We start from the raw sequence: 144,179 nt of genomic DNA on the forward strand, positions 1-144,179 counted from the left end.
TATATTTTTACAAATTTTTGGCGTTGTTTATTCTTTTATGGTCTAAACTTTATAGTATCCCAAAATGTTCAACATGGTCAAAAAGTAACAAAATCCAATTCCAAAAATAAAAAAACTCACAACAGCAGTCAGTCATGGTGTGCTTTCACACTGGAACACGCCAAAATTGGAAGATACACACATTCAGTGCAAACTCGCCAAATGTCATTGGTTCAACAGACAAATGGCCACATGTGCTATCTGACATCATGGGTGATCAATGTCTGTGTTTTGTGGGAGCAAACCCTTCCTCTCAACTACTTGAGGATGGAGGAGGGGGTTGGACCCACAAAGCACAGACATTAGATATTCTGTGATGGCAGATAGCACATGTTGGCACACTGTGTGTGTATCTTCAAATTTTGGCGTATTAATTATTCAAACTGTAAAAATGTTTGTGGGGGCGGGGGATGGGCGGGGGGTGTTTCAGTCTTTGACACGGCCCATCATGTCAATAATGTTCTTAAAATTAGATTCGATGACCATCATTCTTTGCCGCATATTGTCCATTTCCGTGCTGCATTCCAAAAGGACATTTGTTACATTCTGTTCCATGAGAAACATCCTTTCACGCATATTGTGCATTTCAGTGCTGCACTCCATTACCTGCTGAATAATTATAGCAGCACTTGCACGTGAAAATATTGGCACACCATCCTCCTCCCCTAAAACAAAATAAAAAATGGCATTTACAAAATTATTTTTCGATGAGGCCTATCTACATATGTTTTTTTGAATCAAGCTAGGGTGACACTGACCTGATGGGCTTCTCCTTTCCACCTCTTCGACATCTTCTATCACTCCTCCTTCTTCCACCACCTCCCCATCATCTTCTATCACTCCTCCTTCTTCCACCACTTCCCCATCATCTTGGACTCCTCCTTCATCCATCAATCCACCTTCTTTCAATTCGCCAAATTGTTCTTCCGCCACTTGCCCTTCATCTGCTATGACTTCTAAGTCCAAAATTACTTCTTCCTCCTCTCTTCCTTCCTCCTTTCTTCCTTCCTCCTCTCCTTCCACATCCTCTTCTACTTCCACATCCTCCTCTCCTTCCACATCCTCCTCTCCTTCCACATCCTCTTCTCCTTCCACATCCTCTTCTCCTTCCACATCCTCTTCTCCTTCCACATCCTCCTCCTCCTCCACATGTTGAGATGGCAGATTTTGGCCTTGTCTGGCCCTCTCTGCCTCCTCCAAATGCTGGCGACTTCTTTCCCCTGAAATAAACCAAAACAAATGTAGACTCATCAGCACACAGATATTGGAGAGCATAAATCGCACACATTGCTTAGAAGATGCTTTCATTTAGTTACTTTTATCTTTCACCAAACCGACATTTTGCAATTACTTCTATGGGAAGCTCTGATCCTGCCCCTTTTTAGCAAAGTGACACACATGGATGTCCCCCCTAAACAGTATTTCTGGGAGACCCTACCAAAACCCATTTTTGGTTTGGGGAGACACAGGTGCTCTGCATTGCAGATGTGAAAACATCTGCTTTATTACCACTGTTTTTAGAATGAATCCTGTTTGCCTTTCCCATTCTCATACTTTTTTTTTCGAGAACTAGCTTTTACACAATGTTTACAAACAAAGTTTTTGGCCAGTGAGCCATGTCCAGGTGTGTTGTTCCTGGAATAACCGAGCCTTTATGATAAACTATGTGATGTTACGTTGTTTACTAAGAACACTATTTGTAAATATGTAGTTATTTATGTCCTAAAAAAAAAATGACAACATGTCTTTAAAATTACAAGCAGGCCAAGGAGGCAGATGGTGAAATATACATGGCAACACATTATTGCAGACAATCACCCCCCCCCCCCAACCCCAAAATATATTTACTTACTTTTACGCAGAATTTTAAGTATTTTCTTCATCTGATGTGGCTCCCTCAATTTTAAGTCTGACCATCGTTTCCTCAGCTGTTCCTTGGACCTGGTGATCCCAAACATCCTCTGCATTCTCCTCGCCACCTTGTCCATAATATGTGCCTTTCGGCGGTTAGGGGTCTTGTATGGCCCTAATTCACCATCATAGTCCTTCTTTCGCATGATGTAAACTAACTCCACCATTTCATGGAACCGCATATTAGTGGCTTTATATCTTCTTTTCCTTGATCGTGACGTCCCTGCCTCTGTCCCTTCACTTGTGGCATGAGAGCATCGTGCCCGCTCGTGTGACATCGCCATCTTTCCTTTCCCACAGAGATTCTGGGCGTGGAAAAGATGAATTGTTACGCCATGGGCGGAGAAGAGGGCGGCGTTTAATACATACGCGGAGTGTAGAGAATGCAAACAACGTGTTTACGTCCGTTACGCGGAAAATCTTCGAGCGCATCCAGAACATACACAGTTAACGCCATATTTCCTAAACTCATTGATTAGGGGCCTCGCAAAGGTGACGAGGGCGGGGTTTCATAAATACGCGGAGTGTTTAAAAGGTTTACGCCGTCATTACGCATCTTACGCGGTAATTAGGCGAGCGTGAGAAACGAGGAGCGAGAGACAGGAAGGTAAGGAAATTAAAAATGTGATCAGCAGAGGCCTTGAAAATGTAGACACATGGGATGGGGGTTTGGGCTGTTGGTTGCACCCTTTTTAAGCTATTCTGTCTATGGGGTACCACAATGTTATTTTGGTATCCAAATGCTTTTGGACACCTCACAAAATAGAGATGTGAACAATGCTGTACCTCATTGACAAGTTTTTGAATGGTGTATTCAGATCAGGCAAAGTATTGTTCAAGTGTTGGTTGTACAGAGGTCATTAGGAAGTGTCTTTTATGTCATCCATTGTCAGGGGCATGAGATTTACACATGAAAGAGTGCCTAGATGAATACTGTCATATGTAAGCATTGTTTAATTTTATATATTTAAAATATTGACTGCAATGTGAACAATGGCTCTGCATCTAGCAAATCAATGTTTGGTACAAGCAATGCGGCCGAGCTGCCAATCATTGTTTAAACAAGAGAGACTGTGTTTGGAATTAGATATAGGTAATAAATTTGAAGACACATATTAGATCAAGGTCAACGCTGATCCTTTGGAATATTTATTTTTATGTGGTTTATGTTTTTGTAATCTAGACTCCAAAAGAAATATAATTTAGCAAAAATTACAATGGACCTCCTACAAAGCAAGGAATCTATAGAGGCCTTACTTCAAAAATACCAGGACACGCCCATCCTGTGGAATTCAAAACACGCATTATATTGCAATAAAGAGGTACGAGCGGCAGCACTAGAAGAGCTAGCAAATTATATGCAAACTTGGGTGCCAGGATGCACTGCCAACATGGTGAAGGATAAACTTGCCAACCTCAGAAGCACATACAGGAGAGCATACAAAGCTAATAAAAGCCGAAAATCGGGAGCAGCAGCAAGACAAGCAAAGGAACCCAAACTGTGGTATTATAAACAGATGGCTTTTTTGCGGGACGAAATGGAAGGCAGGAAAACGATGTCCAGTCTTTCTTCCAACCTTTCCTCCATGCTACCTTCCAGCGGACATTCCCCAGATGACCACAGCCCTGCAGAGTCGGAGGAAGAGGGCCTGGCTGACAGAGATGCAGATCTGCCACCCTTCGATGAGGAGGTATAGTAGTTTGCTCTATATTTATGGCGTAAATAATTCTTGGTGGATTAATGATTAGATATTGTAAAAAAAAAAACAAGCTGGGAAAAAGCAAACAAAAAGGTGTACAGACAAATAGGTGTCAGGGATGACAACTGCAGGGGTCAGAAGTAGAGTGTATTCAAGTAATAATGAACATAAAATACTAAACGAAAAACATGAAAATGAGTGTGGTTTTATTTAGCGAAATTGTAAAAAAATTCCTTTTTTTTCCACACAGGAAGAAGAGATCAGCCAGGAGGTGGCAGATCCTCAGGTGTCTGTCAGCCAGGAGGAGGCCGGGGTCAGTGGCAGCCAGGAGGAGGCCGGGGTCAGTGGCAGCCAGGAGGAGGCCGGGGTCAGTGGCAGCCAGGAGGAGGCTGGGCCCAGTGGCCTGCAGCAGGTCCACCCGGCCAGGAGAAGCACCACCAGCCAGTCTTCTCCCCCCCAGGTGAGGCCATCAGGCCGAAGGAGGCAGTTGAGGCCTGTGGAGGAGGCAAGCCTCCGCATGATCCAGGAGGCAAGCGCCATCATGAGGGCCCCCCTCAACCCCACAGAGGCCTTCAGTGCCTCATTGGCCCATGATTTAAATGAAGGGGAGGAGGACCAGAGAAGACTGGCAAAGGCCCTGATGAACCAGGTCCTTTGGTGGATGCAGAAGGGCCTGCTGACCCCAGACACTGGGCTATGTGACCCGGCCCGGCTTGCGGAACACCATCCTCCTGCTGCCACATCGACCCCACCTGCAAGACCCCGTGTTAGATCCGCTGGAAGGCTGCCTGGAGGGAAGGCTGGAAAGAGGAGGAAACGTTGATTTTCTGCCTTCCATTTCCTTCCACATAAAGGACATCTTGTTTGTACTACCACAGTTTGGGTTCCTTTGTTTGTGTGCTGCTGCTTCATATTTTTGTGTTTGGCTCCTGAGGCTTGGAAGTTTATCCTTCACCATGTTGGAAATGCAAGTTTGCATATAGTTTGCTATCTATTCTAGTGCTGCCGTTCTTTTTATTTTTTGTGATGACATTTGCCTGAATAAAAGGCGTTTTGCTTTCATTTGAAAACATGTCTATTGTTTGATATACTGTGGGGATTATTAGGCAGCAAACCTTTAATAAATATACAATGGGTAATTTACAAAGGACACACTCCTTGGGGGGGGGGGGACATTTGGTGTGCCAACATGGTTTAATATTCTCTAATGAAACACCAAAAAATAAAAAAAAAATAAAAAATGAAAAAAACATGTAAAAAAAAAAAAGGTTAAATGGTGACATAACTAGAAACAAAAAAAAAAAAATTAAAAAAATGCACATTCCTTTACAAAAATGACTACTCTAAATTATGGAGGACCACCAACCAAAACACACGTCTGGCATAGAAAACATTATTAAAGGATTACATCACAAGCAAGAAATGTGACATTTCAGTATGGGACAACTCTATTGAAATTGCATCAGCAAGAGAACGGGGTTATTCTAGCAAGAGAAGAATTAATAAAACGAGGCTTTAAAATGTGGTTTAGTGCGCCTTTTTAAGACATTGTTCTCTTGCTAGAATAAAAGGTTTCTAATGACGAATGTGCCATATCCCAAACAAACGCGAGTTTTACCTGAACGAGCGCTCCCGTCTCCTCATTTGGACTGAGCATGCGCGGGGTTTTTGTACGCTGCTTTTGTGTACAGACGACCGAACATGTCTGACGGACACGATTCCAGCAGACTGTTTTAAAGCAAGACCAGGAAACAGTTGTTCGTTGGAAAACGGTCTGGCCGACGATTGTTTGCTGGAATTCTGTCCGTTACTGCCTACACACGAACGAACATGTCCGCTGAAACTGGTCCGCGGACCAGTTTCAGCAGACATGTTTGGTCGTGAGTACGAGGCCTCAGACGTGAAATTTGAAAAAAAAAAAAACATATCCCTCTATAGTGTTTATTTGTCTCAACCAAGTGTCAATTCTATCTGCTGCCTTGTTCCTCTGATCAACTTGAGTAACTTCTGACAAGTTTTCCTGACACCAAGAGAAAAATGGTGACAGGGGAGGGACCTCCAGCTGATTGACAGCCGCAGCTCTGTTCCTGTGAGCTGTGTGAAGGGGGGGTGTGTCCCTTACTGCCAAGAAAAACAGCCATCACTTGTAAAACCGTATAGCTGCAATATAATAAATATTTGCCTTTGTGTTTAATGCCGCTTTAACTTAAATTTGTTAAAAAAAAAAAAAATCTCGTATAATGTACCCCAGCTGCATCCTATTTTTGTACTTACCATAAATGTTTTTATTAGAAAAAATATAGGTTTGCAGTACAAAATAACATAGTTTGACATATCAAAGATAGTGCAGCATGTTTAAGTACAAACATGGGGTGTAAATCTATAACAAAGCTATACATCTCAAGGCATCGGACTGCATACGAAAAATGACTAACAACAAAACCAAATAAAAGAGGAAAAGGAAAATCAAGAGAAACTAAGAAAACAAAAAAAAAACTCAGGTCAGTCTTGAAAACGCAACAGACACCATGAGTTCCATTTAGAATCATGGATAGGCATGGAGTCATGCAGCGTGTAGAATATTAGCCCACTTTATTTAGCCCACATAAACCTGTTTCCCCGCCACGACAGGAGATGTGCCCAGAGTGGATTGCACAGGAGTCCTGTGCGTTTTTGGGCTCCGTTTCAGGTCTGAATTCAGGCAAAAATGTGGGCCTGATTTATCCCTGAAACCGAGAACAGGGACACACTGGAACCCTGCTGTGAGTCGCATCCACACTAAGTGTAAACCCAGCCTTAAGCCTTGTTCTAGCTGGGATTGTATGTGCTGGCATTTGTCAGTTTGTGTATGTGCTGTTTGTTGTATATCAAACTTTCACTTTACTGTTTTGTGACCCTTAGTGACTTGATTCCTGAATCTTTACGTGTATTCTAGCATCCTAATAATTTAAGTCCAGAGTATTGTATGTAATGCAATGAGAAGAATGGAAAGTGGAAGGTGGCTAGGAGACCCGGAACTCAAAGGATGGAAGTTCATATCAAAAAGCTATTGCAGTAAGTCCCCAATAGGTATAAAAAACAATAAAGTCATGTCTTTTATGGGTGAAATGAGCATTAAATGTCTGAAGTTATCTGAAGTTAAAAGGTATCTGAACTCTGGAAGTTTAAGGCCATAAGTAGGCAAGTAGATGTCAAATCACTAGATACCTGTAATGCCTGAGAACTTCCTGTAGCTGATCTTTCTTCATTGCTGCCTTCCTTTTGTCAGAGCCTCCAGCAAGGAGACAGTGCCTTAGATCTCACAGTGCACATATACAGGTATGAGTCTGTAGTCACAGGAGTGATTAAAGTGGTTATAACCCTAAAAAAAAAAAAGTTTCTGTCTCTTTAAGGCATTATATATAGCAGAGTGCCTTTGCAGTGTCAGTTGGCCCTTTCCATGGTGTACAATACCTGGTTGATCCTGCATGTTCCTGTGTTCCCCTGTGTAGTGACCACGCTTGTCTTGGCTGTTGATCAATGATAGCATGGTAAGATGAAGGCCAGTGCTACCACTAGGTAAACTAGGCAGCCGCCTGGTCACTGATGTTCCTACTCTCTTCTTTCTGCAGCAAGAAACAAAGTTTCATCCAAAAGGGGAAGTTCCACTTTAAGTACTCCTCCCCTCCTTCTCCGCCACATTTGGCATGCAATTTTTTTTTTTTGGGGGGGGGGGCGAGTGACAGGTACCCTCTACTACTTCCGCTCAATTACTTAGGCGAGTGGAAGTTCTCCTCTCCCCCTCCCTGCCTGCAGTCTTCTGTGATAACTCACAGGTCCCAGAAGACTTCAGGAGGTTCAGCACGACTCATGCATGCAGAGTGGGCACCCAGGTGTGAAGCTGCAAGCTGTCACAGCTGGGTGCCCACAGCTGATATGCCGGTGCCGGTCAGAGAAGAGGGAGAGGAGGGATGGCTCAGATGAATACATCGCTGGATCCTGGGACAGGTGAGTGTGTTTATTAAAAGTCAGCAACTACAGTTTTTGTAGCTGCTGACTTTTAATAAACACCAAAACAACTGGAACTCCATTTTAATAGATGTGACTTTACAACCACTTTAGCCACAATAAGTGCACTGTCATTTTTCTCTACTCAGACATAATTAATATTTCTAAATGCTCCATATGACAAAGCAAATAATATGATAATCGCAATCAGCGCAATTAACATACAGTGCTAACAAAAATAATTGAATGTGTGTTGCACTGTAAAGTGATTCCACAACACCAAAATGCTATATTCAAATTAAAATCACTGTAGTGCAACACCTAAACAAATATATATAAAAACAGTCTAATGTCCCAAAAAATGATGTTTAAAAGATAATATCCTGAAATTTGAAATTTCCAATTAATATTTTTCCAAAAATTGTGACAAAAAAGATTCTTAGCAAGCCTGTGTCTTCCCACATGCATAGTGCACATCCATCACCAGGTGAAGGGCCTGATCACCTCAATTAAATTGACAACACGCTAATCAATACACCTCTTGTACCCTTCTCGGTTTACACAGGTCATCCGTTCCATCCACTTGCCGAAGCTGACATATCATACAAGGCAGAAAGACACAAACATAGTGTACTAAGTTTGTGCCTTTTGTTCTTTTATTTAAAAAAACCTGCACTTAAATAAACTTAGGCCTACTGAGGAAGCCCAATCACAGGGCATAACGCCTCTAGGAGGGAGGAGCCGAGTCCATGATGTCACGCAGGAGACGGTATTCTGATTAGCGCTTTTAATTCTGTTATCTTGCAAGTTTATTTAAGTGTGGGCTTTTTTGAATAAAAAAACACTATGGGCCAGATTCGGGAACGTTTTACGCCGGTGTATCTATTGATAAGCCGCGTAAGTTAAAAGATGCGCCGTCGTATCTATGCGCGGTATTCTTAAAACAAGTTACGCCTGAATTTTGGCCTAATACGACCGACGTAAGTCTCCTACGCCGTCGTATCTTAGGTGCATACTTACGCTGGCCGCTAGGGGCGCTTCCGTTGATTTACGCGTTGAATATGCAAATGAGCAAGATATGATGATTCACAAATGTACTTGTGCCCGCCGCATTACTATATGCTGTTTACGTAAGGCGTATGACCGGCGTAACTTTACCCCTCATAAAGCAGGGGTAAGTCATGTTAACGTATGGACGTCGGAAAACCCGTCGAAATTTACGTCGTTTACGTAAGTCGTACGTGAATAAGGCTGTGCGTAAGTTACGTTTACGTCGTAGGCAGTGTTCGACGTATCTTAGGCATTCTAGCCGACGTAATTTTGAGCATGCGCACTGGGATACATCCACGGACGGCGCATGGGCCGTTCGTTCGGCCCCTAATTTGCATGGGGTCACGACTCATTGTAATACAACACGCCCACTGCCTTGATAATTTGAATTAGGTGGGCTTACGCCGGCCCATTTACGCTACGCCGCCGTAACTTAGGGCGCAAGTTCTTTCTGAATACGGTACTCGCCTCTCTAAGTTACGGCAGCGTAGCGTATATGCCTAAAAATACGCCAGCCTTTCTGAATCTGGCCCTATGTTTGTGCCTTTCTGCCTTGTATGATATGTGAGCTGAGACCATGAAGTGTATATGAGAGCTATAACTTGGTCAAATATTGAGGAGGGTGTTGTCAAATTAATTGAGGTGAGCAGGCTTTTCACCTGGTGATGGATGCGCACTATGCATTAAGAGAGAGAAGACATGGGGTGTTTCTTGATAAGAATCTTTTTTGTCACAATGGGTTGGAAAAATATATCATGTGGAAGTTGCAGGATATTATAACATTCGACGTATCTTAGGCATTCTATCCGACGTGATTTTGAGCATGCACACTGGGATACGTCTACGGAAAAATAACATGAATTCCCCTACACAGAAATGTCAGCTACCCTTAACAGCTCCAACACATTGGGCCAAATCTTCAAAGGAGATACGCAGGCGGAACTGCTGTTCAGCCTGCGTATCCCTGTGGCTATCTTTGGAAACGATCCTCAGAAGGATTTTTCCAAAGATAGTCAGAAGATCCGACATCTGTAATAGACTTACACTGTCGGATCTTAGGATGCAGTACCGCATCCGCCGCTGGGGGCATTTCGAGTCGAAATGCCGCTTTGCGTATGCAAATGAGTACTTAGGCAGATCCACAAAGCTTTTTAGCTTTGTGTTTTCTGCGTAAGTTACGTTTTGCATACGTAAAATTAGGGATGCTTTTACAAGGCCTAAACTGTTTAGATCTTGTAAAAACAAACCTTTTTTTCGATCGCCGCGTTTTTTTTAAAATTTCGAATTTTTTTTCCCGGCGCATATTTTTTTTTTTAGCCGACGCAACTTTATTGTCCCGTCGCGATCCACAAAGCCCGGCGTAAAGTACGTTCGCGCGATGCACGTCGGGAAAAATGACGTCACACGCATGCGCCGAACGTCCGGCGCGGGAGCGCGCCTCATTTGAATAGGAATCGCCCCCTCGAGCAGACGACCACCTTGCGACGGAGGCACTTGGGTTACACGGCGTGTAATTTCTAGGTAAGTGCTTTGTGGATCGGGCACTTAGGTATAAATTTAACGCCTGTGTAACTTAACTGCTGGAAGTTAAGTTAGGCAGCTTTTTTGAGAATTTGGCCCATTATTGCTGCTGTGAGTCCACTATTTTTTAGAGAGAAGTTTAGAATTGGACAGTACTATTGATGGTGAAATCATTGAGTTATCTCTGATGACAGCTTAAGCCTAGTAGTGCTGACTTGATGTCGATCAGTAGACCTTTCTCAATCATTCCCCCTGACAGAAACTGCCGTACACACGGACTGAATGGCAGACGGTTCCTGTTGAACCAGCTGATGCCGCCTGACATTCGGCCCATGTGTATTAGGCTCTAGCATACAGAATCTGTTAAGTGGTTCTCAATTATAAAGTCTCCCTTTCTTTTTCTTTTTCAAAAAGTTTTTATAGAGCTATGTGAAGATCGTAGATAACAGAAATAGCATTAGTAAGACATTTTAGATCGAATAATCTAAATATATTTTTAGATAGAATAAGAATCTATACTCTCCTCAGACAGCATATTGAAGACTAACAAAGCTTGCTCAAGTTGGGAAAAAGACCTACAGATAGAAATGACAGAGGCACAGTGGGAACGCATATCGATAATAACTCATAAAGGCTCTCTCAATGTCTCGATACAGGAAAACAATTATAAAGTCTTAACGCGCTGGTACAGAACCCCGGTTATCCTCAACAAATACAATCCCGCCCTTTCGGACAAATGTTGGAGATGCTCTAGCGACACAGGTACTCTGGAGCACATTTGGTGGTCTTGCCCCCTAATCCAGCCATTCTGGACCCAAGTCCGAGAAATTACATCGCAAATCTCTACATACACTTTAGAACACACCACAGCACAACTTCTGCTACACCATTCTGACATACCAGCTCAGCGATACTGCAAAACGCTGATACCACCCCTACTAAACGCAGCCAAACTATGCATCCCTATACATTGGGGAACAACACATGTTCCAACCATTCCTGAATGGCTCAACCGCATTGGAAAAATTGCAGAAATGGAAGAATTAATCTCTATAGCCAAAGACTGTCCAACCAAATTCTCCCACACATGGGCCTGCTGGACCCACTTCTGTACCACAGCCAATTACAAACTCCTGATGGACCAAACAAATGGGAATCAGCCATCTCCAGACGATTAAAGCCCCTGGTAATTGTAAGATTACACTCTGTACTCTTAACTAATTAAAATAAGCGACACATAACCTCCCTCCCCTACACAAGGGAAGACTGAGGGAGGACCTCTATTGACTCATCCTGATAAGCATACTGTCAATTATCTATAAAACACAAAACTTTTGGTATTCACCATATCCCAACACTTGGGATCCGGCGGCGGAGACTGGGAGGTACCCCCCCCCCAGCCTTCCCATCTCCATTCACCCCCCCCCCCTCCTCTCTTTGATTCTAAGCATACTGCTCTCTCCCTATACTTTATATTATTTTACCTTACTCTTCCTTCTTTCTTTCTCCTTTCTTCTTACCACGGCTCTTAATCTCTCTTCCCCCCTTTCTCCCCTTGTTCTTCCGCTCCTATACCCATCCCCCCTCCCCTCCCCTTGGGGAGTCTACAATCGGATTCATTCCACTCACACGCTACAGCCCATTCCATTTAATACCGACAGCTGACCAACTTCAGCACCCAAATTATTAAAAGAGAGTAATTACGCAAAGTTGGTCAGCTCCGTGTGAACTAGCCATCCCTTGTCTCCTTCCGCTGCTTACACCTGCATAGAATTCGATAGGAGACATACAAACGACTAACGTTGGATGCGCAGATAGTCATTAAACTTGTCATAAACTTTGCTCGCATCTCATAACTTGTTAAGTATGTCGACAAATGCTGTATTTTTTTTTTTTCTGTATTCCTGATTGCATGCTAGTTCTGATTATTAATGCTGTAAAACCTACTGTTTTTTTCCAGACTCCTTGTCCTAATGTAATGTAAACCTTATTTTGTTTACCAATAAAATTAATTATGGAAAAAAAAAAAAAAAAAAGAATCTAGGGATCCTGGATGACAAGTCAGATTGGAAAAGCTGGAGAGATACATCATACTACATCAGAACAGTATCTAAGTCTCCCTTTTGATTCACAATAAACTCCTCTGGATATGGTGAGTCCAGTAGGAAACAGTTGGCAGCATTGCTCAGCGTAAATCTAATCTGAATATAAGCCCGTAGAATTTTATAGAAAGGGATAAAAAAAGCCAGGTTTTTAGGAATTCACTACTGGCTGGGCTTATAATTTAGGTCAAAGACAAAAAAGTCATATTTTGTATCTAAAGAAATGTGTATACCATACAGAAATCTTGAGAAAAATGAATAATTACAGAGAGATAAATAAATATGTTTTTAATATAGTAATGCTTCAAAAAGTTCTGACTGTATGGACCGTAGAATTTCCTGGCTATATTTGTTTATAGTTAGCAAGAAAAGTAACCCAAATTTCCTATAAGCATAACGTGTGATTTAAACAAAAATCCAATCTTTCTAAATCTGCATTTTTCTTGAAAATAATATTTGGTGATCCTTATATGATGGTCCTTGTTTGTGTATTATTGGGTGGTTACTGTCTAACAGTTTTGCTCCTACATTGTCACCCTGTCACATGCTCCCCTGGTGGAGACTGCAGATGGTTATGCAGACACAGGGTTGAAAACATTTATTGAGTTCTGTTCACAATTTCAAATCTTTCTTGAAGTTCACAAACTTTGTGGTAACCCTCATTGAAGTCTATATGGAGGGGCAAATCTTGTTTTTTGGTTCTGCCCATTTGTAGGGCAAAAAAAAAGAAACAAAAACAAAATAATAGTAATCCCCCTGCACATAATTGCCAGCTACCCTTGACAACTCCAACACAATATGGCTGTTGTGAGCACACTGTTTTAGAGAAAGGAAACTGGGTTATTTATTCTTCCAATCCATTGGGTTTTTTGCCAGAGAAAATGTGATGCACTGAAATATAGGTTGCATTATATTTCACTGGATAAACCTGCAAACTTTTCAGCTAAAAAAATTCAAATCCTCATGACTCCCAGGGATTTGCCTTGAACCCATGGAAGAAGTGAACCCAAACTTCATCCCTGGTAGACAAGCATTTCAAAGGCATGATCCATCATTTATCATTCATCAGAAAGCAAGTAGCAAAATATGCAGCTCACGTTGTAGCCATTACATGTGGACTTAAAGTGGCTGAGAGTGCCTGGAGGAGATCATCCATACTAAGATGCAAAAGAAAAAGATGAAAAAAGTTGAAAACAAAATTGTTTATGATGCGCAGTACTAGCAAACTAAGTCTTATCTAGACAGATCTACTTTAAAGTATAACTAAAGGCAAAACATTTTGTTTTAGTTTTAGATAGAGTGCAGAGGGATTAGAATGCTTGTCAGCTAGTAAGTTTTTATTGCTGTCTATGCCACTGTTTGAAAGATTCACACTCTATATTTGTCCTGTTTACCATTGAAAGTGAAAGTAAAAGTAAAAAGTGTCCCCAGAAAAGTGTCCCCAGAAAAGTGGGAAAATTTTCAAATGGGGGGTCTCCAAGTTATTCCCTTAATTTGCAGGAATTTCCTCTCACTTCGGCTAAGGGACAGGAGTGAAGAGAAATCTCTGCAAGGAGACATAGATTGCAAAAAAAAAATCTGACAGGGGTTATAACTCTCCCTTGCTCTTACAAAATGAGAAAAGAGTTTTGCCTATATTTCTACTTTAAAGGGGTTGTAAACATACATGTTTTTTCACCTTAATGCATCCTATGCATTATGGTGAAAAAACTATTTGCAGTGTTCGGCCCCCCAGCCCTCCCGTTTTACTTACCTGAGCACCAAATTTCCATGGGCACAATCCCACGTCCCTCTCTCTACGGTTCTCAGCTCTTCATTGGATAGATTGATAGCAGCGCAGCCATTGGCTCACACTGCTGTCAATCAAATCCAATGACCAGGGCAGAGTCATACACTCAGCATCTATGGACGCCGAGTGTATGACACAGGAGCGCGCCTGCAAGGTAACCCCCTCGGGAGAGAGCTTCCCAGAGGGGGCTATCTAGTTAATGGAATGTCCACGACAGGTGTATTTTTCTGTGCTCTTTATTACCCACCTGGGTAAAAACAATAAAACTTTGTGGTGATTGAAGTAAAGGAGAAATAGCAGATTCGGGCGTAGCAATAGGGAAAACAGTCCTGCTTCCAACAACACTTAGTCTTCCTCGCCACTCCAGCCGGAGTGGGTATAGCATACCTGGACAGGCCTCTCTCACTGACCTGGCAGCCAGGGTATCATTTGGAACTTAGAGGAAGAGGTCTCTGCCACAGACCCTCCTTAGGATTAAGGTAGCGGAGGTAATCTTCCTTAATAGACTTTGGTCTGGATCACCTTCAGGTAGTTTGCAGGTTACCGACTGACAGGTGACCAATGTCCATCCTTTCAGTAATCGGTTCCCTTGATCCCCAGTGGATTCTCGAGACCCTATTGGATTGTCAGCCTCTCTTGGCTCTCATAAGATGGACTCCCCACCGAACAGCTATCTCGCTTGGGATCTTCTCAGGATTGGGGACCCAGTCGATTACTGGGGCCCACCACAGCTTTAAATGTTCCGGACCAACATGGTCCCAGAACCAGGAACACCATGTGGCACATGCACCCTGGAAGGCCATTTCACCAGGGCGCCGTGATGCAGTCACCCTAAAGGTGGGTGCCACACTCGAAGAAGGACCCAGCCCAATGGCGTCTGTCCCATAAATACCCTCCCCCAGCATGCACAGCGAGGAGAAACCCCCCTGATAAGCTGCCAGGGAAAAGCACCCAAACCTTGACTCCACTACTGCTTCCTATCATCCTGGGGTGGGAACAGCACCCCAGGAACAACAGAATAAGCCCACAGCACAGCCAAGCTGAGACAGAGACCCAATTTGAACAGATTAACTGGATCAGAGCCAATTACCTCTCTGATCCCCTCTAAATTTAACAAAGCACTGGTACTTGGAAGTAACCAGGCACTACACAATGTTTTAATAATGAACTATTGTATGGGGGACTGTTTAACTACATTAGGTTTGCTGGTTTTGTCATGCATTACCTTGTACTGTGGTTTTGTATATGCAGCATTTATTGTTCTGATGTGTTCCAACCATGTTTATTCCTGTATATAAATAACTGGGAATGCAATATGAACACATAGTAAATATATCTCAAACACATTTAAAATGGAACACAATTTCACTGAAAGCACCCAAAAGAATGTTGCATTTGACTGAGCTTAAACCTTGTACACTAACTAACTAACTAACCCTAAAGGCTATAGGGTGAAGAGGTTGCTAGGAGATGATAAAGGGATGAAAACTGCAGAACAAAGTAGTTAAAATCCAAAACATGACGCCAAGATGAAAAAGAAAGAAAGATATTGGGAAACCAGACCTGAACAGAAAGAAGTTGGAAATCAAAAAGCCCAGATAAAAGACTAAATGATAGTTTGCAATAAAGCGCAAGATAGAAGTAAAATTGGGGAGTACTACTGATGGTGAAATTGAGTTATCTCTGATGACAGCTTAGCATACAGAATCTGTGAAGTGGTTCTCAGTTATAAAGTCTCTTTTTCTATTCACAGTAAACCCTCCAGGATATAGTGAGTCCAGCAGGAAACAGTTGGCCACATTGCTCAGTGTAAAACTAATCTAAATATGGTAAGGCCATAGAGGTTTATAGAAAGGGATGAAGAAAAGCCAGTGATACAAGATTTTTAGGAATGCATTACTGGATAGGCTTATGATTTAAGTCAAAGACAAAAAGTCATTTTTTTTATCTAAAGAAAATTGTATGCCATACAGAAATCTTGAGCAAAGTGAATGATTACGAGAGAAAATGTTTATTTAATATAGTAATGCTGCAAAAAGTGTATGGACCATAGAAATTCTGGGCAATATTTATTCTTAGTTATTAATAAGTGTTCTGTTTCTTAAGCCCACTAAGAAGGCATAAAGTCAAAGCAAATTATCTGTCTTTAGGTTGGTTTGGTTTAGAGGATTGTCTATGTCTAATAGCTCAGAAAAGACTTCCTCACTGAACATGCCTATCTATTAATCTAGTTCTGTGTATAAGCAAGTGAGTGATGGGGAACAAGTGACCTGTGTTTGGATTGTGGACTTCCATTCCCTAAGGTTTCAAATGAAACAAGGCTAGTACTGGCAGTTATCTGCCATGACGTAAAGCTTCACGGCAAGCATGGATGTGAGAAATAGCCTGAGGGAAAAAGACATGGAGACCACCTATGGTGTTGTATTTTCATTTATTTCTCTAGGATTGTATTAGATATAATACAGCTTGATTATGCACTGTATATTAATTTGAAATTAGTTTCCAAACACTTTTTTTTCACAATAAGTCATACTCCTATGTTATTATTATCATACTTGAAAGCAGCACTGAATTTTTCAGAGAGTTGAAATTGTCTTTGCAAAACCAATGCTGTCCTTCTTTCACTAACATTTTTTAATTTTAGGTAATACAATTCTTTCCTGACAATAACCCAGGGAATGTGATAAAATGCAAAGCAGTTTTCCTCAGGTTTCTTTTTTGGTTTTCAGCCGTGTGTTGGTATTAGGGATGAACTTTGGATTCACATTGAACATGAATTAGACCCAAGCACAGCCTTTTTGCAGTTCGGCAAATGAGCTTCAGACCATACTTTGTCAATTAAATCTCCAGGTTTCCCAGTACTGCGTTCATAAATTCCATTAGTACTGGGGAGCGGTGATCTTTGATGGGGTAGCATTGTTGTGACAGTGGGTCAACAACCTCATTCCTCCTGATTAAAGTGAATCTGCATCGCTACAATATTATTATTATTTTTATTATTATTATTTTTTATGAATATGTGAATAATGTTGGATCTACAGTACATTGGGGGCGTTGTTTATTTTTTCCCAATAAAGGACTTTTTCAATGGTGTGTGTGTGTTTTGCTATTTTGCTATTTATTTGCTATTTGCTATTTGTCTTTTATTGTTTGTGAATGAATACCAAGGGGTATCATATACCCCTCATTCATTTGTATGGGGGGCAGATGTTTGGAGGGGCCCCTAAACAATGATTAGGGCATGTGGCCTGGTATGGTTTAGGCCAGGTTGCATGCCTGGATTAGGGGTATTTTATGAATTTTTAGGTACACCATTTAAAAAAAACAGGCATGCAATCTAACTGGCTAGGAAGAATAGGTGGCATTGAGTGTGTGCCCCCCTCCTGTATTATACCAGACCGCATGCCTTCAACATTGGGAGGGTACCTTGCAAGGAGGGTAAAGCCCCGCCCCCCGCAGGGTACATTGTCCCTGCGCTGGTGGATGTAAGGGCCTCAGGCTAGTCCCGTTACAAATGATAGATTATAGGCATTGCTACAATGCAAACATAGATGCAGAGGGCCAGATTCACAAAAGGGATACGACGGCGTTTCTCCTGATACGCCGTCGTATCCCTGTTTCTATCTATGCGACTGATACATAGAATCAGTTACGCATAGATAGCCATAAGATTCGACAGGTGTAATTGTTTTACACTGTCGGATCTTAAGATGCAATACCGCGGCCGCCGCTGGGGGGAGTTTGCGTCGTAAACCAGCATCGGGTATGCAAATTAAGAGTTACGGCGATTCCCGACGGTTTTTCGCGTTCGCTATGTCGCCGCTAGTCTAGTTTCCCGTCGCAAAGTTAGTCGTGTTTTTTGGTGCCTTAACTTTACACAGCAATCGTATTGCTGTATAAAGTATGGCCGTCGTTCCCGCGTCAAAATTTAAAAATAACGTCATTTGCGTAAGCCGTCCGGGAATACGGAATTACGCTACGCCCGTTCGAAAAAATGACGTCACTTCGCGCAAAGCACGGCGGGAGTTCGGAAACGGAGCATGCGCGGTAGGTCCGGCGCTGGAGCGTGCCTAATTTAAATGGCACACGCCCATTTAAATTGGCCCGCCTTGCGCCAGAGGCCACCAGCGTAGGTTTTCATCGCAAGTGCTTGGTGAATCAGGCACTTGCGATGAGAAATCGCCGCCGCTGCTCATCTACGTGAATCTGGCCCAGAGATCTTAGGTGAGGTCATTCACCAAATATACTAATAGTGTTGGTAAATGACAGATCCCTTATTTTGTTATCAGACGTTGGTGGGGATCTGTAATTTAGCAGCAGTACTGCCACTGCCGCTAAATACAGATCCCCAACTACTGTAAATATAAAATTTCACTTTTAGAAGAGTTTATCTTTCTGCATCCACAACTTCACATGAAAAGACATCCCACATATGTTATTTAAAGAATTTATGTATTTTCAATATTTCCCATTAAAAGACCTTCTCTGCACTGAATGTCATTTACAAAAAAAAAATCTTGCTCATACATCACGGGACACAGAGCCTTTAATTACTTAATGGGTTATGTAGTCACCACAGGTGATTGGACACTGGTTAACCCAATTGCAATTGAGTTCCTCCCCTATATAACCCCTCCCAAATGGAAAGTACCTCAGTTTTTCCCCAGTGTCTAAGGTGGTTTGTCACATTGAACATGTGCTAAGAAGAAAAATGCTCTTTTGATGGTCTTTCTGCGGAGGCCTAGAAGCTATAACCGGATCCATACCTCGGGCCAATATCAAAAGCCTAAGATGGGTGCCATGCCATGACGATGCTCAGTTACACAGTTTGCACATCCCTACCCTGGGACCCCAAAAGCAGGGGCACTCTGCAGCATAAACGGCAACTGTCAGTATGATCATTGCATTGAAAAACCAATGCAAGTTGTGTGAGCTTTTTTAGCAGTAAAGGTTTGCTGTATATGTGAGAATAATTGTATTGTTATTATTTTAAGCTAAATATGTTTAGGATATTATTTGCTTTGTTGTGTTATTTTAATATTACCTAGTATTTGTGCTATCTGTACTATAAGTGAATAATTATTTTGAGGTGAATGTGAAGTGTTTGTAAAGAATAAAAATCTTAAATGACAGTGATTGGGGATAGTGCTGAAAAAATCTGTAGTCGATCAAAAAGACATGTTTGACAGACAAAGGAAAATATTAATTATACTGAAGTTCCTTTCACACAATTGCTCCAATCACAAAGAAAAAACAGAAGCTGGATTACGCCTGTGAGAGGGTAAAACATATTAAAGGAGCGAAGCTTGGAAGGAGACAAGCGGAAGCCCACTTGATACACACTGGACTGAGCAGTCTTCCTTTTTGCTCTTCTGTTTTTCCTTTGTGACAGACCATTTATATGGCGAGATGGGAAGTTTGGAAGCTAGGACCCTGCAGTGTTTGGGTTGAGGATTTTTGGAGCTTAGAACAATATATATGTATATATATATATATATATATATATATATATATATATATATATATACACAGTATATATACAGTATATATATATATACAGTATATATGTGTATATATATATATATATATATATATATATATATATATATATATATATATATATATATTGTATGAATAAATATACATTCCATGTAAGATATCACAGTTTAACATCTCTTCTTTCAAACATTTTTTATTTTTTCTAGCACTCCTAGAATACTCTACCTATTTTGTCACGCCTTACAAACCCTAATTCTAAAGTTGTGTAAATAGCTCCCTTTTTGTTTTGAAGTACCTATTGATCCTGTCACTTTCTGTTTTTAATAGCGTGACCAATTGAAGGCTGGTTTTCCCTGTGCTTTCATCCAATCCACTGCAGTCAATGCAGCTGTCCTAACCATTTAGTGGCTGAGACGAGAACTTCCTGGTTTTATACTTGATACTTTTGCTGGATAGCTTAGCTTGTGACAGTTAGTGGAAAAAAATGCAGATCTATTGGCAGGATCAAAAGGTATATACTGTAAATCTATGTTATGGAGGGGCACAGAAAAAACAAACACTGCTGTATCAGGCCTCATGTACACAGATAGTGAGAGGTTAAAAATATGAATGGTGCAAAACTCTGAAGCCTCGTACACACGACCGAGAAACTCGACGGTCGAAACACATCTTTTAGCTCGTCGAGTACCTTGTTAGGCTGTCGAGGATCTCGGCGAGCCAAATTTTCACATTCCCGTCGATTAAAAAGAAGACATGCTCTCTTTTTGGCTCGACGAGATCCTCTACAGTTTCCTCGTCAAAAAAAGTGTACACACGACCGGTTTTCTCGGCAAAAAAAAATACCAGCAAGTTTCTTGCTGGTTTTTGCCGAGAAACTCGGTCGTGTGTACAAGGCCTGAGTGTATTTCCTTGCCCAGGAAGCTGCAGGTGCTGCATACGGCCTGTCTTACAAGTGAACCGCTGTACATGGCTGTACTGTTGTAAACACCAATGCTCTGCAGTGTTGTTTACCTACACATGTGAATACCACACATTTTCTGAACACTTTAGGCTCAAGTGTTCAGCTTGATTGAGTGCAGATCTAATCACATTCAGGAATAACAATGGGAAATTATCCTGATTGCTAATGTTTCCCTCACGATATGCAGCACTAGTTTTCTTCTCCTACTCAAATCTCCATTGGATTAAGCAGGAATATTGAGCCAAACATTCATATCCATGAAGTGCTTTGCTGTGCCATTGTCGAAAAGCAATCGGACCAACCTGTATGCCAAGTTTTACAATCCACGGCAATAGAAATGATGGTCAAATTTAAGATTGTCTCCACTGCCATTTTATCTCCTCTTGTTTACACTTTTTTTCCCATAAGAAGGGTATGAAAAAGATGGTTCAGATTAGTGTGTGATCATTTGGGAGCAACCACTGCACTTCTTTTTTTTAAGCCAGCTTCTACATAGCCTTTGCCCATCCTGAAATGGCTGGTAACATAAAAAAAATTGCTTTTGAATAATACATGTGACTACTCTATAATCTGAAACCTCTAATGCCCCGTACATATGATTTTTCTGACGGAATTCCGTTCAAGCTGTCTTGCATACACACTGTCACACCAAATTCCGACCATCCAAAACGCGGTGATGTACAACACTACGACGAGCCGAGAAAAATGAAGTTCAATGCTTCCGAGCATGCGTCGACTTGATTCTGAACATGCATGTTTTTTTCTCCGTCGAAGCTCCATACAGACGAACATAATATAATTGGAAAAAAAGAGAACATGTTCTCTTTCTAAGTTTGCCAGAATTTCCGATTTAAAAACTCTGATGGGACACACACGGTCGGAATATCTGATGAAAAAATTCCGTCTGACTTTTTCCATTGGAAGTTCCGATTGTGTGTACAAGGCATAACAGATCATGGGCACTTCTTGAAATATGTGAAAGTCATGTGAGGTAATATATACTTTTCCAAGTGTATTTCTAACTTCTTTGACCATTTTTCACTTAATACACACTGCCATATCCGGTTTTTTACCTCTAAATGCATTTTAAATCTCTGTTACTATAACACAGTTTAACATGTCTTCTCACACAAAAACATCACACTTTCAACTAAAGAAATATGATTTTTTTACCAAAATATCATCTGCATAAATGTAACACAAAATACATAAAGTGCAGATCAAAATATAATGTGATACATACAGGAGCTGGCTAAATTGCCTGTGTTATCAGAGGACACTCTACAGCATTTGCCCCAATGATGCTGTTCCCTCTAGTACTCAGCCTGGGATCTGCTTTGTCACATCCTGAATGCAGAGTGAGTGAGAATTTACAGAAGAGTGGAGGATCTTGACACATGTAGTCCAAAGAGCTTGAATCAACACTGGGAACTGATTGTTGTGGACTACAAGTTCCAGCCGGCTAGAGGAAGAGAATTTAATGTTGGGAGAGGTGATAAATAGCCTGTGTTGGGGAGGAGTCAGTCTCTTGGTACCATATACTTCATCTGGGAGCAGTGATCCAAACGGTCAGGGAGAGGGAGGCTATGCTGTGGCCTAGGTGGTAGGGGAGAGCCTCCGAAGAGCATGTGTGGATGCACCTGTTGTCAGCAGGGTCCAGTCGCCGGGTGGCAGCTGGGAGGTCACCCACATCACCTGCTTTAAAGATCCAGCTGAGTTGCGGCAATGGGAGGAGCGGGTCGTGTACCGTTCCTTAAGCACAGTATCTGCCTGCTGCATGTTTTTCACATCATCCCTCCTGAGCTTGGTATCACCTGGATTAGTGAGTGGGTGCATGCCCACCCTCTTTGCACCCAAGGACATTGCATGAAGAAACCTTTACTTTGCCTTCCTCATTAGAGCTCTAAAAGGAGTCATCCACAACATCTATTGTACTGCTGAATGTTATTGCCTAACAATTACTTTGGGCCCTTTTAATTTAGCTAGCTGAAGATACAAAATTTCTACAGGAAAGGACTACTTTACACCCCCCCCCCCACACACACACACACACACACACACAAGGGAAAGGAACAATGGGTGTCTATCCAGATCCATACCAAGGAACTTTCTTTATATAGAAACCAAGGCCATAGTCCTTAGATACAACTTGCTAAGCTGTGTTAAGTTTTTGTGTTAAAGAGGGGTTGTGGCGTCAAGGTTCGAGAGTAGTCTGATTCCACATCTCCTACCCTTTTTGGGCCTAGAATCATAGACCTTGATTGGTTAAACTTAATTCAATTTCATTGTTCATATAGAGCAGGGATATGCAATTAGCGGACCTCCAGCTGTTGCAGAACTACAAGTCCCATGAGGCATAGCAAGACTCTGACAGCCACAAGCATGACACCCAGAGGCAGAGGCATGATGGGAATTGTAGTTTTGCAACATCTGGAGGTCCGCTAATTGCATATCCCTGATATAGAGAATATAACAATAACTTTATTTTTCTTATCTTATCCATTTTCTGTTGATTCTGTGTACTGCAAAACCTTGCGTAAAACTCATCCGGTTTACAGTGAACTATTCTGTGTCTGCAGCTATATTTCTTTGCTGAAATGTCTGAACCCAGGATGTCAGAGAGGAGACTTACAAGGTCAGGACAACAATTGGAATATAGTATATTTAACCACTTCACGCCAAATCATGTTCCTGTACGTCATTTGGTATAACTTTTAGAGCTAGTGGTCAGCTCTTTATATCATAAGGATCCCGCCTCCTTCTGCCACTCTGCCCTAGTCTCTTGTCCCTTCGGGAGACCTTAGCGACCATTTGGCATGTTCGCTGGCTGTGTGGAGACCCAAACAAAGCTTGAAACGGCTTTAATCTGGACTCTGATGTAAAACCCCAGAAATGACTTCACAATATCAGCTTGAAACGGCTTTGATCCGTTCTCCGATGTAAAACCCCAGAAGCGACTTCACAACATCAGTTTCGGTTTACTCGGCTGCCTATTGCGCCAATTTAAAAAAAATGCCAGTATTCCAAAATGCTGATTTTAGAGTTTTGAATACTTTGAAGTGCAAAGGAGGGATTTGAGATCTTTTGGACCCCCAATCCCTCCATAAAGAGTATCTGTCACTGCCTATTACTGTCACAAGGGCTGTTTACATTCCTTGTGACAGCAATAAAAGGGAAAGTGTTAAACAAAAAATAAATAAAACATTTTTTTTAAAGCGTCCCCTTTCCCGCAAGCTCAAACACTAAAGAAAACGCATACCTAAGCTGCTACCACAATGGTAAACAGTGTTCAAATCACACATGTGAGGTAGCGCCACAATCTTTAGTTAGAGTAACAACAATGATAAAAGGAAAAAAGACGTCCTCTGTAACTCTAAACAGGTAACCGTTTACAATTTTTAAATATTGCCTATGGAGATTTAGTACCGTAGTTTGTTGTCTGTGTGACATAAAATATTTCAACGATTGCCATGTTATTCTCTAGGGTCTTTGCTAAAGAATATATGTAATGTTTGGGGGTTCTATAACCTCCTCTTAATTTCTGTCCAGCAGGATAGGGACTCAATGAACCTCCCAGATGCAAATTTTTAAGAGAGATACAATAAGATTCATAGATGATATTCCTCTCACAAGATCACTTCCAATATTATGCTGCTTTGGGAAATGGTGGAGGTATTCATAGCTTCTGTTCCTGTTGATCCTGACAGAATTCTTGTACATTGATAAATGTGTGTGCTCTCTTTCTCTGTTGACTGAGATCAGTTACATTGTTTCCACTTTCCTCTGTGGATGATAGAACAGCTCGCCCCTATGCTAGGTAGTAGAGGAGAGAGGTAGTGCTCTGTAGGCAATTCTGCTTCTCTAAAAATATAGTACAGTGAGTGAGCATTGTTACCATAGAACAGAAAATGTGTGCCCTGTGGGATTACTAATTGAAAATAAAGGAAAACAGCCTGAAAAAACAAACAACCAAAAACACATCTATGGACTGGTAATCTGCAATATATCGGGGTTTTTTTTTATTATTTTTTTTTTCTTGTGTTCAGATATGCTTTAAAGTGAATCTATACTCACCTGTTCCTCGAGCAATGACTTTTTGTTTAAAGCTGCCCCTCCACTTCAACAGTCTTTCAGATCCCACATAACTTATCTCCAAACATTGGGTGGCCATTTCTGGGAAGCCTGCTTTCCCGTCACTTGGTGGATCCCACCTAACTTAGTTTCATCCATTGTATAGCGACTTCTGGTTGGCCAGCCTTCCTGGCATTTGGCAGATCCAACATAACCTACCCCTATTCATTGGGTGGCCACTTCTGGTAAAGTTTTTTTTAGCATCCTATAGTTGTGAAGAGGTGCAAGTGGATGCATTCACATTTGTTTTTAAAAAAGATCTTCTGAACAAAACCAGCCATGGATGGTTCAAATCTCAGCCGCTTCAGCAGGGACTGACTGAGATTCGATCCATCTATAGGCAGGCTGATTGTACCCAAGTTGATCCATCGATCGACATTGGTAAAACTAGCATGTTAGATTTCTAGCATGTGATTATTGCCAACTGCTATAGTTGCTAGCAATAATCATTGTATTCTCCTGGCAGGGAGGGCTCCCCACACACCACCCCCCTCTTTCTACCAATGGCAGAATAATAGCTCCATGGGTGGGATTCCCCCATGAACACTGACTGTGTTTATGGGGTAATCAAGCAATTTTCTGCAGCAATGGCCTGCCTTAATTTTGTGAGACGTAACAAATGTCAGTACATAGGACTCACTGGTAATGTTTTACTAAAGGAGTAAACAATCTTTACTTTGTAAAGTTAATTTTCACTTAGTTTAGTGAATAAAGTGAAGCTATGTTCACACATTGAATATACAATAATGCTTAAAGCTAAGTTCCACCCAAAAATGTAAGTTCCGCTTTAAGCACTCCTCACTCCCTTACATGCCCCATTTGGCATGCCATTTTTATGGGGGGGAGTGGGTACCTTCTTTTTAGAGGGACTTCCTGTCTCCTTCTGCTTCTTGGCCACCTAGGTGAGTCCTCCTCTCCCCCTAGGCAGCCCCTCTCTCCCTGCAATCTTCTGGGACATGTCACAGGTCCCAGAAGATTGCCTGACCAATAGCAGAGCGCAGCGCGACTCGCTCATGTGCAGTGCATGTCCAGCCGTGAAGCGGTAAGCTGTCGCAGCTGGGTGCCCACAGTTGCTATAACGTTGCCAAGGAGCGAGGGGGGGTGAGGAGCGAGGCTCTGGGAGTGGCCGCATCGCTGGACCATGGGACAGGTGAGTGTCTGTTTATTAAAAGTCAGCAGCTACACTTTTTAAATCTGTTGACTTTTAATAAACGAAAAAACGGGTGAAACTCCACTTTAAGGCATAGTTTTAATAAGCAAACTTTTGCTTGCACATAATTGGATGATCGGTGTAAATGCAGTTGAACTGTATTTACTAAGCCAAGTAAACATGTTTTATTCTATTATTAAATCAGCTTTAATGTTTTTGTCATGTTGTACATTGTGCATTATCTTTGTTTGCTATTTATTGCATATCTAATCGTTAAATTATATTTTATTGCTAGGACTTTTTGTTAAATTTTTGTAACATGCTTGCCTTTTGGCATATGCTGTTGTCTTTGCAAGAGGAAAAACTAGACAATTCCTGCAAACAGTTTCAACAATAAAAGTTTCAGTCTCATTTTCATAAGATGAAATCAATGCAGCAGGGTAAAGTTTGGAGCGCTTTCAGTAAATGTGTATGCATATTGTAAAAACGAAAACATCCCCTAGATTTTATATTCCATCATATGTTCACAACAAAAGCATACTTAAAATATTGCTAGTTACATAAAAAAAAAAAAATAGTTTATTTAATTTGCGATTTTCATGAATATTTTTCACACAATGCCTGAACACTACAGAGAGATGGGATATGCCTCAGATTTCACTGCAATTCCCTAAGGAAACACCAGTAAAATACAAGTCACAGTCTGGGATTGTGCTGGAAATGAATAAATGCTTCATATAAGATGCTGTCTTACTGTTGCAACTTTATTCAACATCAACTTCCAGATGGGAACTATTTTCCATGCTTCATAAAGCTAAATCCAGCTGTTACATTTGGACCTACATAAGGAATCCACATTTTATTGCTTTAACAGTGCATACAAGACAATTGCTATTGTTTGACTCGGTTGCTCACCTCAAAACACTCAATGCATTTCGATATGAAGGCTGATTTTGAGAGTCGATTAATAAGCTCTGTTCTGTAACAAGACTCTAGCTTTTACAACATTTACCAGATAGCTCACATAACTGGTAGATAAACTGTCGACAAACAAAGAAGCTTTTTGCCATCCACACTTAGCTGTGAATGTGAACACTGCCAGCATAATTTTCCATGTTAAAACCACAGTGGGAAGTTTTAGGATTTTACATTCTTGCTATTTTAGTTTTCACATTTTTTTCTTTCTCCAGTCCAAATGATTAAATTGTTGTGCAAGAAGAATTTAATTTGTGGAAGCCTTAAACAAAGACCAGACCTAGGGTGGCATCAATGATCTATGTTGCTATGCTTTGACTCAATTTGTCCAACTCTATCCTACCTTCACATATTTTATTTATCTATTTAGTACCTTGGATCCTCTACCTGTTACATAAATGTGGGTAGCAGTAGTGCAACAATCTCTGTCATTATTGCCGACACTTGCAGGAAAGAGCAATTGCTAACAATAGGAATTCATTATGCTAAAATTATAATAGAACAAAATGGGTCCTGATAGATTGCTCTGGGTTTGTCTTTTCACTGGGCCATAGAGTTATAGATGCTGGAAAATTTAAAAAAATCTGACATTTTAGGTATTTCAGAATACTATCCTTCCTGACTGCCCACTGCCATTCAACAAGCCCCCCTTCTCCACCTAGTACTTCACCAGAGTTTGTGATTGGGAGCAGGGACAGCATTACAGGTAGGGTTTTGTAGTAAAAAGGGAAAGATAAAACAGATGTTTAACTCTTGTTTCAGTTAAATACCAATATTCATATAGTCAATAAGTCCTGCAATAGTGATTGCTAATGGACATGAAATAAACTGACAAAGATGTACTGTATGGAAGTCCTGCTAATTTACTAAATGGCCACCTATGAAACCGACATCTTCTTTAAGGTGCACATAGGTCATGAGCATGTGATGTCTTGCAGATTTGTAAGTATGGGTCCCTTCTTGGTTGATACCCAATGTTTGCAATAACAAAATACATTTAGTTATTATTATTATTATACAGGTTTTATATAGCGCCAACAGTTTGCGCAGCGCTTAACAAAATAAATGCAGACATTACAGTTACATTACAATTTGGTACAAGATGAATCAGAGGGCCCTGCTCATTAGAGCTTACAATCTAAAAAGGGAGGGTCAATTGATACAAATAGCTGTGGGAGATGAGCTGATGGAGGAAGTAAAACAGTGTTAGTTAGAAGCAGGATAGGCTTCTTTAAAGAGAAGAGTTTTTGGGGATAGCCTAAATATGGATAGATTAGGGGACAGTCGGACAGATTGGGGTAGGGAGTTCCAAAGGATGGGAGAAGCTCTGGAGAAAGGTAACAAGGGAGCTAGAGAGCAGGAGGTCTTGGGAGGACCGAAGAGAGTGGCTTGGTTGGTATTTTTGGACTAGGTTAGTGATGTAGCTGGGGGCCGATTTGTGGATTACTTTTTCTAAATTATTGTTAGTACTTTGAATTATATTCAAACATTGTATTATGTGTGTCATATATTCCTAACCTATTTCTACTTTATAGACAATTGCGTGAGCATCAACCCCTGACGAAGTTACACTATGTCACGAAACACGTCGGGTTACATAGATACAAGTTCACACTTAATATGGATTGATTTTGAAACACTGTACCTGGCTATGGAATTAATATGTATATATTAACCAACCTGCTTGATTATATGGCAACTATGTCCCTGTTGATCTGTTGGAAATTGTATTTACCAATAAATCTTCATTGTATTGATTTTATTATTGATTGTGTCGCACCTCATCTAAAGTCCCACGGCAATTTATGTTTCTTTGTAAAAGGTGCAAAAAGCCAGTGCTGCTGGATGATCAGGGGGGAAGCATCTGTAAACAAAGAAAAAGAATGCGAAATCCAGTGTAAAGGGATCATAATGTAGTAAGTACAGTATATGGGCAAGTCCGGCCATGCTGGATGGGATGCACACTGCAGTTCTGGGATAGCTTTACTGACTGCGTACCCAAGGAGGAAAACCCACTGCTGTCTTGGCCTACAGACCTCCTGAATACCATCACATGTTGGGAGTGCCAAGTTGCCAATACGAGAGCCACATGTTTCCCCTTTCATAAGTCTCCTGGAGGCATTCATACACATTTTTTAAATGAATAAATTGTTACATATACTTACTGCACTATGATCTCTTTGTGCTAAATTTCTTTGTCTTTTTGTTTGTTTACAGGTAGGTTATGTGCAAAGGATATCTTGGCTATTGTAAATACTTAAAGCGGTTGTAAACCCATTTAAAAAAAAAAAAAAAATTCTCCTGCAAGGCAAAAGTCATAATGAGCTAATATGCACCGCATATTAGCTCATTATGAAATACTTACCTCGGAACGAGGTGTGTAAAACTTACCTGGTTCACGCCGAGCGAGAAATCATCTTGCTCCGGCGTGTCTTCCGGGTATCGCCGCTCCAGCGCTGTGATTGGCTGGAGCGGCGATGACGTCACTCCCGCGCGTGCGCGCGGGAGATTTAAATTCGGCAAGGTCCAGCGGCTGCCGGTCCTTTAGCCGAGGATCCCCTCTGCGCATGCGCCGCTGACGTCAGCGACGCATTGCGAGGGGAATATCTCCTAAACCGTGCAGGTTTAGGAGATATTCTTTATACCTACAGGTAAGCCTTATTATAGGCTTACCTGTAGGTAAAAGTCATAAAGTGGGGTTTACAACCACTTTAACAAGTGCACTCCCAGTTGTCATACTGGACTCTATTCATCAACTACTATCAAGCTTTTGTGAAGGAACAGGAGGGTGGGAAAGGTGGGTGCAGCAACAGATAGACAGGAAAATTGAGTATCTGACACTTTTGGCACTCTGAATAACTAGGAACTATTGTCCAGAGGAGCAAATTACATACAAATAAAATTACATTATTAGGCCTAGTGATAGGGTCTCCTAGTCCCCCAAACATGCATATCAGATCCTTACCCGACTCTTAACTGCGTGTGTTTAATATTCATTCACATGAGGGGGAGGGTGATATCTGGGAGCCTCCTAACATTACCCTTTATGCTGTCACAGCTGTTTTTGTGGAAGGTTTTTGTGCACATGTTTAAAAAATCATTTTAGGCCTGAAGAATATGTAAGAACCCCAAAATATTATATACTTTCTGAAAGCAAACATCCTAGCAAAGCCTTTTACAACCAGGGTTCGGTAGCACCCTGGGGTCTCTTTTGATGTCTTCATGGGTTCCGCAGTATGAAACAAGAATTTGGTCGCACACTGGAACTCCAACTTATCTTGATGTCATCTTTATTGTCAAAGGGGTCAGACAAATACAGGCAATGGTAGACGTGTTTCACAAACGATAGCTTGCTTGTTCACAGTATCCTGTCTGAGAATGGCATTCAAAGATCAGTCTAAGATCTCGCTTCTCTGCCAAACTATAAATTGGTGTCTTCCCAAGTCCTGAGCTCTCTGGCTCCCCGCACAGGGCGATACTGTGAAGTGCAAAGCCCAAAAGTGCTGGTAAAGGTACAGTACTGCAAATTTTAAAGCGACTTATGTGTGTGACTGTAGTTGTGTGTGTGTGTGTGTATGTACTGTATGTAAGTGTATGAGTGTAGGAGTGTGTGTGTATGGTCTGTATGTTTGTGTGTGAGTGTAGGTGTATATTACTTTTAATCTTGTCCCCTAATCTAATACAATCAGAACTGCCGCCCCTCTGAAAAGTGATCCATGTTCAGATCGCTTTTAAGAGGCATTTTACAGGTGGTGAAAAGGGACCTGTTTTAACCCCCTAAATGTAGCACTACCATGCCACAACCACTTGCAATGCATGTGGTTGCATGGGGGCCCTTTTCACCTTGAGGTATAATTCTACCATTGTGTACAGCTCTGACTGCTGTCTCCGCAGCTAAATGGGGAGCAGATAGGGGTGGTAACAATGCTGCTAAACATCATATTTTACTGTCCCCCAACCGCATGTATGATATAGTCCTTGGTTCACATATGTGCGGCTGTTGGCTACATGTAGGGCAACTCATTTATTTCAATGGGCCGCCCTACCCACAGAAACACAGAAAGAAGTCCCCAACTTTTTTTTTTTTTAATTGTGCTACACCGTTTTAGCAGACACTAAAATCTGCAATTTTTTCCAATGCGTGGGGGTATCATTGAGAATTAAAACCGGTGGAACATGTAACATGTTCCCAAAGGTGAACTTATCCTTTAAAGCGTAACTCCAATTTTGTTGAGAAAAAAAAACATTCCCCTCTGGGTGATCTTTGTACATTGCAAGGATAATAACAACCTTTGTTGCAGATTCCTACCTTTTGTTATTCTGAAGATATCCATGTGTGTTTGTCTGTGCCTCTGTCACTAGTGGGTCTAATGGGAGTGGTTTTATAATTATCTGTCAGCTGTTGGGCATAATGAGGAAAGTGTCTGGGCCTGCATCCCTTTAGATAGGTTCCTATTAAAAGTATCTCTCCAAAAATAATGCAGGGGATGCCTGAAACCTTATTTGTATCTTAGGCAGGCTTCTGGAAAAATTGGTGAGTCAATCACACAAGCAGGAAATTTTGTTTCTGGGGAGTGGTCAGTACATACTCTGTGTATAGAACAGCTCCAGGTAGCCATATTACATTGCATTCTCAGAAAATTACATTGGCTGTAGATTGAAAAGGAAAGGTAATTTTTAATAACATTCAATTACAATATGATTAGTGTCGCAATTATATGCACTATATTATTTTTTCTTTATTTCCTAAGTGGAGCTATCCTTTAAGCCTTATTATAACAGCTACTCCCCGCCAAACAGTATTTTTTAAAAACCTATTTTGTCCCCATGTCCTTTGTTTGACAATCCATTTCCTAATAGCCTTCCTTAAAAATTGTCAGAATTGGTTTTAAAGCTTCAGCCCATTAATTTCAATGTAGTTCAGATTAACATTTAAACTCAGTAGCAGTTTGGCAAAGGTCGTGGGAACCAAAATCAGGTACAATCGACTCGTCGCTAGTTCATAACTTTGAGCACAACACACTGTGAAATTTGAATTGTAATTAGTATCCAGCTAAACAAAAAGTGGCATGCAAAAATCAGAAACCCCATAGCAAACAATAAGAGCCTCTATTTCACTGATCTGACATCAATAAAATCAAACTGTTAATTAAAAGCAAATAAATTTAACATCATTGAAAGAATGTATGTTTGTATTGCATTTAGTGATGCTATACAACTTGAAAAATTTCCAGAAATTTGAATGCATTTAGGGCTGGCAAGTCGAGCCCTTTCACCTGGAAACCAGATGGTCAATATTTCTTTAGCAAAACTAGCTTGTGATTTTTCATGAGGCTCAGGCATTTGTCTAAAGCAGTTGGACTTTGAGGACAGAATATTATAGAAAATCAATAACCTTTTTGCTTTTTCAGAGTTATGGGTTTCCCCATGGGCAGATCTAATGATGATAAAGGTGGTGATTTTTTTTTTTCCTTTTATAAAAATTCTGTGCTCTGAAAGAAACTTTTATGTTATTTCATACAAGAAAATTGAAAGAGTTTTAGTTGCCAATAAAGCTATCCTCAGTAGATGGTTAAGAAACCAACCATCAAAGCTCTTTGTTTCATCTAAACATACATACATACTGTAGATACACACATAATGGTATTCTGTAACTCAAGAACACAATGTAAGTCGTGATTTATCTCTGTTATGACAGTTGTACAGCAGCAAGGAACTCTCCAAAATTTTTCCAGTCAAATATTAGCCCAATAGTGCCAATTATTTCAAGTATTTGTCCAATAGTGCCAATTATTGTTATTCACGGCCATTTTCTATCCAACTATCAAATATACAAATCTGTTGAACTCATTGGTATAAGAACTGAATGTGTCTGGGATTCTGGACAGCAAATTGATAAATGAATCTTTAACATTATATTGGAACAAAATATGAATGCAGACAATTTTCCTTTAATGCATGCCAGCGAAATACATCTATATTTTTTAACATCATTTACCAGGACACTGATAAAAGACAAAAATTGAATGCAGGGTAAAATAACAGATGCCTCCAATCCCCCCACTGCATATACTTACCTTATGTTCATTACCTTGCATTACAGTTTTCCCCAGAGGGTTGTGAGAATAAGCCATGTATAAACATGATCCTGATTGGAGCTTACACAGAGTTAGGGATTATTTTTCCACCCCTCCTCAGTTAACAGCACTGATGCCTGGTGGCTGACCACTCTGGAACTCAGAGCTGCATTATGAGAAAAAAATGAAAGGCACATGCTCCCTATAACTGGAATGACTGCACATTTCTCTTCTCTTGAGACTTTCAAAGAGAGTGGTGGGGAAAAAATGAAAAGTACAAGTAGTGGGGTGTCAGACATTAAAGTGAGCATTGACAAAGCAAAGGTTCACTTAAGGCCTCGTACAGACGGACGGACTGTCCGCTGAAAACGGTCCGCCGGACCGTTTTCAGCGGACATGTCCACCTGGAGATTTCTGTCTGATGGTTGTACACACCATCAGACAGAAATCCGCCCGTACACGAAACGCGGTTACATGGCCGCGCCGTCGCCACGACGATGACGCGGCGACGTGCGCGGCCCTGGAAGTTCAATGCTTCCACGCATGCGTCAAATCACTTCGACAAATGCGAGGGATGGCGGCCGATCGGACAGGTGAGTCTGTACAGATGACCGAACATGTCTGACGGACAGGCTTCCAGCGGACATGTTTCTTAGCATGCTAAGAAACATTTGTCCGCCGGAAAACGGTCGGCTGGACAAATGTCCGCTGGAAACCTGTCCGGTCGGCCGTACACACGACTGAACATGTCTGCTGAAACTGGTCCGCAGACCAGTTTCAGCAGACATGTTCGGTCGTGTGTACGGGGCCTAAAGGTAAAGGGAGGGTTTACTTAAGGTATAAAAAGTTCACCTAATGCAAAAACTCTGTGTTTACTTTAAATACCAATAATATGCACTGGATATGCATATTAAAATTCATTTCAAGAAATATGTTGTTTTTTTGCTACATGAATGGATGATTGAATTTAAATTAATTTAATTTTTAATTTAAATTAATGATGCAATATTTAGCATGAAGATATTGCAGCAGCTTACAATTCAATCAAGAAACAGCATGTTGTAATGTCATATTATCCAAGCCAAGACTCATCCTTCAATTAATACTTGAGAATTGCTGAAGAACTCCAGGGGTGTTGCATCACACCTGTTTTAATGGACAAATAACAGATTAAAGTGGAAGTCCAGGCTTTTCCCAATATAGCTGACAATGGATGCCCCATAGCAAGCCTATGGGTGATGTCACCACCTAGGCATTTCAGCCATTGTCGGCAATCCCTCCTCCCCTCCATTAAAGCCGGCTGCTGGGAAGATCATGTTACTGTTGGAGTGACCTCAGAATAGGTAAGTATACACATCTTCCTTTCACAGGGTAGTTTGAATTAGGGCGCGTACACACGATCGGTCAAAACCGATGAAAACGGACTGAAGGACCTTTTCATCGGTCCAAACCGATCGTGTGTGTGCCCTATCGGTCAGTTAACCTTCGGTCAATAAAAAGAGAACTTGCTTTAAAATTGAACCGATGGACGCCTAACCGATAGGTCAAAAGCGATCGTTAGTATGCAAAAGCATTGGTTAAAAACCTGCGCATGCTCAGAATCAAGTCAACGCATGCTTGGAAGCATTGAACTTTGTTTTTTTCAGCACGTCGTTGTGTTTTACGTCACCGCGTTCTGACACAATCGTTTTTTAGTTTTTTTAACCGATGGTGTGTAGGCGCGACGGACCATCAGTCAGGTTCATCGATTAACCGATGACAACGGTCCTTCGGACCGGTGTCATCTGATGGACTGATTGTGTGTATGCGGCCTAAGAGTTAGAATGGGGGTGGTAGCAGGTTTAAGCATAGTTAGAAAAAGCCTGGACATCAACTTCAATGTAGTAGTGTGGAATACCATAAGGACAAAGGTAAAATGGCTAAAACTGTTGCCTTCAAGCCCTTAGAACCCGTATCTGATCTGGACCAGTGCACTTAGTGAATGGCTGCTTCTGGGTACATCAGTATGCAGGGGATCCAATGGTGCCTTCCATTAACAATTGGAGAGCTTGCATCTGTGAATGCTGAGGAAAAAGTGCATTGTAATATACCATGTAATGACTGCATAGGAAATATTTTACTAATATACGTATACTGTACTGTATAGTAACACTGTACTACTATGACAAAAAAAACTAATGATAATAGTCAGTGCACAAAAAAACATTTGTAAACCAAAGTAATTCATGAATCAATAGTTATTATTATCTCTATGTGAATTCTTGAATAATCAATTAATCAAATGAGTTGTTTCACTCAGTACTCCAGGTGAAATCCCATCACCTACTGGACTGTAACTCAAGGCATCAAACTAACCATCTGTTTAACCCTTTTACTGTAGCGGGGATTTTACAAACACTACACGTGGCTGCAGAACATTGGAGGACAGGTGAGATATCTCCATTATGATGTCTTATTACAGAGAATCTGTCACCAAAAATGGATCACATATGGGACTTTTTGTCCCTTAAGTGATGAAAAAAACTTGAGTAAAATGAAAACAATTTGAACCCCCTCACCTCCACATACACAAACATAAATGCACATATCATGGGCATCTACACACAAAAATGTTGATTGCAGTACACATGTTCCAAATTACCATATTACTGTGCATGCTGGAGTATGGCCAATAATACAGGCCCATTGTTCACATTTAATTCTAATATGATGATGATCTGTATAAGGTTTTAAAGTGCTGTCTATGAAAAAGATAGGGTACCAAAGTTTGTCGGTGTTTCAAGGATGTACACAATTTTGGGGCTAAACAAGTTGAGTATGTATTTATTTTGCCCAACCTCATATTTTATATTTTACCAGGATAATATATTGCATTTACGTGCTCTAAAATTTACTTTAGGCCGCGTACACACGGTCGATCCATCCGATGAGAACGGTCCGAAAGAAGCTAACTGATGGTCTGATGTGCCTACACATCATCAGTTAAAAAAACGATCGAGTCCAACGCGGTGACGTAAAACACAACGACGTGCAGAGAAAAATGAAGTTCAATGCTTCCAAGCATGCGTCGACTTGATTCTGAGCATGCGCAGGTTTTTAACCGATGTTTTTGCATACTAACCATCGGTTTTGACCTATCAGTTAGGCGTCCATCGGTTCAATTTTAAAGCAAGTTCTAAAATTTTTGACCGAAGGATAACTGACCGATGGGGCCCACACGATCGGTTTGGACCAATGAAAAGGTCCTTCAGTCCGTTTTCATTGGTTTGGACCGACATTGTGTATGCGGCCTCAGTGTATTGTTTACTGAAAATTTCATAAACTGTTGAGCTAATATCATGTGACATAAAAAATGGAACTACCACTATTTTATTCTCTAGGCCTAGGGTGTCTTTTTTCAGAAAATATATAAGGTTTGGAGGTTTTATCTTCAGGTCTAAAACTATTTTAAAAAATGCAAAAAATCTAAACACGGATCGGTTTAATATTATCTGTTAAAAATTTAACTTTTCGAAACCCTCTCCCCCTCCGGTGACACATTTGGCACCTTTCAGGGGGGCAGGGGGTGCAGATATCTGTCTAAAACAGGTATTTGCACCCACTTCCGTGCATAGACTCCCATGGTCTACGCCACTTCCCATCCCCACCCCCCTCGTTGTCTCCTGGGAAACACACTGTTCCCAGGAGAGAGCGAGGACCAGTGAGGGCGCACCTCGCTACTTGCGCATGCGCAGTAGGGAACCGGGCAGTGAAGCGGCAAGGCTTCACTTTCTGATTCCCTCACCGAGCATGGCGACGGCAGCATCCGAGGACCGAGTGATTGCTCAGCCTCGTCTGCCTCGTCTGCCAACTTTGCGGGTGCTCTGGACAGGTAAGTGTCCATTTTTTAAAAGTCAGCAGCTGCAGTATTTGTAGCTGCTGGCTTTTAAAAAAAAAATTGTGTGGACCTCCACTTTAAATAACGATATTTGTCCCAGTGTCTGTGCTATATAAAAAAATGCAGATTTCTACCTTATGTCAGAGCATCTCCCGGCGCTCATGTGAATGCTTACCTCTCTCCTCCTCTCCTCCTGTCCTCCTGTTCTCCTCTCCTCTTCCTTCCCTCCTCTCGGCTGAAGTCAGTGGGAGTTCTCGGCCGGCCCCTCCCACTATATTTGTCAGCTGGTGAGAGAAGAGAGGCAAGGAGTCACGTGAGTGCCGGGAGATGCTCTGATATAAAGTAGAAATCTGCATTTTTTTATATAGCACTGGGACACATATCATTATTTAACAGAGGGAATGGCATGAATATACTATAGTGGCTTAATAATTACTTTAAGTAATGTGGTAAAGCTTTGCTGATTTCCATCATCCAATCATGTGCCAGCAAAAATGCTGTTTTTTTTCCTTGAACCCTGTTGGGTATTCTTTTTAAAATTAAGCTTTATCTCAATTGTTGTAAATCAACCCATATGATAGGGCTTTTGTCTCTTTCCTTAACATTGCACAACCTATATGTTTGTACAAAAGTATTCTGATTTGTCAGTGGGATATCCATTTATATGGAATTTAAGACAATAAAGGAAGACACACTTGATTCCATGGAAAGGAGATTATGACAATCTTTTTTTACCTACCTGTAACAAAGTGGTCATTTTCATGTAATAGGTTCAAGTACAGTAGGTGGAGGGATTTTACCTGGAGTACAGAGTAGCACACATCAGTGGGTTTATTGAATATTCAAGATTGCACTTTGAGTTAAGGACGATTGTCCATAAGTCTCTTAATTTCTTTAAATAAAAAAATGCAAATGGCACTTTATGATCAGAAAAAAAATATGTTATAATCACTCAAAAAATGTTTTGTTTAACTGCCAACATACACAATTTCATCTTCTTTTGTTTTGGATTCTTCAGACATTTTGACTGTTAAATTGGATTTTTATGCAGCATCTCAATTGCCTCCAGATTTCACTGCCAACAATATCAGCAGTCCAATTTGATACTATTCTATCAGCATACAATATGTGATGGAGCAGGCACAGCCCTTCAGGTGAAAAAAACAAACAAACAGAATGAGTGCCTTGCTATTTTATTTTTATTTTTTTAAGAATGGATTAACAGGAGATCCATCTATTATCTATTTTCCAAGATTTGGGAATTCCCTCGTGAACATGTACAATGCAAGAATTACTTTAGTAACTTTGCTGGCGTCCACCTTTGTGTTTAAAAACTTTTTCCAAGATACACATAACTTTTATTAATCTCACAGATGTCCTTGTTGCAAAAGCTTAAAGTAAAGCAGTGCAGCTAAGTCTGTCTACCAGAATCTTTATTATAGGAAACCAAGGAATATTAAAAGGACCAAAAAAAATCTTATTTGTCAGCAAGATGAGCCTAAATAAACTGTGTGCTGGCTTACTAGATAACACACTTGGTCTTTAATGCCCATTATGGATACTATCTGTCACTATCAAAAAGCATGCTAATATGTAATTGATATTGACAGTATTTTTGTGAATGATGACTAGAATATTAAAGATTGATGTAAAATGTCTAAATATTCTGTCTTCTGTACAAACTCTATGGCAGGGGTCTCAAACTAAAATTACCTGAGGGCCACAAGACAAGTTTGAGGGCTGCATGCAAACTTTCAAACTTTAAAAACAACAGTACTGTTGTCAGCAGATGTACTATTATTCCCCAGCACTGGTGTTAGTGGACACATTATTAACCCCCAGCACTGGTGTCAGCAGACGCATTATTAACCCCCAGCACTGGTGTCAGCGGATGCACTATTAACCCCCAGCACTGGTGTTAGTGGATGCATTATTAACCCCCAGCATTACTCCCTACACTCCAGAAATACCCCCCTACACTTCATAAATACCCCCCTTACACTCCACAAAACCCCCCTACACTCCTCCTTCTGGGGTGCACCCAGCGCACCCGCCCAGGATCAGCCTTACCTGCAGGCCATTTGTAACTGGTCCGTGGGCCGCAAATGGCCCATGGGCCGGTACTTTGAGGCCCCTCCTCTATGGGGTTGATTTAAAAAATAAATAAAGATGCAGAAACTTTTTCCTTTGTAAAAGACGTTTTTTAAAAAAGTTTAGTAAATATTATAAGCTAAGTTTAAAGCGGTTGTATACCCAAAAATTTAACTTTACATGTAATTACGTCTCCTAATCTCCTTAATAAATTGCAATGTGTTATTGTTGCCTACCTGCATTCTTTCCCTGTAATCGCTATATTCCCGAGTGATGACGTAGACATGAGCAGGAGCCATATCGTCGTTAAATCCGACAAGCCAAGACCCTGCCGGATACATTCTTTGTTTATGTCGGGGCTGCGTAATTTCCGGTTGTTGACGTCAGCCCTGACATCCCGCGATGGTTAGGCAGCTATCTTCACCCCAAGAGGATCATGGTTACCATGTGACTCCAACGTCACAGGGCTAAAGGAGAAAGGGCTAAAGGAGACAAATGGCGCCATTTTCAAATAAGGAGAACTAAAGAGAAGAGCCAGCTTAACTTTGTATGCATCTGGGGTTCGTTACAGTAGTAACCGGAAACGAAGAAGAGGCTTGACTAGTTCACTTACTGCGCACGCGCAGGATTACACAGCAAAGAAGAAACTGTGGGCGGAAGTAGAAAGGGAACTAAACAAGGAAGACCACAACTAACATGGCGCGGATATAACAGCAGAAATGATTTTAGACGATCATCTCTAAAACAGTAAGTAAACAGATGTAGTTCAAACCATAGCACTCGATTGTTTTAGAACTGTTTGATATTCAAAACCATATGCATGGTTAAATTAGGACCGGAGGGTATACAACCGCTTTAAGTATATGTAAACTCAATCAATAAAATCCCATAAAAGCTTTTTACATGTCATTTTGAATCATTTGAAATCTCTCCATCAGTTTACATCAATTTATACCTGGTGACCCTGACATAAAATTCTTTGTTCAGGCACTTCTTATTATAGGGTGAGAATGCTTTGTATTGTCTTCTAATTATGCTCCTACATTGTCACCCTGTCACATGAGCATCCGATGGTGACTATAAGATGCTGCTTCCACACACATTATGCAAGCATAACCCACTGTTGTCACCACTAGGTAACCCACTATGAGTAATGTTATACAGCCATTCCTGTAGTGTATGTATTAAAACAGGAAATGATTGCAAATAGGCTGCAGGTGACCAACAAATGCAACAAATGCAACAAATGATATAAAAAAAGGCCAATACACATATTATTATTTTTTTTAAAAATAGAAATTGATTATGGTACACTTTGCTGTAGCAAACTAATTGTCATTCAGGTAGGGTCTGCATCTACTTGACCTCCCATGCAAGAGAATTTTATTTAAATTATATATTTATTTATTTATTTTATTTTTATTTTGCACATGATTGCAAGTTTAAAGTGATCACAGTTTTAACTAATTTACCAAGTTCAGTAGAATTCACTTTGTTAAGTGAACGGTTTCTATTGCTTTAATAAATCAACCATAATATATATATATACTCTCTAGGGTTTGTCATGGCTAAATTTATTAATAAAATATAGAACGATTCTTTGTTAGGTGACTTTTAGGGCAAGTAAGACTATATTAGATTTAGTGTGGATAATTACCCTCTCTACAATAGGAAAATACCTAGTATTGATGATCAATTTCTTATTGACCTGTCTCTTATTCTCTGTCTAAAGCAGGACATTTTAACAATTACCTAATATTTTAACAATTATTATGAACTTTACATTGTGTGACATGTTTATTCTCTTTTAAATTAAATGTGTAATGTTTGCAATGATCTACATTGTAACATGTTTGGTTCAATGGTATACTGTTGTGATTTGATAGGGAAAAGAGTGTGGCCAGTTAGCCAGAGCCACAGATTTGCATTTGTGATTTCTACAGCCAGGTGCTGAAAGACTGCTTGGTTGAATTAATTCTATGCGCACTACAAACACTCTTACACTTTCCAATTAAAATGGTAGCATAAGAAGGGTTGTGACATTCAGATGTATACACATGGCCAGGGAAATGCGTGTCTGAAACCTAAAGTTGTTTCACTACTAATTCATGGCATGCATTTACTGAGAGAAGATAAGACGGATAAACAGTTGATTTCACATAAAAATTAATTCTACCTTCAGCAAAATCACCTAAAACATAATGTCATGAGGCCACAAAAGGAGGTCACATAAAAGCAACTTCAGGTATGCAAATGAAAGCTTTAGAAGGTATTGTTATATATAAAAACGACAGAATGACTAGAAGGAGTTCAGCTTTAAAACATATTTCATTGAGCAGAGGCCATGTTTCCGATAATGCATGATCATTAATGCATGATCATTCTGGTTGCTCTTACATTCTTCTCATGTTCTGCATGATCTCTTCATGTATGATTCTTGATTTAAATCAGTTTGTGACCATATCTAAAAGTCACCCGAGATTATTACTTGGTTTGCTTTAAAGTACGTCTAATTATGTGAGTTTGGCTTATTTCTTAACTAGGATTACATCACTAGAATCAGAAATTTCCCTGAATAGATTTTGTATATTTTGGTCTGTCACCAACTATCCATACCCTTTAAGATTATACTTTGTATCTGTATCAAGATGTCTACATTATTGGTGTAATCCTGAGTGTCATAATTTTGCAACTAAATCTATGATTCCACACAAGTTAACTCTCATCAGCAGATCCTCCAATTATGCAGACCTGGCTCAGGGCAGGTTGTTTGCTTCTTAGCTAAATCTGGTACTGCTGGTATCAAAATCTTTCATACAACTTTTCCCAGTTTCAGTCCTAGCGTTTTATTAAGAAATATAAGCGTCTAATACATTTCCCATTGCTAATCATTATCAGATCCTAACATAACTTGCCTGGGCAGTTCAAATTCATAAGTGCAAAAAGTATCAGTGGTTAAAAAAAAAAATCATGATTCTGTCTCAATATGAGCATTTTAACAAATCTGTACCAAGTAACTATAGACCTGTTAGTTTAACTTCTATAGTTGGGAAGATACTGGAACGTTTAATAAAAGACCACATGGATGAGTTCTTGCTGGGAAAAAACTATTTAAGCAGCAGACAACATGGATTCATGAAAGACAGAAGTTGTCAGACAAACCTGATTTCCTTTTATGAAGAGGTAAGTAAAACCCTGGACAGAGGCGTGGCTGTGGACGTGATATATTTGGATTTTGCAAAAGCGTTCGATACAGTTCCGCACACACGGCTCATGTGTAAGGTAAGGTCTACAGGATTGGATATATCAATTTGTAAATGGATAGAAAACTGGCTGAAAGACAGAATTCAGAGAGTCGTGGTTAATGATTCTTACTCTGAATGGTCCAAGGTTATCAGTGGTGTACCCCAAGGTTCAGTGCTGGGACCCTTACTTTTCAATATATTTATAAATGATATTGGGTCTGAGATCAAAAGTAACATTTCTGTCTTTGCAGATGACACCAAGCTATGCAGTGGAATAACGTCCTTGCAGGATGTCTCCAATTTACAAGCCGACCTCAATGCTCTGTCTAATTGGGCGACTAAGTGGCAGATGAGGTTTAATGTAGATAAATGTAAAGTTATGCACTTGGGGGCTAAGAATATGCATGCATCATACATACTAGGGGGAGTACAACTGGGGGGATCTGTAGTGGAGAAGGATCTGGGGGTTTTAGTTGATCATAAGCTCAATAATGGCATGCAATGCCAAGCTGCGGTTTCCAAAGCGAGCAAAGTCCTTTCTTGTATTAAGAGAGGTATGGACTCCAGAGACAGAGATATAATTTTGCCCCTGTACAAATCATTAGTAAGACCTCATCTGGAATATGCAGTTCAGTTTTGGGCACCAGTTCTCAAAAAGGATATTGGAGAACTGGAGAAAGTGCAGAGAAGGGCAACCAAACTGATAAGAGGAATGGAGGAGCTCAGCTATGAGGAAAGATTAGAAGAACTAAATGTATTCACTCTTGAGAAGAGGAGAATAAGGAGGGATATGATCAACATGTACAAATATATAAGAGGTCCATACAGTGAACTTGGTGTTGAGTTATTCACTTTACGGTCAATACTGAGGACAAGGGGGCACTCTTTACATCTAGAGGAAAAGAGATTTCACCTCCAAATACGGAAAGGTTTTTTCACAGTAAGAGCTGTGAAAATGTGGAACAGACTCCATCCAGAGGTGGTTCTGGCCAGCTCAGTAGATTGCTTTCAGGCCCTGTACACACGGCCGAGGAACTCGACGTGCCAAACACATCGAGTTCCTCGGCGAGTTCAGCCTTGAAGCCGCCGAGGAGCTCGGCGGGCCGAGTTCTCCCATAGAACAACGAGAAAATAGAGAACATGTTCTCTATTTTCTCGACGAGTTCCTCAGCGGCTCCATCGGGCCGAAAGTGTACACACGACAGAGTTTCTCGGCAGAATCCGGCTCTGACCGAGTTTCTCGCTGAATTCTGCCGAGAAACTCTGTCGTGTGTACGGGGCCTAAGAAAGGCCTGGATTCTTTCCTAAATGTACAGAATATAACTGAGTACTAAGATTTGTAGGTAAAGTTGATCCAGGGTAAATCCGATTGCCTCTCGGGGGATCAGGAAGGAATTTTTTCCCCTGCTGTAGCAAATTGGATCATGCTCTGCTGGGGTTTTTTGCCTTCCTCTGGATCAACTGTGGGTATGGAGTTGGGTGTATAGGATTGTACTGTGTTTTTTATTTATTTTTTTATTTTTTGTGGTTGAACTGGATGGACTTGTGTCTTTTTTCAACCTGACTAACTATGTAACTATGTAACTTTGGGCAAATCAATAATACTGAAACTATCCTAATTTTTTCTTTTTTTTTTTCTAAGTGAGAAATGAATAAGAAATACTTCATATATATATATAATATATATTATATGTTATATAAATATAACAATGTACATGTAGCACTACCCCCCCAGAAGCCGCTGGTTAGATTGGGACGGCATGATTATGTTACCTCTGTGATGTGTCTAGGGATGATGATGATGATGGTGAGATGCAGAAACGGAATGTCCAAACAGCAGGGTGTAATTTTCTGTGCTTTTATTTCTTGCCTAACATGGCAAACAGTCAACTCGAGGTAGACAGAGAAAGGTTGGTGAAAGGAGAATTTGTAGATTCAGGCCTATGGATAAACGGAAGCAGTCCTGCCTCCAATGGGACTTTAACTCACGTCGCTACCCCAGCCGGGGTGGGTAAAGTGTACCTGGACAGGCCTCTCACACCGACCTGGCAGCCAGAGTATCACTTAGAACTTCTGAGAAGGAACAAGTCTCTGCCACTGACTTGGCTCTAATGGAATTTGAATTAGGAGTGGAACCTCTGCCGCAGGCCCTTTACTCAGGAATGAAGATAATAGAGCGAATCCTCTGAATCTCCCTCAGGTAGATTTCTTAGTTTGGGGTCACCGACTGACAAGTTGCAGCATACAACTTCTCGGTATTCCGGTCACCCAGATCCCAGATGGATTGTCTAAGCCCTGTTGGATCACCTGCCTCCGGGCTCACCTCAGACCGACTCCCCACCGAACAGCATAACTCGCTTGGGATCTTCCTCATGAAGTGTGGGGACCCAGTAAGTCACTGGGGCCCCTTTGCAGCTTTAGTTGCTCCAGGCCATGAGGGCCCAGAGTCAGAAACTCCGCGTAGCACGTGCACCCCGGCCTGGTAGGCCATCTCGCCGGGGCCCATGTGGGCACACCCTAAAGGTGGGTGCCACACCTGGAACCAGGAATGAGCGAAGACCCCACCAAATGGCGTCCGCCGAAGAAATACCCTCTCCCAGCATGCCCAGCGAGGGAAACACTCCTCTGATTGGCTGCTGGGGAAAGGCGCCTCCGCCTGGACCCCTCTGGCGCCACCTGCTATCCAAAGATGGAACGGTATCTTTTAAACACAGGATGGAACCACAAAACATCCCAGCTTGGCAGAAACCCAATTTAACAAATCAACATGGATGAGAGCAAAGTAACTCTCTCATTCCCCTCTAAATTTAACATAGCACCTGTAGCAAAAGTACACAGGCGCTACACACAGTATTTTTATAGTGCCAGTATGGAAATATAAGATTGCTGTTAATTTATGTCCCTTCATTTTTGTTTAATACCCCCAAAAAAACTTGAAATTGCTGAAAGATTATAGGTGGAGTGTGAAATAAGAGTGATTCCAACAAAAGGCAATGTACTGTGCATTGAGACATGACCAAAGACTCACAATGGTATACATTAAAATGTGTGATACAAAATGAGATGCATAGATTTGGTCCATGTTGGCTGGTCATAAATTACACCCTCAAGGTTTCTTATTTTGCAGAGCATTCTTTTCTACAATAATTAGAAAATTCTAAGCTTACTTAGATCTCTTGAGATTGACAAAATGGATACATTCTGATATGTTTTGATGAGCAGGAAATTAAATACAAGCGGTTCAAATCCTCTATTGCACCCACTTGGCACATAACTATACAGAACTATCTCCATGTTGTTTTATGCCTTTGTTCACAGTATCCTACGTTTGGGAAAACCTAATATATTTTATATATCACCTATAGAATTATATGTAGTAAAACAGTGAAAACAATCATTTAGATTAACCATAGCCTGATACCTAAATCTACCTGTGAGTTTCTGCTGATTTGAAGATGTCTACAACTGATCCACAAGCAAGCATATAACTAGTTTCCAAAAATGATCCATCACATGCCAATCGGTACATTTTTGTTTAAATGTACAGTATGGCTAAATGTCATGGACAGGAGTTGGTTTCCCCTAGGGAGCAGCCTGGCTAACCAGGAGATGTGTATAGCTGCTGTGGCTAGCCAGTGGTATAGGTCATGGAGCAGAGAAAAAGAACTGCAAGATGTTTTGAAGAAGCAGGATACCTGATGGCACCAGAAGGAAACCCCAGAGCACCCACACAAACATTGAAGGTGAGAGCACTACGAGGAGTCAAGGCACATAATCTTCTCTTGTTCTTTACCAGAGCTACTGAAGACTGAGATGGATTTTGCTGTAGACGACTCACAAGTTGCAGCACTCACCTGAGTAGGCTGGACTACATAAGATTACTATTGCAGGGTAAAGCAGAAATGCATGGGGTCACACTGGAGCTAGTACAGGCTATAGATTAGAGAGCACAGGGACTTACCAGAGCTGAATTCGGGCTAGAGGTACACAGGATTGCAGGCAGCACATTGGAACTGGTAGCAGACAGGATGGTTCTGTGAATACTAGAGGTATGGAGATCACACTGAAAGGCACTGGGAGACACTCTTGAAATTGTATGGAACACAGGGGTCTGACTAGTTCATGACATTGCACACATTGCTTGTACACCATATAACCTGCATGTAAACCCTTAATGATTGTGGCTCCTCTGTAATTAGCTGCAGCCCCAGCAGAGGGATAGGCCTGTCACTTGAGTGTAAGACAGGTGGGTGAGACACTAGAGATAGGGTTTTTCTAGAAAATGTTCCCAGTCAATGATGTCAATGGCTCATGCACAGTATGCTCTGCATTCAGGGCATAATTATACCCATTTGGTTGACATTTTGCTATACTGTACATTCAGGGTAGTTTTGCTTCAACAGGATGCATCCCCTAGCTAAAAGGAAATTAACTTTCAGGTTCAGAATGATAAAGGGGGTAATGCAAAGACTAAGCTAGTGCTGGTGGTAGGTGGTGTAAAATATAATAAAAAGAGATGTCACAACACTGTCCTTTAAAAAGATGAGTTAGGAAATACAACTGTAGAAAAAAAGAAAAAAACCTTTAATCAAGACCACTGAACCACTGAGTGTACCCCTTGTCTCATTTCCAGAGGAGTTGCTGTCACCGATTGTCAGGGATGTGAGGAGTAACACATTACTCATCAATGTTTGCAACCAGTAGATAGTCTGCGAGCTTAATGTAATGCTTAGTGCAGTTTCATTCTTTTGGCAAAATCTCCACTAAGGCAGTTGTCAGAACATGAATGCGTGTACAGTATGTACAGTATCTCACAAAAGTAAGTACACCCCTTACATTTTTGTAAATATTTTATTATATCTTTTCATGTGAGAACACTGAATAAATGACACATTGCTGCAATGCAATGTAATGTAGTGAGTGTACAGCTTGAGAAAGTGAGAGTAATAACACCAAATTAAACACACCTGCTCCCCATTCACACCCAAGACCTTGTAACACTAACAAGTTACATGACAACGAGGAGGGAAAAGAGCTAATTGTGCCCAATTTGGACATTTTCACTTAGGGGTGTACTCACTTTTGTTGCCACCGGTTTAGACATTAATGGCTGTGTGTTGAGTTATTTTGAGTGGACAGAAAATGTACACTGTTATACAAGCTGTACACTCACTATTTTACATTGTATTAAAGTGTAATTTCTTCAGTGTTGTCACATGAAAAAATATAATAAAATATTTACAAAAATGTGAGGGGTGTACTCACTTTTCGTGAGATACTGTATATGTGTCCATATGCAAAGAGTAATGTAGAACTATTGGCAATTTTTTTTTTTTTTTTTTGGATAGAATAAGGGAGAGTTATAACCCCACAGATTTTTTTTTTTGCCATCTGTCTCATTGTGGAGATTTCCCTTTGCTTTCTTAGCCAAACAGGAAGTTAGAGAAAAACCCTGCAACTTAATGGAAAATGGTCGTGTGTATGTGGCATTACTGGTAGTTTGTATAGAAGCAGGATTATTTCTCTCTGGAGTCCATGTCTCTTTTAATACAAAAAAAGTATTTTGATAGCTGCAGCTTGGCATTGCATGATATTAGTATGTCTATGATCCACCAGATCACCCAGATCCTTCTCTGTTATTGGCTCCTCCAGTTGTACTCTCCAAAGAATGTATAATGCATGCATGTTTTTAGCCCCCAAATGCATAACTTTATATTCATCACTTCAACCTTACTTATCACATAGTTTCTCAATCAAGTAGAGCGTTTAAGACTGCTGGTAAGTTGGAGGCATCTTGTAAAGACCTTTTTTCATTACATAGTTTGGTGTCATCTGCAAACACATAAATTAAACTTTTAATCCTGAACTCTATAATATTTATAAAAATATTAAAAAGTAAGGGTCCCAATGTTGAACCTTGGGGTACATCACTAACTAATAACCTTAGACAATTTAGAGTATGAACCATTAACCTCCCTGGCGGTATGATTATGTCTGAAATTTTGTACCAAAAGCGGTACAATTATTTTGCATGGAAATTTGGCGTTTTATACTGTAGGCCTGCAATTCTTAGGAATAACTCACTTAAATTTGTCCAAACAAGAATTTAGTAGACATCCCGGGTATGATAAAGTTTGAAACACGAAATCATAAATTATAATATAATAAATAACTATAAATAATCATAACAAATAATAATGTAATTATAATAAAAATTATTCAATAATGTAATCAAATCAAAAACACTGAAATTTTCCCAAGGGGGCGTCCGAGGGGTCTCGGCGATCCAATCTACTGTTTGCTAGCGGTCCACCGCCTTTGGTGAGTGTTTACATACTCAGATTTGCAACTTCCATGTTATCAGTTTTCCTGCTGCATGCTCTAACTTGGTAGTTCTCCTTGTACTAATCTCCTGCTACTTATCGACCAGTTATTTTGATTGTGTTCAGATGTGTATTGATTAGTCTATTGGCCTACACCAGTTATAACCACTAGTAATGCTGACTTGTGTAATGTATCTACCTTGACACCCAATGTACTATGCGCTATTGCATTCTTGTAATGTTTATCTTTGGAAAATAATAAAAACTATTGAAATAAAAAACACTGAAATTTGCTCAGTTGCAGAATTGTTGCTGTCATTATTTTTATTGTTTGATGACAAATTTCCCCACAAATCGATATCGCTCAATTCTGCAAGTGATTCTAATTTATTATCGGTGTTTTCTAGATGGTCTAAAACCACTTTTGACATAAAGGGACACTTTTTGGTTGCTATGGACAATCTCCAGTTTCCAGGCAGAAAGAACAGTTTTTATTATATAAAACTGCATGCAGAACACTGGGCAGACCACTAGGGACAAAGGGGGTGTGTATTTATTTCATACAGTACTGTAATCTGTAAGATTACAGTATACTGTATGTGTATTGTGTTTTTCACTTTTTGAATTTGGCGCTGAACTCCGTCCCTGTACGTCGCAACGTCGCAGGGAACAGAGCTCGGCGACACTGTGAATCGAGCGAGGAGACACAGCGGAGGAGCCCGCACACATGGCAGGGACACATCGCAGGATCCAGGGACAAGGTAAGTAACTTCCCCCTGTATCCTGAAATGCAATCCCGAGTCTGGCTTGGGGATACCGCTTTTGGTATAAAAAATTCACCCCGAGCCAGACTCGGGATTACCGCTAAGGAGGTTAAAGGGGTTGTAAAGGTAAAAAATGTTTCCCCTAAATAGCTTCCTTTACCTTAGTGCAGTCCTCCTTCACTTACCTCATCCTTCTATTTTGCTTTTAAATGTCCTTATTTCTTCTGAGAAATCCTCACTTCCTGTTCTTCTGTCTGTAACTCCACGCAGTAATGCAAGGCTTTCTCCCTGGTGTGGAGTGTCGTGCTCGCCCCCTCCCTTAAGGGGGGAGGGGGTGAATAGGAGAGTCAGGACGCCCACTAACACACAGCTCCTTTCTCTATCTGCAATGTAGAGAGCGTCCTGTCTCTCCTGCTGACCCCCACCCCCATCAAGGGAGGGGGCGAGCACGACACTCCACACCAGGGAGAAAGCCTTGCATTACTGTGTGGAGTTACAGACAGAAGAACAGGAAGTGAGGATTTCTCAGAAGAAATAAGGACATTTAAAAGCAAAATCGAAAGATGAGGTTAATGAAGGAGGACTGCACTAAGGTAAAGGAAGCTATTTAGGGGAACATTTTTTTTACCTTTACAACCCCTTTAATCATTATTCTCTAAATGCAGTTTTTAAGCCTTTTTTTTCAATTAACAAACTGATTTTCTAAGCCTGTAGACCATATTTTACACATTGGCCATCTGTAAGGAACTGTGTGAAGCACTTCTGCAAAATCTAAGTAAATTACTGTATATCCACACCCCTCCTTTGTCTAGGTTTTTGCCTACTTCCACATGATTTGTTTGACAACTTTGGTCACTTCTGAATCCATGCTATCGCTTATAATATTGTTTTCTTACAAAAACTCATCTATCTGGTCCTTTATCAAACTGTTGGGTGTAAGTTAAGCATACAGGTTTGTAGTTACTTGGTAAAGATTTTCTAATCTTCTACCTTTCTAAATATAGACACCATATCGATTGAGAACCAATCCATTGGTACTAAGCTAATGGTTAAAGAGTCTCTAAAGATTAGAAACAGTGGCTGCTTCAAAATACCAGAGCTTATTTAAGACACATGGGTGGTAGGCCTAGTACACACGGACCAAATTTCCGGGTGGTATCGGCTGGTTTAAAAGAACCTGTGTGTTGGGTAACTGGTCCAAAAGGCTGGCTTCTATCAAAGGGTCATGACCAAAAAAGGCCGGCTGACCAGCTCCCAATAAGCCTGAGGGGGGAAGGGCCGTCCCCCTGTAAGAACACAATAGAACAACAGTGGAGAGCTATGTACCAACATCGGATTGTTAGTACAGCAGCTCCGACCTGAGCTGTCAGTCTTTTTCTGTTCAACAGATGGGTGTATGGACCTGAAATCCACAATTGTTCTTTGTATACAGAGATCTGAAGAAGGAATTTAATAAATTTGACTTCTCTTTGCCCCCAAGTCACGACACTAAGGTATCTTTGTAAGGGACCTATGTGCTCAGACCTAATCATTTTCTAATAATATATTTAAATCATTTGGGGGTTGTCTTACTGCCATTTGCAGCCTGTTGCCTGGGCCTGCATGATAAGTATATGGGCACTATGCTGCAAGTGAAACAGTTTAGGTCTGAAGTTCATTTAAATTTAGGCTAAGAAACCATATTCATCATTAACTGTCTTTTTACTTAGACTGTCCATCTCAACAGGATTTGGTAACTTATGGAACCGCTAACTGAACTTGATATTTAAAGACAGTACAAAGATTCCAAAGCATGTGACAAATGGAAACATAAAGAACATTTTCAGATGCAGTGATCATATAATCAGATATTCCATATTATACACCCAAATGGATTAAGATCTTTTGGACAATTATCTCCAAACTCAATCTTACTATAATATAGCTGATAATTTCCCCATAAATTGCGCATGTTTTGTTGAACTAGTTCTACATTTTATTCCAGCTTTACAGTAAGCAAGTAAAGATCTCAGAAGCACAGATCAGGCATTTTAAGTGCTTTGGCGTCAAGTATGGATTGAACATACATTACAATTTACTGTACAAGTGTGACACAATAAACATAATGTAAAGCACTGTTAAGGAATAATTCTGGCTGTGTAGTTTTCTAAATAGCAGGGAGGCACTTTCTGAAATAAACCACTGGATAATCCCCGTCCTGCTGAGGGCTTCCCTAGTGGTCTGATTGAGTGCCAAAGCTTCTTACGCATATTGAGACAAAGCTTATTATAAACAGAATTCAGCTACAGTACCCACCATACTGCTTTCTCACTGCCTCCAGTTGCAGTGTCTCTGTATTTGCGATTCCTGATCTTTGAATATCTTGTCCCCAAAGCCACAACAGCTACAATAACAAACAATTGTTATTTTAATCCTTTGTAAAACTTCAGGTAACCTGTTTAATTTGCCTTTATTGTCCAAATAGCAGACAAAACTTCAGAGAGACTATTTTGGTGACTATTACAGTCCAGAGTCATATGTTTAACCATTGGTCATGAAATTGGTTGTAATTCTCTCTTTAACCACTTAAGCCCCGGACCATTATGCAGGTAAAGGACTTGGTCCTTTTTGCGATTCGGCACTGCGTCGCTTTAACTGACATTTTTGCTGTCGTGCAACGTGGCTCCCAAACAAAATTGGCATTTTTTTCCCCACAAATAGAGCTTTCTTTTGGTGGTATTTGATCACCTCTGCGGTTTTTATTTTTTGCGCTATAAATAAAAATAGTGTGACAATTTTGAAAAAAATGCAAACAAATGCAATATGTTTTACTTTTTGCTATAATAAATATCCCCCACAAATATATAAAAAAATATATATTGTTTTCCCTAAGTTTAGGCCTATACGTATTCTTCTACATATTTTTGGTAAAAAAATTGCAATAAGCGCTTATTGATTGGTTTGCACAACATTTATACCATCTACCAAATAGGGAATAGTTTTATTGCATTTTTATTAATATTGTTTTTTTCTATTAATGTCGGCGAACCGCGATTTTTATCGTGACTGTGACATTATGGCGGACACATCGGACACTTTTGACACTATTTTGGGACCATTTTTACTGTGCTATAAAAATGCACTGGTTACTGTAAAAATGACACTGGCAGTGAAGGGGTTAACCAGGAGGGGGCGCTGTAGGGGTTAAGTGTGTCCTAAGGGAGTGATTCTTACTGTGGAGGGGCGTGGCTGTGCTTGTGATGTCACTGATCTTCGTTCCCTATGACAGGGAATAGACGATCGGTGACAGGCTCACTAGGAAGACCAGGGAAAGGTTTGTTTACACTTACCTCCCCCCGTTCTTCCTCTCTGCGACCCGATTGCAGGACACCGGGTGATCGGGTCCGCTGTTCCCGCAGGAACGGTCAAGGAGAAGAGGAACGGGTCGCGAGCGCACCAGCGGCGGCGCGCTCGCGACCCACGGCTGGGATCTTAAAGGGGACATACATGTACACCCTTGTACACCCTTGTGCCCAGCCGTGCCATTTTGTCTGCATATATTGTCGAGCGGTGGTTCTCAAGCAGTTAAGGAAATTGCAGTCAGTAATCCTTGCGATGGACCCAAGTGAGCTTATGCCCAAAGGGTCAGTAAAGCTTGTAAATGATATGGATGAGAGGATATACCGGAACACACCAAAACATACGACCAGCAAATAACGGTGAAGTCTTCGCTTAGTAGCGGGTGGAAGGGATAACCTCAGCTGGGAGATGGCTCATGGATATTGGAGAGCTTACACAGCAGGGAGAAGACAGAGGCGGCCGCCTCTGTCTTCTCCCTGCTGTGTAAGCTCTCCAATTTCCATGAGCCATCTCCAGAGCTGAGGTTATCCCTTCCACCCGCTACTAAGCGAAGACTTCACCGTTATTTGCTGGTCGTATGTTTTGGTGTGTTCCGGTATATCCTCTCATCCATATCATTTACAAGCTTTACTGACCCTTTGGGCATAAACTCACTTGGGTCCATCACATCTGGTAAGCCTCCCTTCCTGGTGGCGGGCGTTATCACCAACATTCTAGTTCATTTAGAATCACCGTGGGTGTCTTGTCACTGCTATTTGATTGATCATCTCAACTTTTGATTCCACGTTCACTTCCATGGACTCATATTTTCACAGTTATTGACATTTAGACATAGGTCTATAGTGTCTCCACCACATTATTCATCATTATTTTCAACTTTAAGATTAATGTACAAATCTATGGACTCACATATTTTTGTTTACACTTATGTGTGTTTAATATAGACATTATTGTCTATTCACTATTTATTTCTCAGCGCTGCATTTTTTGGATTTTTGTTTGTATTGCCTTCCTTTTTTTCACTGGATTGTATGTAGCTGCTTGTTACCCTGATAGCACAGATTTATTATTTCTTATTTTTCCAGTCAGTAATCCTTAAAAACCATTCACTGTGACAAATACAGTATTTTTAAGGGGTACTTTGACCACATACTATCAATGGGGGATGCTTTACATTTTCCAAGCAGCTACTAATGCTGCGTACACACGATCGGAAATTCCGACAAGAAAAGTCCGATGTGAGCTTTTGGACGGAAATTCCGACTGTGTGTAGGCTCCATTGGAATTTTTCTGTTGGAATTTGCGCCAAGAAAAATTTGAGAGCTGGTTCTCAAATTTTTCCGACGGGAAAAGTTCTTGTCAGAAATTCTGATCGTTTGTATGCAATTCCGACGTAAAAAAACACAAATGCTCGGAATCATTTTGACGCATGCTTGGAATCATTGAACTTTTTTTGGTGTGACTGTGTGTATGCAAGACAAGTTTGAGCCAAAATTCCGTCTGAAAAATCCACGTTTTTCTTGTCGGAATTTCCGATCGTGTGTACGCGGCATTATAGATGACAAGCGGCACTGTTACTGTTTGCAGAAATAAGAAGAAAATTCATACAAGAGCATTCAGCTCTGAACTGTCCCTATTTTGCTGTGCTTTTACTTTATATACTTATAGAGAAAAGTTATTTTGAAGATCCTGTTAACTCACAAGGGAGGTTTCTTTATGTTGCGTAACTGTTATTAGTGTTTCACTTTTAAACTTGCTTTTGGAAATGCCTTTAGTTTTCTGCATTTTAAGTGGTTCTAAAAGCAAAAGGTTTTTTTCCTTAACCTCTTTGCTAGAAAATTACTTAGAACCCCTAAAGATTATATATATGTTTTAGCAGAGACTCCAGACAATAAAATGCCGATCATTGCAATATGTTATGTCACACTGTATTTGCGGTCTTTTAAAAGCATTTTTTTTTAGAAATGTTAATGAATTAAAAAAAAAAAAACATTCACAATGGTTACCCCAATTTGATGACCAGTGCCCTGATTATCTGTGCAGGTTTCCCCTGTGAGAAAATGCCGTTGATTGGCTCTCCTCTGCTCACACACTGTCAGTGTGAGGAGAGGAAATACGATAACCGGCATTTGCTCGTTTACATGTGATCAGCTGTAATTGTCATTGGCTCTTTACCGAGATCGGGGATGTGCCGTGTCATATAACGTCGCCCCAGAACGAGAGAGCCACCCCACCACCATCATTTGTCTATATGTTGGGTGGGAGGTGGTTAAAAAAAAAAAAAATTGCCCAGAAACCAGAAGTGATGTCAGAGGTCACTCCAGTCCTCCAAGGGCAATAGAGTCGAGTGGGGTCCATCTTGCTCTTACTTGATTTCCTGCCCAGCAAACAATGGATCACTTCCTGGCTTTGTCAACAGCTCCGGTAAGCCTGGAAACGACTGGTAATTCCGTATTTTTACAATAGGCTGATCGGCAAGTACAGCTCCCCACCAGCCCCTTTATACTTACCTGAGCCCGATCTTGATCTAGCTCTGTCCCCAGGAGCAGCAGCATTTTCCACTGTCTCCCTCCTATCAGGGCAGATCGATAGCAGATTGACAAGGGAGCAGGGTGTGGAGCCGAGCTGCACTCTCTGCAGGGCCCGCCCTACCATGGGTCCCGGTGGGACCATTGGACCCAAGTGGCAATTGAGAGGAGCGGCAAATTGAACCTGGCCGGCCGCCTCACCTTCTATTTACCCAGCCATGCACTCCGCCGCAATGAGAAATACTCCATGTGGCTTATGTTTCCCAGCTGGCCAGCCAAGTCGGTGATCATCGTTCACTGCTGGGATGCACTGTCCCATTGCTGCCTGTGCCGTCGCTCGCAGCATGCCCATATGTTTACACATCAGGTGGGATATCTGACATTCACAGTGTTTCTGGGGAAGGGGGATGTGCCCAGTGACGTTGCTAGGGGGGCTGGGTGTGCGGTCCGCTCCTGGGTGCCACCTGCTACAGGGGTGACACCATCCCAAGGGGGATAAAACCCCCTGGCTATCTTTGGCAGTTTATTTTCTTCAGCGGGAACACCTCCACTTCCGCGGCTGTGTCTGGTATGTGTTCTCCACCTCTCTATCTCTAACTCCAGCAATGTTGCCTAAGCCTGTCACGGCCTGCTCTCCACCGTGTACCTGAGCTGCCCAAGCTGGTGCAGGAAACGGGTGAGGGGTGTCAGCTTGCAATGAGGGGGATGTCCTCCACCACCCAAGGTGAGTTGTTGTGAAGGGGGCTTGCTGATGAGGTTGTTTTTTGCTGCTGGACACAGCTATATTATATGGGGGGTCTGTACTATTGGGGGGTGGTTTGTCCTGGAGGGGCTGTACTATTGGAGGAGAGGGTGGTTTGTCCTAATGGGGGTCTGTACTATTAGAGGGGGTGGTTTTTCCTGATGGGGGTCTGTTCTATTGGAGGAGGGGTTGGTTTGTTCTGAGGGGGTCTGTACTAAGGGAGGGGGTTGGTTTGTCCTTAAGGGGGGTCTGTACTAAGGGAGGGGCTGGTTTGTCCTGAGGGGTTCTATACTAATGGAGGGGGGTGGTTTGTCCTAAGGGGGGGTCTGTACTAATGTAGGAGGGTGGTTTGTTCAGAAGGGGGTCTGTACTATTGGAGGTGGGGGTAGTTTATCCTAAAGGGGGTATGAACTAATGGGTGGGGGTGGTTTGTTCTGAGGGGGTCTGTACTATTGGAGGAGTGGGTGGTTTGTCCTGGGGGGTCTGTACTGATGGAGGGGAGTCTTTACTGAAGAGGGGGGTCTATACTAATTAAGGGGGTCTGTACAGAGTGGGATGTCTATATTTATGGAGGGGGGTCTGTACTGATGGAGGAGGTGGTTTGTCCTGAGGGGGGTCTATACTGATTGAGGGGGTGATTTGTCCTGAGGGGGGTCTGTACTGATGGAGGGGTGGTTTGTCCTGAGGGGGGTCTATACTGATGAAGGGGGTGGTTTGTCCTGAGGGGGGTCTGTACTGATGGAGGGGGTGGTTTGTCCTGAGGGGGGTCTATACTGATGGAGGGGGTGGTTTGTCCTGAGGGGGGTCTGTACTGATGGAGGGGGAGGTCTATACTGAGGGGGAGGTCTATACTAAGGGAGGGAGTCTGTACTTATGGAGGGAGGTCTGTACTGAGGGGGTCTATACTGATGGAGGGGGGTCTGTACTGGGGGGTCTATACTGATGGAGGGGGGTCTGTACTGAGGTGGGTCTATACTGATGGAGGGGGTTTATACTTAGTTGGGGGGTCTGCACTGACAGACGGGGTCTATATTTAGTGGAGGGGAGTCTGTACTGAGGGAGGACTATAATTGGTGGATGGAGTCTATACTTGCAGTGTCATAAGGAGAAACAATGTATATTCTTCAATCATCACCCTCCCTCCTACATGATGTTACCCATTTTTTTTGCCTTCCCAGAGACCCCCCATTATACTCTGTGACACCCCTGTGTCCTTATTTCACTTACTGTACACACTCACACCCCTCTGACTGCTCCCATAGTCCCATAGGATGTGGGGGCCTTTTGGTGGGCATTTCATTCTTGGACCCAGGCAGCACAATGTCTTGGGCCAGCCCTGACTCTCTGTGTCTATGGACACAGACAATGTGGCTAGGGATCAAGCCTGCAGGTGTGCCACAATTTGAAGCGGTTTCCAATGGTGACACAAAAAAAGAGGAAGATCCAGTAGCGCTGTCGAGGAATATTAGAAGAGGAAGTTTCTGGCTGCTCTGTGAAAAATCATTGCAGAGAGCAGGTAAGTATAACATGTTTATTTTTATTTTTTTAAATACCCTTTATAGCCACTTTAATATCTCATCTTACAAAGAAGCAGTGGGACGTCAGACATTGAGGGGGAGAGACACAGTGATGGAATCTCTGGGATCCGGATGATCGTGAAAGGGAAGAACTCATTAGATAAGTAACATTTCATTTTTGGGCTCACTACACTTTTACCCACCTGAGCGGTAATCCCGAGTCAGGCTTGGGGTGGAATTTCAGCACCAAGAGCCGTAACCCCGAGCCAGACTTGGGATTGCATCGCAGTATCCACATTTTATTAAAGAAAAAAAAAACAAAGGTTGACGCTGCGCTGATAATAATTAATGATAAGAAATGCTGAATGTTACAGTGAACAAACGGAGAGAAAATAGCTGCTAGCACTAAAATGTGTACAACAAATTAAAAGACATAAAAATAAAAAACAGTGCAGCGCTAATAATGATGCTTAAATTCAACTAAATAGAAGTGCAAGCAAAAGTCCCTTCTTAAAGCGAGGGTTCACCCTTAGAGGGCACTTTTCCCCCTTAGATTCCTGCTCGTTTTTACTAGGGGAATCGGCTATTTATTTTAAAATATGTGCAGTACTTACCCGTTTACGAGATGCATCCTCTCCGTCGCTTCCGGGTATGGGCTGCGGGAATGGGCGTTCCTTCTTGATTGACAGTCTTCCGAGAGGCTTCCGACGGTCACATCCATCGCGTCACGATTTTCCGAAAGAAGCCGAACGTCGGTGCGCAGGCGCAGTATAGAGCCGCACCGACGTTCGGCTTCTTTCGGCTACGAGTGACGCGATGGATGCGACCGTCGGAAGCCTCTCAGAAGGCTGTCAATCAAGAAGGAATGCCCGCTCCCGAAGACCCATACCCGGAAGCGACGGAAGAAGATGCAGCTCGAAAACGGGTAAGTACTGCTCATATTTTAATACAAATAGCCGATTCCCCTAGACCGAACGAGCAGGAAGCTAAGGGGAGAAAAAATTTTTTTTTATAAATGGGTGAACTCCCGCTTTAAATAAATCAGTAAAAGATGAGGATGAAATTAAGTGTATAAAAGATAAAAGTCCATTTGGAAACCAAGAAATTAAAGTGACCCAATCCAGTGTTCTTTCCTGTGACAGAAAGTTCCTTAAATAGCCAAATGTGATAAAATCTTGATTGCTGTGAAATGGTGTTCACCCATGCACTCGTGAGATAGGATTAACCGCTTACCAGAGGTAAAGACTGTTTTCCACCAGTCTTATAGAGCCTATGGGAAGTCAGGTCTCCCAATACCTTTTCAGTTGCAATGAAACTCAGCATTCAATCCAAGATGTCATAAAATAGAACAGAAAAACTTCTCATAGTGCATAACGTTTAAACCAGGGAAATGAGTTTAATAGGTAATGCACTTACAGTTAAGTTGTCAAAGACTGCATAGCGGTGGACAAGATAAAAGCGCCTCAGCTGTAGTGTTCCGATGCTCCTCGCTACTCGATCTGCAACCACGGCCAGCGTTCAGGACGGAACGCGATGACGTCACAGCACCCTACAATCGTTTCGTCGCAAAAGGACTTCTACGGGGGATTAGCCTGTAAGTGCATTACCTATTAAACTCATTTCCCTGGTTTAAACGTTATGCACTATGAGAAGTTTTTCTGTTCTATTTTATGACATCTTGGATTGAATGCTGAGTTTCATTGCAACTGAAAAGGTATTGGGAGACCTGACTTCCCATAGGCTCTATAAGACTGGTGGAAAACAGTCTTTACCTCTGGTAAGAGGTTAATCCTATCTTACGAGTGCATGGGTGAACACCATTTCACAGCAATCAAGATTTTATCACATTTGGCTATTTAAGGAACTTTCTGTCACAGGAAAGAACACTGGATTGGGTCACTTTAATTTCTTGGTTTCCAAATGGACTTTTATCTTTTATACACTTAATTTCATCCTCATCTTTTTCTGATTTATTTCAGAAGGGACTTTTGCTTGCACTTCTATTTAATTGAATTTAAGCATCATTATTAGCGCTGCACTGTTTTTTATTTTTATCCACAGGTTATTTACCTTGTCCCTGGATCCTGCAATGCCTCCCTGCTGTGTGATCGAGCTGTGTCTCCTCGCTCGATTCACACAGTGCCGAGTGCCGCCAAGCTCCGTTTCCTGCGACTTTATGACACACGAGGGCAGAGATCGGTGCCAAATATACCCAATACATACAGTATACTGTAATCTTATACTAATCTTATAGATTAGATTACAGTACTGTATGAAATAAATACACACCCCTTTGGTCTGCTCAGTGTCCTACATGCACTTTTATATAATAAAAACTGTTCTTTCTGCCTGGAAACTGGAGATTGTCCATAGCAACCAAAAAGTGTCCCATTACATCAAAAGTGGTTTTAGACCAGCTAGAAAACAGCGATAATAAATTAAAATCACTTGCAGAATTAAGCGATAGCGACTTGTGGGGAAATTCATCATCAAACATTAAAAGTAATGACAGCGACAATTCGGCGCTGAGCAAATTTCAGTGTTTTTGATTTGATTACATTATTGAATAATTTTTATTATAATTACATTATTATTTGATATAATTATTCATAGTTATTTATTATATTATAATTTATGATTTTGTTTTTCAAACTTTATCATACCTGGGATGTCTACTAGACTCTTGTTTGGACAGATTTAAGTGAGTTATTCCTAAGAATTACAGGCCTACAATATAAAACGCCAAATTTCCATGCAAAATAATGGTACCGCTTTCAGCACCTAAAATCTGAAATAATCATACTGCCAGGGAGGTAAACCACTTAAGGACCCCTTCACGCCGATATACGGCGGCAGAATGGCATGGCTGGGCACATCCACGTACCTGTACGTGGCTCTTTAAGCCCAGCCGTGGGGTCGCGCGCGCGCCGCCGGCACATGCACACGACCCGGTCCGAAGCTCCGTGACCGTGGCCGCGGGACTCGCGGACCCGACCGCCGCTGGAGTCCCGCGATCGGTCCCCGGAGCTGAAGAACGGGGAGAGCTTCCCCGTTCTTCACTGTGGCGCCGTCATTGATCGTGTGTTCCCTTTTATAGGGAAACACAATCAATGTCAGGAAAACATATTTTTTTATATATTTTTGGGGGATATTTATTATAGCAAAAAGTAAAAAATATTGAATTTTTTTCAAAATTGTCGCTCTATTTTTTTTTTATAGCGCAAAAAATAAAAACCGCAGAGGTGATCAAATACCACCAAAAAAAAGCTCTATTTGTGGGGGAAAAAGGACGCCAATTTTGTTTGGGAGCCACGTCACACGACCGCACAATTGTCAGTTAAAGCGATGCAGTGCCAAATCGCAAAAACTGGCCAGGTCCTTTAGCTGCCTAAAGGTCCGGGTCTTAAGTGGTTAAAGGAGCAACCAATAAATTCTAGTGAAGGTTGTTTACACATGTAATGTTTACATACTTACATGTGTACAGTATAACTTTTTTGATTTTATCTCATTTGCTCAGGCCAAATATATCACAGATTTTCCTATTCAATATAAAGGGGAAATTTGTCTTCTTCAGTGCTCTCAGCATTCAAAAGAGCCCAGGAGCAGGTATACTTTACCACTGTTACAGTTTACTGTTTTATCCCCACCACCAAAGTTTACGGTTCCACACAGTCCACTAATACTTTTGAGTAGTTTCCTCTTAATACCTGTGTGTGAAATTATTTATTGGAATTATCTTTTAAGCCACAAATACTTACCTAAACAATATTATTTCAAAAAAATAGTGTTGGGATCTAGATGCTCCTATTGATAATGCTTCCTGGGGAAGGAACAAAACAGATAATTATAGTATACTGGTACAGTGGTGACAAAAGCAATTCATTTGGAAATATACACTAATCAGCCATAACTTTATAACTACTGACAGGTTGAAGGAATAACATTGATCAGCTTGTTATAATGGCATCTGAAAATCTGTGGGATGTATTAGGCAGAAAGTGTGATGTGTTAAAAGCAGAACAATTGGCTGTACAGTTTGCTGTGTATGGGCTGCATAGCTGCAGATCAGTCAGGGTGCCCAACCTGAATCATGTCCACAGACAAAAGTGTCTACAACAGATACATGAGCATCGGAACTGGATCATGGAGCAATGTTGACCTAATCTGATGAATCACATTTTCTTTTACATCATGTGGATGGCTGGATGCATGTGCTGCACCACAATGTAGGATAGGAGTAGTGCAAGCTGGCGCAGGCAATGTGATGCTTTGGGCAATGTGATGCTGGGAAATCTTTGTCCTGCCATTCACGTGGATGTTACTTGGTACGTACCACCTACCTATACATTGTTGCTGACCAAGTACTCCCCTTCATGGGAATGGTGTTCCCTGATGGCAGCGGCCTCTACCCGGCCACACTGCAAAAATAATTCAATAATGGTTTGAGAAACACAACAAATTCAAGGTGTTGACTTCAAATTCTTCAGCTCTCAATCCAATCGAACATCTGTGGGATGTGATGGAAAAAGAAGTCTGATCTATGAAGGCCTCACCTTGCAACTTACAGGGTTTAAATAATCTGTTAATTGATGTCTTAGTGCCAGATACCACAGTATACCTTCAGAGGTCTAGTGGCATCCATTTCTCAACAGGTTAGGGCTGTTTTGGTGACAAAAGGGGCTGTTTTGGCAGCAAAAGTGGGACCTACTCAATATCAGTTGGCTGGTCATAAAGTTATGGCTGATCAGTGTAGGTTGTCGGCCATGTTGTACTTTGTGCCAAAATAATAAGTATTATGTTCATTGCATTTAAAAGGAAATAAGGAATGCCACTATTAATAATGTTAATGCATTTACCAAGTTTAATATGGAGGAAGAAAAGAATGTTTTTTTTTTTGTAAATCGAGTTGAAAGCTTAGATTTTAGGAAGGCCAGAGCATGATATTAAAATAATGGTGGGGGATTGGAATGCAATAAAAGGAAAAGAGGAAGCATACAAGCCAACAACACAGAGAAAGAACGTCTGGATGAAGATAGAAGTAATAATAGTGAGAAAGCAATTGATTTTACAATGAAGGTTGGGTTGATAATCAGCAGCTCAAATGTCTTTGGAAAGATGTATACAAAGAGATGTGGAGATCACAGGATGAGGTGACAAGGATTGAGACATATCAGATGATGATAGACAGCAGATATAAGTCAACAATCCAGGATGTGAATAGCTGTAGGGTAGCACACTGCGATTCAGATCACTACATGGTGTGAATCAAGTGCAGAAAAAATTGCTGTAATTAGACATTCAAAAAGGTAGACGATAGTAATATATGATGTGGGAAAATTAAAAACGCAGGAGAAACTGTATAGATGACACTCAAAGAAGAAATAGAATGATTAAAAGAACATGTGGAATAATACAAAAGGAATCAAAGGGAAATGGTGGAATATTATCAAGCATGTAATTAAGTTTAGCAGTAAGAAGTACAATAGAGAAGATATAATAAGGATATGTTAAAGGTCAAAGAAAATACATAGTAGTGGGATTGTAAGAAAGCAGAAGAAGAGCGAATTAGATTGATGATGATGATGAAGATATGCAGTACTAGGTCAAGATTGGAAAACTTTTAGGAAGGAAAAGGAAATATAATATAGAAACATGTAAAAGTATGGATGAGGAAGAAAGGTGGATAGAAATAGAAAATACAAAACAGAAAAGAAGAACAATTATCTATATTCAATGGATTATGAAAGAATGATTATCTGATAAAAAAAAAAAAATGACAGACCAGCTGTATTAGCAGTAATATTTCAAAAAACTTCTAGGTTAAGAAATAAATGGTAGATGAGCAGCATACAGACAGTGTTGGTTATGAGATGCATAACAGAGTAAGAGCAGACACGATCCCTCAAACATTGCAACATTGAAGAAGCAATAGCCCCTGAAAACACTGAAGCATATAGAGAATACAAAATTAAAGCTGAATATTAAAAAGGCTCCAAAACTCGGAATGAAAGGTCAAACGAATGCACAATCTTTTCGTCATATTTGGGGGTGGGGGGTACCACACGTGGGAAAACTGCAATATTCTTCTAATTCATAAGGATGACAAAAACAAAATATAAAAACTACAGAAAAAAACTGTGGTACAATGCTTCATTCTTCAGATATACACACAAGAAGGAGAACACCAATGCAGTCTACAGCAATGGAGGGGTACCAGTGGCGGTGCGTCCATAGAGGGTGCAGGAGTGCCGCCCCCTCTCTTTCCTGCACAGACACTGAAATACAATACATAAATTCATGCATTGCATGAATCTATGTATTGTTGCTGCCGCTCACTATTCAGATGGCCGGCCCACTGGTGAGCGACGGCCATCTGAATAACAGCAGCTGGTTGCCTATTAGAGCCAGCGGCCCTGATAGGCTTTCCGATTACAGCCCTCGGGCTGTAATCGGCTTCCAAATAGTTATCATGGGGACGCACGGGAGGGTGCGTTCCCTGGATAACACTGACAGGCGTCTCAGCCAATCAGGTTCACCGGTTCCGGGAGAAGACATCGAGGGACGGTGGAAGCAGGATGGCTGACCCCAGAAAGGTAAGTGGGGGGGAGGGGGCATTTTTCTGTGCACAGTGGCAGCATTTACAGGGCACAGTGGCTATAATTGATGGGCACAGTGGCTATAATTGATGGCACAGTGGCTACAATTGATTATTGATGGGCACAGTGGTGACAATTGATGGCACAGTGGTGACAATTGATGGCACAGTGGTAACAATTGATGGCACAGTGGCTGCGTTTGATGGCATGGCACAGTGGCTGCGTTTGGCATGGCACAGTGGTGACAATTGATGGGCACAGTGGTGACAATGGGCACAGTGGTGACAATTGATGGCACAGTGGCTGCATTTGATGGCATGGCACAGTGGTGACGCACAGTGGCGATAAATGATGGCACAGTGGCTGCGTTTGATGGCATGGAACAGTGGCTGCATTTGATGGCATGGCACAGTGGCGACAATTGATGGCACAGTGGCGACAATTGATGACATGGCACAGTGGTGAAAAGTGATGGCACAGTGGCTGCATTTGATGGCACAGTGGCTGCATTTGATGGGCACAGTGGCTGCCTTTGATGGGCACAGTGGCTGCGTTTGATGGGCACTGTGGCTGCGTATGATGGGCACAGTGAGGCTGCAATTGTTTGTTTTTTTAATTTGTTTGACATCCCCCCTCCTGCCGCCATCCGGTACTTTCCTGAGCTCTCCCGTGCCATCGGGGGCCCGGAGAGATGATCGCCGTGCGCCAGATGGGAGGCATAGAGATGATTGGTGACCAGATGGTCACCAGTCATCTCTATGACCGTCGGAGGCCCGGGTGCGATGTGATGGTGTCACGCCCGGGTACCCGTAAGTAAACAAACCGCAAATGCGACTAGTATGAATGAAATCTGTGAATTTTTTTCACAATCTCATTCTTTCCAGCCTGGAGGAGAGATGTGGGGTCTTATTGACCACACATCTCTCTTTAAAGAGGATCTGTCACACACTATTCCTATTACAAGGGATGTTTACATTCCTTGTAATAGGAAAAAAAGCTATCGGAAAAAAAATGTAAAGAAAAGTGTAAAAAATAAATTAATAAGTAAAATAAAAAAAAATTAAAAATTAAAACGCCCCTGTCCCCAGTAGCTCGCGCTCAGAAGCGAACGCACACGTATGTCACGCCCACGTATGTAAACGTCGTTCAAACCACACATGTAAGGTGTCGCCGCGTGTGTTAGAGCGTGTGCAACAATTCTAGCTCTAGATCTCCTCTGTAACTCTAAACTGGTTATCCTGTAAACATTTTAAAGCGTCGCCTATGGAGATTTTTAAGTAACAAAGTTTGGCACCATTCCATGAGTGTGCGCAATTTTAAAGCATGACATGTTAGGTATCTATTTACTCGGCGTAACATCATCTTTCATATTTTACAAAAAAAAATGGGCTAACTCTACTGTTTTTTTATTTTTTAATTCATAAAACCATTTTTTTTTTTAAAAGGCGTTTGAAAAATAATTGCACAAATACCGTGCAAGATAAAAAGTTGCAATGACCGCCACTTTATTCCCTAGGGTGTCTGCTAAAAAAACATATATAATGTTTGGGGGTTCTGAGTAATTTTCTAGCAAAAGAATGATGATTTGTACATGTAGGAGAGAAGTGCCAGAATAGGCCCGGTATGGAGTTGGGTTTTAAAGCCCTGTATTGAAGTGGTTAAAGTGCTTTTAGAATAGGGATGGACTTTATGTGCTGTCTGTTAATTTCAGATAACAGTAAAACAGAACATGAAGAAACTCCTTGCAAAAAGCAAATAATAAGCTACAAGTGACAGAAAATATAGACAATATGATAAAAAATAATCCTGGACGAAGTATGCATATTAGGAAAGTTAAGTCAGGAGATTGATCTAGAAACAGAATGCCCCAACCTATTTAATATGGTATTAGAAGTAAATACAAAGTAAGTGAGCTTAAATATAAAATGCACAATATTAAACAGAATGGTTCATCTGCTAGCATATAGAGGAATTATAATTGGTGAGATCAGTAGAGAGCTTTGTGAAAATAGCAAAGGGTATTTTAAAGACATCTAAAAACACAAGATCAAGCCTCCAGAGAGAAATCAAGATAACTGCTGATCTAAGATTCAGTTAAGAACCTTCTGAGGAATTACAATTTCAAGTGTCTAGGAACATATAGCCAAAGATAATAATATATAGGCAAAAACATAAGTTAACATGCGCAGTCTGCGCTTTAGTTACACTCAACCTATCCCCTAAAGCAGCTAGAAAAATCTTTACCAGGATAAATAGTGATAAATAGATCAATAGACCAGTTTCCAACTTTAAATAATCAGATTTTAGTGCAATAATAAATCTCCACCTAAGAAAAAATATGTGTTTCATTCATAATATATCCCTGCAGTGCCAAAATAATACAGCAATAAATATGTATACAAAAAAATCATAATAGGTCACCACACCACAAAAAAAAACAATTCATATAGGTTTCAGTAAAATTAATAAAACACATGATCAAACCCCACACCAACAATAATATATCAGCTCAAAATATATGGCAGTTCAATAAAATCCTCTGTGTCAACCACATGTTGTTATGCCTCGTACACACGACCGTTTTTCTCGGCAGGAAAAAAAACAAAGTTTTCCCAACGGTATTCCTCTCAAGCCTGCCTTGAATACACTCGTTCAGGCCAAATATCGCCCATCCAAAGCGCAGTGACGTACACCACATACAACGGGACTATAAAGGGATGTTCCTTTCAAATGGCTCCACCCTTTGGGCTGCTTTTGCTGATCCTCGTGTTAGTAAAAGTTTGGTGACAGACAATTCGCGCTTTCCAGTCTTCGTGCTTTTGAGTCCGTTACAGCGTGACGAATGTGCTATCTCCATTCCGAACACTAGTTTTACCAGAACGAGCGCTCCCGTCTCATACTTGATTCTGAGCAGGCATGTTTTTTTTTTCAAACATACACATGCCCGGTTTTCCCGATGGGAAAAAGAAAAAACATGTTCTTTTTTTTCCCCACAGTTTTCCTGTTGTGAAAATTGCGATAGAGCATACACACAGCTGGGATTCCTGGCCAAAAGCTCTCATGGCAGTTTTCCTGCCGGGAAAACCGGTCGTGTGTACGAGGTATCACTATCATGTGCCCCCTTAATGACCAGGCCATTTTTTCCAATGTGAAACTGTGTTGCTTTAACTAACAATTGCGCGGTCATGTGACGTGGTACCCACAGCAGTATGGGTGGCTTCCCATCTGCTGCCGTAACAAAATGGAATCATCCTCAGTGCTTCTCACCTATTCAAGAGAAGCCTTGTAGTTTTATCAATGAATACAGGATTTCCTCTAATTGGCTGAGAGGGAGATCTTGGTGTCATCTGCATGTCTTTCCACCTGAGCCAATCAAAGGAAGCCTTGTATTAATTGATAAAAATACAAATCTTCTCCTGAATGGCTAAGAAGGAGTCACACTTACTGCTGAGGAATAAAGGGCTGATGCTTCAACAGTAAGATACAGTGCACACAGAGGCTAAATACTTAGTAATGGAAATAGTTTGTTTGAGTCAGCTTGGCCCAAATTAACGTTGTAGAGTGTCAGGAAGCTTGGACCTCAGTCTTAGTAAACAGTCTATAGGCAAAGACCCTTACAAAAGCCTGGTCAAACACACTGATGACAAAATTATCTGCTAGCTAGCCCCATGCAGATTTAAGCCTTGAAATGTTTATGACACAGCACTCTATACATCCTAACAGAGACTGTAAGACAACATAACATGGGAAAACCCCAGAGCACAGATAATTTGGATGAACCCTTGCAAAACCAGCTCAGCTGAAGTGGAAAAACCCTTGCAAGACAGAAAGTGCTTAAAGTGGTTGTAAAGATAGAGGACTTTTACCTTAATGTATTCTCTGCAATAGGGTAAAAAACCTGTGCACAGGATTCTTCCTGCCCCTCTTAAATACTTACATGAGCCCAATCTCGATCCAGCGCTGTGCCAGAGAGCACCAGCTCTCTCATCTCTCTCTCTCTCTCTCTCCTCACTGGACATGGAGACAGTAACGGGAGCCATTTACTGCTGCTGTCAATCACAGCTTATGTAGAGAGAGCAGGAGGATGGGGTGGGGAGAGTGTGGAGAGAGCAGGGGGAGGGGTGGGATTGCATTGTGTGTATCTATGGTCACATACAGAATGGCTTAGGATCAAGCTTGCCTGAGTGCCCCCATAGCAAATGGCCTGCAATAGGGAGGAGACAGGAGGGCCAGTGGGGCACCCCAGAAGAGAAGGAACAATTGCAGAGAGCAGGTAAGTATACCATAATTGTTATTTTAAAAAAATGTTTACAATCACTTAACCACTTACAGAGAGGAAGATTTGGCTGCTTAATGACCAGGCCATTTTTTGCAATATGGCGCTGCATCACTTTAACTGACAATTGCACATGCGACGCTGTACCCAAATAAAATTGACTTCCTTTTTCCCACAAATAGAGCTTTTTAGTGGTATTTGATCACTTCTGTAAACAAAAAAAGAAAGTCAATTTTGAAAAAAATAAAATAAAAATGTGTTTTTGCTATAATAATTATCCTAATTAAAAAAAAAAAAAATGTCTTCATCAGTTTAGGCCAATATATATTCTTCTACATTTTTTGGTAAAAAATATCGCAATAAGCGTATATTGATTGGTTTTCGCAAAAGTTATAGCGTCTACAAAATAGAGGAAGGATTTATGCCATTTTTATTTATTATTACTAATGGCGGCAATCAGCAATTTTTATCGTGACTATGACTTTAACAATGGGTGATCTATAGAATGCGCCCTAAAAAGCCGCCCACCGTTGCGCCTGTGGAGGAGTGGATGATGCCTAGCTGCTGTTTAGAAGATAATAAGTGAACAAAAAGAATGTAAGATGATGAAACTCTCTAAGGAGTGTCAACAAATTAAAACAGTGACTATGACTTTGCAGCAGACAGATCAGACACTTTTGACACATTTTTTGGACCATTGAAATTTATTCAGCGATCAGAGCTATAAAAATGCACTGATTACTGTGTAAATGTCACTGGTAGGGAAAGGGGTTACCACTAGGAGGCAATCAAGGGGTTAAATGTGTTCCCTCAGTGTGTTTCTTACAGTGGGGGGATGTGACTGACTAGAGGAGAAGCCAGATCATTGTTCCCAGCTAGTAGGAACAGAAGATCTGTCTCTCCTCTCCTGACAGAACAGGGATTTGTGTGTCTCTCGTGTGGCCGGCGGTCATTGCGACCATCGGCCACACGCATCTCCCCCCCCCACCGTGCAGAGGGCGTGCACACCTACTCTAGCTGTTTAAAGGGCTGATGTACAGCTACAGCAATTTGCGGGAGAGAGCTGACCTGCCGCACTGGAATGACGGTGGCTGGTCGGCTAATGGTTAATCTTCCACCTCCACGCAAAGTGTATACAAATAAAAATCGCTCACTAAATTTCTATGACCTCTTATTTCTAAGATGATCGAAAACACACCAGCTCCTCCTCTGGATAAGGTTCTTTATTATCCAGCCTTCCATATACGTAAAAACATGTATCCATGCTATGTAGGAAAACGATCATTGGGGTGTTGAATTAGATGATTATCTCCAAAAATCAAATGTATCAGATTGGTATGCAATGTATCAGAATGGTATTCATCTAAACCACCCCACATTACATTACTCACATTCACCCACCCCCTATTTCAATCAGTAAAATAAAATGTATGCATACACCAGTTAGGACTAGTATCCCTCAATAAAACTGTCTTGCTGAGGATCGATTGTACATTGCTTTGTCTATGGTAGATTCATTATTCGTGACTAGATTTTGGATCTCAACACTGTCAAAGGTCATATTTTTTGTTTTATTCTATCTTGTTTCAGATTTAGTTGGCCCCTAACTTCTTGATTAGGAAGACCTAGTACATTTCTCACTGTGCTTCAGAAATGGCTTTTTTTTTAACATTTGAGACATTCCTCACTTTGCTTTGACATACATGATGGTCTTGCTTGTAGACATTACTTTTGCAAGGCCAGCGTCTGAGCTGGCAGCCTTATCTTGTAAATAACCTGTCATGCTTACTCCTAACACAGGTGATCAGACACTATAGCTGGATTCTGTATTCTTCACCTATAGCAGTTCCCTTTCCCATCAGGTAACCAAGCCTACCGGTACGCAGTTGCCCCCAAGACTTCTACTTATTGCTATAGTGCCTGGCTACCACACACAGCATGTGTGAACTGAACAAATCAAACAGGTACTTGGCAGACAGGAAGAGTGGTTCAATGATAGTCCGGGTAAAAGGCAGGTCACATTCAGAAAACATTTAAATGGACCTTGCCAGAATATGCACCAAACACAGGGCGACTATTTGCTGTGGGTGTAATTATTTTAGTGTACCAACGTCCCGATAATATGGCAATAAGAATTAATCTGGAATAATAAAGTGGACTTTTGGCGGTACAAGTAGTAAATGTAAAAGAATCTATAAATATTTATTTATAAAAAGCATATGTAGAAAAAGATTGTATACACAACTTTATAAAACAGTATAGTGTCAGCATATGTCCCCAGTATATATAACAGTAGTATTTAAAAAAATCTTATAATATGCAAATATACTCATAACATGAGAACATATAGCATCAAAGAGTATATAAAGACTTTAAGTAGTTGAAACTGGGTTCAATATGCAAAGTAGTAGGTCTTGCTTTTACTCTCGACATGTTTCGCGTCAGAGACGCTTCATCAGGAGCATAGGAATCTAATAACAAACATACATGACACAAACAGAAACATAGACCAATCGAATTTCAGAAGAACGTTAATCTGACTGTCAGCAGTAGAGCAATGTATGTAGCAACACTAGAACCCCACCTGCCTCCTGGGCATTGGAAAGGTATTCGTTATGTGTAATGGTAAAAGGGTTGACTATAATACAAACTGTCTGTAAACAGTAGCAGGTGAGTGGCGAGAAGGACCATTCACTGTCCTTCTAGTTGCCCCTTCATTTCAGAAGGCTCCAGTGCAAGATTACCATAAATTGAGCATTAGAGGAGGGGGTTTAAGCACCTCTACCTGGTCATCTATGGTGGGTGACCAGCGGAGAAGGGAGGAAGAACAGAGAAAAGGTCCTGTCTCAGCGTAGCACTCCTGTGTACTACTTTGCATATTGAACCCAGTTTCAACTACTAAAAGCTACTACTATATACCCTTTGATGCTATATGTTCTCATATTATGAGTATATTTGCATATTGGGGGAAAAGGGAATAGCCGCTCCAGGTGGAAACCCAAACGAACATCCACCGCTGCAGACAACTCAGGTGCAGGCAATGCACTTAGCAAAGCAGGAACAAAAATTATCTCTGGACTAAGCACTAGTTTCAGTGCGAAACACGTCAGCAGTTGGGTTTTATTTTACTTTGCTGTGACTTGTAGTGCTGTCCTTCTTTTTATAAAGGCTACAATTTGTTCAAAGTGCGGCTGTCCAGAGATAATTTTTGTTCCTGCTATATTTGCATATTATAAGATTTTTTGAAATACTACTGTTATATATACTGGGGACATATGCTGACACTATAATGTTTTATAAATTTGTGTATACTCAATCTTTTCCTACATATACTTTTTATAAATAAATATTTATAGATTATTTTACATTTGCTACTTGTACCACCAAAGGTCCACTTTATTAGTCCAGATTAATTCTTTTTTTTTTCCAATAACAGTTTTATTCAGAAAATTTTCGATACACGTATACATGTAGGATCAATCTCGATAACAATATCTAGAGGAATGGTCATTAACATACTGGATAATGTCTAATAGTCTACTCAACCAGTTATGTGTCCACTCATGTAGTAGCGAACTTTTCGTACCGAGTATCAGCTACAAAAGTTAGTTACGTGCTATGAACTAGGCAAACCTTTCAGTGCAGTGTTATACTAGTGAACATTTTCGTATCACAGGAGATGAAAAGAAGAGGAAGAGGAAAAAAAAAAAAAAAAGAAGGAAAGATAAGAAACTGTAAAAAGAAGAAGAAGGGGGGAGGGGGAGAGGGGAGTGGAGGGTATGGGAATGGGGAGGGAAATCATCCGTGCGGCTCAAGTACCTGATCAGGTTATCTCCTCTCGGCGGTGCCAAAGCTCCCAGACCTTGTCTTGGGCCTCCAGTCTGTCTAGCATTCTGGCCGTCATCTTCTCCATCATTTCCACATCTTTTATTCTGGCATATAGGGCCTCAGGGGGGGAGGGGCAGAACGCTTCCAGTGCAAAGCCACCAGACAGCGCGCTGCCGTAAGTACATGCCTGGTCAATTTCTTGTAGGGTACTTGGATGTTTGGTGGGGGGAATCCTAGCAGATAAACCTTCGGAGTCAGGGGGATCGTCCTGTCTAGAAGTCGGTCCAATAATTGCTGGACCGAGTTCCAAAAGGGGACGATCCGTGGGCAACTCCAGTATACATGGATAAGCGTTCCTTTGTCCTGCTGACAGCACCAGCATCGATCTGAAGTGTTCGGGTAGATGGCATGGAGAACATCCGGTGTCATGTACCAGAAGTAGAGGATTTTGTATATGTTCTCCTTGTAGAGAGTGCAGATCGAGCTTTTTGCTGCCTGGGACCAAATCGTCCGCCAGTGTTCCATGGATATCTCCTCGCCTAGGGCCTTTTCCCACCGAAGCATATATGCATGTTTGCTCCCAGTGTCCGTCGGCCGAGAGTTCAATATTTTATATATATTTGAGATCAAGCCCCTCTGCGCTGTCCCCGCCAATATCAGCCTTTCAAAAGCCGTTGGGGGGGAGAACTGCAAGTTTGGAGCGAACGTCAGTGCATAGTGGCGTATCTGGAGATATCCATAGAACTCCTGGCGCGGCATGTCATGTTTGGCCTGTATGTCCTCGAATGTGCGTATTTTACGGGTCAGGGGGTCTACTAGGTTCCCATAATGAAAGAGGTTCCTTGTTGTCCATGGGGCTGACATTCTGTGGGTGAGACTATCCGGGATTTCGGGGTTGCCGGCGAAAGAGGTCAAGAGGGAGCTGTCTGAGGCTAGCTTGTGTTGGCGTTTCAATTTTCGCCACGTGCGTCTGAGCTGGGTCATAGGACCTAACATGCGGCCCGGGTCCACCTCCCCCTTCGCATTCCATAACAAGTTATTTGGATGTACCGGGGCTAGCCACAGCTTCTCTATTTGCGTCCATTTATTGTAGGAGCATAATGTGAACCAGGAGGCTACTGCCTTTTAGCTGGGCCGCTTGGTAGTACTTAACTAGGTCTGGATAAGCCAAACCCCCTTCCGACCTCGCCGCCAGCAACACCGACCGGGGGATTCTATGACGCCTATAATTCCAGGTAAACTGGAGCAAGTCCGTTTGGAGTTTTCTCAACTGGGCGTAGGGTACTGGGATGGGCAGGGTTTGGAACAGGTAGAGTATTTTTGGGAGAATCACCATTTTTACTGCTGCTATTCTCCCCAAAAGGGAGATGTGGTGCTTTCTCCACCATTGTATAAGGGCCCTAATGTTGCTGAAAAGGGGGGGGAAGTTCTGCTGATAGAGGGTGGTGTAGGAGGGGGTAATGTGGATTCCCAGGTACTTCAATGAGGAGGCTTTCCAGCTATAAGAAAAATTGGATCGTAGATGAGCCACCTCCTCGTCGGGGATGTTAATTGGGAGCGCTTCTGATTTGGACGCGTTTATTTTGTAGCCTGAGAGCGCTCCAAAGCGATCAAGCTCCACATGTAGATTCGGGAGGGAGCTTCTAGGTTGGGTGAGCGTGAGGATGATATCGTCTGCAAATAGCGAGATTTTGAACTCTTGGTCTCTAACTAAAATCCCTCTAATATCTGGGTTTTGACGGATGGTTGCGGCCAGGGGTTCCACACAGAGCGCCAACAGCAGGGGGGACAGAGGGCACCCCTGCCTAGTGCCGTTAGTTACCGGGAACGCGGGTGAGAGGGCAAAGGGGGTCTTGACTTGGGAGGATGGGTCGGAGTAAAGGTGCTGGATGGCCCGCAGGAATGGCCCTCTAAAGCCCACATGGCGGAGCGTAGGCATGTGCAATTTTTTAAGTTACGAATACGTTTTCCGTCAATTTTCGTTATTTTAGTTGATTCGTTAACATACGAATGAACGAACAATTTAGCACAATTAATAACGAATAACGATATTTTCAAAATAACGAATATGAAAAACAAGGAAGATACGAAAGATGAAAGAAACGAAAACATAGAAACAACGAAAATACCGAACCCAAAAAAAATAATAATTACGAAAAACAAAATGAACGAAAATGCAAACTTACTAATATTCGAATGACCGAAAAGAAAACAACCGAAATGCCGAACAAAGAATAAAAAACGAAAATCAAAACTAAATTACGAATCTTCGGAAAACGGAAACGAAAACAACGAAAATACAAAATAATGTAAATTAGCTTTTGTTAGTACTGAAATATTTCTGGACATTGACCAATAGCCACTGAGCGCTGTCCCTTTCCTCTGAAGAGGTTTGTTCCTTCCCCCAATGAGCTTCTTTCTCATTACCTCCTGGCTCCTTGTGTCTTTTTCTGTGTTAGACTGCAGTGCATCTCATTTCTAGATTTGTATTTGTAATATCTGACATATTTTAGTTTTCTTCTACGTCAGACTTCATTCTAGACAGGGTGTGTGTGCTAACTAAGACAGTCAAGTCAATCACAGTAAAGTATGAATTACAAAATTGCGATGAGTAGTGTGTCGAATAAACGTAAAATGTATTCTAACAGAATTACGAATGCAATAAAATCTAAAAAAGTACATTTTTACAATCAAAGGAAATTAGACACGAAAATACGAATGATCATAAAGCAACGAAAATATATTTCTTACGAAAATACGAATGCGGCATGATGGAAAATATAATGTAAATACGAATAGCAAAACAACGAAAATTAAACTAACGTAAAAACGAAGGAACGAATAAAATCATTTTAAAAATACGAACGCGGCAGAATACAAAATATAACTAAAATACGAATCTCGATTCAACGAAAAATAAACTAACAGAAAAAAACGGAAACAGAAAAAAAAGTGTTACGAAAATACTAAAGAGTACGAATACGATAACTAACGTCTTACGAAATTACGACTCGTTACGAATCACGATAAACGAACAGAAACGAAACAGAAATAAACGAAAATTTTTGCTGTGCACATGTCTAGCGGAGCGTAGCGAAGAGAAAGGGCCACCCCAAGCGGTCAAAGGCCTTCTCGGCATCTAGGCCCAATAATATGGACCTTTGACCCTCCCTATTCGCCACCTCTACCAGGTCAATTATTTTCCTAGTATTGTCCCCTGCTTGACGAAGGGGGACAAAACCCACTTGGTCCTTGTGTATAAGGGCGGGTAGGACCGAGTTCAGTCGGATGGATAGCAATTTAGTGAAAATCTTTAAGTCCAAATTTAGGAGGGCGATGGGCCTGTAGTTAGCGCATAAGGAGGGGTCCTTATCCGGCTTTGGAATCACCGTGATGAAGGAGCGTTGCATGTCCCCGGGGACAGATGTGTCCCCAAGAAATGCATTGAACAGTTTACACATGCGAGGTAGTAGCAAGGGGAGGAATGTTTTGTAGTACTCATATGGGAAACCGTCGGGTCCCGGGGCTTTGTGTGAGGGTAATGATTTAATGGTCTGTTCTAGTTCCTCCACTGTGATCGGTTCGTTCAGTGGGGCTAGATCCGAGGGTTTGAGTCTGGAGACACCACTCTGCTCCAGATAGCACGCCATACGCTGAGCGAGTTCAGGGGATGGTGGATTACTGGGGATGTCCGGATTATTGTACAGGGTTGTGTAGAATTCTGCAAAAGAGTGGACTACGTCCTTAGGATGGGAAACCAGGTCTCCTGTCCTATTCTTGACCTGATGCGGGGTCGCGGCTTGTGCGCTGTCACGGAGCTTCCTGGCCAGGAGGGAGTGGGCCTTGTTACCCGTATCGTAAAACAATTGTCTAATCCTAAGCAGTGCCTTCTCCACCTTACCCAGCGCTATCTCACCTAGAGTTGCCCTCAGTGTGGAGATCTTTCTTAGAAGCGTTACCGTAGGAGACAGTTGCAACCGTCGCTCCAAGATCTCAAGTTCTGCCTCTGTACGCTGTTTCAGTGCCTGAGCGTTTTTTTTCATGGCTGAGGACAGGCCTATACACTTCCCCCTCAGCACCGCCTTGTGGGCCTCCCACAGTGTGGGTAGGGTTATATCGGGAGTATCGTTTTCCTCGAAGTAATTCCTCAAGGTGGATTCCAGTTCCATTTTAGAAGGGAGGTGCTGAAGGAGAAATGTGTTCAGGCGCCAGGTGCAGGGTCTGGGGGCTGGGGGGCCTATTGCCAGAGTAAACAGGACTGGGGCATGGTCCGACCAGGAGATCGGTTGTATCTGCACTGCCTTGACCAGCCGTAGGGTAGAATTGTTTACAAAGAAATAATCGATTCGGGAGTGTGTGTGGTGGGGGGCCGAGTAGAACGTGTACTGACAATCGCCAGGATGGAGAGCTCGCCAGGCATCAAAAAGTGCATAGCGTCTGGAAAGTTGTCGGAACAGCCTCGAGTCCCTGAGTATTCGATCCGAAGGTGCCCTGGGGTTCACCACATGGCGATCTAAAGTGGCCAATTGGATAAGGTTAAAGTCCCCCCCGATCACTAGGATCCCATGCTCTGTGCGGAAGAGGCGCGCATACACCTTGGACAGGAACCCGAGCTGGCGTGCATTTGGGGTGTAGATGGCGCAGAAGGTCACCTCTTGACCCTGCCACGAGCCCTGGAGGATGATGTAATGACCTTGTGAATCACTATAGTGGTGGGAGCTGACAAAGGGTGACCCTTTCTTAATGAGTATGGCCACGCCGGCCTTTTTGTGGGGCCCTGAGGAAAGGTACACCTGTGAGTAGTACCGTGTTGCAAAAGCAAAGGAGCCCCCTTTATCTAGATGTGTTTCCTGGACCATAATTACATCCGCCCCCGACTGCCTAAACTCCCTCAGAGCCAGATGCCGTTTTCTATTGGAATTCAATCCGTGTACATTTAGGGATAGTACCTTAGCCATGAGGATGTGTGGTGTCTAAGGGAGCTGTACTTATCTGATGTGGATGGAGAAGAATCAGGCGCCAAAGGTCGGGAGCCAGACACCGCAGGAGGAGATCCATGATTATTCCAGAAGTGCTGAGCAGAGCCACACGGTGATGAGGGATGAGGGGGGGAGAGAGGAGTCTGGAAAAAGGAAGAGAGAGAAAGAGAAAGAAAAACATTAGTGTAAGGCAATGATTACAAACCAATAACTGTAAGTCGCGACCTGTTGGGGCCAACTGGCCCAGGTCTGAACGGCTTCCCGTGGGCCCCTCCAGCCCGGCCCCTAGGGACCGCGCCGGGGGAGCCCACGGGAACCCTGAAGCGGTCACGTCAAACAACAAGACCGCCAAAATTAAAGTCCAAAAAATCTGGAGGCTAACTAAGGACATGTGGGGGAGGTGGGGACATGAGGGGGCTCTCTCTGAAGTCTCGGCCGAGACTTGCCCTTTATGCTAAGCTAAACTAACTGCTAGGGCATGGGGAGTGGGTTTTGCTACTAGATGGGCTTCCAGGGCGGGGGCCTTGGCAGGCAAAACACAGCAGAGCGTCATTCGTGTAGGGGGCCGTGCCAGGAGGGTCGGGTCAGTTCTTCCTGTGCTGTCCGTGTGGGCTCCGCTTGGATCCCTCCGAGGCTCTGAGGCGTTTGGACGATGAGACCTTCTGCCACACTATGGGTGGCGGGGGTGGCGTGGCCACGAGATCCCAATCTGGCAACTGAGGTGTACGAATGTCGAGATCATCACAAAATGCTTGCAGGTCCTCTGGGTATCTCAGGACTGCTGACTTGCCCTTTGTAGTCGCTGTAAGGCTGAACGGAAAGCCCCATCGGTACGGTATGTTTTCTTCCTGCAGGGTGCGTAGTAACGGCTGTAGTAGTCTGCGCTTCTGTAATGTGATCCACGAAAGGTCGGGGAAAAGCTGTACGGGGACCTCATCCAGGGTCACCCTCCGGGCCAGGCGGGCCTGGCGCATTATTTCCTCCTTCAAGGGATAAGAGCTTAGCCTGCAAATTATGTCTCTTGGTTTGGAGTTGGCCCCCTTGGGGCGTAACGCCCGGTGAGCTCGGTCCATGTCTATGGGCTTGGTCGGGGGCTCTCCGATTAGGTTATTGAATAGGGTGTGTAAGGTGGAGTGGACATCTTCCGGGCCCTCCGTTTCTGGTATCCCCCGAATGCAAATGTTGTTCCTGCGCCCCCTGTTGTCCAGGTCTTCTAAATGGCGCTGCATGTCTCTGAGGAGAGTACGATGCTCTGTACTTTGCGTTTGTGTTCTGTGAATTGCCAATTTGTTTTCCTGAATTTCCTCCTCCGCCATTTCCACTCGGTCAGCCAGATGTTTAAGGCCCAATTGGAGGTTTTGGATCTCAGTTCTGCAAGTGGATTTCACATCAAGTATAAGCTGTCGAAAGTCCTCCTTTGTAGGCATTGCTTGCAGGTATACAAGCCATTGTGGTGGGATGGGTTGGTTCGGAGCAGCATCCAGCGGTAGTGGAGGCAGGTGGGGGTGCGGGGGAGGGTGTGCCTGAGCCCGCTGTGATGGCCCCCAGATGGAGTTCTCGGATCTCCAGGCCTCCTGTGTACCCCTGGCCTGGGCCTGCGGGGGCTGGGAGGCCTCCCCCTCCCTGTTCCGAACTAAGGAGGGGACAGGGGGGCATGTCATATGGGCATAAGAGGCTGGTGGCCCTGGATGGTGTGCAGCCTGGATGAGGGGCCCAGGGAGCTGCGTGTGCTGCGGCTCAGTTATCTGGGCATAGGATGCAGGTGGCCCTGGGTGGGGTGCAGCCTGAATGAGGGGTCCAGGGTGCTGTGGCTCAGTGACCTGGGCATAGGATGCAGGTGGCCCTGGGTGGGATGCAGCCCGGATGAGGGGTCCTGAGTGCTGTGTGTGCTGCTGCTCAGGGATGGATGGTGTCCCTGCTGGCTGTTCCCTGGGGCTGTTGTTCCGGCCTGCTCCGGTTGGAGCACATGGATGGGAGCCAGGGTGGATCGGGCTGGGCAGTGCAGGGAAATCCTCCGCTCCCCCTGTAGACTCCGGGGAGCTGTATCCCAGCCCGCTGATGGCTGGGTCTGAGGCAGTCCTGAGCAGTTGGGGATAGGCCTCGGAGCACTGTGTGTAATGCTCCGGATGTCCCAAGATGGCGGCGGCCCTCGAGGCAGACTGTGAGGCCTCCGTAGTGCGTGGGGGCCAGGCAGGGGGTGTTTGCTCACCCGACCAGCGGCGCCCGCTCCCGATCGTCTGTGGGGTGTCCCTCCGATCTTCGGGTGTCCGGAGCAGCGCCACGATGGAGTGAGAGAGCCGCGGGGGGGGAACGCATGGCGGCCGCGTCTGTGTCCGGCGCCATCTTGGAGTCTCTGGTCTGCTGGGGCCCGGGCTGTGTGAAAAACGCCCTGAGATCCGTGGAGGTTCCCGGAGGGGGCTGGGATGATCCCCTGGTCGTGGAGGATCTAGTCGCCCTGGAGCGGCCCATATTTGAAGGGTGGAAAGTCCCCAAAAGTGCCTAGATACTGAGGGCTGGGAGAGAGCTGCAAGGCTAGGCTGGCATCCGAGTCGGCTTCCGGTCACGCCCCCCAGATTAATTCTTATTGCCGCATTCAGAGGGATGAAAGAAAAATCCTGGATTGCTGCACTCCTCAAAAACTATGTTTTTATTTATGACGGAGCAAGAGCGCACATGATACTGACAGAGCCTATTTTTTATTTTTGCATAGGGACAAAGTGAGGTTTAGGCCCAAGACTTCCTTTTTTTTAGAATGGTACCTCCATGCTTTCTTCACAAGGATGGGGGCAACCTTACAAGTAACATTTTTTTTATATATAAATAAATATATTATTGAAATTTTGCCACAAACAGAACACAACTGTGTTCCATTTGTCTGTGACAGTGGATGTCATTATCCAAGCGGCTTCTCTAATTTGTTTCATCACAAAATAAAGATTTGCCTGTCCTCGTGGCTGTAGGATTCAATGCATCTTTTTTCTAAACTGCAGGCAACAAAAGTGAGTACACCCCTAAGTGAAAATGTCCAAATTGGGCCCAAAGTGTCAATATTTTGTGTGGCCACCATTATTTTCCTGTGCTGCATTAACCCTCTTGGGCATGGAGTTCACCAGAGGTTCACAGGTTGCCACTGGAGTCCTCTTCCACTACTCCATGATGACGTTACGGAGCTGGCGGATGTTAGAGACCTTGCGCTCCTTATCTTCCGTTTGAGGATGCCCCACAGATACTCAATAGTGTTTAGGTCTGAAGACATGCTTGGCCAGTCCATTACCTTTACCCTCAGCTTCTTTAGCAAGGAAGTGGTCATCTTGGAGGTGTGTTTGGTGTCGTTATCATGTTGGAATACTCCCCTGCGGCCCAGTCTCTGAAGGGAGACGCTCATGCTCTGCTTCAGTATGTCACAGTACATGTTGGAATTCATGATTCCCACAATGAACTGTAGCTCCCCAGTTCCGGCAGCACTCATGACACTCCTACCACCATGCTTCACTGTAGGCAAGACACACTTGTCTTTGTACTCACCTAGTTGCCTCCACACACGCTTGACACCATCTAAACCAAATAAGTTTATCTTGGTCTCATCAGACCACAGGTAATGGTTTTGGTAATCCACGTCCTTAGTCCGCTTGTCTTCAGCAAATTGTTTGTAGGCTTTATTGTGCTTCATATTTAGAAAAGGCTTCCCTCTGGGCTGACAGCTACGCAGACCAATTTGATGCAGTGTGCAGCATATGGTCTGAGCACTGACAGGCTGACCCCCCACCCCTTTAACCTCTGCAGCAATGCTGGCAGCACTCTACATCTATTGTCCAAAGACAACCTCTGGATATGATGCTGAGCATGTGCACTCAACTTCTTTGGTTGACCATGGCAAGGCCTGAATGAAACTTGACCTGTTAAACCGCTGTATTGTCTTGCAGCTCAGTTTCAGGGTCTTGGCAATCTTCTTATAGCCTAGGCCATCTTTATGTAGAGCAACATTTTTTTTTTATCAGATCCTCAGAGAGTTCTTTGCCATGAGTTGCCATGTTGAACTTCCAGTGACCAGTATGAGAGAGTGAGAGTGACAAAACCACATTTAACACACCTGCTCCCCAATCACACCTGAGACCTTGTAACACTAACTAGTCACATGACACCAGGGAGGGAAAATGGTTAATTGGACCAAATTTGGACATACTCACTGTTGTTGCCAGCAGTTTAGACATTAATAGCTGTGTGTTGAGTTATTTTGAGGTGACTGCAAATTTTCACTATTATACAAGCTGTACACTCACTACTTTACATTGTAGCAAAGTGTCATTTTGTCAGCGTTGTCACATGAAAAGACATAATAAAATATTTACAAAAATGTGAGATACTGTACATAAAACCTGTTGGACTTCCCATTTAGATATATATGAACCAACAAAAGTGTAATTAGACATGTGCATTCGTTTTCGTCCGAATGCTTTTTTGTCCAAATTTCAGTGATATTTGTGTTTGTTTTAACAAACGATAACGAATGTGCAGAATCCGAATTTCAGAAAAATCCGACATAAAAAATGCTTTATTTTCATTTTGTTGCGACAACAGTTCGATACAGATAGAAGATTCGACATGATGGTGACAATACCTCCGTCCCCTACTGTTCCTCCCGCCGTGCCAGTGCCGAAGGGTTGAACTGACTGTCCAATCCCCTACCATACCCCGCCTTTCCACTCTTCCCCCCACCCTTTTTTTTTTTTTCTTCACTCCTCCCCAACCAGGGGGCCTCCTTTCACTCACAGATTGATCCCCATCGGGGTGGGTGAGATGGGGGTGACCCTTTCAGAATCTTGACCTTCTCAGCTCCTAGGAATTTCATTTGGGGCAGGGTTGTAGAGGCAGACTGTAAGGGAGTGCATGCCTCTCCCCTTAATACGAGGGCAGCTGTTATTTGTTAATTTATGCTCGTACTCTTACTGCACCATGCTATGTATGACTCAGTTGACCCTTCTATGTACCTGCTCCACTGCTGGTCATTATAGCTTACTGGTTGACCCAGTAATGATACTGTATTGATATGGATGTATGACAAATTCTCAATAAAAATTGTTTTAAAAAAAAAAAAAATGATGGTGACAATAGCGATCTGTGTCTATCGAACCTGCAGTTAAATGTGCCTAACCTAACTCTATCAGTCCAAGATTATCTACATAGAGAGAAAAGATTTGACATTATAGAGACATGAAGATTCGGCGAAGCAGCTAAAAACATACGATCGCAGCGAGCGGACATTTATGGTCAAATTCTCCATCCATATTCTATAGAAGAATTCTAATGTTGGTTGACTAGTAATAATAATTAATGAATATAATTATTACTAGTCATACAAAATTAAAAATTCCGAAACAAAATATTTCAGTGTCTATAATTGATAACCAAAATATATAATGGGGCTGATTTACCAAGCCTTGATTCATGGCACATCGACTGGAGCAATGGCCGTTTTGGCATTTACTAAAGGAATGCGCTGGCAAAGCAGCACAGTTTCTTATTTACTATAATGCCGAATGTGCCCAGGAGGGGCGCATGGTGCACCCCTATGGACCTGGCGCACGGCATCTAGAAATGTAAATTAAAAGAAGCTGGGAGTGAGTTTATTATAAGGGGGATGTGGGATGATGTGGGGAAGTGTAGTGACATGTGTTTGTGCAACGTATATGGCCTGAACTTAAAGTGACTTTGTAAAAACCAGCCGCTGAGCCTGCTAGTACATTTAAACCTGCGTAAGGTTTATTTGTGTACTGCGCATGCGTGAGTGGCATTTTCGGACAATCAGGTGCGCCGCTTCACTACGCCGACAACATATTGGTAAATATCAAGCGGCATAGCTGCCTTTGCGTGGCTTGAAGCGGCGCACCTGAATGGCAGAATCTTTTTTAGGTTACGTTGACCATGAAGGGGAACTCCGTGCCAAATAAAAAAAAATGGCGTGGGTTCCCCTTCAGGAGCATACCAGGCCCTTAGGCTTGGTCTGGATTGTAAGGGGGAACTCCTTCGCCGAAAAAATAAGGTGGCCCCCAGATACCGTCCCCCCACCCTATGTGAATGAGTGTGGGGTACATCGTACCCCTACCCATTCACCTGGGGGGAAAATGTTAAGTTAAAAAAACACACTACACAGATTTTTGAAGTAATTTATTAGTCATCTGGGGAGGTCTTCTGCCGGGCCCCCTCCCCTTTAAGCTCTTTTACATGGGGGAGGGTAGGCCCGGTCTTCTCTGCTGTCTTCTGCCGGGGGGGGAACCGGACTTCATGCTGTCTTCTGCTAGGCCCCCTCCCCTTTAAGCTCTTTTACATGGGGGGTAGGCCCGGTCTTCTCTGCTGTCTTTTGCCGGGGGAGGAACCGGACTTTGCGATGTCTTCCGCCTGTGCCCCCTCCCTCTATCTTCTTTAAGCTCTTTTACAAAGGGGGGGTGCGCCCGGTCTTCTCCGCTGTCTTCTGCCAGGGGGGCGGTCTTCTCTGTTCTCTCTTCTGCCAGGCTCCACCGTGGGGGCCCGGTCTTCTCCGCCATCTTCTCTGTTCTCTCTTCTGCTGGGCTCCACCACGGGGGCCTTCTCCACTGTCTTGTTCCGTCTTCTCTTCTAGTGATGTTGACACGACAAGCTCTCCATCACAGTGCCACTGGCAGTGAGTGTGACCTGTCTGTGTACCTGCAGTCACATCGTTACCGTCCACCACCAGTCTGCTTCTGATGTACCTCTGCCTCTGAGCCTCTGCCTTTCTGCCCAGTGCTGCCTGTGCCCATACTTTGCATGCCCCCCCCCTCCATCATGGAGGCCGCTCTCTCTCTCCTGTGTTTTTCCTATTGCGGCAGCCAGCGCAAGATTTACAGTACCCTGTCGCCGGTGAGATCACGCTGAAAGTACAATAACGGTGGCAGGTACTGTATGTCCCTTAGGTGGGACCTGGGCCCCCATACCCATTTTAAGGCCAATTACTAGAAGATAAGGCAGCCAAGTGGGGTCTAGCAAAATTAACAAGTCAATTTCTATAGACTGCAATGGTATTTATGGTATAACTTTTGCCCATGTTAGGCTCTTTGTTTGCCCACCCGGACCAGGGGGTGTTTGTCCCATCTCTAATTTTGTAGCATGCTGAATGATGTGATTCATTTTGGACAGGGCTTTGCCTTATTTTCTGCTAGCTGCATTTCTGTTGATCTGAGCATGCCCAGGGACGTATATTTTTTGATGTTGCTTTTTGTGTGTGAACAGCACTTGGATGTTTCTGGGCATACTCAATTTAAGGACATCCTTAACAGGTATACCCACATTAAAGTTCAGTCTCTACATTGGGTGAACTTGCATTTTGTGTGTTTCATGGGCTTGGCATGTGTTTACAATTGCCTAATTAGCACACAAGCCTATGTTGTATAAAGCTTGCAGAGAGCAGTTGTTACCTTGCCCTGAAAAGAGGCAAAATTGTGTGTGGGGTCGACCGGCAAGATTATATTTGTGTGTCCTTATCGAATGTCTATTTTATTTATGTCCTTGCAAAACAGATATGTTTTTGATCAAGGGTTTTTTGACTGATTTATTTATTTATTTTGGGTGGGGGGCTATCTTCGCATGAAATATTTGTGAGGTTGTCAATGTATGTTTTTAGGGTGTTCACTTTGATGTAATTGCCTGTGCTGCATTATTTTGCTAAATCTTTCTCAAGATGTTGTGACTAATTAATTTTTTAATCCTTAATAGATGTCTGTGGGTCTTTTTATCTCCTGTTAATTTCCATTGCATAAACCATATTCTGTTTACTGTCTCAAATGAACCCATTTTTTATATTATTTTTTATATTATTTATTTATTTTTGCTTGATTTTTGTTTGTTTTTGCTTTCCTTGCTCTTTTTTCAAAGTCCTGTTTTGTTGACCAATAAAATTACTTTCAAATTTTGAAGTTTGTTTTTGTTACTTTTTCATGCTACAGATTTTGACAGCTGCAGCTGAAATAGGCTGATTGACCTAACAAAACAGGTGTGAAGTTCCTTTCCTGGTCCCTTCATGATAGCATATGCATGGATTGTGTGCTGCCATGGATAGTCACCAGGAAAGGAAAAATACAGAGCGGTAAGTATTAATTTTTTCCTTTTTACTGCAGTGGTTCTCAGCCTCAGTCCTCAAGTACCCCAGACAGGACATGTTTTGTAGATTTATCTTATCAAGAATTGCTGTCCAGACTGTCTTTTAAAGCACATGTGCAAGATGAAGGAAAACCTGCAAACATGGCCTGTTGGGGGGAGGGATGGTTATTGGCAGACAGGCTTGAAGTGCTGATTTACAGCACTGTGCTTAAATCTAGCGCAAGGCAATCCTATTCTTATTGTGGGTGTTTGAGGGAAACCAAGTGAGTGTTAGAATCCCTGTTTGTGTTTTTTGGGTTGGGCTTTGTGTCCCTTTTCTTAAAATTGGCTTCACTTCCTGTCACACAGCTGAACAGGAAGTGAGGTTTAAACTCTACCAATGTCTTTTCTTGGGGACACACAGGTTAATCTAACTAGTGTCCCCATTAAGCAAATTGCACTCCAGCACTTTGCTGTGTACACCCCAAATGATTAGGTAGTTTTGGGTTTAGTAAAGGCAAAGCTACTCTGCAGTATAAGTGTAGTCGCTGAAAATCTGAGGGGAAGCACTGATTGATTTAACATCCAATCATGTAGAAGCAAAAAATGTTTTTGTTCTTTTCTTCCTTGCTTGTCCACTTGTAGTGCAAAGTGGATTTGCCTTTAGTAAATGGATGCCAAAGTCCAAGATCCCTAATAATTTGGGGTGTACACAGCAAAATGCTAGAGTGCACTTTACATAATGAGAAACTATTTAGATTGATCTGTGTGTTCCCAAGTAAAGACATTAGTAAGGTTTTACCCTCACTTCCTGTTTGGCTATGTGACAGGAAGTGAATGAATTTGAAGTAGAAAGTGACAAAATTTGGGAGGTATCTTCACCCTATCAGGGGTGCAGACATCCCCAAAAAATTAGCAGACTTTTAATCCCTCTGCACTTCATTTTGGATAGAGTAAGGGAGGGAACGGGAGTTATAGCCCCTGCCAGTATATTTTGTACCATCCCTGTCCAATTGTGGAGATTTGCCTTCACTTCCTGCCCCATAGCCAAACAGGAAGTGAGAGAAAAACTATGCAAATTAAGTGAATCCAATGCCCCCCCAGAACTAGTGTGTGTCCCCCCCCTGAAAATTTCTGGGCAGGTCATAAAAAACAGGGTGTGCCCTTGACAAGAAGGGGTGGGTAATTTTTCTATTAGGAGGTGCAGAAGTTTAGTCAGGCCTAGGGCAGCACAAAACCTGAATATAATACTGCATATTAGGGCTTATTTAGACAGGATCTGATTTACAGCATGTTTTTAGATTGTGGGAGGAAACCCACGCAGGCACAGGGAGAACATTCAAACTCCAGGCAGATGGTGTCACGGGCGGGATTCGAACCAGCGACCCTTTTTGCTGCTGGGTGAAAGTGCTATCCACTACACCACTGTGTTGAGCGAACATGATTGCCGCTGAAAGCATGAGATCATTGTTTTTTTCCGATCTCATGCTTTCCAGCCTGAAGGGCAGTTGTGGGGTCTTATTGACCCCGCCTCTCTCCATAAAGAGGACCTGTCACAAACTATTCCTATTACAAGGGATGTTTACGTTCCTGGTAATAGGAATACAAGTGATAAAAAAAAGAAAAAAAAAAGTGCAAAACTAAAAAAAAATATGTATTTAAAAAAAAAAAAATGAAAAATAAAATAAAACGCCCTTGTCCCTAGTAGCTCGCACTCAGAAGCAAACGTGCATGTAAGTCCCGCCCACATTTGTAAACGCTGTTCAAACCACACATGTGAGGTAGTGACGCGTGCATTAGAGCAAAAATTCTAGTACTAGACCTCCTCTGTAAATCTAAACTGTTAACCTGTAAAAAAATTCAAGCGTCGCCTATGGAGATTTTTAAGTCCCAAAGTTTGGCGCCATTCCATGAGTGTGTGCAATATTTAAGCGTGAAAAGTTAGGTATCTATTTACTCGGTGTAACATCGTCTTTTACATTATCCCTAAAAATTGGGCTAACTTTACTGTTTTGTTATTTATTAATTCATGAAACATTTTTTTTTTTGCAAAAAAAAGGCGTTTGAAAAATTATTGTGCAAATACCGTTGGAAATAAAAAGTTTTAATGACCTCCACTTTATTCCCTAGGGTGTCTGCTAAAAAAATATATATAATGTTTCGGGGTCCTGAGTACATTTCCATAAACAAAATATCATTTTTACATGAAGGAGAGAAGTGCCAAAATAGGTGTGGTATGGAAATGGTTAAAGTGAAACAATAAAAGTGAAATATTCTGTTAAATTTCATACCGGGGGGGTATAGTATGCCTGTGCATGTTTCCCGTGCTTAGAACTGTCCCTGTACAAGATGTCATTTCTGAGGGAAAAAAAAGTAATTTAAAAGTACTCGTGGCTATAAAGAATACAGAGAACAGTCATTGCTCAAAAAAAAAGTGTGGGGGTCCCCCCAAATTCAATTACCAGGCCCTTCAGGTCTGGTATGGATATTAGGGGAACCCCGTCGTCAAACAAAAAAAATTACGTGGGGTTTCCCCCAAATATCCATACCAGGCCCTTCAAGTCTGGTATGGATTTTAAGGGGAACTCCACCCCAAATAAAAAAAATGGCGTGGAGTTCCCCCATAAATTCACACCAGACCCCTTATCTGAGCACGCAACCTGGCCGGCCGCAGGAAAAGAGGGGGAGATGAGAGCGCCCCCCCCTCCTGAACCGTACCAGGCCACATACCCTCAGCATGGGGAGGATGCTTTGGGGTCCCCCCAAAACACCTTGTCCCCATGTTGATGGGGACAAGGGCCTCATCCCCACATTCCGATAAGCCCCCCATCCGCAGACCCACACAACCACTGGCCAGGGATGTGGGGATGAGGCCCTTGTCCCCATCAACTTGGGGACAAGGTGCTTTGGGGGGGACCCCAAAGCATCCTCCCCATTTTGAGGGCATGTGGCCTGATAAGGTTCAGGAGGGGGGCGCTCTCTTGTCCCCCCCTCTTTTCTGTGACCAGCCAGGTTGCATGCTCGAATAAGGGGTCTGGTGTGGATTTTTGGGGGAACTCCACGCCATTTTTTTTTTTATTTGGGGTGGAGTTCCCCTTAAAATCCATACCAGACCTGAGGGGGCTGGTATGGATATTTGGGGGGGGACCCCACATCATTTATTTTTTTAATTTGATGGCGGGGTTCCCCTTAATATCCATACCAGACCTGAAGGGCCTGGTAATTGAATTTGGGGGGACCCCACGCTTTTTTTTTTTATGAATGAATTTTCTCTGAATTGCCGGGAGCCGACAATTCATTATAGCCGCAAGTCATTTTTGAATGACTTTTTTTCCGTCAGAATGTCATTTTGTGCAGAGACAGTTCTAACCACGGGAAACACACGCTAATTTACAGGCATATTATACACCCCCTACGAAATTAAAAGGAATAAATACACTTTTATTGTTGCACTTTAAGCATTATTAAATTCACTGCTCCCGAAAAAACGTCCGTTTTAAAAAATAAAAAATGCATTGATACATGTCCCCTTTGGCAGAACCCCAAACACTTTTTAGGACAAAAACTAGCATATTAACCTTAAAACCACTTAACCCCCAGACCATATTGCTGGTCAAAGACCAAGCCACTTTTTGCGATTCGGCACTGCGTCGCTTTAACTGACAATTGCGCGGTCATGCGACGTGGCTCCCAAACAAAATTGGCGTCCTTTTTTCCCCACAAATAGAGCTTTCTTTTGGTGGTATTTGATCACCTATGCAGTTTTTAGTTTTTGCACTATAAACAAAAATAGAGCGACAATTTTGAAAAAAAATTATATTTTTTACTTTTTGCTATAATAAATATCCCCCAAAAATATATAAAAAAAATGTTTTTTTCCTCAGTTTAGGCTGATACGTATTTGTCTACATATTTTTCGTAAAAAAAATCACAATAAGCGTTTATTGATTGGTTTGCGCAAAAGTTATAGCGTTTACAAAATAGGGGATATTTTTATGGCATTTTTCTTAATATTTATTTTTTACTAGTAATGGTGGCGATCAGCGATTTTTATCGGCCCTGCAACATTATGGCGGACACTTCGGACACTTTTGACACATTTTTGGGACCATTGGCATTTTTATAGCGATCAGTGCTATAAAAATGCATTGATTACTATAAAAATGCCACTGGCAGTGAAGGGGTTAACACTAGGGGGCGAGGAAGGGATTAATCATGTTCCCTGGGTGTGTTCTAACTGAAGGGTGGCGGTGGACTGACATGAGCAAATGACAAATCGTTCATACATTGTTTACACACACAGCTCCCGGTTCTCGCTCTCTAACGAGCGATTGCGGGTGCCCGGCGGTGATCGCGACCGCCGGGCATGCGCGTCGGCGTCAGGGGCGAGCAGTGGGTGCGCGCGCACGCTCCTATTGGCTGCTCGGCGAGATGACGTATAGCTACGTGATCTCGCTCAGCAGAGCCGACCTGCCGTCGTATCACTGCGGCAGCTGGTCTGCAAGCAGTTAAAATTAACACTTTTGATTTCTCCCATAGACTTCTAAAGGGAATTTGGCGGCTTTACATATTTATTGCATTGCGCCCTCTGCTGCGCGGGTTCATACGCTCAATTAATGATTTATCCGGCGCACCAATTAAGCCATGAACCGGCGCAGCGCATTGTTTTTAGTAAATCAGCCCCAATGTCTCAATAAATATATAAGGCTGAACAAATCAGTGAATAAAATTGCACTCTTTATAAAATAATGTCCCACAGTCAAAAACAAATATATTAATATGAATGAAAAAACTCCACAATAGAAACAAAGTCCATCCACAGGTGAAGAAGTGCTGACTGTGCTCTTGTACTCCGGTGCTCCAACACCAAACACAGTATCTTACCAGAAATATCAGACCTCTAACGTAAAGGTCAAAAATGCATGAGAACGATCCAGGATAACTGTCAGATGATCCCCCTCAGGCAGGCATCACAACTCCTCAAAATATCCATCAGGAATTTCATGCAGCAAGTACTAATTCCCAAGGACCTTGGTGAGCCCCTAGATCCTGGCGCCCAGCGGCCTATTTCCACCTGAGGTCTGCCTAGCCTCATTGCTGGATTGTCTTTAGCTTCCAATTCTAATTATAGTTCCAAGTTCCTGAAAACCTGCTAACCGTGTTACTGACCTGGCTACTTCTGACACTTTTCTTCCAAATACCTTTACCTGTTATGTCTGGTGCTTATCTGTGTTATTAACCCTTCGACTTGATACCCCACTGCCAGGAATTTGCCAATTCCTTTCTGTTACTGATCTTGAACCTGATTGTGATTCTGTCCGTCTGCCTGGATGATGCCTAAAACAGCTTGAGACCTGATTCCATACTGTCACTGGGTGGATCCCTGTGCTTACAAGCTCAAGTTCACTGCTCCAGCTTCCTGGCACCCTTGTCATTCTGCTGCCTTAGCAGTCCCTGTCTCCACTATCAAGGGTTCTTGGATGGGAATTGTGTAAGAGGTCACCCTCATCATCTTGGCTTCACGTCAGGTACATGACAACTTCTTAAATGGGCCATGGAGAAAGGAAAAGGACAGACTCATAGTGAAAAACTGGCATACTATCTTTTCTGCTGCTGCCTGCTCCTCCCTTTGCCTGGAGACATACCCCCATCTTTTTGCTGCTGCCTGCCCTTCCCCCATCATTATGTAAGTGTAGAAACCTTTGTTATGTGTGCATAAGATGTGTAGGCCTAGGACTTCCTTTTTTTTATAAAAGTAGTAGAAAGTGTACATTGCCATCTCTATGTTTGCTTTACCAGGGAAGGGATCGCCTTACAAGAAAAAAAAATAAAAGATGTAAATAGAAATGGAAAATAAAAAAATAATGGAAATACGCAAATAATAAAATCTGTTAACAGATTGTAAATACCTATAGCCAACAAGGGGTTATAGCTGTGCCACTGCACCAAAAACGTTTAAAGTCCACTGAAACTAAATGTTGTTAAACATATGTGTACAGTCCACAAGGTGCACTTTTCACTGTGCACCCAGATTGATCTAATCTTGTACGGTATGCTCCTAATCACCACCGTGACTTTCACAGATAATGCACACTCTAGGTGAAGACCCTCCACCAGGTATCAAAGCCGCTTACCAGACGGGCAAGCTCAGTTTGCAGTCGGCTATAGGCTATAGCCCAGCCGCGGCCTTTAAAGTTGTAATGAACATACAGGTTACAGATTCCTGGAACTGGCTTCCTTCACATCCATAAGCTCCACCAATTGGTCATGTGTAAAAAGAGGATGCAACATAGCGTAACTCCGCATAACACATTTTATTAAAAAAAATAAGTTGTACTTACAGAAACAGATAAAATCATTCATATAAAAAATGCCGGCCGGCAAGCGAACAGAGCCCTTCCTCCTCAGCGTGGTGATGTCACTGCACTTCCTCCTAGACGCATTTCGTCATAAGACAGACGTTTTCAATGGTGTCAAAACAAAATCTGCAGCTCAAAAAAAAAGCCTTTTTTTTTCAAGTTGTAATGGACATTGATGAGTTAACTGAGCAAAGTTAGGTTTGTTGGACATTGCTGAGCAATCGAAAAGTTTGCAAACTTCACAACATAGGAGTAAACCACTTTGGAATATACGGGAGACAAATCTTGTAACTTTTTCTGGCCTTTTTCAGGGTACCAATGCAAGAAATATATTTTTATAAATACCTTTCAAATTGAAATGTATTTTTTTTTTTAAATGAGGACCCTCTCCCCGCTGTATGATATTTAAAAAAAAAAATGTATTGGTACATGTCCTCCATAGCAGTGCCTATTTTCTCATATCATTTTTGACAATCCCTTGCCTATTAGCCTTTTAGCCTTTAAAATGAAAATCATTGATTATCAATGCCCCTCTCTCCCCCATGGAAGTCAGTGGGATTGGATCTTGAGTTCAGAATTTTTAGACTTCACTCAGGGTTGGATGAGCTCCCCAAGAACCAAACCTAGACACCTTCACTCTATTTCCCAGTATGTGTTATTTTCCTTATTTTTTTTTTTTTTTTTACTTTGACAGCACAGCTTCTCATTTCTAATTTTGATAAATAAAAAACTCTTGTAGAGTTAAGCTGCAATTAAGGAAAAGTATGTAATTAGAGAAAATAAAGTGTTAATCTTTACAGCCTCTTCATTGCTTGCCAGTACTCGAAATTTAGTTGGTCCACTCAACAGCCTCCTGAACTTAAAATATAAGCTGTGAGGACAGCTAGGAGTTGCAAATGATTACATTTGGTAAAATAATTAAAGTAAAGCAAATATTACATACAGCTTTACTTACAACTGTGGGTCTTCAATTTATTTAGAAAATATATGTCATGAGCTTAAGCATTTTGGTGTATAATAAATGTAGAATTGTTACACTACATCATTTTTAAACATGTAAAAAATATTGCGTTTAGATATAGGGGCAGATCCTCAAAGAAATTACGCCGGCGTATCTCTTGATACGCCCCGTAATTTCAAATTTTGCGCGTCGTATCTTTGTTTTGGTATCCACAAAACAAGATGCGACGGCATCTCAGCTAGGTCCGACAGGCGTACGTCTTAGGCCTTGTACTCACGACCGGATCTGTGCGCTGGAAACTGTCTGCCCGACAGTTTCCGGCGTACAAGGCTGATTTTTGTTTGGTTCCGCTGGCTTGTACACACCAGCGGACCAAATTACCGTCGTACCGGAACGCGTGCACGTAAACTACGTACGACGTCACTATAAAGGGGAAGACCAAACTTAATGGCGCCGCCCTCTGTTCCTCTTTTGCTAGTTACGGGTTTGCTCGTGTTAGTGAAGGTTTGGTTAGAGCTGATTCGCGCTTCTCGGTCTCCAGGCTTTGACAGCGTGTATTCACGGGTTCAGTGCGTGTGCTTGCGGTAACGTAGTTGTCATTCGGCTATAGGCTAGCAGGTTGTTTCTGCTTTAGCAGTTGCATCCTGTGCGCTCGTATCTGTTTGTCACGCGTTTGTCGCAGGTAGTGCTGGATTTGCGAGTGCTTTCTGTTTCAGTGTGTTCTTGACTGACCAGCCGGCCGGTTTGAAGCCATGATGGAGCAGCAGCGTCAATTTTCGCGAGTTGGTGCTGTTTATGGGATGGCTGCTGGATATGTTCATTTTTCCAGTACTTTGGCCAGAAACAGGGGGCGGAGGCGTTTCTGGACCAAGAATTGGTTGCGCCAGCGTGACCAGTTCTCACATATGCCTCTGCTTAGGGAACTCCAGGAGAATAATCCTAATGACTTTAGGAATTTTCTCCGCATGACGGACCCCGTATTCAACAGTCTGCTGGAACTTCTGTCCCCCTATATCACGAGGCAGGACACTGTGATGCGCCAAGCCATCACGGCCGAGCAGAGGCTTATTGCCACGTTGCGGTACCTGGCGACTGGGAGGAGCCTGCAGGACCTCAAGTTCTCGACAGGCATCTCTCCGCAGGCGCTTGGGGTCATCATACCGGACACGTGTGCTGCCATCATCAAAGTTATGCATGAGGAGTATATTAAGGTAAGTTTCCTGGCTGTAATAATGTTGCTAACTAACTTTATTTTTAATTTCCCAGATATGCTGTGTGTTTAACTAACGTTCCCTTTTCTCCCTATGCATGTTGATATAAGCTTTACATGTTTTTTTCTTGGCCTACCTGCATATTTGTCCCTTACCCAATATTAACCTGTCCAGCATGCTATCCTAGGGACAAACCCACCTTGCCATTTTTTAAAACAGGACTTTTTGGTTTTTGTGTCCCCCCCTCCCTTCAAACTTTAATTGTCCCCATCAGAGGGCTGTGGAGTCTCTTAATGAAGTGGCCCTATATATTTCATTTCCCAAATTCTCCATGCACATTTTTCGAATGCAATTTTAATAATTTGAAGTGTCACAAGGATGCTTGTAGGATGTTTTTATTCCAAAGTACTAAATCTCTTTTTTTGTTTGTCCCCACAGCTACCCTCCACACCACAGGAATGGCAGTCTGTGGCTTCCCAATTTGCCGAGCGGTGGGATTTTCCTAACTGCGGTGGAGCAATAGATGGGAAACACGTCCGCATTGTGCCCCCACCCCACTCGGGGTCCTACTATTATAATTACAAGGGTTATCATAGTATTGTGTTGATGGCGGTGGTGTCGGCACAGTATGAGTTTCTATATGTGGACGTGGGGAAGAATGGCCGGATGTCTGATGGGGGAGTGTTCGCACGGACTGATTTCTATGATCGTCTCCAAGCTGGTGGTCTGGCATTGCCACCAGATGAAGATAATGTGGAAGGACTTCCGTTTGTGTTCCTAGCGGACGAGGCTTTCGGGCTTGGTCCTCACCTCATGCGGCCTTTTCCCCAGAGGACCCTCACCTCAGAGAGGAGTGTGTTTAATTTTCGGTTGGCCAGGGCTCGGAGGGTAGTCGAGAATGCCTTTGGGATACTCACCAACCGGTTCCGCCTGTTCAGGACATCGATACATCTGGCGGAATATAAATTGGACACCGTTGTATTTGCCTGCTGCATTTTGCACAACTTTTTACGCAGGCACTCCCAGACGTACCTACCCGACATCGGTTCTGAGGCAAGACTACCCTCAGATCCCCTTCCCGGGCTGGACACTGGTCGCGCTGGCTTGGCCCCCCAATCAGCTCGTGAGGTACGCGACAAATATGTTGAGTACTTCATGGGTCGGGGGGCCATTGCTATGCCAGATCATATTTCTTTCTAATTCGGCCCCCAAAGAAAGGAATATTCTCTCAAATAAAAAATAATTAGACCATTGGACTTTATACAGTTGTTTGTCATTAATGCTTTTTCTCTTTTTATCTGTCTTCCTGGTTCTCTAACTAACTTCTTCAATTTTACTGCATAATTGATTTCTCCACTTTTAGTAAATAACCACATTTTGCACAGTATTCACTCATCTTCAAACAGGGTATTGAGTCTAGAAATAAGAAGCAACAAAAAGGAAATCAAGGATGCAAAAATTCAAAACGAACGACAGATTGCAAAAGATAGTAGGACAAACCCCAAAAAATTCTTTAAATATATTAATAGTAAAAAGGTGAAGTCTGAGCATGTAGGCCCCTTACAAAATAATCTAGAGTGGGTGACTGGGGACAAAGAGAAGGCAAATTTATTAAATGTTTTCTTCAGCTCTGTGTATACAATGGAGCATGGGGGAGCTCATGTCCAAAATGGGGGTGGGAGTGACACAGCCCCAAATCCACAATGGCTCAAAAGTGATATGGTCCAGAAATATTTAGACAGAATAAAGGTGGATAAAGCACCTGGACCTGATGGCATCCATCCACGGATCCTAGGTGAGTTGAGCTCTGTCATTTCAAAGCCACTGTATCTAATATTTAGGGACTCATTAAAGACAGGAATAGTACCACTGGATTGGCGCAGGGCCAATGTGGTGCCCATATTTAAAAAGGGAACAAAGTCTTTACCAAGTAACTATAGACCTGTTAGTTTAACTTCTATAGTTGGGAAGATACTGGAACGTTTAATAAAAGACCACATGGATGAGTTCTTGCTGGAAAAAAACTATTTAAGCAGCAGTCAACATGGATTCATGAAAGACAGAAGTTGTCAGACAAACCTGATTTCCTTTTATGAAGAGGTAAGTAAAACCCTGGACAGAGGCGTGGCTGTGGACGTGATATATTTGGATTTTGCAAAAGCGTTCGATACAGTTCCGCACACACAGCTCATGTGTAAGGTAAGGTCTACAGGATTGGATATATCAGTTTGTAAATGGATAGAAAACTGGCTGAAAGCCAGAATTCAGAGAGTCGTGGTTAATGATTCTTACTCTGAATGGTCCAATGTTATCAGTGGTGTACCCCAAGGTTCAGTGCTGGGACCCTTACTTTTCAATATATTTATAAATGATATTGGGTCTGAGATCAAAAGTAACATTTCTGTCTTTGCAGATGACACCAAGCTATGCAGTGGAATAACGTCCTTGCAGGATGTCGCCAATTTACAAGCCGACCTCAATGCTCTGTCTAATTGGGCGACTAAGTGGCAGATGAGGTTTAATGTAGATAAATGTAAAGTTATGCACTTGGGGGCTAAGAATATGCATGCATCATACATACTAGGGGGAGTACAACTGGGGGGGTCTGTAGTGGAGAAAGATCTGGGGGTTTTAGTTGATCATAAGCTCAATAATGGCATGCAATGCCAAGCTGCGGTTTCCAAAGCGAGCAAAGTCCTTTCTTGTATTAAGAGAGGTATGGACTCCAGAGACAGAGATATAATTTTGCCCTTGTACAAATCATTAGTAAGACCTCATCTGGAATATGCAGTTCAGTTTTGGGCACCAGTTCTCAAAAAGGATATAGGAGAACTGGAGAAAGTGCAGAGAAGAGCAACCAAATTGATAAGAGGCATGGAGGAGCTCAGCTATGAGGAAAGATTAGAGGAACTAGATTTATTCACTCTTGAGAAGAGGAGAATTAGGGGGGATATGATCAACATGTACAAATATATAAGAGGTCCATACAGTGAACTTGGTGTTGAGTTATTCACTTTACGGTCATCACTGAGGACAAGGGGGCACTCTTTACGTCTAGAGGAAAAGAGATTTCACCTCCAAATACGGAAAGGTTTTTTCACAGTAAGAGCTGTGAAAATGTGGAACAGACTCCCTCCAGAGGTGGTTCTGGCCAGATCAGTAGATTGCTTTAAGAAAGGTCTGGATTCTTTCCTAAATGTACAGAATATAACTGAGTACTAAGATTTGTAGGTAAAGTTGATCCAGGGTAAATCCGATTGCCTCTCGGGGGATCAGGAAGGAATTTTTTCCCCTGCTGTAGCAAATTGGATCATGCTCCGCTGGGGTTTTTTGCCTTCCTCTGGATCAACTGTGGGTATGAAGTTGGGTGTATAGGATTTTACTGTGTTTTTTTATTTTGTTTTTTGTGGTTGAACTGGATGGACTTGTGTCTTTTTTCAACCTGACTAACTATGTAACTATGTAACTATGTAACTATGTAACTCCATTTCTAAATTTTGAGGTCAAGTTTTTTAATTTTTGCTTGTTCATGACCCCAAAAATTATTTTATATTTTTTTCATTACTCCCTGCTTTTGTACTTAGGAGTCTACAAAAAAAAATTTTAATATTTTTTTTTTTTCAGGTAATTCAACCAAAAATATTATGCAGATTATACATTTTTTAACAAGTTCACATTTTTGTTTATCAAATATAGTTAGATTTATTGTTTACATATATATATATATATAGAATATTTTTGGTGGGGTGTTTACCGCCTTAGTATTTTTTATTTTCGGCATATTTTTTATGCACAAAAACCAATATTTTTTTTACATTTTTTTTTTTTTTTGTTGTGTTTTTCAATAAGAAAATTTCTTGTTGAGATTTAGGAGTCAAATCTCGACTTCACTAAATTCAGTGATTAGAGAGATTTATAATTCTATATATATATATTTTTAATTTTTTGGCGTTGTTTATTCTTTATGGTCTAAACGTTATAGTATCCAAAAATGTTCAACATGGTCAAAAAGTAACAAAATACAATTATAAAAATATAAAAACTCACAACAGCAGTCAGTCATGGTGTGCTTTCACACTGGAACACGCCAAAATTTGAAGATACACACATTCAGTGCAAACTCGCCAAATGTCATTGGTTCAACAGACAAATAGCCACATGTGCTATCTGACATCATGGGTGATCAATGTCTGTGTTCTGTGGGAGCAAACCCTTCCTCTCAACTACTTGAGGATGGAGGAGGGGGTTGGACCCACAAAGCACAGACACTAGATATTCTGTGATGGCAGATAGCACATGTTGGCACACTGTGTGTGTATCTTCAAATTTTGGCGTATTCATTATTAAAACAGAAAAAATGTTTGTGGGGGCGGGGGATGGGCGGGGGGTGTTTCAGTCTTTGACACGGCCCATCATGTCAATAATATTTTTAAAATTAGATTCGATGACCATCATTCTTTGCCGCATATTGTCCATTTCCGTGCAGCATTCCAAAAGGACATTTGTTAAATTCTCTTCCATGACAACCATCCTTTCACGCATATTGTGCATTTCAGTGCTGCACTCCATTACCTGTTGAATAATTATAGCAGCACTTGCACGTGAAAATATTGGCACACCATCCTCCTCCCCTAAAAAAAAATAAAATGGTCATTTCCAAAATTATTTTTCGATGAGGCCTATCTACATATGTTTTTTTTAATCAAGCTAGGGTGACACTGACCTGATGGGCTTCTCCTTTCCACCTCTTCGACATCTTCTATCACTCCTCCTTCTTCCACCACCTCCCCATCATCTTCTATCACTCCTCCTTCTTCCACCACTTCCCCATCATCTTGGACTCCTCCTTCATCCATCAATCCACCTTCTTTCAATTCGCCAAATTGTTCTTCCGCCACTTGCCCTTCATCTGCTATAAATTCTAAGTCCAAAATTACTTCTTCCTCCTCTCTTCCTTCCTCCTTTCTTCCTTCCTCCTCTCCTTCCACATCCTCTTCTCCTTCCACATCCTCTTCTCCTTCCACATCCTCTTCTCCTTCCACATCCTCTTCTCCTTCCACATCCTCTTCTCCTTCCACATCCTCCTCCTTCTCCACATGTTGAGATGGCAGATTTTGGCCTTGTCTGGCCCTCTCTGCCTCCTCCAAATGCTGGCGACTTCTTTCCCCTGAAATTATAAAAAAAAAATGTAGACTCATCAGCACACAGATATTGGAGAGCATAAATCGCACACATTGCTTAGAAGAGGCTTTCATTTAGTTACTTTTATCTTTCACCAAACCTACATTTTGGAATTACTTCTATGGCAAGCTCTGATCCTGCCCCTTTTTAGCAAAGTGACACACATGGATGTCCCCCCTAAACAGTATTTCTGGGAGACCCTACCAAAACCCAGTTTTGATTTGGGGAGACACAGGTGCTCTGCATTGCAGATGTGAAAACATCTGCTTTATTACCACTGTTTTTAGAATGAATCCTGTTTGCCTTTCCCATTCTCCTAATTTTATTTTTTAGAACTAGCTTTTACACAATGTTTACAAACAAAGTTTTTGGCCAGTGAGCCATGTCCAGGTGTGTTGTTCCTGGAATAACCGAGCCTTTCTGAGAAACTATGTGATGTTACGTGGTTTACTAAGAACACTATTTGTAAATATGTAGGTATTTATGTATTAAAAAATAAATGACAACATGTCTTTAAAATTACAAGCAGGCCAAGGAGGCAGATGGTGAAATATACATGGCAACACATTATTGCAGACAATCACCCACCCCCCCCCCAACCCCAATATATATTTACTTACTTTTACGCAGAATTTTAAGTATTTTCTTCATCTGATGTGGCTCCCTCAATTTTAAGTCTGACCAGCGTTTCCTCAGCTGTTCCTTGGACCTGGTGATCCCAAACATCCTCTGCATTCTCCTCGCCACCTTGTCCATAATATGTGCCTTTCGGCGGTTAGGGGTCTTGTATGGGCCTAATTCACCATCATAGTCCTTCTTTCGCATGATGTAAACTAACTCCACCATTTCCTGGAACCGCATATTAGTGGCTTTATATCTTCTTTGCCTTGATCGGGACGTCCCTGCCTCTGTCCCTTCACTTGTGGCATGAGAGCATCGTGCCCGCTCGTGTGACATCGCCATCTTTCCTTTCCCACAGAGATTATGGGCGTGGAAAAGATGAATTCTTACGCCATGGGCGGAGAAGAGGGCGGCGTTTAATACATACGCGGAGTGTAGAGAATGCAAACAACGTGTTTACGTCGGTTACGCGGAGAATCTTCGAGCGCATCCAGAACATACACAGTTAACGCCATATTTCCTAAACTAATTGATTAGGGGCCTCGCAAAGGTGACGAGGGCGGGGTTTAATAAATACGCGGAGTGTTTAAAAGGTGCACGCCGTGATTACGCATCTTACGCGGTAATTAGGCGAGCGTGAGAAACGAGGAGCGAGAGACAGGAAGGTAAGGAAATTAAAAATGTGATCAGCAGAGGACTTGAAAATGTAGACACATGGGATGGGGGTTTGGGCTGTTGGTTGCACCCTTTTTAAGCTATTCTGTCTATGGGGTACCACAATGTTATTTTGGTATCCAAATGCTTTTGGACACCTCACAAAATAGAGATGTGAACAATGCTGTACCTCATTGACAAGTTTTTGAATGGTGTATTCAGATCAGGCAAAGTATTGTTCAAGTGTTGGTTGTACAGAGGTCATTAGGAAGTGTCTTTTATGTCATCCATTGTCAGGGGCATGAGATTTACACATGAAAGAGTGCCTAGATGAATACTGTCATTTGTAAGCATTGTTTATTTTTCAATATTAAAAATATTTACTGCAATGTTAACAATGGCTCTGCATCTAGCAAATCAATGTTTGGTACAACCAATGCGGCCGAGCTGCCAATCATTGTTTAAACAAGAGAGACTGTGTTTGTAATTAGATATAGGTAATAATTTTAAAGACACATATTATATCAAGGTCAACGCTGATCCTTTTGAAGATTTATTTTTCTTTGGTTTATGTTTTTTGAATCTAGACTCAAAAAAAATATCATATTTCAAAAAGTAAAATGGACCAACTACAAACCAAGGAAGCTATAGAGGCCTTACTCCAAAAATATCAGGAGACGCCCATCCTGTGGAATTCCAAGCGCTCTTTATATTGTAATAAAGATGTACGAGCGGCAGCACTAGAAGAGCTAGCAAACTATATGCAAACATGGGTGCCAGGATGCACTGCCAACATGGTGAAGGATAAACTTGCCAACCTCAGAAGCACATACAGGAGAGCATACAAAGCTAATAAAAGCAAAAAATCGGGAGCAGCAGCAAGACAAGCAAAGGAACCCAAACTGTGGTATTATAAACAGATGGCTTTTTTGCGGGACGAAATGGAAGGCAGGAAAACGATGTCGAGTCTTTCTTCCAACCTTTCCTCCATGCTACCTTCCAGCGGACCTTCCCCAGATGACCACAGCCCTGCAGAGTCGGAGGAAGAGGGCCTGGCTGACAGAGATGCAGATCTGCCACCCTTCGATGAGGAGGTATAGTAGTTTCCTCTATATTTCTGGCGTAAATAATTCTTGGTGGATTAATGATTTGATATTGTAAAAGAAAAGCCAAGCTGGGAAAAAGCAAAAAAAAAGGTGTACAGACAAATAGGTGTCAGAGATGACAACTGCAGGGGTCAGAAGTAGAGTGTATTCAAGTAATAATGAACAGAAAATACTAAACGAAAAACATGAAAATGAGTGTGGTTTTATTTTGCGAAATTGTAAAAAATGTCCTTTTTTTTCCACACAGGAAGAAGAGATCAGCCAGGAGGTGGCAGATCCTCAGGTGTCTGTCAGCCAGGAGGAGGCCGGGGTCAGTGGCAGCCAGGAGGAGGCCGGGGTCAGTGGCAGCCAGGAGGAGGCTGGGCCCAGTGGCCTGCACCAGGTCCCCCCGGCCAGGAGAACCACCACCAGCCAGTCTTCTCCCCCCCAGGTGAGGCCATCAGGCCGAAGGAGGCAGTTGAGGCCTGTGGAGGAGGCAAGCCTCCGCATGATACAGGAGGCAAGCGCCATCATGAGGGCCCCCCTCAACCCCACAGAGGCCTTCAGTGCCTCATTGGCCCACAATTTAAATGAAGGGGAGGAGGACCAGAGAAGACTGGCAAAGGCCCTGATGAACCAGGTCCTTTGGTGGATGCAGAGGGGCCTGCTGACCCCAGAGACTGGGCTATGTGACCCGGCCCGGCTTGCGGAACACCATCCTCCTGCTGCCACATCGACCCCACCTGCAAGACCCCGTGTTAGATCCGCTGGAAGGCTGCCTGGAGGGAAGGCTGGAAAGAGGAGGAAACGTTGATTCTCTGCCTTCCATTTCCTTCCACATAAAGGACATCTTGTTTGGACTACCACAGTTTGGGTTCCTTTGTTTCTGTGCTGCTGCTTCATATTTTTTGGTTTGGCTCCTGAGGCTTGGAAGTTTATCCTTCACCATGTTGGAAATGCAAGTTTGCATATAGTTTGCTATCTATTCTAGTGCTGCCGTTCTGTTTATTTTTTGTGATGACATTTGCCTGAATAAAAGGCTTTTTGCTTTCATTTGAAAACATGTCTATTGTTTGTTATACTGTGGGGATTATTAGGCAGCAAACCTTTAATAAATATACAATGGGTCATTTACAAAGGACACACTCCTTGGGGGGGGGGACATTTGGTGTGCCAACATGGTTTAATATTCTCAAATGAAACACAAAAAAAAAAAAAAAAAAAATACAAAGAAAAAAACATGTTAAAAAAAAAAAAATGGTGACATAACTAGAAACAACAAAAAAAAAAAAAAATGCACATTCCTTAACAAAAATGACTACTATAAATTATGGAGGACCACCAACCAAAACACACGTCTGGCATAGAAAACATTATTAAAGGATTACATCACAAGCAAGAAATGTGACATTTCAGTATGGGACAACTCTATTGAAATTGCATCAGCAAGAGAACGGGGTTATTCTAGCAAGTGAAGAATTAATAAAACGAGGCAAGAAAATGTGGTTTAGTGCGCCTTTTTAAGACATTGTTCTCTTGCTAGAATAAAAGGTTTCTAATGACGAATGTGCCATATCCCAAACAAACGCGAGTTTTACCTGAACGAGCGCTCCCGTCTCCTCATTTGGACTGAGCATGCGCGGGGTTTTTGTACGCTGCTTTTGTGTACAGACGACCGAACATGTCTGACGGACACGATTCCAGCAGACTGTTTTAAAGCAAGACCAGGAAACAGTTGTTCGTTGGAAAACGGTCTGGCCGACGATTGTTTGCTGGAATCCTGTACGTTACTGCCTACACACGAACGAACATGTCCGCTGAAACTGGTCCGCGGACCAGTTTCAGCAGACATGTTTGGTCGTGAGTACGGGGCCTAAGTACGCCGTCGGATCTAAGCTGCAATTTTTCGCCGGCCACTAGGTGGCGTTCCCGTCGAAATCCGAGTTGAGTATGTAAATTAGCTAGTTACGGCAATCCACGAACGTACGCCGGCCCGGCGCATTTTTTTCCATCGTTTGCGTTTGGCTTTTTCCCGCGTATAGTTAAAGCTGCTGTTCTGAGGCATACTCAATGTTAAGTATGGCCGTCGTTCCCGCGTACAATTTTGAATTTTTTACGTCGTTTGCGTATGTAGTTCGCGAATAGGAATTTGCGTAGAATGACGTCACCATCATAAGCATTGGCTGGTTCCGGTTTAATTTTGAGCATGCGCACTGGGATACCCCAGGGACGGCGCATGCGCAGTTAAAAAAAAACATTGTTTACGTCGGGTCACGACGTATTTACATAAAACATGCCCCCATTACATCCATTTGAATTCCGCGCCCTTACGCCACGAGAGATACACTAAGCCGATAAGTTACAGCGGCGTAGCGTATCTTAGATACGCTGCGCCCGGTGGAAAGGTATGTGGATCTGCCCCATATAATATATTTTTTTTCCAGACATTGGTTGGAGTTCTGGGCTCCTTAATAAATGTCCAGGCTATTCTAAGCTGTTTTGATGAAAAAAAAAAGACCTGTTGTGCTCAGAGCTGAATAACTGAAGCTCAAATTATCTACATAGCTGAATAAGTCAAATAATTGGTGCTATGGCTATGACATGTCCTGAATTTTTACCCAAGATGAAGTCAAATAAATAGAGAATATTATAATGAAAAATAATGACATTGCTTTGTGACTTTCATTTGCTGTGTGTCTTCTTTAAGATCGGAGACTCAGGACTAAGAATCCAGAAACAGTCAAACAACTTTCAGATGGGGGTCAGCAACGGCAGACCAAATTTTTTAATGACAGGTAAAAAATTTACAGAGATTGCAATCAATTGTCCATGATACACAGGTGACCTCTAGAGGAAGCATTTACATATCTATGTATGAAAGTGATCAAAATATGGAACAGCAAGCAATTTAAAATTTTAACATCTTTAAGTAAATATTACAAAATATACTAGGATTTGCACTTCCTGAAAATACACTGAGGGGGATTTGCTAAGACCCTTTCATGCAGCTTTCCAATCCGGTCCACCATCAGTTTTTCAGGTGAACCTGATCAGAGGCTGCATACAGGTCTATGAGCAGGTTGCTGTACATTTACATCTGTCTACCTCTGAGTCTGTGTCCATTTTTCCAGACCTAAGTGTGATGGTTTAGAGGTAGCCTGATGTACAGTATATAGATACATGTCCTTTTACAACTGGTTGCCCATAGATCCAACATGGGTCTGCCACAGTCCTCTATCAACATGATAACAAATCAATGAGACAAAAAAGTTGAATATTCTGCTCCAGTTCTGCAGGGGTCTGCTCCCATATCCCCTGCCTAAACTGAATTGCACCCATGTGAAAGGATTTGGAGACTGGAACAGGCAGAATCTGGAGCAACTACGCATGGCAACCAATTCGCTTCTAGTTTTCATTTTCAAAGCATAATTAAACAAGCTGAAGTTAGAAGCTGATTGGCTTCCTATGCACAGCTGCTCCACAGATGCTTAATAAAAAAAATAATATAAACATTTTCCGCCTAGAAATTATATTTAATTCATTAATTTTAAATACCATCTGGTAACCAGTGAGTAAAGCATTAGGCCCTGCCAGTTAGATTCAGTAAACTGCTGGATAGCAAAATCACCAAGAGCCCACCAAAAGTGACAACATATGCCTATGGTAATTCTGAGCTGCATACTATTATAGCAGATTTTTCTGATCTACCTAAAACACCACTTCTGTATAACTGCACAATAATATCCGTATCCAGATAAGACACATAAATTAGGAACATATTTTACATGGTTTGTTGTCTTTTCTATTGTTTATTGTATCATACGATGTTTCCATTATTTCCTACAGTCACAGGAAATTTACATAATCATGTGATCTGTATCAGAGACAGATTTGTACCGTCATGAATCCCTCATATTGTCATAAACTCACTCCAGATTTTAACACCATGATGGGAAAGAAGATTAGGTCAAGCATGTTTTTTCAATATAACCTATATAATGCTGTGCAAAGCATAGAAAAACAATAAGCAAAACACCTTCTTCTAATTGTGCACCATGTGAAGACAGTCTTTTAGGAGACCGTATGAGTTGGAGCTCCCCCAATGATTGCTTATAGGTTTCATTGAACAATATGACTAGTAATATCTCTGTGTATACTATTGGCAGTGCAGTGCAAAACATCTAAATTAGAAAATGTCATTCAATTTTGGGTATGGCTCAGACAGCTTATGAAAAGGCCCTCTACACAAAAAAAAAATATATATATATATATATATATTTTAGAGGGAAAAGTTTGCCTTATATGTTTTTTTTATACTTTATAGATGTGGGTTCTAAATAAGACTTTTATAAATCAAACACTTCCATTATCAACAAAGATTGTGTATGGACGTGTTCTCACAATCCAGCTTTAAGGCTGGGTTGCACTATGTGCGGAGAGGCTCGTAGCAGGGGGTCCAGTGCGTCCCTGTTCACGGTTTCAGGGGTGAATCAGGTCTGAATGTTTGCCTTAATTCGGACCTAAAACGGAGCCAAAGATGCACAGCTTTGCAGTTTTTGCTGTGTGCTCCGTGCATGCCACAGAGTGTGAACCGACTCTAATACTAGTCAGTCACACTCTTCTGTGATCCAAATTGGATGCGTAGGGAAAACTGCATTCAATTTGCATAAGTGAGAACCTGGCCTTAAGTGATTGTAAACATAGACACACACAGTGAAACCCCACCCCTCCCCCCTTTTCTCTCCACACTCTCCCCACCCCATCTTCCTGCTCTCTTTACACAAGCTATGATTGACAGCAGCCATTGGCTCCTGCTGCTGCCTCCATGTCCAGTGAGGAGAGAGAGAGACAAGAGAGCTGGTGCTCTCTGGCACAGTGCTGGATCGAGATTGGGCTCCAGTAAGTATTTAGGAGGAGCAGGAAGAATCTTGTGCACAGGTTTTCTACCTTAATGCAGAGAATGCATTAAGGTAAAAGTCCTCTACCTTTACAACCACATTAAGCACTTTATGTCTTGCAAGGTTTTTTCCACTTCAGCTGAGCTGGTTTTGCAAGGGTTCGTCCAAATTATCTGTGCTCTGGGGTTTTCCCATGTTATGTTGTCTTCCAGACTCTGTTAGGATGTATAGAGTGCTGCTGCGTCATAAGAATTTCAAGGGTTAAAGCTGCATGGGGGCTAGCTAGCAGAGAAGTTTGTCATCAGTGTGTTTGACCAGACCTTTGCAAGGGTCTTTGCCTATAGACTGTTTACTAAGACTAAGGTCCAAGTTTCCTGCCACTCTACAAAGTTAATTTGGGGCAAGCTGACTCAAACAAACTATTTCTATTACTAAGTATTTAGCCTCTGAATGCACTGTATCTTACTGTTGAAGCATCAGCCCTTTGTTCCTCAGCAGAAAGAGTGACTCCCCATATTATGCTGGAACAAAATTTAGTTGGCCTGAATTCTTCTTAGCCATTCAGGAGAATGGCTTGGGTGGAAAGGAATGCAGGTGACACCAAGATCTCCCTCTCAGCCAATTAGAGGAAATTCTGTATTCATTTATAAAACTACAAGGCTATTGAATATTGAATAGGTGAGAAGCACTGAGGATGACTCAATTTTGTTCCGGCGGCAGATGGGAAGCCATCCATACTGCTGTTGAACACAGCACCAGCATACTGTATGCAGTTGATGCTACTACAGTATGATTCAGCAAACACAGCTTTATTGCTATCTCAGCATTATAATGTCATCTTATTGTGATGTAACTTATAATACTGTTGTATATTCCTGCTGAAAACCTCCAGTACATTGTTCCTGTGTATATGGCGTTTTTAAGCTATGTGTGGCCATCATTTATAGTGGCAGTCACTAGAAACCTCCATTATTAAGTAGGAAAACAGCAAAACAAAATAGAGAGAACCCAGTACTTTTTAAATGGAATATAATTGTGCTACTAGTGTTGACCCCCCCTCCAGTTATGAGCAACCATATCATCAAATATCCAGGTATTGACTAATCAGAAGGAACAGCTCACTCATTAAAGGCCCATCATTTCCTAAATGTCTCACAGGACAACTTCCCAATTGATGGATTGCCCGGCTAGAAAGAATGCTTGCTAGACCTATTCATTACAAATTAGTTCTGGACGCAGATGTGGAAATACGGGACAACTTAGGAACTAGCAATCACAGGATAACATTCCATATAAATCATAGGAAATGGTGGCACAAGGATAGTACAGAAGAATCAGATGGTGCCTCACAATTAGACTTCCGTTTTCCGGGGGAGGAGTCGGAAGCATGGCGGAGTAGGCGTCCGCGTCAGGAGAGTCCTCCGGGTCCCGCGGTGCTCGCAAGTCAGGAGAGCGGCGAAATCTCGAGATCCCTGCCAGCCCCCTAACCTCTCGAGCGGGGAGAAAGCTAGGCACGAGCGGCAGATGTCGCGGAGAGGGCGGAGTGCCACGAAGCAGACCGGCGGTGTCCCTCCACAGCCGAGCCAAGCGCATATCACGCGCTTTCTGACCGGGAAGGGGAGCGAGCAGACGGAACGAGCAGAGAGGAGGAATTCGATGACAGAGAGTGTCCCGCCGTCATCTGGAAGGTCAGCGCCCCTATCTGCATCTACAGAGCCGACAGCTTCCTTTGCAGCAACTGATACACGGCTGACAAGGGGGAAGGAGAAGCCTCTAGAACAGAGAGGGGTGTCCTCTGGAAGCCAGGTGAGAAGAGCATCAGGCAGTGTAACTGCGAGGGAAGGAGCCCTGCATTCAACACTTACTGACGGGCATCTGATAGCACACAGGGGGGAACATATAGTGGAGGCTATATTAAAGGAGCCATCTACCCCTGTCACACTAAGTAGTGCTTTGCCACCTATGAGAGGGCCATTAGGACCTGCCACAGAGCCCGCCTTGGGGTCTAAGGGACCCCCCACAGAGCCCAGGTCAGGAGCAGGGAGCCCATCCCTGGACTTAAGTATGGAGGCACCTAAACAAGGCCTGGGCATTGATATGACACGTCAGGTAATGTTAGCAGAGGCGTCAGGATTGCATTCCTCAAACAAGTCACAATACTCACAAGAGGACGGGAGAGGAGAAACGGGATCATCTACAGACATGGGGCAAATCAGCAGGCTCATTCAAGCACTTCCTACTAAAGAAGATATACAGCAGATAGTAGCAAACATCACTGCCACATTGAGAGGGGAGATTGAAAAGGTAAATGCGAAGGTAGCCGAAGCTGACCAGAAAATCGGGAGATGTGAGGAACAGCAAAGTAGTATGGAAATCAGATTGACTGAGCTTGAAGAAAAATTAGAGTTTCAACAGAGACACATGATCAGGCTGCAATTGCAGGCTGAAGAGACAGAAAATAGAAGTAGAAGAAATAACGTCCGCATTAAAGGTATCCCGGATAAATTTGAAGGTATGGAATTAAGAGAGGTGGTAACTACCCTATTGAATAAAATTTTGAAAAAAAACCCAGACGCGGCCCTTGAACTGGATAGAGTTCACAGAATCCCCTCAGTAAGATACCAAGACCACGTAAACCCCCGAGATGTGCTATGTAGAGTTCATTTCTACCTGACGAAAGAAGAGATTCTCAGGGAGGCTTGGAAGGAAGGGTGTCTGGGGGTGTTGGAGGGTACAGAAATCCATATATTTCAAGACCTTTGCTGGCAAACCAAAAACAGAAGAAGGCTATTAAAACCGTTACTGGAGTACATGCGCAGCAAGGGGGCCACTTACCGGTGGGGGTTCCCGTTGGCCTTAATAGTCAAAAAGGAAGGGAGGAGCTTTTATCTGTGTGAGCCCTCGCAGCTTCAGACACTTTTTCAATTCCTGGGAGCGGACCCAATATATGTTCCTAATTGGCTGGATCTATCAGTAATAGGGGAAAGGAAAAACTTAACTGTCTAAAGAAGATCCGAGAGGATAAGGAGCCCCCTACAAAGGAACTGGTGTAGTTGTGGTCTGACAATGGTTTCCCGCAGACATTAAGGGGGGGGGACCATGGCTCGAGGAGGAGTAGGAGGAAATTTTTCTCCCTTTTTTTTTTTTTTTTTGCTTAGCGTCTTTTTTTTTTTTTTGCTTAGCGTCTTTTTTTTTTTTTTTTTTCTCCTTGTTTTTTTTATTTTTTTTTGTTTTGGAAGCCTCCTGATTTTTTGGGTGGCAAGGCTATCCCTGTGGGGAGAGGGGAGGGGGAGGGGGTGCGGGGGAGGGGGGTTCTGAGGAGGGTTAAATTTATGATATTATGACACAAATGTTCGATAGAGACTGAACAGCTCCCCCGGCCCCCCTTACTTGACTTTCCTGTTTTAGGGGTTCTTTTTCTTTTTTTTTTTTTTTTTGGGAATGGAGGGAGATCTGTAAAGAGGAGAAAAAAAGGAAAAAAAAAAAAGGAATTTTTTTTTTTTTTTTTTTTTTTTTTTCTCGGGTGCAGCATGAATAGATACAAGTTAATAGAGTATTAAGATTTGTACAGATGTTACTATTCTAGAGGGAAATGAGGTCTGGTGGATAGATTGCTTAAAGGGTATATGACTCATCACTGTGCCGAATGTTAGGAATGGTCTTCCTTTCCTTCCCCCCCCGGGCTATAGGGGCTCATTAGGGAGGGGGGGCGAGGAGGGAGGGAGGGGGGGATGGGGGGGGCGGGGGCGGGGGGGGTGTAAGGAAGGGAGGGAGGGGGGGTGGGGGGGTCTATGGGTAAATAAAAAGTATAACACTTGTTCACATCCTGGTTGAGGCTCTTGGAATTGAGGGCCCCAGGATTGCACTGTATTATAGGGAAATAGGTTAGTAGATGTTTAACACTTCCTTAATACTCCCTCATTTGTTAGGGGGGGAGTTGTCTTTCCCCTTTTTTTTTTTTCTCGTTTCTGGGGAAGACACACCGGGGGGGTTGCTTACACGTGGAATAGATTGCATGAGAAGAGTAGTTTTGACTTGGACTACTTTGGATTATTTTCGGGGAGAGTGGTATTCAGAGGGGGGGTGGTGGGAGGGGAGGGAGGGAGTACGGGAGATGGATAAGTTCACAATAGAAGTGGGGGATCACACTATAAAAGGGGGGTACAATTTTTGTCTTTTTTTTTTTTTTTTTTTTGGGGGAGGGGGCCCATTGAATTAATAGTTGCATAGGAGGTTTCAAGGAGGGGGGAGAGGGGGGGGAGGAGAGATTAGGAAGGAGGGAAAGGTTGAGGCTGTTAGGGTACGATGCTTAGGGTAAGGAGTAAGATATTTTAGGATATTGTGTCATAAAGGTTTTTTATTACCTCTCCTCATATAGTACCAGCTAACATAACTTTTGTATGTATAATTTATCCTATACCCTATATCCACCGAAAAGGTTATTGGCTTAATGGGCACCAATCACATTATATATTAATGTAAGGCAAGGTTGTAAATACCACTGAATATGTCAGATACTCTATGTGGTATACGCCAATAGGATTGTTGCCTCTGGGGACACTTGGAAGGAGGCAACAGAATACGCCTAGAGACGTGAGCTAAGTAGGCGGAGATTGTTTTGAGTGGGCGCGAGCGGTTTGAGTATTTAACTGGAGTATTTGGAGCTTAACAGTGGAAGGGGGGTCTCCCACTTTTTTTTTTTTTTTTTTTTTTAAGATGAATTCGAGGCATGGTCTTCCTCAATAATTTAGAAGAGATATAGTGTTGTAGAACTAAGAGGTAATATTCAGGGAGTAAAAGGTTGGGGATAGGCTTTAACATCTAGAGGACGAGCACCGGACGGAGGACAGCGGACGTGACTCTCCGCTGTGTTTTCACACTTTCCCCCAATTGAGCGTCTCTCCTCCAGGAGGGGGGTAGTCGGAGACGCCAGGGGGGGGGGTCTTTTTCCCCCCTTTTCTTTTTTTTTTTTTTTTTTTTTTTTTTTTTTTTTGGTGGCCCGGGGTGTAGGCGACGCACCCCAGATAGGGGGAAGTTGTTACCACGAGAGGGCCAATTAAGATTACTCGGACAATCGGACGGTGGTCCTGAATCCGAGTTACAAGGGGGGGAGGGTGTTTTTTTTTTTTTTTGGGCTTCCGTGTTTTCCTTTCGCCGTCTCCGTCTCTCCCCCCGCCTCACCCTCGCAGAGACAGTGAAGTAGTACGAGAAATAATTGTAGCTTGCAAGAGAAGCCTACAAGAGGTTTTAGATAAAACGGTACGAGATGAATAGATGAATAAAGATAACTTCGTATAATGTGAAAGGGTTAAACATTCCAGAAAAAAGATCAAAATTAATGTTAGAAATAGGAAGACTAAAATCACAAATAGTCTTTGTTCAGGAAACACATTTTAGAAAGGATAAAATCCCGAAATTGAGCTCTCAGAAATTCCCAGTGATATATATGGGGGCATCTCAGTCCTCGAAAGCAAACGGGGTGGCAATCCTACTGGCTAAAAATTTATCTTGGAAAGAATCTAAAGTAGTGGTGGACGAAGAAGGTAGGTTTCTCCTGATAAAAGGGACAATAAATGAGCATAAAGTCACGTTGGTCAATGTCTACCTCCCGAATGAGGATCCGGTCACCACACTGGAAAAATTTGCAGAAGTGATAAAAGTAAATAGGGAAGGGGTTTTGATTCTTGGAGGAGATATGAATATGGTGTGGGACCCCACCCTGGATTCGTCCAGGGGGTCTTACAGCATATCTAATAGTAAACTGAGAAAAGCAAGGACCATAATCAATGACCTACAATTAGTGGACAGTTGGAGGGCATTGCATGCCCATGAAAGAGACTACAGTTTCTACTCTCATAAATACAAAACGTATACAAGAATTGACTATCTATTTCTCGACCAGAAGGTCCTAATGAATGTAAGGGAAGCTTTAATAGGCTCAATTACAATATCTGACCATGCCCCAGTAAGCTGTTTGATTGATTGGGGCGCTGAGGGACACAGGGAGTGGACCTGGAGGTTAAACGAAACTTTAATGAAAGACCCAGAGTACGAAGGGAAAATAAAGCAGGAAATAGAGTCTTTTTTTGAGAGGAATAACGATGAAGAGATAGCCCCGCTTTGTAAGTGGGAAGCACACAAGTGCTATCTAAGAGGAATACTTATCGCAATGGGGGCGTATAGAAAAAGGACCCTCACTGCCAAGCTAGACACCCTTCTTGGGGAAATTAAGAGAACAGAGAATGAACACAAGAAAGAGCAGAAAGGAGACCTTGAAGAGAGGCTGTTGTCTCTCCGAGAGAAACTTAATCTATTTCTCATGGATAAGGCGAAAGCTAAGTTGAACAGATGTCGGAGGGCTTTTTATGAGTTCGGAAATAAGCCAAGCAGGATGCTAGCGAACGCGCTGAGGGAATCCAGATCCAAAAAAAATATAGAGAAAATAAAAACACAAAGAGACAATTTAGTATATTCCTCACAATTAATAGCGGGAGCATTCAGAGATTATTACAGTAGCTTATATCAATTAGAGGCCCATCCTAATCCAGGGAGGACACAGGGTAGAGAAGAGAGAATAAAAACGTATCTGAGGGAGTCAGGAATGCCGACAATTACAAACGAGAGTTCACTAAATATGGAAAAACCAATCACGGCGGGAGAGGTTTTAGAGGTAATCAAAGAAATGAAAGTAGGCAAATCCCCTGGCCCAGATGGGTTTACGTTACAATATTATAAGACCTTCCAGGAGCAATTAATACCTACGTTTCTAGAGGCCTTTAATTCTTTGAGGGAGGGGCAGCCGATGAGAGGGGAAACTTTAGGAGCACACATAGTAGTTATTCCCAAGGAAGGGAAAGATCCTACGGTATGTTCTAGTTACCGTCCAATTTCCCTACTGAATACTGACCTAAAAATATTTTCCAAGATATTAGCTAATAGACTGGTGGCGCATGTCCCCTCGCTAATTCATCCAGACCAGGTAGGATTCGTCCCCGGTAGGGAAGGCAGGGAAAACACTCAAAGAACACTAAGCACAATCTACATGGCCCAACACTACAAGACTCCTATGGCATTAATATCAACAGACGCTGAAAAAGCGTTTGACAGGGTGGATTGGGGATTTTTGGGCGCCACTCTAAAGCATATAGGCTTAGGGATAGGGATGTTAAACTGGATTGCGAGCCTTTACTCTTGCCCGTCGGCAAGGGTGAAGGTTAACGAGGTACTATCTGATCCCTTCCCAATTAAAAACGGAACAAGACAAGGGTGTCCACTGTCCCCAATAATCTTTGTCCTAACACTGGAGCCACTTCTGAGAACAATTAGATCAAACACGGACATAAGAGGGTTTCGGAGTAAAGGAGAGGAATATAAAGTGGCTGCATTCGCAGACGATCTTCTGTTCTCGGTGGTGGATCCAGAGTTGTCTTTACCAGCTTTGCTGAAAGAGTTGAGGACTTATGGAGACCTTTCCAACTTTAAAGTAAATAACAGTAAATCTGAGGCGATGGGGATAGAAGTAAATCGACAGAATAAGGAACAACTACAAGGAAATTTCTCCTTTAAATGGACAGAGTCACACATACTTTACCTGGGCACTAAAATCTCGAAAAATCTACATAGAATTTTCGAGTTGAACTTCGCCCCCTTGGTAAGGCAGATTAAGTTAGATCTTCTGAAATGGGACAAGGAAAGTTTCACTTGGTTTGGGAGAATAAACATTTTGAAAATGAATGTTTTACCAAGATTACTGTACCTACTCCAAACCTTACCGGTGACGATCCCGTTGGGATTCTTAAGGGACCTAAGAGCTAGACTGGCTAAATTTGTATGGGCAGGAAAACCAGCGAGGTTACGGCGTGAAATTTTGACCTTACCAAAAGAGAGGGGAGGAGTGGGGTTCCCAGATCCAATAGGTTATTACGAGGCGACACATATGGCCAGGACGGTCGAATGGTGTATAAAAGAGAAGGTTAAACCCTGTTTACGTTTAGAGCAGAAAATCACGTCCATTCCCCTGGAAGGAATGGCGTGGATCTATGAGGAAGATATACCATTGGAGGTAAAAAAACATCCAACCTTAGGAGCTACCCTAAGAGTAATGAAAAAACTTTTTAAGAGAACAAATCTCTCGACCCACCCAAGCCCACTCACCCCGGTATTGGGAAACCCCAGGTTCCATGTGGGACTGGTAGATCCCCGTTTCGACACTATAAAAGGTCTAGGCTGTAGTAGAATAATACATTTTGAGGGGGAGAACCCAAGGATAGGCGAGAGGGGTAGGGAGGAAGCAGTGAGAAAAGAACTTGACCCTCTAAGACAAATTCAATTAAAATCCGCTATTAGAGCATTGAACCCAAGAGGATGTCCTCTAAGGGGTCTCTCAGGATTCGAGGAACAGTGCTTGAAGGGAGAAGAGATGAGACACTCCCTCTCTCAGATGTATAGTTTATGGGTAGAATTAAAGGCCCCAAAGGAATTACCATATATACAAGCTTGGGAAAGAGAGTTAGGAGTGAAATTTTCGGAAACGCAGAAAACAAAAATTTTCAATTTCGTACATAAAGCCTCCCTTGCTACAAGGTACCAGGAGGGGGGATACAAGATCCTAACCAGGTGGTATAAAACGCCAGTGGTATTAAAGCGGATATTTCCGGAAACTTCAGACAGATGTTGGAGGTGTGGTGAAGAGGAGGGTACAATGCTACATGTGTTTTGGACATGTCCAAAGTTAAAAGATTTTTGGAAAATGGTCAGGGACACAATAAAAGAAGTATTGGACATAGAGCTGGGAGGTAACCCTGCAACCTACCTATTACTTGACTTACCAATGGCCATGACTAATTTCAAAAAGTCTCTGTTAAGACACTTCTTGACGGCGGCAAGGGCGTGTGTACCAATTTTATGGAAAAGTACAAGCAGCCCAACTAGACAACAATGGTTGGGCAGAATATCAGAAATCCAACAGATGGAGAAGTTAACTGCAGGTATAAGAGAGCAGGAGGACAGTTACAGATCGGTTTGGTCTCCTTACATAAGTTACAGAGAGGGAGCTCTGCGGGGGTGAGGCGGGGGGGGAGGGAGGCGGGGAGGGGAGGGGAAGGCCTATTGAGTGGTGTTTTTTTTTTTTTTTTTTTTTTTTTTTGGGAGGTAGATGGAGGGGGGTGGGTAGGTAAGGGATAGGGCAAGGGAGGACGAGAGACGGTTGTGGTGTTGTTCGTTTTTGTTTGAATGTCATACAGAGAAGCTATGAGTGTCATAGGAATAATTTGTTAATTTGTGTTAAAGCATATCTAAGATATATGTTATGGTTCTTTGGTATTGGCGTGCGCTAGTGAATTTGGTATAGAGAAGTTTTAAGCGTGCTAGGAACATTTTGTTAATTTATGTATCATCATGCCTAAACCATATGTTATGGTAAAAATGGAAAATATGTCTGTTTAAAACTGGAAAAAATATAAAATAAAGAATTGAAAAAAAAAAAGGATAGTACAGAATACTACATTTTAAAAGAGCCAACTTTTCTAAACTGTGCTTAATACTACAAGATAATAAACTGGACCAAATCCTAGAAACATTGAACACTGAGGAAAAATGGGAGTGCTTAAGGAACATATTAAATAAAGGTATCACCAAGTGCATTCCAATAGGCAATAAATGTAGCAGAACAAAGGTTAAACCTGGGTGGCTAAGCCATAATGTAAAAAGTCATATTAAAAAAAAAGAATTATAGTGGAAGGGTCATTGTTAGTATTTCAACACTACAAGGAATGCAAACTAGAGGACTGATTCTCACAACTGTCGATTCACCATTTACCATGGATCGGACAGACGTTAATCCCAAAGGAGAGTGCCAACCATCCTATAATTGGCCCGACACTACACATCTTTTGGACGGCATGTAAAAAACTAAACCTTGTGTCCTCCCCGGACCCTTGACCCTGATTGATGGTAACCCAGAGTTTTTCCCAGATCTCACTTTTTACAACATTGGCCATAGAACCCCGGAGACGTCCCTATGGGCTGAAAACTTCTTTGAAAGAGGTAAGCTGATACAATTCGATACTCTCCCAGCTAAATTCCCCCACCACTATATCCCTTTCTTTCAAATACCTTCAGATTAGGCACTTTATAAATAGCGCCAAACCACTATCCACATGGTGTAGGCACTATCTACTCCAGATCAGAGCCCCAAAGACGTGTGATCTCAGATCTTTTTTCCATTATGTTCACTGATGGTGATCCTGAAATGAACACAATTAGCCAACGCTGGGAAAGGGAATTAGCGGTAAACCTATCAGTAGAGGACTGGGAAAATATTTATACCCACATTCATACGGGTTCCCAAATGTTTCCGTAAATGAAAATGGATTCAAAATTTACTCAAGGTGGTATATGACTCCAGATAAACTACATAATTACTATCCTAATGTATCACCATGCTGCTGGGGTTGTAACATGGCTATCCGCTCACTCCTCCACATATGGTGGGATTGCCCGCTAATACAACCCTTCTGGAAAGAAGTTCACCACCTTACTACCAAAATAACAACTTACGCACTGGATTACACTCCAGCACAATTTCTCCTCCACCACACATCTCTACCCCAATCAAACTATAGAAAGTTCTTGACTCTTCACCTCATCAATGCAGCTAAGATGTGCATACCCCTTCACTGGAAGCAAAGCACCCTTCCTAGTATCTCTGACTGGCTCCAACGAATAGGCAAGATTGCCGAAATGGAAGATTTATTTCATCAGGCCAGAGAGACGCATACCTAATTCTGCAAAACCTGGGAATGCTGGAGACACTTTACAGAATCAGCTGAATTCCATAGACTGTCCAAAAAACAATAGAGCTTGACCTGAGCATATGAAAGAGCTCAATATGAGGAAGCCACGAAAGTCTAAAAACGGATAACTGCTACACAATCCATAATTACATCTTGCATATGAAGAAGTTCTCAATTCCGCTAGAGGCATTCTTACTTAAATTAGTCATAGATCTCCTTGCTTCCTCCCTTCCCCTTCCCTCATCCCTTCAGCAACACAAAGTGGTCCAGACTCCTCACTTCTGGCCCTTAGTCATATTCTAGAAAACAAAAACTGAAGAGGAACCAACTATTGGTTCTAAATACAAAATTTGTGACAGTTAATGGGATAAATAAGTTCTAGATGAGATATCCTACATCACAGAGAATGTATTTGTTACCCTAGAGTTTCAATTTTTTTGTTATTATGCAACGCAAACATTTCTTGTATTATGACTAACACACCATTAGAAGGCGTAAAGGGATAAATGACCGGGAGCTTATTCGACATGCCCCCACCTCTCCAGAGTTAATTTCCACATGGGGTGGAGGCATGCCCGGCTTTGTCCTTTTAATTGCCTAGCTCTACTAGTTCTCTAAAGTCCACAAGACTTTAGTTTTACTATGGACCATTGTTACCTTCAACACATTTATTGGTTATGAAATATACTCGATATGTATGATTGAATGTTTGTAATACTCTCTAACCTGTAAGGCCCCATACACACCATAGAATCTATCCGCAGATAAATCCCATCAAATGGGTTTCTGCGGATAGATCCTATGGTGTGTACACGCCAGCGGATCTTTATCCGCAGATAAATCTCCCCTGGGATGGATTTCCAGCAGATGGATATTTGCTGACATGCTCAACAAATCCATCTGCTGGAATCCATTCCAACGGATGGATCCGCTCGTCTGTACAGACTTACCGGATCCATCCGTCCAAAGGGATTCCCCGCACGCGTCGTAATGATTTGACGCATGCGTGGAATTCCTTATATGACAGCGTCGCGCCCGTCGCCGCGTCATAATAGCGGCGACGGCGCGACACGTCATCTGCAGAGGATTTCAGCGCGGATTTCAATGCGATGGTGAGTACACGCCATCGCATAGAAATCTTCTGAAATCCTCGAGAGGATTTATCCGCGGATACGGTCCGCTGGACCGTATCTGCGGATAAATCCTCTCGTGTGTATGGGGCCTCAAACTTTGATAAAAAGATTGGAAAAAAAATAAAAAATAAATGTAAGAATGCAATCGGGGGGCTAAAAAAGACCAATAGAGACACATAGCAAAGTAGAGTAAAAAATCCCAAGAAAATAAAAAAAATATATTAAAAGTAAAAAAGTGAGGTCATAGCACATTGGTCGCATAAAGGTTAATGATGGGAAACTGGTTACAGATGACAAGTAGAAGACAACTGTACTAAATACTTTCTTCTTTACAAAGGAAAATGAAGGGTATAACAACCATGACTGTATTGTTAGTAACATGTCTCAGGATGTACTCTTGTGGCTAACAGAAGCCAGAGTCCAGAAAAGACTAGAAAATCTTAACAAAAATGAATCACCAGGACCAGATGGCTTACACCTGAGAGTCCACAAAAAATGAAGTCAGGTTATAGCCAGACCATTACTAATCTTTATGGAAAGCATACTGACAGGAATGGTACTGGCTGATTGGCGAAAACCCCACATGGTAGCAATATTCAGAAAAGGAAGGAGATATATTCCTGGAAACTACAGCAATGTCAGTCTAACATCAATAGTATGTGAACTATTTGAGGGGATGATAAGGGACCATATCCAAGAATTTTCTAATGAAAACAGTATATTATTAGTAGTAATCAGCATGGGTTTAAAAAGGATCATTCGTGCCAAACCAATATATTAACATTCTATAAGGAAGTGAGCTGCCATCTAGATAAAGCTAGACCTGTGGATGTGGTGTATCTGGATTTTTGCCAAAGCATTTGATACAGTCTCCCACAAATGCTTAATCTACAAACTGAGGTCTGTAGGTATAGACTATAGGGTTTGTTCTTGGATAGAAGCATGTCCAAAGGGTGGTGATAAATAAAGTGTACTCAGAATAGTCTGGAATGGTAAGTGATGTACCCCAAGGCTCTGTCCTGGGACCAAGTCTGTTAAATTTCTTTATAAATTATATAGAGAATGGAATAAATAGCTCAATCTAAGTGTTCGCTGACAGTACAAAAATAAGTAGGGCAATAACATCACAGCAGGATATAGAAACTTTACAAGAAGACCTCAATAAATTATTGGGATGGGCAACTACATGGAAAATGAGGTTTAATATTGAAAAATGTAAAGTAATGTGCTTGGGGGTTAAAAATATAAACACAAGTTATTCACTAGGGGTAGAACCTTGTGGGGAATGCAGGATAGAGAACAGACAGACTGAGCAATAGCATGAAATATCAATCTGCAGCAAGCAAAGCCAGCAGACTATTAGCTTGCATTTAAAAGGGAATTTACTCCAGAGATAAAATGATAATCCTGACACTTTATAAAACTCTGGTTTTGGCCACATCTGGAGTATTCCATCCAGTTCAGGTCACCAATCCTCAGGAAGGATGTGCTGGAACTAGAGAGAGTCCTGAGAAGGGCAACAAGATTAATAAGGGGACTGGAGGATCTCAATTACAAGGAACGACTACTACGCTAAACTTATGCTCCCTGGGAAAGATACACTTGAGAGGAGATATGATAGCGATATATAAATATCTCAATAGTGACCCCAGTGTAGGTGGGAAACTATTCAGTCTGAGAGAGTATAAGATGACACAGGGCCACACGATAACATTGGAGGAGAAGCAGTATAACCTTAAGCTGCGTAGGGGGTTTTTCACTGTCAAGGCGATAAGGATGTGGAACTCTCATCCACAACTGGTGGTGTCAGCAGGAAGTATTGCTAGTTTTTAAAAAAAATAATGAATTGGGAAGCGCAGATCCAGAAGGTGGCATGGAATCAATTGGAGATGAAATCCATGTGAAGTTTAAAACAGTTTATTGCTGATAAAACATGTAACCAATACACAGTACAAATGGGTAAAAAAAAATCATCAGAATGGCCAAACGCACTGTGATAGTGCTAGCAGTGGAGCCAAAGGTGGTGGGGAAATGGCTATCCCACTTCCATGAGGGCTGTGGACAGAGGAGGCTGCAGACCAAAAATGGGAAGCCTTAAAATACTTTCCAACAGCTGGGAGCGGTGTCCATAACCAAAGCCAGGCTACATCAGGGAGGGGAAAGGCTGGGCACAGATCCAGGAAGCACGATCACTGTATGACCAGAGTAGAAGATGGCAGAGCCTCTGTAGTGGTCGATGAGACCAGAGATGGATGCTGGAGGAGCAGCGGGAACCAGGCTGAGTTGCAAGGTGTCCAGATACCACAGTACTCCTCCCTGACTGCATCATATGCTCTGACCGCAGGCAGACATCATGAAAACCTGATGAAATATATGGATCAGAGCAGGGGATGTGATGAGTATCACAGCAGGTGCTGGAGCTTGAGCGGTATACGATTACATGTTTCAGGGTTTAACCCCTTCCTCAGATAACACGCTCAAGATCCAGCATAGAACAGGGATTTTATAGTCACAAGGCGGGACAACCAATTGATCCACCACCAACCATCCATATCGTAACAAATTTTTTTTTTTGTTTTGTTTTTATTTTTTTTTTTTGTTTTTAAATGTTTTCCCATGGTGTTCGTTATGATATCCAGGTATTGGATGATTAGTGGTGGATTGATTGGTTGTCCTGCCTCGTGACTATAAAATCCCTGTTCTATGCTGGATCTTGAGCGTGTTATCTGAGGAAGGGGTTAAACCCCGAAACCTGTAAAAGTAAACCACTCAAGCTCCAGCACCTGCTGTGATACTCATCACATCCCCTGCTCTGATCCATTTGATCCATCAGGCTTTGCCAATGTCTGCCTGCGGTCGGAAGCATGTGCCATAGCCGGGGAGGAGTACTGTGGTGTCCAGACACCTTGCAGCTAACGTCCGAGATAAAGCTACGCCACTAAACACGGCGAAACACATTGACGTCATCACCCTGTGCAGTCATGTGACATTCTCTGATGCCGCGTACACACGGTCATTTTTCGGCATGGAAAAAACTTTGTTTTTCAGCATGTCCAAAAAACGTAATTTTTCCAACTTCATCATTAAAAACGATGTTGCCCACACACCATAGTTTTTGAAAAATGATGAACAAAGCGCGGTGACGTACAACACGTACGACAATACTCTAAAGGGGAAGTTCTATTTGCCTTTGGGCTGCTTTTAGCTGATTCCTTGTTAGTAAAAGACGATTTGCGCTTTTTTGTCTGTTAGGTGTGATGAATGTGCTTACTCCATTATGAATGGTAGTTTTATCAGAACGAGCGTTCCCATCTCATAACTCGCTTCTGGGCATGCGCAGGTTTAAAACGTCATTTTAGCCCACACACGATCATTTTTTACAACCCTATAAAACAACATTTTGAAAACGACGTTAAAAAAATGCTTTTTCAGAAGCCGAAAAACGATGTGAATCCCACACATCATTTTAAATGACGTTTTTAAAAACGACATTTTTTTCATGCTGAAAAACGACCGTGTGTATGCGGCATGAGAGTGAGAGAGAGGAGTGTGATGCAGCAAAGGAGCTGTGGAACGCGGAAGTGTACCTGCCAAGCGGCATTTGCTTCTATGAGGACCGAACCTACATCTTAGTGTACATCACTCATTGGCAAACACCAAGCATGGGATACACAATCAGGACTGGCCGCCAACTGTGACATTGGCTGTCACCTCTTCATTCTGCCGTCTGGTCCATTTATTGTTACTGTTACAGTGGGGAATTCCACAGTAACCACCACGAACTGATGCTCTAGTAACAAAACCAGCAAACGTATGAGCGACAACAGGCAACAAGTTGGTAACGTACTATTTTATCATCTGTTCTAGTCACCGATACTGGCATTATTGTGGCAACTTGCATTTTCCCACCATTTCAAGTGCAATATTCATCATGTGTGCCCAATTGTATTTGGCTAACAGGACACTTTCTCTTAGTCACTAACAACAGGACTGTTTACATATGGTCAAGGCAATTTAAGTTGATAAATGAAATCCACTTCCACCTAGTGGATACCAACGGATCTAAGAGGAAAACTTTTGCCAGGACTGCCTTAATTTACACCACTAACCTACCGCTGTTGAACTGTTTGACTGATTGAATATGTACAGCTTATCCTTCTGCTTAACTGGCTATAGGACCACTAACTGAAGCCTCGTACACACGACCGAGAAACTCGACGGGCGAAACACATCGTTTTGCTCGTCGAGTTCCTTGTTAGGCTGTCGAGGATCTCAGCAAGCCTAATTTCCCCATTCCCTTTGAGGAAAAAGAAGACATGCTCTCTTTTTGGCTTGACGAGATCCTCAACAGTTTCCTTGTCGAAAAGTGTACACGCGACCGTTTTTCTCTGCAAAGAAAAATATACCAGCAAGTTTCTTGCTGGTTTTTGCCAAGAAACTCGGTCATGTTTACAAGGCCTAACAATTGGCCCAACTAGTGCATGCACATGGCCCTTACTCTCTATTTATGAAGAGGAAGCAACCCATTATGTCCTCTAGCCATATTGCCATTGCTCCCTATCTCTTCTCCCTTCCCTTACACACTGGGTCCAGCCACTTCTAAAAGCACCCATTGGCCTGATTAAGGAGGGGCTACTAGACAATTTTTACCTGCAATACTAATCGCCCTTGTTATTTCCTTGATAGCTAAATTAATTGACCTATTGGTTGGTGTGCATGTAACTTGTGGCTGAACCAACAACGTCCAGACTAGTGCTGTGTCTATGTTATGTAACCTGTGAGTCCTCAATTTTTTCATATAGTTCATAATTAACTGCACTTTTATATTTACTTGATACTATAATAGATCATTTTGTATCATTTTCTGGTTAGATCATCATTTGTTGACTTGTTGACCTTTCCCCTCCCTAATGTAGCCTGGCTTTGGTTATGGTCACCACTCCCAGCTGTTAAAAATGTTTTCAGGCTTCACATTTTTGGTCTGCAGCCCCCTCCAATGGCCACATGAGTGCTGCCCCCTCTCTCTTGCACCCGTCAATCAACAATAGATAGATTCATGCATTGGCCGGCCTCTTGTCGAGTGCCGGCCATCTGAATTACAGCGGTGGGGGTGTTTTGGAAGTGCCTGATTACTGTAGAGCCGTCAGATCTAATAGGCTTCCTGATTAGAGCCTGTGGCCTCTGATAGGCTTCCAATTTGTTAAGCAGTGGGCACACTGCTGTGCGTTTCCTGCCTATGTAGTACTGTGTTAGGGAATCGCTTCCCTAACACTGACCCGCCTCTCAGCCAATCAGGTGCACTGGGTCTGGTTACCGGTAACCCGATTGGCTGAAGCAACATGAAAAGGACGGGAGAAGACATTGAGAACTTGGAGGGAATGTGGAGGAGGGCGCTGACCCGAGAAAGGTAAGTGCCAGGCAAACTGGCAGGCATTTGATGGGGAAAACTGGTGCCATTTTGATGGGGCAAACTGGCATCATTTAATGGGGCAAACTGGCTGCATTTCATGGAGCAGACTGGCATCATTCGATGGGGAAAACTGGCATCATTTGATGGGGCAAACTGGTGGAATTTGATGGGGCAAACTGGCATCATTTGATGGGGCAGACTGGCATCAATTGATGGGCACAGTGACTGCGTTTGATGGTACAGTGGTGGCCTATGATGGCAACAGTGGCGGCAATTGATTGGCACAGTAGCTGCGTTTGATGGGCACAGTGGCTGCAATTGATGTTTTTTTTTTCAGTTTGTTTGCGCCCCCAAAAATATTTTGAGCACCAGCTCCCACTGGCCCCCTCTGTCCACAGCCCTTAAGGAAGCCGGACAACCCTTTCTCCGCCGCCTTTGGCTCCACTGATAGCACTATCACAGTGAGTTTGGCCATTCTGACGATTTTTCCCATTTGTACTGTGTATTGGTTAAATGTTTTATCAGCAATTAACTGTTTTAAATTTCACATGGAGTCCATCTCCAATTGATTCCATGCCACCTTCTGGATTTGCACCAATTCTTTTGTTTTTGTCTGTTTCTCATTTAGTCATCTGAGTGTGGTAGCAGCGTTCCAGTGTGACTTTTATAATTACTTTGGCTCACTTTCTGCGCTTGGCTCCCTGTTGGAATCTGTATAGTTTTAAAAGACTCTTGGATGTGCATCTTAGCAAACACAATATACAGGGATATGGGAAATTATTATCGACACAAGCACGCACACCAACACAGGTTGAACTGGATGGGCTAGTGCCTTTATTCAACCTTACCAACTATGAAACTATGAAACTATTAGCAAGTAACCCTTGGCAAAATTTCAGTTGTAGTACCTTCTTAGCTACTTCATGTAAGTTGTCCTCTATCCCCAGACCTTATCTGTATTTCACAAACAGTTTCAGTTTTGCATTATTTTATAACTTAGTAGGCTTTACAAAATAAAACAGGGAGCACTTCAGCAACCTTCAGAAATTTTGTGTAACATAATTGATAAGGAGGAGGCCTGCCATCAGAATTCCCCATCCTAAGCTGTGGTCTCTGCAAACTTTCTGATTATCTAAGCCAGTTTGCAATTCTTTTAGCTTGGCCAATTTTTGTTTGTGGATCTACCCAATAGTATGTATCAGCTAGTAGTCAGGTAAACTCTATTTCTGATGCAAACATCTGTATGCCTATGTGTATACCATGTCTACCTGAATCTACTAAGGAACCAGCCACTGCTGAAGTTGGATTTTGCTAGCTAACAGGCAGAATATAATGCGTTGACCCTTAAAGAATATATAAATACAAAAACGCAGTATATTGCAACGCATTAGTCTTTAGATGTCATGGATGCTTTCATCTTTTCAAATGCTTTATTTTCACCTGACGATCTTGCAAATAACACAGCTTTTGTCCCTGTGTGGTTACATTCACTCCTTCACTGTTTCTATGGGGGGAGTCATGGTTGCCACAGAGATATTACTTTAAACACATCTGTCCTTTTCACTCCCATCATATGCAATTGATGAAAACTATATCAACCTACTTTTCACTATTCTGAGATACTAAGAAAAAAAATCCATTCAAATTAAAGGTGTATAACAAGTTGCAAGGTCCTATTTAGGCTTGGGATCCACGGAAGGGTTCCTATTCAGATTCAATGCCCAGCCTGACACAGACTCTCTCATGCAAATCTAAACAAATCAAAACACTGGCTATTTTCTAAAGTGTAGGTAACCCCAACCTTTTGTTTCAGTATATGTGGCATCACTGGGGTTAATACACTAAAACTGGAGAGTGCACAATCTAATGCAGCTCTGCATAGAAACCAATCAGCCTGCAGGTTATATTGCCAAAGCTTAATTAAACAAGTTGAAGTTAGAAGCTCATTGGCTACCATGCACAGCTGCACCAGATTTTGCACTTTTGTTTTGGTAAATAAACCCCTCTGTATACAGTTTTCTTAAGGAAATCATTTTTTTTTGTCCTACCCCAAGTACTGCCAGTGACAGTGCTTCTTACTGCAGGTTGACAACAATAAGCCATTTTTTCATAATTATCATTTTGTTGTGTGCACTTTTAGCATTTACCACTTTTAGCGTGGTAAAACGTTTGGGCTGCTAATTGTGAGGCAGTGACTTAACATTGCCAGCCTGCAACAAGAGGTGCCAGTATCTCCATGTAAGTAATTTTGCAACTGTTATGTCTAGGATGCATACTATTTAATAATAATAATAATAATAATAATAATAATAATAATAATAATAATAATAAAATCTTTTTACCATTTTCCCAGGTAAATCATTTGCAAAATAGTGTACCTTTAGAACATGCAGAGTTTTCAAATTGAGCCAATACTTAAAAATTGTACAAACTTGTGGTAAAAACTATGTGACCTGATCTATAAAAACTACAGAAGTAATTTATGGGTGGCTTGCTAGCCAGCAGACTCATCATTGATTCATTTACCTTCCCCAGGAGAATGAAGCAAGCAATCTGATTGGTTGCTGGGAGCAACAGGTCCATTTTTGTTTCAGTTTACTAAAGGAGTGAATCATTTTTCACTTTCAAAGTGGATTTTTACTTGTCTTAGTGAATGAGGTAAAACATAGTGAAAATTCACTTTGTAAAGAACACCCTATCATGCGCAAGGACAATAAAAAAAAATGCATTTTTGCTTGCACCTGATTTGATGATTGAAATCAGCATAGTTTCCCCTCATTCACTAAGCTAAGTGAAATTTAATTTCCACAGTAAAAATTATCTACACCTTCAGTAAATCAGGTGCATTTCCTCTCTTTGCAAAGGCAATGTTCACTTACCTTATTGAATAGGGTGAATGTGATGACTTCAATCATCCAATCATTTGCAAGCAAAAATCCAGTTTAAAAATGCATTTTCAATACAAAGTGAATTTTCACTTTGCAAAGTGACTATGTTCTACTCCTTTAGTGAATCAAACCCAATGACCCAAGAGGTAGAGCATGTTCACTTTTCAAAGTGATTTCTTACTTTGCAAAGGAATTTCCCTTTACCTTAGTGAATACAGGGAACCTGTGCTTGATTCTATCATCCAATCACGGTGATTCTCTTGTAAACCAAAACTTCACTTTGTAAGTAAAAATGTTCCATTCCTTTGGTAAATCAGGGTCAATGTATTTAGTGGCCCTTCTTATGTAAAGTGGTCTAATTGCTACACCACTTAACATAACTCTTTAAGCACACAATCTTCTATAAACACTGTACTAGTAGAGCAATCCGTCAATAACCCTTTTTCCACAGCAGCACTTTTCATACTTATTACGCCCCATATTTGTATTATAGAAGAATAAAAGTCAATTTAACTTCAATCAACACATTGTTTCTGCATTTTTTCTGCTTATACCTCACAATAGATAATTACCAGTGTAATCATTATTGGTCATTGGCCATTAATTTGTTTTAGAGTATATACCTCGGTGGGCAGTAATTACTTCACAGCCTTTGATAAGATATCATTAACAAAATGAGAAGACCAGACAAAATATGTTAATTACTCTAAGTGCTCCACTGCTTTCTCTATGGAATAAACAAGTTGAACAATTAAGATTTCACATACTTTGTGCCAGGCTAACGGCACAGTTAAATGGGAAAAGACCAGCATAATGACATTCATAAAGCCAACAAACACATCAAAAATGATAAACAGATGTGCACAGTGCTGCTCATTTCTCCGAAATAACGAGTGAATAAAATTTATGTCTACCGAAGAATCAATTTGTAAAATGGGATTATTAATTTTTTTCACAAGTTGTATTAAATACTTTGTGCATGTTATTTGTATTAATGCGTTCTTTCTTAGCATGTAAATGTTTTTCATTGAAGGGTCTCTGGTGCATTGTACCTTCATCTCATACATAAATAGAGCATTATGAATGACAAATGAATTATTAGCCTACATGCAACCCCAAAGGAAATAGTAACACAATTTATTAAAAGAAAATATCAAACAGATAACAACTTAATGCATTGCTAATTTTCTAATTTTTTTCTTTATTCAAAAGTGTTGAGTAGCTTAATGCGTAAATTCATTACATAATTTGATGTGGGCTATAGATATCTAATAGGTACAGCCAAAGCATAGGTGAGTTCCTTCAATATTGCTTACTGTTTGCAAATACTTGCATTCTTTGCTACCTGTAAGATGATTGCTATTCAAGGTCACTCCATGATCCAATTTATTTGATGATGTTATACCACTAGAATACATAATTCTACCTCTTGAGATATGGCTACAGCTATCTCAGAGAGTCATATCAAGTCTTATCAAATAGATACCAAGTGTAATAAACTGCAAAGCTTTATTTCTGGAAGCAGTCAGGATTAGCAGAGTTTAAGCGGAAAACGAAACTCTGGGTAAACAGTTAAATACATGGCAATATATATATCACAAAAGTGAGTACCGTATTTGCCGGCGTATAAGACGACTGGGCAAATAAGACGACCCCCTAACTAATTTTCCAGCTAAAATGTTGGAATATACTCACTGTATAAGACGACCCCTCACTGTGCCATTATACATGCCTAACTGTGCCATTATACATGCCTCACTGTGCCATCTATACATGCCTCACTGTGCCATCTATACATGCCTCACTGTGCCATTCCATTTACTGCCTCGAAGATCTCCCTACCTTCTCCTGTTTGCAGAGTATGTCAGACGGCGGACATCCATTATTCAAAAGCAGCGCCGCCTCCTCCTCAGGCTGTCCCGTGATAGGCGGAACACTAATTTTCCCAGCAGAGCCTCTGTTCAGTGTTCCGCCTATCACGGGTATCCCCCCGTTCGAGGCCGGGCCTGAGGATGAGAAGGCATCCGTGATAGGCGGAACACTGAACAGAGGCTCTGCTGGGAAAATTAGTGTTCCGCCTATCACGGAACAGTCAGAGGAGGAGGCGCGGTTTTTGAATAATGGATGGCCGCCGTCTGACAGACAGGTACCCGGCATATAAGATGACCCCTGACTTTTGGGGCATGATTTTAGATGCAAAAAGTCAACTTATACGCCGGCAAATACGGTCCACCCCTCACATTTTTGTAAATATTTTATTATATCTTTTAGTGTGACAACGCTGAAGAAGTTACACTTTTATACAAAGTAAAGTAGTGAAATTCGTGAGTTTATAGCTTGTATAATAGTGTAAATTTGCTGCCCTCTCAAAATAACAGCTATGTCTAAACTGCTGGCAACAAAAGTACACCCCAAAGTGTCAATATTTTGTGTGGCCACCATTATTTTCCAGCACTGCCTTAACCCTCTTGGGCATGGAGTTCACCAGAGCTTCACAGGTTACATGTCTCCAGACCTAAACCCTATTGAGCATCTGTGGGGCATCGACAAATGGAAGGTGGAGGAGAGCAAGGTCTCTAACATCCACCAGCTCCTTGATGACTCCAGTGTCAACCTGGTGAACTCCATGCCCAAGAGGGTTAAGGCAGTGCTTGAAAATAATGGTGACCACACAAAATATTGATACTTTGGGCCCAATTTGGACATTTTCACTTAGGGGTGTACTCACTTTTGTTGCCAGTGGTTTAGACATGAATGGCTGTGTGTTGAGTTATTTTGAAGGGACAGCAAATTTACACTGTTATACAAGCTGTACACTCACTACTTTACATTGTAGCAAAGTGTCGTTTTTTTCAGTGTTGTCACATGAAAAGATATAATAAAATATTTGCAAAAATGTGAGGGGTTTACTCACTTTTGTGAGATACTGTATATCAACTGTTTTTTTTTATTATTATTTATTTATTGCTTTTTTCAAAATACATAGAAAAACACATACATTCAGACTCTATTTTTACCTGCAAAAGAATTTGTAATTCTGTCATGACATTATAATTTACACGTGTCTGCCACTCCGCATAGCCAGGCAGATAAACTGCACACTGCATATCTCTGTATCTTCTGTATTGCTGGCAAATTAAAGAGGATCTTCACCCTTTAAACAAAAATGTTAAAAGTCAGCAGCTACAAATACAAAAAAACACACTTACCTGTCCCAGGATGTCCTCACCTGCCCCAGCTCTTTGTCGTTCTTCAGATCCAGGTGCCAGCATCTTAACTGTGGGAAGCCAGTTGTGACTCCTTGCAGCTTCACAACTTTCTGCCAACTGCACATGTGTATGCTACGCTGCACCCTGTGAATGGTCCTGCAGTCTCCTGGGACCTGCGACATGTCCCAAGAGGATGCAGGGGAGGGGCGAACTTTCATTCGGATCGCTGCGTTGATCTGCCCCGGAGGGGGAGGAGGTACCTGTGAAAATCAGGTACTCATCCCTTCTAAAAAAAAAGACATTCCCCCTTTTGGGTGAAGTTCCGCTTTAACAGACTTGGAGGTTGGAAGATGAAAGTGAAAACAGCAAAGTCAAAGAGACAATATTGGTTTCATCTCCTTGATTATTTAATTTGGCAGATGTGTGCATGTGTTGATGTGTTTTGATGGGCTTATAGGATTTTTTACATTTATTGACACATTTACTTTTGATCTGCTTCTTTTTCCTTGTCACGGCTTGTATGGGAAGAGAAGAAGTTCTAAAATGAAGAAATATTTTTTTGAGACTGGTCCCTATAAAAATTTATGGCAGGTAAATCCACTCTAATGTTTGCATCCCAACTGTTTATATAGATGTTTGCCTGGAGTTTTACTTTATTGTTATTAATTTTAAGTAAAGTATAACTGCACCTTAGTGATACTACTTTGATATTGCAAGGCTTGGCAGTGAACATATCAGTTTGATATATGCTATGCATTAAGCAACTATATTAAAAACAGAACTGTCAGTTGCAGCCTAGATACATTAAATGTTTAAATACTGTTGATGTTTTTATCCTAAGGTTGACCTTTCCTAATGAGAATAGGTATATGACTCTCAGAAGGTGACAGATGACAAAAATAAATACAATAGATTACTGTCAGTAGTTTGCCAGCTAACGCTTGAATGTAGAGGTATAGCTCTGAAAAACGTAAAAAAAAAATTGTGTTTATGAACTGTTTAATTGTCAATATACTATTGATTACCTGGTAATCTTATGTTTGCTTGGAAATGCCTTAAAATGCCTTTCTTTTTTAATGATAATGCCCTCCCACTCCAGTGCTCTGGGCTGTAAATCAGCATCTTAAATTGATCTTTAAAATAACATTGTATGAGCATGTACATTTTACATGCGTGCTTTTCTATATTTTTTTTAGTTTATTAATGGTTTATTTAAGGAGATTTGAATATTAATCACTAGCATCTTTCTGCTAAAAATACATCTCAAGTAAAATTATTTTTCCAGTTTTGGATATCATGGGGAACGATTCAAACTCCTGTGAGGTTTTTACTCACAGTTAACAGTAAAAATCTGACAGGGGTTCACCCATTTTCCCACTCTATCCAAACCCAAGACAAGAAAAAGATTGGAAATACACTTTAACACCAGTTAAGATAAGATATAAGGAGAATATTTGCCAATGTATACCCTTGCATTGTGAATAGGGGCAGTATGGCACAATCACTGTGCAATACTACAAAGCAAGAAGTTGGTCCTTCTTTTGCTAATCAACAAATATCATGTATCATTACAAACTATACTAGTAACAAGGCTTTTAAAACATTAACACACCTCAATATAATTATTCATATCAATTAAATTGGACAGCAAATCATGACAGAATGTACTGCAGGCAATTTGCTTATCAAGTTGTTTACCTCTAGCCATTAAAATAGATTAACACAGATCTGCAGCTGGTTCAAAAAGGCTGTTGCATCCTTGATCCATTTACATGGGGAATGACAAGTTTAGCTCTGTGATGTTGAATAAAAGAGGATGATATAAAGTAATATACTGTAACTTAGAATGACCTTGCAATGAAAAGAGAATAAAAGTCATTACTGTATCCTGTCAAATCTTTATTATGTGTGATAGTCTGTGTGCTTCATATTTTGATGTTCCATAACAACTGCTGAAATAATTCAGTTACATGGTGTCTACAGCTATTATTTGGATAATGTTCCTGTTGTGCCTTTCCAATACCAGTATGACAAAATCTAAGCAAAACTGCTGACTTTGGCAATGTTATTTGCGTGCAAGCAGTGTTCAATGCCGGAGTGCTTGCATTTAAAGTCTATTCTTTCCTCATCTAAAAAGTATCCAGGGATCTATTATTTAGCAGCAGTAGCACTACCACTGCCACCAGTAAACGGCAGGTGCCGATATGGCATCTGTTTGTAAGAAAACAAGGGGATCTTTCTAATAGTAGTGGTAGCAATACCACCAGTAAATGACAGATCAATGACCAGATTTTTTTTTTTTTTTTTCCAAAATATTTTATTGGGTTTATAGGAAAATCGTACAACAAATACAAAAGGACTGGGGTACAATGCCTAGTCCAAAAAGAATTATACATAATCCAATGGTGTACAGCATTAACAAACAGGTATATATATTGCATGGACTTGTTCGATTGTTGGACTAGTTTAGGACTATACGACAGACCTCCAGGGAGAGGTAAAGGTAAAGATAAAGGTAAGTAAAGGCTAGAGAAACAAGTAGAGAGAGGGAGGAGAGCAAGAAGAGATCTTTATATATTCTAGATGCACAATAGCTAGAACAATAGCTTAACAATAGCTTAATACCTTGGGTCACCATATGTGAGCTTGAGTCATTAGTCAAAAGCTAAAGGGTAATGGGGGGGAGGGGAAGATAGTTACACTGTGACATCATAGTACCTTGGGTGAGTGGTGGTCACGGAGGTTGGGGAGATGTAAAAGCATAAGAACCTGTGGATAAGGCATTTTTTTCTGAGGTAGATAGGTATTGCAAGATGAAAGCTGACCACTTTAATTCAAACTGGATTTTGGAGAGCGAGGGAGTGGAGCGAGTGTCCATGTTATCTCTGAGTAGCAAAATTTTCAGCTATTTTATCGTGGCTGATATAGAGGGAGGGGATGGAGTGATCCAGTGTTGGAGGATTGTCCTGCGAGCCGTGAGCAGGGCTAGTAGTATCCATTGCCGCGTGTGTCTGGGCAGGCGGTGGTATATGGAGGCGTGTGTTTCCATGCGTGGGGGGCAACCAAAAAGTAGGAGTGTCGGGTCCATCATGGGGCAATACTGAGTCACTTTGGATACTAGGCGAATAACCGACGTCCAGAATAGCACTATTGGAGGGCAGTTCCAGAGTCTATGTAGAAGCGTTGGTTTGATTGTTAGGCACCAGGGACAGACCGGGCCTATTTCAGGGGCCTTTGATGCAGAAAAGGGGTAGTACGCCCTGTGGATGATCTTGAATTGGGTCTCTCTCCACGACTCGTTTTGAATGACAGACCTGGTAAGATTGTACCCATGTATGATGTCATCCACTTCCACAATACCGGGCAGGTCTTTGGCCCATGACGACATGGAGGTTTTTTGTAGGGGTACTGACAGTTTACCAAGCAGTGGAGTGTATATGTCCGATATTGAGTAGGTACCATTTTTAACAAGGGTATCGATGAATGATGCTCGGAGGCGAACAGATTTATTCGGGCATATCTTGTTTATAAAGGCTACATATTGCATGTATGGGAAGTAGTGGTTTTGGGGGAGGTGGAATTCCAGTGACAGCTGGGAGAACGATTTGATAGTGCCTCTGGCATCTCGGAAAAGGGAGTGAATCTTATCTAGACCTTTGTCCCTCCATTTAGAGAAGGGCTCGTACTGGAGACTGGGTGTAAACATTGGATTCCCATAAATCGGGAGGTGTTTAGAAAATAGTGGAGATAGCCCCAGTTTTTTTCTGACTTCTCGCCAGGCCACTAGGGTGTCTCTGAAGAGCAGGTTATGTTTGATTAACACTGGTAGTTTCTGAAGTGGGCTATGGAGTATAGCCGCTAAGTCAGAAGGCCTGACCAACGATGACTCAAGGCTGAAGTTAGAGTATTTGGAGGAACCCAGTATCCAGTCCAGCCCGACCCTCAGTAGGCAGGCCAAATTATATAGCCGTATATTGGGAAGACCCACTCCACCCTCACTCTTCGGGAGAAACAGTTTGGTCAGAGCTATTCTCGGCTTGGCTTTTTTCCAAATAAATTTGGTTATGGCTTTGTTTAATAATTGGATATCCTTATGTTTCAGCAGTAAGGGCAGTGTCTGTAGGGGATATAGTAGGCGAGCAAAACTGACCATTTTAAATAATGCGCATCTCCCGAAGAGAGAGAGAGAGGAAGATCCATCCAAGTTTCAAGTTCAGCCACCAACCTATTAATCAAAGGAGGATAGTTCAGAGTGTATAGAGAAGACGGTGTTTTGCCAATCCGCAAGCCTAGGTATGTTATATAGGTACTCGCTATTCTTAAAGAAGGGGGGGGGGGTGGGCGTGGCGCAGGGGGGTGATACCTAAGGGGAGAATCTCGCTCTTCGAGAAGTTAATTTTGAGTCCCGAGCACTTACGGAAGTCTCCAAAAATATCTTGTATGGCCGGTATGTCCGTGTGGGGAGATGAAGTAAATATCAGTATGTCGTCTGCGAAGAGAGCTACTCTTAATTCCTCCTGCCCTATGTGAAGCCCATGCAATAGAGGGGACAGAGAAAGAAGGCGGGATAGGGGTTCTATAGCGAGGTTGAAGAGCAGAGGGGAAAGAGGGCACCCCTGCCTCGTTCCTCTGTGTAGACGGAAGGGTGGGGACTGTATGCCTGCTGCAGTGACCGTGGCGGAGGGGGCTGAGTATACGTTTTGGATGAAGGAATAGAACGACCCCTTCAGGCCCAAACGTTGCATAACCAGACAAAGCCACTCGAAACTGACGTTATCGAATGCTTTCTCCGCGTCAAGGTTGACTATCGCTGCATCGTCAGAGGGGTGTGTCTGTGCATATTCGAGGGCCTTCAGTACTTTACGGATATTAGCCGCGGCGGATCTGCCTTTTGTAAATCCTGATTGGGCGTTATGTATAAGTGATGGCATAATATCTCCCAGTCTGGTGGCTATAATCTTAGATAATATCTTGGAGTCTACATTTAGTAATGAGATGGGGCGAAAGGATCCTGGGTCTAGCGGGTCCTTCCCTTTCTTCGCAATAAGTTTGATATTGGCCAGGTGTCCCGTAGGAAGATACGGTCCCCGTGCCCATATGTGATTGAAAACCGTGTGGAGAGTGGGTAGAAGGTCTGGGTTCAGGAGTTTGTAGAATTCGGGTGTGTACCCATCTGGTCCAGGCGCCTTTCCATTAGAAAGACCTCCCAATGCCTGTTTAATTTCTGTCAGGGATATGGGCGCATTTAGTTGTTCTAGTTGTTCGGGGTCTATCAAGGGAAGTTTAGTGGTTTTTAAAAGGGTTTTGGCCAGATCCCTATCTACCGGTTCTGCGCTATACAGTGTGCTGTAGAAGTTTTCCAATGTCCTATTGACATCTTTGGGTGTTATGGATAGAGAGCCATCGGGGTTCCTAAGCTTGTCAATGTGTGTCGGCGTGTAGGGGCCCCTAGTGAGTCTGGCTAGGAGTTTGCCTGCTTTGTTCCCAAATTTATGGAAAAGCAATTGTGCTGCTGATTGTTTTGTTTTTTCCACTTTTTCCGCCCAATTATCAAATCTTTCTTTGGATGTTACCCATTCCTTAAAGTTGCTGTCTGTGCGGTTGTTATTAAGGTTTTGCTGTGCTATGCGCAGTTGGTTATTCGCTGCCACGAATTGCCTTTGTGCGTTCTTTTTGTACCCCGCTGCGTATGAGATAATCCTACCTCTCATGTAAGCTTTACCCGCTTCCCAGAGTAAGTTAGGGTTGTCCATGTGTTGGGCATTGTCACGTAAGTATTCCGCCCAAGCTGCGGTCAGCATAGCTTTAAAATCATCATCATGGGCTAGATAGGCTGGGAATCTCCATTGAGGGGGAGATGTAGTTGGCCTAAGATAGTTGAGTGAAATCGCGATTGGGGAGTGATCAGAGATCACCAAGTCGTGTATGATCGTGTCATGTATGCGTGGTAGGAGAGCATGTGTGCACAGAAAGTAGTCAAGTCTTGCAAAAGTCTTGTGAACTGGTGAGTAGAAAGTGAAGCCTGTGTCTATGGGATGCTGCAGCCTCCACGCATCAATAAGGTTCATTGCCTGTGTCATATGCCATAGTGGGGTGGGTCGGGGGGAATGGGATGCTCGAGGTTGTAGTCTAGGTCCGGACCTGTCTTCCTGGTCATTGAGAGTCGAATTGAAATCACCCCCCACAAGATGAGGGGTGGAGTCATGTAGTTGTAGGAGTGGTGTCAATCGTGAGAAGTATTCCTGGTCAGGAGAGTTGGGGGCATAAGTGTTGGAGATCCGAATGTCTCCTGTGGGGAGTCTAAGAAGTATTGATGTACATCTCCCTTCTGAGTCATTGGTGGTAGTGATTAGGTCATAAACCAGGTTTTTATGTATCAAAATAAGCGTGCCTGCCTTACGGTTGATCGAAGTCGATCCCACCACTTTTCCTACCCACAGTTTTTTCATTCTAAAAAAATCCTTATCTTCTAGGTGTGTTTCCTGTAGTAAAGCTACATCTGCCTTTAAACGTTTAAGGTGTCTGAGTATTTTCATTCGCTTTGTCGGTGCTCTTAACCCTTTGACATTCCAGGAAATTACTTGTAGTTGGGTCATGGTGAATGTGGTGTGGGGGTAAAGATGTAGAGATTTATAGTGTTCTTACCCTGTTTCCGAGAGGTGGCTTCAGGTGTGGATGGTAGAAGGAAGCTTTCAGGCTCACATTTGCATTGGCTAGACCGTCTTCTCATGGGAAAAGGAAAGGTGTCAAGAGAGACAGAAAGGAAAATAGAAGAAAGAGAAATTAACTTCAACACAACCATACAGTAATCAACTGACTTCGCTTTTTTCCGTATGTACTCTCCCCACCGGACGTACCGCTACACCGCCAGTAGGGGGGGCAAATTGTACTGGCATAGCCATATTCATGTGAAAACCTTGCAATCGCCTGTTTACGGGTCTCAGACTGGTTAATCATTAATTATGATTGCGGGCTATCGTGTGATAAGAGTACATACCTACTGAATGCTAAGAGGGAGGCACCCTTGGCGGGCCCAGAATACAAACCTAACACTTCGGCATCAGCCGTAGTAGCCCTGCCTGTAAACTATGAGGTGGGCAGCTTTGACAACTCAGATGCCATCGGCTAAATAAACAATATTGCTTAAAAACAGAGGAAAATAAAAGAAAAATGTAACAAATTAACTGAGCTAACGATCACAATGCCATAACAGGCTGCAGGTATTCTGTCGATTTTGCAGCATGGCGCTTAGGGTGGAGACCCCAGGATGTGTATCTGGGTGTTAGTGCGTGCTGCAACGGCCCTGCAGTATTGGCATCAAAATAGCCCCGTAAGGAGATGGGGACATAAAAGGAGCAAATAAAGGATCAATACAGACGATCTGTTGGTATCCCAGAAGGAGTGGGTGAAAGTCATCCGGATCCTTGGTGTTCAGATGTCTGCGTTGGCTTGAGGCGCTTCGGTGGTTCCTTGCGTGGGCTTCTCTGTTCCCTTGGGCCCTGTTTCACTCGGTCTGCGTACGTGCTTGAGGGCTCTTGCGCGATGGACAACGATTGCAGGAATGCTCTGGCCTTCTCAACCGATTGGAGTGTATGTTGTTTTCCATCTGGAGCTTGTAAACGTAGCACCGCTGGGTAGGCCAGCGTGAAGCGGAGACCTTTTTTATATAGCTCAGCGCAGATAGGTTGGAAGTCTTTCCTTTTGCGCGATACCTCTGCTGAATAGTCGGCAAATAACAGAATTTTGTGTCCCTCAAACTCCAGCGATCTGGACTTGCGAAAGGCCTTTAGCAACTCCGTTCGGTCAGCGTAGTTCAGGAACTTGGCAATAACGGGTCTGTGTCGGGCCTGGTCTTCAGATTGCGCGCCAATGCGATGCGCTCTTTCCACCACGCATCTGTGGTTAAGGCCTAAAATCTGCAAGGCAAGGCCTCTGCACAAATGTCCATCAGGGAGCCTTGTTTGTGCGACTCAGGGAGGCCTATTATGCGTAAATTATTTCTTCTGGAGCGATTCTCGAGGTCCTCCATGCGCTCGTGTAGGATCTGCTGGTCCTGGGTGAATCGCTCCAGGGCTGTCTCCATACTATGCTGCTCTTCCTCTACCGAGGACACCCGGTGTTCTATTGTGTCTAGCCTTGTGGAGTGCTCTCCCAGCTCTCTCCTGAGCTGTTGTATGCCCTCCGCTACCGCCCTGTCCACCGCCGCTGTAATAGTGGGTGAGAGCAGCGCAGCCACTGCTTTTGCAATTCGTTCATGGGTGCTAGCGTGGTCAGGCATAGCGGGGAGTGAGGTGTCCATACCTTCCGGTTGGGGTCCACTGTCCAGCTGAGGACTGAAGGAGCCTGGCTGCGGGCCTCCGTGGGTCGAGGTAGTGCCGCGTGTGACCTCTGCAGCGGCCATGTTGCCCAGGGTCGAGGCCTCCACTGTTGGTTCCGTGGCGCCCGATCCCCTGGCCGCTCGGGCTTGAGTGAGGTATCTCTCCATCCGCTGGGGTTCCCGCGGGATGTGGGGATGTATATCTCCGTAGTCCGGGGCTATGCCGGGGCTTTGTAGGCAGAATTATCTGGCGGTGAGTGCGGAGCCTCCGGAGCTAGCGTCTCCTACATACGGCGCCGGAACCGGAAGTACAGATTTTGTTTTTAAACAAGCTGGCCTGGGGATCTTGGTGACATCATTCACCAAACATGGTCATGATGGTCATTTACAAATACAAGCCAGCTGGGTGTAAAAAAATGTGTATTGTACTTGTGTAAAGAATGAAATAGTTGAGGTTCCTCCTTACATTTCATAAAAGACCTTTATCCAGGCATGCAGCTTAGGAATAAAGGATGAGACAATATTTTTCCCTTTTGGCCTCCTGTTCAGGGGGGCTGAGCATCATATATAGAAGCCATATTTCTACCTCTTCTATGTATAACAGCTTGCTGCTGCACTGCTTCGCCTGCACCTTCCTAGGAAACAATGACATGAATGATCAGGAATCTCCACTATGTAGAAATGGGGTGACAACACTGCCTAAATATGGCCACTGGCATTTTTGGGCAATGATGTCACCACTATCCCTGGTCCTTCCATTATATAGCTGATGACAAATCAGAGAGCTGCCATTCAGCTAGTGATATCATTGGCATTAGTCATGAGTGCCTTGCCATTCTTTTTTTTTCTTTTTTTTCGGCGAGTCGGCAAGTCACAGGTATCGTAAATGGTGATGGATTAAATTTTTTGTTGACAAAAGACATCAAACATTTGGGTGTCTTTTTTATGAATGAGTAGAGGTACTATGTACTTGATGTTGGAAGGGGGCTTCAAGATTCTGATAAGCCCTTGCCGAGAGACCCACACACCCACTGACCAGTGTTGTGGGAAAATGGCCCAACATGATGACATGGTGCAGTGCCAGAGGGTTCCCCCCAGGAGGGTTCACACTAATGCTGAGGGCATGTGGCCTTGTATGGATTAGGAGTGGGGTGGCATGGACTGTTAAGGACTTACCATTTTCTTTTTTTTTTACTTGTTTTTGTTTTTTTAGGTACCCCTTAAAATCCATACCAGACTCAAAGTGTCATGTATGGATTTTAGAGGGACTCTCTTTTTTATTTTTGCTATAGGATGTGCTTTAGAAAAAGTGACATATATGTTCCTGAAAAGGAACATGCTGACAGGGGGAAAAATGTATAACTCATCTGTCTGCTGTTGCTCCTTCCTTATCCAATCACAGACTGAAGACAGGAAGGTGACGAGTTTGCCTTGCTCTAACTGCAGCCAAAAATATTCAGGTCACCTCACCTGCCTATCTGTGCTGTCAGGTTTATTGTAAGTGTTATGTTAAAGTTTAAAGTTAAAATGAGGTTAAAGTATATCTAAACCCCAAAAACAACAACATTCCGTTTCTGTATTGTAGCTATATGTCAGGACTGGGCTCAGCCCTCCCTTCTCAGTGCTCATGTGTCTGTTAATTGCCAGCACTCATTGTTCCACAGTGCCTCACCTGGTGATCATTTCCTGCTTGTCAGCCCACCCCTTCTGGCTATTTAAACTGCCTGGTTCAGTTCTCCCATGCCTTCGTCTTGGTCAACATATCTAAAGACTCTCTGCCGTGTTCCTGTTAAAAACTTGCTCGGCTGATGTCCCTTATGGTTCCTGATCCTGTTTGCTCTCTCTGAGTATGCTGATCTCTGGCTTCCTGATTTACTGGCTTGCACTGACTACCCGCTTTGATTACCATACCTTGGCTATGTTTTGACTATATTTACTATTTGTACCATTTTTACCACTATATTTAATGGTGTGATTTTTACTGCATTTTCTGTCTCTGTGTGATTCATGGTTCCTGACACTATGGCGCAGCATTGACATCTTAGGACAGGAAGTGTGTCAGGACTATGGAACACCAGCCCTCTCCCTATCTCCATACTATGGTGGGAGATGTTCTGTAATCCACAGAGGTGAATTTGGCAGGGCTGAAAACAGTTGTTGATATAACACTGCAAAGTGCACAGAACACTCTATAACAGCTATAACAACACCTTGAATGGTATAGTTAACAGGCCGACATGCACAAATAGAGAGATCCTTATTTTTAGGGTTTATATACACTTTAGAGAAAGAGAAGAAATGGAAACTGTGACAGTTTTTATCTTCCTAGGCTCTAAGATCACAGCAGACTGTAGCCATGAAATTAAGAGACACTTGCTTCTTGGGAGGAAATAAACGACAAAGTGCCGTATATGTCAAAGCTATGGTATTCCCAGTAGTAAACTATGGCTGCGAAAGTTGGATCATAAAGAAGGCTGAACGCCAAAGAATTGCTGCTTTTGAACTATGGTGTTGGAGAAGACTCTGGGAAATCCCTTGGATGGCAAGAAGATGAAACCAGTCAATAGTGAAGGAAATCAACCCAGAATATTCACTGGAAGGACAAATCCTGAAGCTGAAACTCAAATACTTTGGCCACCTAATGTGAAGAGAGGACTCATTGGAAAAGACCCTGATGCTGGGAAACATGGAAGGAAAAAGGAGAAGAGGATGACAGAAAACAAGATGGATAGGTAGCATCATCAAAACAATGAACATTAAGTTAAAGGGGTTGTAAAGGTTTGTTTTTTTATTTTCTAAATAGGTTCCTTTAAGCTAGTGCATTGTTGGTTCACTTACCTTTTTCTTTCAATTTCCCTTCTAAAAGTTTTTTTTCTTTGTTTTCTTTGTCTGAATTTCTCACTTCCTGTTCCTCCTCAGTAAGGTGTTCAGTAAGCTGTTCTGACTGACTTTCCACCACTCGGATGATGGTGGAAAGCTTACTGAGGAGAAACAGGAAGTGAGAAATTCAGACAAAGAAAAAAAACATTTAGAAGGGAAATCAAAGGAAAAGGTAAGTGAACAAACAATGCACTAGCTTAAAGGAACCTATTTAGAAAATAAAAAACGAACCTTTACAACCCCTTTAAGCAAGCTCCGGGAGGCAGTGAGGACAGAAAAGCCTGGCGCATTATGGTCATAGGGGTCATGAAGAGTCGGAAACGGCTAAACGACTGAACAATAACAAAATCATACACTTTAAGGTTTAGGCATTATAATACAGTTAAGGGTTTTATTTCAGGGTCTTGACATCAATGTATTAAATTAGGTTATGGACAAATGGGGGAGTTAGAGTTAAACTTAGTATGTTAGTTAGATTACAGATAGAGGGCCATATTCTCAAAGAATTACGCCGGCGTATCAGCAGATATTGCGGTCAGCGTAGAATATGCAAATGACTAGTTACGCGGATTCACGAACGTACGCTTGCCCGTCGTAGTGATTTTACGTCGTTTCCGTAAGAGATACGCGGCGTAAAGATAAACATGCCCCCTAGGTGGCGTACTCAATGTTAAGTATGGCCGTCGTTCCCGCGTCTCAATTTTAAAATTTTACGTTGTTTGCGTAAGTCGTCCGTGAATGGCGCTGGACGCCATTTACATTAACATCAAAACAAATGACGTCCGTGCAACGTCATTTAGCGCAATGCATGTCGGGTAATTTACCCGACGGAGCATGCGCAGTACGATCGGCGCGGGAGCGCGCCTAATTTAAATGATCCACGCCCCCTACCAGGATCATTTGAATTACTAGGGCTTGCGCGGGTGGAATTTACGCGACGCCGCCGCAAGTTTACAGGTAAGTGGTTTGTGAATCAGCCACTTGCCCGTAAAACTTGCTGCGGAGTAACGTAAAGGAGATACGTTACGCCGCCGGAGATCTACGAAAATCTGGCCCAGGGAGTGTGGGGGAGCATTTTTTTTTTTCAATGCCTAACCCTCCCTTGTCAAATCAATGCTTTATTTTTGGAAATGAAGACCAATTTACTGGAGAAAACAGGCTTTCTAATTTTTGCTAACAGCAGCGACTGCCTTACTCTCTGGCCTATGACTGGGTAATAATTAAGAAGTAGCGCAGAAATAAAGAAATCGCTCTCTTCTCCTGTAAGAACCTTCTTTTACTATGCTCTCTCCTCTTCTCTGTATGCACACTACTGTGCAATGATTAAAGCATATTAAAGCTCCCTTGGCTGTACTCCTTCTATGGATCCGAAGAGTGCAGTTCGTTCTGCGCTCCTGTCACCCATTTTCAGCAGACAGCAGGCTGAGCTACGCTATATGCTGATGTCACAGAACTGGACCAAGCTCAGGCAAGATCGCAACAGTGGAGTCGTGATCCGCCCACATGCCTGGGCTCAGCTTCTTAGCGAGTCATTGAGAGGCTGAGCCTGCCGCTCCTGCACCTTCCACTGTCCAGCACTCCAGTGAGCAAGGAAGGAGTAGAGCAAAGAGCGATGGCTGACAGTCACCAGCTCTCTGCTCTGGGAGCTTAAGAACCGAGTGATCTTCAGTGTTAGATCACTCAGTTCTCACTGTTAGAGCCGGCGGGGGACTGATGCTGTATCCACCTAGGTAAGTATTATTCGGGGGAAAAAATCACATACATCTCTTTTAATAGATTAAGCTACTAAAGTAGATATATGTAAAATATGTTGTTTTTTAATTCAGTAATCTAACTGGTTTAATGTTTCTTAAATATAAAAAGTACATTGAATTCAGCTTTAAAATTACAGCTGTCCTATTCTGTGTTCTATTGCATTTCACAAAAAGTCATTCCAAAATGACAGTTTCCTTATTAACTGGTCAAGCCTATAAAGCCATATGATACACAGATGTCTAAAGAGTGGTTGTATCTGAATCTTCTTGACTGGTGGAAACTCCTGTGGGCTATTGTGTCTCATGTAGGCCCCCTTTTAATAAAGGGGGCCTAATTTTCCTATTTTAATAAATAGGAAAATTAAATGTAGAATACTACATCCTGCATTAACTGCTTGACCTTACTTAAAAAAGATACTTAATTTTATTTTGTCCTAATGACCTTATCATTGTATGCATAGGCCTAGGAAAGCAAGTTTTAGTGTATAATCTGTCCCACTGAACTAGCAAAGTTCAGTCATGTACACATTGTTGGTGTTTTTTTGACTTTTACTTTTTTTAGGATGAATGAATACAAGGGTCAAAATTCTCCTGTTCCTGTCCACCAATGGCAGAAAAAGAGCAGTGTTAATTTTACCACAAGGGAGGTTATCAACATCCTTGATGGCACTCCAAATATGGGGGTGCCATCTTGTGTACCTGATGTGCTGAGCTGGTATCTGTAATGTGGGGATGTCAGGCCTCATACACAGGACCGAGAAACTCGACGGGCGAAACACATTGTTTTGCTCGTCAAGTTCCTTGTGAAGCCGTCGAGAAACTCGACAAGCCAATTTTCTCCATTCCCGTCAAGGAAATAGAGAACATGCTTTCTTTTTGGCTCGTCGAGTTTCTCGACAGTTTCCTCGATGAAAATGTACACACGACAAGTTTCCTCAGCAAAAAAATATCTCCCAGCAAGTTTCTTGCTGGTTTTTGCCAAGAAACTCGGTCGTGTGTACGAGGCTTGACACATTTTTCTTGTTAGTCTTAAAAACAAAATAATTTAGATGGCCAACCTTTTCCTATAGCATTACAGGAGCCATGCCAAACTTGGTCTAGTATAAATAGATACACTTTGGGGGTTATTTACGAAAGGCAAATCCACTTTGCACTACAAGTGCAAACTACAAGTGCAAAGTGTACTTGTAATTGCACTGAAAGTTGTAACAGGCGCTTTCAGAACCGTAATGCGTTCCACGCTGGAACGCATATGGCATCATCGCATGGAAGTCATCACCCGTCGCTGCCTGCGTTCCAGCCTGGAACATGGAAGTGCGCCACGAATTGGCGCTTTTCTTGAATCAGTGCTGATGCACTACGCCTGTTAACTGCCTATAAAGGCATTTACCTTCAATAGAAACTTTGCTCTATTATTGTCAGCCGTTCCGGCCATGCTACAATACAGGCAACATTATTTTCTTTTTGCTAAGGAATATCTTAAAGGGACATTTACTCTCAAATTACCTCAGCTATAATTGCCTCTCATATGCAACTATTTCTGAGCTATATTTGCCTCTTATATGCAACTATTAGTTGTCTCTACAAATGCTATATTACTACGTGTACTCTCAAAGTACCTGAGCTATATTTGCCTCTCATATGCAATTATTATTACCTGAGCTATAATTGCCACTCTTATGCAACTATTAGTTGTCTCTACAATGCCTATTTACTACGTGCTTGACATAAGTGCTA

This window comes from Rana temporaria, chromosome 4 (genome assembly GCF_905171775.1).
Source record: "Rana temporaria chromosome 4, aRanTem1.1, whole genome shotgun sequence".
In the NCBI taxonomy this organism is placed as follows: Eukaryota; Metazoa; Chordata; class Amphibia; order Anura; family Ranidae; genus Rana; species Rana temporaria.